Here is a 144179-nt window from a genome sequence, read left to right as displayed (position 1 = left end):
TGCTTTGCTATTTCACATTAAACATCAGAATTGCCATGCAACTGATGAAAAATGTATTCATCATCTCCCAACAGAACTACATGTTGAAGTGATTCCTGCTACTGGACGTGGAAAATTTGTCAAAGTGTCCTGTAACACCAACTGCACTCTGACTGACCACAAACCCATCTACACTTGGTTCAAGAATGGACAATTTGAAAACTTCAACGACGACATCTCTACTTTCAGCTCCGCTGTTGACAGCTACTCCTGTGCTGTGACAGACCATGAGGATTTATGCTCTGCAGCAGTTTGTGAGTATGAAACAACTCACAGTACTGTATAACTTCTGCTATGAAACTTTGGTTTGATTAGTCTGCAATGTTTAAAAGACAGTAAGAAACATGATCTGAGGGGTGTCTGGGTAGTAGCGGTAAAAGCACTCTGCTACCACCACGGAGACCCGGGTTCAATGCCTGGTCGCGGTACTTCCAGGTTGGACAGATGTTCCTACAGACATCGGCCATGTCTGTGGGTGTGAAGTCCTGCTTGCTGGACTAGTGCCTCCTCTGGTCGGGCGGGGCACCTGTTCCAGGGTGAGGGGAACTGGGGGGAATAGCGTGATCCTCTCCCGCACTACGTCCTGCCAGTAACTCCTCGCTCCTCGCATGTGGAGCAACGACCAGGTCATCAGGTGGAAATAACACTTAAACATGGACTGTATTTGGTAAATGGACTGCATTTATATAGCGCCTTTCTAGTCTACTGACCAGTCAAAGTGATTTACAACACATACATTCACCCATTCACATACCGATGGTGACAAACTATGACAGGGGGCTGCCGCAACCATCGGAGGTAATTTAGGGTTCGGTATCTTTCCCACAGACACTTCGAGGATCTGATTAGTGTTTTTCCTTGTCACACCATACTTACATACATGCTTAAAGGAGCACTTCACCGAAAAACAATGCTGATTTACTGTATTTTGTACATATTTCACACACATCCGAAAACTGTAGACAGTTTTGCAGACATTCATTTAGTTTGATGGTTATTGAGAGTTGATTTGAGTTAAGTTGTGGACCAGTGATGTCATTTGAAGACTTCAACCCAATGATTCAGTTCCGATGACATCAGTGGTCCACAACTTAACGTTAAAGTCAACTATCAATAATTGTCAAACTAAATTAATGTCTGCAAACTGTTTAGAGATTTTGGATATGTGTGAGATCATGTGCAAAATAAATCAGCATTGTTTTTTGGTGGTGGCCCTTTATTTATTGTTTTGTATTATAAATTTATTAGGAGGTTAGGGTGGAGACTGAGAGTGTGTCTATCTGCATGTGTTACACTCTCCAGGAAAAACTCCTCACTCCCTCCCCCGTCCACAAGGGGGGTCTGGGTACTGTGGGTACATCTGGAATTGGCAATGGCAGAATTGGAAGAAAATGGGGGCGGGGGGGGGGGGGGGGGGGGGGGGGGGGGGTGGGGTGGAACAAATCTTTGGGGCATCCTGGTGGCTCTGTGGTCTAAGAGGCAAATACTATGTCCTGGGTTCAAGTCCAGCGCTTTGCCACATATCATCTCTCATATCTCATATCATATCTCTCTTCACCATAGATTATCAAATGATGAGTATTATTTAAAAGTGATATTCAATCATTCAAAGTGAGATTTCACTTTTAGTCTTTCATCTATATTTCAGGTACTGAGGGTAAGAACTGCTGGAGTGTGAACTACATCAGCAGGAGAATCTGTGCCCTGGAAGGCTCTTCAGTGGACATTTCTAGTGATTACTCATATCCCAGTGACCAGAAGTTCAAGCCTAAATTAGGTTATACTATAAGGAAACCTGGCATGATGCTTCCTGAAAGTCTGATTGAAGATGCATGTCATGTATATCATGACAACATGGAGAACCAGCACATCCTGAGAATCACAAACCTGACAAGAAGTGACTCGGCAGAATACACATTCAGATTCCTATTAGATGACCGGGAACGGCGACATTCTGGTGCTCCTGGAGTCACGTTAATTGTAACAGGTAAGTCTTCATTTTTGTTGTGTCATTGTATCTTCCACCCCATGAGCATCATTTCCTGATGGGGCCTAATTGTGAGCCTTTCTGTGAATTCTAGACTCATCTGTGATTTCAATAATGAAATAAGAACATCCTTCTCCTGACTGAATGTATTTTACACTGAGTGTTCAGTCTAACCATCTCTCAGCCCTGACAGTGCAGGTGACTCCATCTGCTGTGGTGACAGAGGGCCAGAGAGTAACACTGACCTGTAGCACCAGCTGTCCTCTGGCTGACAACATCACCTACATATGGTACCACAAGAGACGACCTCTGACCTCACCAGAGAGCCAGCACAAACACCTGGTGCTAGACCCAGTCAGCAGTCAGCATGCAGGAACCTACTCCTGTGGTGTCGCAACCCTCCAACACATCAACTCCCCTGAAGAGACGCTCACTGTCACAGGTGAGTATGGCTTTAAGATATTTGATGAGGTGTGTTTAGGTGTTACAGGTACAGTATAGGTTTTGCATTTGAACTTCATAATTGTTCCTTTTTGTGGTATCACATTAAGAATCACAAACATATTACATCACTTACACAATAACAACATATTTCTTTCTGACTGGTGGATTTTTTATTAACATCTGTATGAAGCTAATATCAGCCCAGACCCTTCAAAAAGTGCGTCCTCTGGTGAAACAGTGTGTAGCAGGTCAGTGACATTGCCTTGCAGCAATGATGTTAAGTATATCCGTTTTATAAAGACTGTAAATCAAGGGCTTAAACATATTATTACTTTGCTGAAGATGATTGCATGCAGGCAGATGCTCCACTGCTGGAATAATCTGAGAATTACAGTAAATGGGATAGATTAGATTTGGCATTTGGTACTGGAAGTGATATGTAGATCAATCAGGCATCACAGACTTTCTGGAGTCCAAGTGACAGAAATCTGATGTAGTGATGGACAACTTTACTCCTTAACATCAATAAATTAACCAAAAAAAATCCACCTAATCCACATTTGATTTGCTCACAGACACAGACACAGACACAGACACAGACACAGGGACATGGACATGGACAATAGCTGTAGGAATCACTGCTGTTCTCCTGGCTGTCATACGCCTCTCTGTCTTCCTGTGGATGAGGTGAGCTGTGCTCTGTTTCAGAACAAATTCAATCTCTTGTCTAAAATTCATTCATTCATTACTCATTCATTCATTTGTTGCACTAACCAGAAGAACGAGGACCTCCACTCAACCCCCTGGACCTGGGATAACAAACATCTATGAGCAGGTGAAATACAATAATTAAACGATTCCATTGCAAAAATATAAATATTGTGAATGCTTCTGTCTTGTTTAGAAAATGTTACACCTTTTCTCCCTTGCTCTTATTTCTTCAATTGGTCTGTCATAAATATCATTCTAGTGAACAGAAATATATTTTCCTTTATAAATATGTATGTGCACTGCAGCTTTTACCTTTGTATTGGTAGTCTTGGTAGTATTGCTGGTCATGATGGCAATGTACGTAGGAATTAAAGCATCTTGTAATTAGGTTAGACTGGTATATGAGTTTACGATATCAGCCTTTTGTTTTGCCTCCACCGGCGATAGCCAGGCCGGAGGCATTATGGATCCGGGTTGTCCGTCCGTCCGTCTGATGTTCGTTAATGCGATATTTGAGGAACGCCTTGACGGAATTTCAACAAATTTGCCTCAAACATCGACTTAGACTCAAGGATGATCTGATTAGATTTTGGTGGTCAAAGGTCAAGGTCACTGTGACCTCTCAAACGCCATTTTCAAGCTTGTTAACGTGATATCTCAGGAATGTCTAGACGGAATTTAATCAAATTTGCCTCAAACATCGACTTGGACTCAAGCATGAACTGATTAGATTTTGGTGGTCAAAGGTCAAGGTCACTGTGACATCACGACGCCATTTTCATGCTTGTTAATGTGATATCTCAGAAATGCCTTGACGGAGTTTCATCAAATGTGCCTCAAACATCGCCTTGGACTCAAGGATGAACTGATTAGATTTTGATGGTTAAAGGTCAAAGTTCAAGGTCACTGTGATCTCACACACCAAATTTCCAAGCTCTGTAACGCAACATCCCAGGAGCGCCTTGATGGAACTTCCTCCAATTTGCCTCAAATGGCGATTTGGACTCAAGAATGAACTAATGGCAGAGGCATAAATCTGCGGTGCAGTCGTTCTAGTTAAATATGAATTGTCGGCATGTCGTCCACTGCCGATATGATGGAGGTTTCTCCAAGACCACAACTACATTGACTTACAATACTAAGACACTGTACCAAACAATGGCTGTCTGCATCTTCAATATAAATATATTGGTGCTATATAAAAGACGAACTAGTCAGGAACAAGTCCATATGTAGACCGCACACTCTTAAACATAGACGGTGACCAAACTTGTCAAAAAGACTTGATTTATTTAAGAAAAAGAAAGAAGAAAAAGCGGTCATCCGATGAGGCCCTCCCGTCTGTATGCAGACTCGTTGACGTCTCGGATGAGGCCGATGATCGTTGTGTCGTCTGCAAACTTCAGGAGTTGTTTGAATACATTATCAATCACTTTGTATGTTGACAACTTGAGGGCACTCTTTCCAAACAGTGGAAATACCATGTTGGAATAAAGCTCTTTTCTACTTATAGTGAAATAAATAGTTGTTCTGCTTCTCCTGCTGGCTGTCTGTGCAGGTAGAGGGAGGCACACTTGGAGAGCTCTCTCTCCTGGTGTCGTCTGGAGAGACAAGTCCCCTGGTGTCGTCTGGAGAGACAAGTCCCCTGGTGTCGTCTGGAGAGACAAGTCCCCTGGTGTCTTCTGGAGAGACAGATCCGCAGGTGTCTCCTGGAGAGACAGATGACCTGGTGTCTCCTGGAGAGAGAGGTTCCAGGTCACCAGGACCAGACAAGCAGAAGGTATTGCGGCACTCTTTCCAAACAGTGGAAATACCATGTTGGAATAAATCTCTTTTCTACTTATAGTGAAGTAAACAGTTGTTCTGCTCTCTTGTTTAGATAGCTGCGTTTCAAGGTAGAACATGTGTTGTGGCTGCTATGCATGATGTGCATGATGTTCTTTATATAGACAGTGTACCTGTTAACTGCTATACAGTATCCACTCCAGCATTAAGAAGGGGGATGTAGACTATGTTGATAGTTGCCATAACAACCAGTCACCCCGTCATGCATTCATTTGTGACACTCGCTAGGAATGCTGGGTAGGCTACTAGGAAGCGCGGTACAGTTGTGGTTACCTGTCTGCTGCTAGCTGGAAGCTATTAATAAAAGTATTATTCCATCACATCTACAATCTCGTGTCATACGCAGAAACGCGATTTGGTGCGCAGTTTGGCGGCAACAGTGGGCGGCAAGTAACGTTAACAAACTCGCAACCACTAACCCAAACCCTAACCCGAACCCTTAACCTAACCATAACCCTAAACCTAACCCCCTAACTTCCATGTAAAGTTATTATGCATGTTCGATTTCTAATGTAAGTGGATGAGGCAAAGTTGCATATGAACTGCATGAGAAACTGCGTTTTTGCGTATGTATTCCACGAGATAACACCCGCGTGTCATACATACGCTCTCCCAACAGACACCGAATTGGGCACTGAGCAGACAAGACAATCAAATGCCATCTTGAAAACATTCCTGGATGAATGATGAAGGACTTTTTTTAACCATGCAATATAGCCTCTGAAAAGCTAAATAACAAGAAACTAACCCACATGGAAAGAATCTATATGTACCCTATATGTTTTAATATAGGGCCACATATAGTTTTCCCATATATGGTGCATACATAAAATTGGCCGTTTTCCTATATTATATGTACATATATGTACCTATATGTATAGGTACATATATGTACCTATATGTACATATAATATAGGAAATCGGCCAATTTTATGTATGCACCATATATGGGAAACCTATATGTACATATATGTACCTATATGTAGGGTTTTAAATAAATAAAAATAGCAGCGCGCACGGGATTCGAACCCCGTTCTCCAAGGTTCAAGCCGTGCGCTCTAGTCCTGAGCTATACAATACTAAGACACTGTACCAAACAATGGCTGTCTGCATCTTCAATATAAATATATTGGTGCTATATAAAAGACGAACTAGTCAGGAACAAGTCCATATGTAGACCGCACACTCTTAAACATAGACGGTGACCAAACTTGTCAAAAAGACTTGATTTATTTAAGAAAAAGAAAGAAGAAAAAGCGGTCATCCGATGAGGCCCTCCCGTCTGTATGCAGACTCGTTGACGTCTCGGATGAGGCCGATGATCGTTGTGTCGTCTGCAAACTTCAGGAGTTGTTTGAATACATTATCAATCACTTTGTATGTTGACAACTTGAGGGCACTCTTTCCAAACAGTGGAAATACCATGTTGGAATAAAGCTCTTTTCTACTTATAGTGAAATAAATAGTTGTTCTGCTTCTCCTGCTGGCTGTCTGTGCAGGTAGAGGGAGGCACACTTGGAGAGCTCTCTCTCCTGGTGTCGTCTGGAGAGACAAGTCCCCTGGTGTCGTCTGGAGAGACAAGTCCCCTGGTGTCGTCTGGAGAGACAAGTCCCCTGGTGTCTTCTGGAGAGACAGATCCGCAGGTGTCTCCTGGAGAGACAGATGACCTGGTGTCTCCTGGAGAGAGAGGTTCCAGGTCACCAGGACCAGACAAGCAGAAGGTATTGCGGCACTCTTTCCAAACAGTGGAAATACCATGTTGGAATAAATCTCTTTTCTACTTATAGTGAAGTAAACAGTTGTTCTGCTCTCTTGTTTAGATAGCTGCGTTTCAAGGTAGAACATGTGTTGTGGCTGCTATGCATGATGTGCATGATGTTCTTTATATAGACAGTGTACCTGTTAACTGCTATACAGTATCCACTCCAGCATTAAGAAGGGGGATGTAGACTATGTTGATAGTTGCCATAACAACCAGTCACCCCGTCATGCATTCATTTGTGACACTCGCTAGGAATGCTGGGTAGGCTACTAGGAAGCGCGGTACAGTTGTGGTTACCTGTCTGCTGCTAGCTGGAAGCTATTAATAAAAGTATTATTCCATCACATCTACAATCTCGTGTCATACGCAGAAACGCGATTTGGTGCGCAGTTTGGCGGCAACAGTGGGCGGCAAGTAACGTTAACAAACTCGCAACCACTAACCCAAACCCTAACCCGAACCCTTAACCTAACCATAACCCTAAACCTAACCCCCTAACTTCCATGTAAAGTTATTATGCATGTTCGATTTCTAATGTAAGTGGATGAGGCAAAGTTGCATATGAACTGCATGAGAAACTGCGTTTTTGCGTATGTATTCCACGAGATAACACCCGCGTGTCATACATACGCTCTCCCAACAGACACCGAATTGGGCACTGAGCAGACAAGACAATCAAATGCCATCTTGAAAACATTCCTGGATGAATGATGAAGGACTTTTTTTAACCATGCAATATAGCCTCTGAAAAGCTAAATAACAAGAAACTAAAGACTACTGTTTCAAAATCAAATATGTATTTCACAGCAGTGGTGAAATGAAGGCAGTAGGCTATTAAACCTGAGTGTCCTTGCACAACCCAAAATGTCGGGAACTGTCTGAACAATCTGAGTCTGAACAGAGGTCTATGCAAAATCATAGAATGAATGGTTAGTTCACTACACAAATCAACAAAAACTAAACAAAATAATAGACTGCAGACTCACTGTTTGAACCAAAGTGATGTGTCTGTCTCTCCTCCGTTCAATTTCAGCACCATGGACAGCAGGGATTCCATTGGATTTTTTGGCCAATGCAGCCGGTGTTCCAAGATTCTGGCCTTATTGAATATTTACCAACCCAATCAACCACCCAGTCAAAATGTAGATATTGAAAAAAGATCGATTTAATATTTTTTTTAATCCATAACATATTTTTTAGCAAACGAAATTTTAATTTTAAAATGGTTTTTGTTGACATTTATTTCAAAATAATTATCTATGCACTGCGGTCTGTGCTTGCAGTGCGTGAGTGTGGGAGTGAGGAGAGCCTCACTGCTCATTAATTAATTCGGTTCAGGTTTGAATTGTTTAAACAGCAATAAAACACACAAAAACAAAGGCTATGATGCAATCATCCAAGAAATGTGTTTTATCGATATACCGTAAGGGCGGCTCGACCTAGTAGACCGAGTAGCAGTAGCCTGTACTACGAAGCTAGTTTAATGCCTTATCCGAGTAAGTTTGAGTTTAAACCTGGTTTAGCCGTACTACAAAGCAAGTTAACTTTCAATCACCATGGCAACTGACGCTGCAAAGCTAACCTGGTCGCGACCAGGTTAGCTTCAGAGGATAAGATCAAAATCCATGACAGACCCATATAATCGGCTCTCTGGAGTCACTCACCGTTCATATAAGATCGCCATATGAAAAATAGATTGCAGTCAACTGAGAATATAACAAGAAAAACATTTGTGGCTCTGTAGGCTACATAATTAAATTAAGCCTACTTACCACTTTATGTCTTAACAGCTCAACGATGCGTGGAGAAATATGATCACTATTAATCACCGCGGCGCATATCATGAATGGACCCTCAAATGGAGTGAGGGTGATATTCTCCTACATGCCAGAAAAGCCTATAGATATGGGATAAATATGGATAGCCCCATAATATGCAGGCTATTCTTGCATCTTTCAGCTGGAACTGTGTCCTGTAGGCTGTATGCCAATATATGAGCAAAAATAGGCTAGTTTTTATCAATGATAATATGCCCGCATCGTCTCAATTCAGTTCAGCAGTTTTCTCTTTTATAGTAGGCTATTAGGCTTTATACTAGGCTATTTTATATATGAATTATTCGATCAGTGCAACCACACACATGAGTGATAGAGATCATTATTCATTGAGCATGCGTTTCTAAATCTATGGTCTAAATAGGCTTACAGATTGTGGAAATGTATAGACTGAGACTGCTGTATTAATGTATGCCGCTGTATCAGACAGAAATCGCTGATCAAAGTAGCCTAAATCAAATGACTGATGTGAATACAAGCTGCTGCTTTAGACAGCCCTTCAGCAGACTATCCAACGCGGATTTTCATTCTGACATTAAATCGCGGATACATTAAATATCCGCTAAAACTCTGATCATGCACTGGCTTTCATGGAACGAGGAAATGGGTGTGGAAATGGGTGTGGGCGTGGATCAACTCAGCTGTTCATAATGTGATTGGCCAGCGCACCTCTTTCGCGTGGACGCGCGCCTGTGCACGAGCGAAAAACGTGCGCGTGCACAGGCAGATCCCAGGTCCACTTACCTAGTAAAAAACCAGCGTCGTAGTATCAGTTAACTAGATAGCTTTGATCCTGTTCAGTCAAACCAGATCAAAGGGACTTATCGCGGATCTGTTAAACTAGTTTCGTAGTACAGGGCTCAGGAGCTTGATGCTTTTCTGTCGTCTTTCTAGCCTCGGCTGAAGTACTTGCACCATCATTACTTTAAAAAAGAACTTGCCCAGCTATGTCTGCTTTGCCATTTTGATCTTGTCAAAGCGCTGTCGGCCGTCCGCGGGAATCGGGATGCTGCTGCATGTGTGCATATGGCGGACTATAAAGAGACAGCTCAGCTACATTTTTCCTTTTTTCACCAAACACTCCACATAGGCCTATATATATGAGGTTCAAAAGTAATAGATCTCTGACACCTTGTAACAACCAAAGCACAGCAAATAGCGCTTCCCTGCCAATTCTGAAACAGAGCTATGTTTATAGGGTTATAATTGGACCATTCTGGTGACATTCTTGGATGTTTATACATTGCTCCACTAGCTGGTAAAATCTGTTGTAGGCTACTGCATCACAATGACACAATGTCGCGGTCATGACGAGCAATGTACATACAGATTTTTATTAACCACACACACACACACACACACACACATACACACACACACACACACACACACACAACATAATAAATAATAAGAATCATAATAAGAATAATAACAATACTTATAATAATACTAATAACAGTAATAATACTAATAATACTAATAATAGTAATATCATAAACATAATAACAATGATAACAATAATAATAGTAACAACAATAACATAATAACAATAACACTACCAATAATATAGTAATAATAATAATAATAAACAATAATAGTAGTAATAATAATAATAACAACTTACAATAACAACAATAATAATAATAATAATAATAGCCTAATAATAATAATAACAGCTTTCTTTTATTTATTTTTAGGGACAGAGTTCACTCAAAAGGTAGCCTACATGTCAGCTGGGCTGAGTTGAGTTGGGCTGTGTGTGTGTGTGTGTGTGTGTGTGTGTGTGTGTGTGTGCTGTGTGTGTTGTGCGAAACAGCGCCTATTGTCTGCGGCTGTTTGTGTGCGCTTCCCATGGCATTGATTTACATGTGATTAAAGCTTGGTTGACACAGCCGAATTTACAACAATAATAATAATAATAATAATAATAATAATAATAATAATAATACTAATAGCCAAATAATAATAATAACAGCTTTCTTTTATTTATTTTTTATTTTTAGGGACAGAGTTCACTCAAAAGGTAGCCTACTTGTCAGCTGGGCTGGGCTGGGCTGTGTGTGTGTGTGTGTGTGTGTGTGTGTGTGTGTGTGTGTGGGTGTGTGTGTGTGCGCGTGCGCGCGCGCGTGTGTGTGTGTGTGTGTGTGTGTGTGTACACACGTGTGTGCATGCTGTGTGTGTTGTGCGAAACAGCGCCTATTGTCTGCGGCTGTTTGTGTGCGCTTCCCATGGCATTGATTTACATGTGATTAAAGCTTGGTTGACACAGCCTAATTTACAATAACAACAATAATAATAATAATAATAATAGCCTAATAATAATAATAACAGCTTTCTTTTATTTATTTATTTTTAGGGACAGAGTTCACTCAAAAGGTAGCCTACATGTCAGCTGGGCTGGGCTGGGCTGGGCTGGGCTGGGCTGGGCGTGTGTGTGTGTGTGTGTGTGTGTGTGTGTGTGTGTGTGTGTGTGTGTGTGTGTGTGCATGCTGTGTGTGTTGTGCGAAACAGCGCCTATTGTCTGCGGCTGTTTGTGTGCGCTTCCCATGGCATTGATTTACATGTGATTAAAGCTTGGTTGACACAGCCTAATTTATGGCAGTGTAGGTCGGACTAGTGGGAGGTCGGACTAGCGGGAGGTCGGACTAGCGCCCGGACCCTCTGAGGGCAGCCCGGACCGGAAGTGGAGGACCCGTTAGCGATTAGCTAATGGTGCTTGTGTACACTTGTGTAGGCCCCGTGTTGGTTATACCCAGGAGTTAACATTATAAAACACATTTCCTGGCATATGCAGGCAGTTGCACAGCCTGGTAAGTTCTGAAAATATGTGTCAACGGTGGTGTAGTGGTAAGCGCTGTTGCCTCACAGCTCGTAGGTCCTGGGTTCAATTCCCACCTGGGGCGCTGTGAACGCTGAAGGAATGCGTGCCCGTCCGCATGTCCTCGAGTGCCCACCGCCCGGTTGGGGTCGTCAAAAGGGCCTTTCTGTGTGGAGTTTGCATGTTCTCCCCGTGCCTCCCGGGGGTTTCCTTTATATAGGAACCCCCTTCACCAAAACCTGCAATATGCTGGTTGCTAATGTGGTCCCTCCTCTGGTCGTTAAGGGCGCCTGTTCGGAGGGAGGGGAACTGGTTGGAATAGCGTGAACGTCCCACGTGCTATGTCCTACCGGTGAAGCTTCCCCTGTCAGGTGAAAAGAAGCAGCTGGCTAACTGCCCATGTCTCGGAGGAAGCATGGAGCCAGTTTCGGCTCTCCCCAGATCGGCAGAGGGTGGAGTAGCAACCAGGATAAATAAATTAAATTAGCACTAAAGGGGGATAAAAAATGGGATAAAAAATCGGGAGGGGGGGGGGAAAGATCAGAAAAATGACCACTTGCACAGGCATTAGCATGATAATGACTATCTAAAAGGATACAAACCACCTTTGGAAAAAAATTATCTGACGTATACTGTGATTATTTCGGTTGTGATTTTCCCATCCACTAACATGGGGGAGGCGGGCCTTGTGACCTATACTGGCTACAGCCGCCAGAGCGGCGATCTAACATGCACCTAGCCTGGGTAAACCCACCCAGTCGTGAGCAGGGTAAGCCTGAGAGCAGGTCACTGGGGGCTGGGTTTACCCAGGCTAACATGCACCGGCCTCACTGAACGGGACCAGAGCTGCACCCCTGGAGCCGAGTGCACCAGCTGGGCGTACGCCTAGGTGTAACGCTACGTCCGACGTAGAACTCAAAGATACGACTAACTTAATTTTATGACTGGTGCACCATGTAGTCTTAAGGCCTGTATGCGCTGCGCCTGGGTGTAACTTTTACGTCTGGTATGGAGCGGGCGTAAAAGTTACACCCAAGGCGTACTCACTGACAACTGTCTCATCTTGATCTGCGCTGTCGGGACTGACAGCTCTGTGCCATCAGTGCCGTTCAGTCCTGTGATGCGGGGGAATCTTCTCCAAAAATATCGATCGATATGTGCTGTAAATGGACGTTTTGGGCGCAGGACCTCCGCTCGTCGGCGGGTTTTTAAAAGCTGATGCGTCTGATGCATCTTTCCATTTCTTCCTGACTTCGTCAACTCCCCGCAGTGCGCAGTCCGCCATCGCATTCAGTAGCCTACTGACTGCACTTGTGATCAAATTCCATGCATCTCGTTTCTGTTTGTTTGTGTTGGCGCTGTTAAATGTAGCTGTGAGAACGTTTGAATGCTTTGAATACAACTCTATAAGTTTGAGCTGAGTTGGAGCTGTCTGTCAGCTGTCTCGAGCTCGTCTGAGAGAAGTGTGTTGCTTGGCAACAAGCACGTATTCAGGTGAACGCGCACGTCCGCAGCCTAAAGACCGGGCGCAGCTACGACCGTGTTAAGTCAGGCTTGGTGGTGCCGCGTCTATGTGCCGACAGGCCGCAGTGCCGACAGGTCGCAATGCCAATAGCCCACAAGCAGAACCAGCTGAGCGAGCTAACCTCTCCCAGCCCCCACGCCAAACCTAACCTCCCCCCATGCCTAAACCTAACCTCCCCCAGACCCTAACCCAAAACCTAACCTCTCCCACCCCCACGCCTAAACCTAAGGTCGGCATTGCGGGTGGTCGGCATAGCGGGTGGACCCCGGTTTGGTGCATTCAAATCACAACGTCGGGCGTAGCTAAGACCGGCGTAACAGTTAAGACCTACTTTTTTACGCCCAGCTGGTGCACTCGGCTCCTGGTCGTATGCAGACTCGTTGACGTCTTGGATGAGGCCGATGATCGTTGTGTCATCTGCAAACTTCAGGAGTTGTTTGAATACATTATCAATCACTTTGTATGTTGACAACTTGAGTGCACTCTTTCCAAACAGTGGAAATACCATGTTGGAATAAATCTCTTTTCTACTTATAGTGAAGTAAATAGTTGTTCTGCTTCTCCTGCTGGCTGTCTGTGCAGGTAGAGGGAGGCACACTTGGAGAGCTCTCTCTCCTGCGGTCTCCTGGAGATGTCGGATCAAATGAACTTCAAGGACCCAATGGAACACCTGGAGAGACAGGTCTCCTGGTGTCGTCTGGAGAGACAGGTCGCCTGGTGTCTTCTGGAGAGATGGATCCGCTGGTGTCTTCTGGAGAGACAGATGACCTGGTGTCTCCTGGAGAGAGAGGTCCCAGGTCACCAGGACCAGACAAGCAGAAGGTATTGCGACCATCACACGCACCTTTTTATCCTGAAAATACATTGTCTTTGTAGACTAACCCTAACCCTGACTTAGACTGTGTAGTTACACTGTTGTAACTACTGCTAATTATGTATGGGGAGATTTCTTTTTACTAAGTGCAAATAGTTTTGTTGTCGTTTAATTGTTCTTGGATTTCACTATTTACTGTTGTTTACCAGGAAGCAGCGATAGCGAGGGTTAAACGGAAGCTCTTGGAAGTGCTGTATGATTTGGGAGATGAAGAGTTCAGGAAGTTCAAGTGGTGGCTGCAGCAGCCTGGCTGCCTCGGACATTTCCCCGGACATTTCCCAGCCATCAAAACGCACCTGTTGGAGGAAGCAATGAGGGAGGACACAGTGGATAGGATGTACCAGACCTACACCGGAGACTCTCTGGAGGTGACCAAGAAGGTTCTAATTTTGATGAACAGGAACGATCTAGAGGAGAGTATGGGCCCTATCTTCATACAGGCGATATCCCCTATTTGCACTTGTGCACCTGTTTGCGCATGCATTAAGGCAGGGGTCTGCCTTGCGCATTTGTCCAGGTCTTATCCCGAGGTTTGCACCCCCGCCCTGCAGCATCCCCACCTCACGGGAGCATATTGTAATGATTGTAACTGTTTAAAAGTTATATAATTGTCTGGGTAGATGTGACCCCTATTGAGTGCCACAGCGCTTCAGTAAAATTGTCTGGAGCCTGTGCCAGATTCACTTCCATTCAGTTGAAAACAGCTATAGAATTTTTTCTATTAGGGCTATATGAACAGGGCTGGACTCTAATGAAACATTGGACACTCCTGCTTCTTTCAAAGAAGAAATTTTGTTTCTAGACAGTTCCATTATGAAATGACAGCCTCTGAAAGAAGAGCACTTTCAAGGGTTTTCTGCTGTCTTTTTTTACTTTTCAAGATAGTCACTTTTATGAATACTTTTTGCACTCTAATTTCAAGCACATTCACTGACTCTAGCTACTATTTTCTGATGTAGTGACATGGTGTAGTTCTGTGCAGCCTGCGTGAAGCCAACTGTCAGCTGCAGACAGAGCAATCTATATGGCTCTGGCTACAGCATGCATCGGTTTCGCTTTGATCACGGCTTTCTCCGCTTTCTCCTGCACAAAGTAAAGGATCTGAGGTGGGTGGCGCAGCTCCCGTGTAGATGTTTAAGGTGGCGCCGTGTGATCCCTTGAAGGGATTCATGCTCACTGGCTGGGTACGACCTTAAACAGCAGAATTATGGAATAATATGAATTATGATTTTAGGACGTCCACAGACGTCCTTGGCACTTCTCGTTACTTTTTTTTAGGACGTCCACAGACGTCCTTGGCACTCAATGTGTTAAAACAGCCCCGAAATATGTTGCACATTCACGGCACGTGCCACTGGCGCAAATTAGAGCTGTGCCAAAATCATCTACGCCCCCAAAATACCTGCGCAAACGGGATTTGGGCGGTCTTAAGTACCAGAATTATTCACAGGTGTGGCCAGGCAATGCTGGGCATTATGTCAATCAAAACCAATCAGATTCGAACGCTGTTTGCGCGAGGCATGCAATATGCTGTAATTCTCTCCATGTGTAATAGAGTGGACTCACTCATGCCGAGGACAAAGAGAGATGGAGAGAGCTTATTGACAGATCGTCTGTGGTGCCAACGACCCTCTGGGTTATGGGATAGGTGAAGGTGAATAGGCTACATGCACAACTTTTTTACTTCCTGAAATTAGTAGAGCTTCTTTATTTCCTGTCCTACACTATTGGATGAACTGATTAATCAGGTGTGCCTGATCATTGTTGTGACTGCAGCACACCTGACATTAATCAGTTCATCCAATAGTGATGACAGGAAATAAAGAAGCTGTACTAATTTCAGGAAGTAGTGGAGTTGTGCATGTAGCCCATAGCCTATAGAGAGACTGCATGAAATAGGCCACGCCCATCGCGGGGGAAATCGCTCCGTTCACTCCCATTCACCAGCGTCATTTCCTTGAATTAAACATAGCTAAAAGCTGTTGTGTGGTGGGCTGCGCAGACAGCAAATGTAAAAAATCGCCAATTAAAGTTTTTTTCTACTCCCCAGCAAAACAAGGAAGCCATTGAGCATTTGCAAGAAGAAAATTAGATTTAGCTGTCAAGGAAGTAAGTTGGAGTGTTCATCTTCCATATGATCTTTGTGTGCAACTACGTGACATAGGAGAACGCCAGCGCGTCTGATGCCATCTGTCTGACGTTACACCAGCGTTATTTTCATTCATTTAAACATGCCTAAAAGCTCATGTCATAGTATTTCACTTCAGGCCACTGTGTGGGATCGTTTATCCAGCGTTGTTTGGGCAATGAAAAGGGACACTGCTCCAGGCCAACTGAGTTAATTTTCTCCATGTACCTTTCCCTCTCCGTTGGAGGAAGTGTACTGAAATAATCTTTTGACATTATCTAAAAAGAAAACTGTCCAAATCCCTGTAAAACCCCGCAAAACTATTTATATCTGATGAGAGTTCCGTCATTCGCCCCAGTTAGCCACGGTTTGTTTTGCTAGCTGCAGTCGTCAGGCAGTGCTTCCTTGTATTTTCCCCCGTCTTGGCTTCTGAATGATGACGTGTTTTGTGTATTTTGTGTATTTTTGACAGCAAGTTGAAGTTCGATCTAAACTGTGAAATGCTGTGCAAAAAAGGTCATTCTACAACAGCATGAGTGAATACTGGATTCTGATTGGCTAGCAACAGTGGTAAATAGGCCAACAATCTACAGTTCGGCTCCAACCGCAGTATCACTCCGCTCCCTGATGCTGACTCCGCTCCCTGTGCTGACTCCGCCCACTGTTAGCCTGTCAGTCTGCAAATCTCTAACAAGGAAATGGCCGATCTCTAACAAGGAAATGTCCGATTTCGTAGTAACGTTTGATTTACTGGGTGGATTGAGTTTTGAGCAGTGGTTAGATGAAGATGAAGGTGAAGTGAATGTAGTAAATTCCATACTAATTGTAATATCTGATAGTATGACTATATGTGAAATATAGTTACTATTCTCATTTGAAGAAAGGCCACTCTTGACCACTGCAGGCAATACAGGAATGTGTCCTATTCTGAGGGATCTGTTCTCAGTAACTTGAGCAAAGCCAGGTGGCAAGGCCATTTAGATGGAGTGGGTTTGATGTTAGTGACCTCTGCTCTGACCATAGCTTAGCAGGTCAGCCAGGATAGGAGTCCAGTGTGGGTCAAGGATCATTTCCAGATGGGGTTTTGTTATCTTTAAGTCAGATGCTGGGATTGATGGGCATGGAGCTGTCAAACTCGGCGTCAGGACCAGAAAGCTAGACTGGGGAGGCTCAGATGGAATATTAGTTAAGGAAAGGTTTCAAGGTGACCCCGAGGTTTCAAGGAGCCCATCTGAAGTGGAATGCAAGGTCATCATGCGGGGGTATAAAGCCTCTGTCTCTTTGCTCTGACAGGCAGAACGACATCATGACTGGTCCTTCTCCAGGAGAACTGCAGGCTCCTGTGTTAAATGCCATTTGCTGTGCTTGAATAAATGATTATGTTCAAGAGCTTGGTATTGCCGACTTCATTTCATTTCATTCCAGGACTCAGCATTGAATTAAACTACATAATGGCGTCCACGAACTCGGACTGGCAATGCGCGATGCAGCAGCGGAAGGATCTCCTGGCACTGCGCCCACTTCAGAGGGCCCGGTGAGTTAACCTCATTTGAACGGAGCGCTGTTTGCCTGGAGGTTTCTCCCGCTGTGCTGATTCGTGCACCTGAAAAAGTGCCTTTTGCGGGGCAAGCTGAGTTTGGGGATGGTTTGATGAGGCTCTGCTTTAAATTTGGGATAGATGGGGGTATTTTTTTTTTAGGAAATGGCTGGCACAGGACTGACTGATTATTAATAGCCACTGCGGTCTCTCAAGTGGAGAGTCCAGTCTGTGGTTGTAAAGACGGATTATTGACATTGCGTAATAAGAACAACATTCTGAACGATTACTGCGGGTAAACGTCAGTTTGGGGTGATGACGAATCTGACACTGTCAAATTGTGCCATGGGATGTTAAAAATGATTTTTTTAAAGGGGGGAGCCCCCCAGGGGAAGTGGTTTAGAGGCTTAATTGGCCCAGATAAAAAAGAGAGGGAATGACATGATTGTCATGTAGCCTATGACTAAAAAGTAGTTAAAGGTTTAAGTTGAGAACAGAGTGGGATGCAAATTTATAGAGATAATTGGTTAGTGGTTTAATAGAATAGGCTAGTGTGGTTACGTTTGTGTCTTTATCTCAACAATGCGTTGGCCCTTTGAGTTTTCTCGGGTCTTGTCAGACAGTTTGGATGAGGACGCGCTGATCATTACATGGCAGAAGTAATAGATATAGTTAATTAGTGGTTTAATGCACGGAGTAGTCTGATGATTACGTTGTTTTTTCATTATACACAATGCGAGGGCTTTTGAGTGTTTCTCAAGTCTATTAAGGCAGATGAAATGGATTTGCACTGATCAATACTGCTTTGATGTATGAGAAGTTTGTTTAAAGGAAGGTAATAAGCCCACGTTAAATTGAAGCATGGGCCAGGCAGGAAATTAGAAGTTAAAGTGTTAAAATGATGCCTGAGTTTTGCTGGCAAGTTAGAGGAAAATGGGGATCCCGGAGAGTTTAACAAGAGTGATATGTTCAAATAAAATTTATTATCTATGGTAAGATCTTACAAATATATAAATATATATAAATGAATAAACTTTGTATATAAATATGGCGACTAGTTTGATAAGATAGTAATAATGGAATGAATATATATCGCCGAATGATAAAACAGGCTAAAAGTGCTGTGAACTAGGGTGATGCTGTAAAATGGGGCTGCTCAGCTGAGGCAGTTCAGCATAATTCACGCTGGGGATCAAAAGGAAATTGTTACCTAAAGGCCTAAATGATCATTAGTTGCATCTCTGTATTAGGAGTGATGTGATATTTGTCAATATTGACTGAAATGAAATATGTTATAGCGATGGTGTGGCTATTTCACTGAGCTTGCTGTTACTGTAGCCTATTATAGCCTATTACATTATATCTGGCTGGGTGCAATTGGCTGCGTGCGCGTGATTACTGAGGTAATGTTATTTTAAAATTAGAGGCTTTGGCAAGCAAATTCTGATGAATCGATATTTGATCAAACTGCGTGAATAACATGTTTTTTTTGGCCAAAACGTGGGATCTTTTCCCTCGGTCTGGCCTCTGCCCCGCACCCTAAATTTGCGGCTATGCCTGCCGAGAAGCGTCCAATCTGGGGCTGCCTGAACGGGCGACAAGTCAGGCCGTTGTAAAGTCAGCTCACACTTACAGTAAAACCACCGTGAAGCCGGGATTATTATTGCATGATATACGTTACGCTATGCATGAAAGCGAGTCTGTCATCACTGAAATCATCACCGCAATATTGTAGTAATCATAGTAACGATTGACTTGTTAAATCTGCGTCGCGAGAGTGGAGACGGCTTCACTGTGAATGCAAGTCGGAGGAAAAAGAGGTGGAATGAGTGAGAGCAATGTGTGTTTAAAATGGGTTTAATATTATAATGTCAGCGCGATCAGATCAGATCAGTTTCTAAATAAACTAGATTGTTAGTCCAATGCGTACAATAAAAGGTTGCCCCATGGCTATATTATGGGTTATTCATGTAATGTTAGTATATTTTAATAGGACTGATTTAAGAAACTAAAAGGGGAGTAGTGGGATCCAGTTTGCATGAGGCTAAAGCCGTTAGCCATTTAGCATGTAGTAGCAACTTTGTAAGATACTGGTCGAAATAATAACTAATTAAATTATATTTTTAGTCTAATGGGTAAAGTAGCAGTTCGCGATATCATCACATCAAAGAGGACAGTTAAGATAGAGATAATAGTACATTTGAATAGAAGTAAAATTTTAGTTTAGCGAGCGAAGTCAAATCAGTGGAGTGCATCATCTTCAGAGGCTCCGTGTGGAAATGATGACTGGTGATCTCTGTTCCGCCTGAGGAAAATGCGTTACGGGTGGTTCGACAGGTAAAGAAAATATAGTAGCCTATGTTATCAGTAAATAGAGGGTATAATGTTGCTATTTGATCAGCGATGGAATAGCGCTAAAGGGATTAGGGAATATTGGTTGGTTGTAGCTGGTTGCAAGTTGGCGAGAGTAAGAGCGTGTATTTCCTTTGAGATTTTCAAAATAAGCAGAGTAGCCTATAAGTTTAGCGTGGGATCTTGCTAGAATATAATAAATAGGTTTTATAATTTGTGGTGACCGGATTGATAGGAAACTGATTATGAAAACGACTAGATAATGAATATAATAGAATAGAGCTATATTTGTCATTCTTATAGGCCTATGGGAGAATAGAGGATATATAGTTATATATATATCTACGCATATGTACCTAGAGTGTGGAGCGTGGTGATGTGCGCATGAACGTCTATTGTGATTTCGGATGGAACAGCTGTGGTATGCGCGACTGTGTGATCGAAGGAGCTCTGTGCTACTCCGATTAGTTTCATTCGTATTTTGTTGTAGTGAAAAAGAATGACTTTAGTGTGTGAATGAGGATTTCTGGGAACATAGTCATCAAGCTGAATAAATATTGGTCAAAGATGGTTTTTTACAGATAGACTATAGCGTGTGTGTGAGAGATGTGATGGCTGCTAGATTGTTTGGAGTAGCCTAGTGGGAACGTTGGGCTGAAGTGGTAGCCTATATGATGATTTGTATGTGTACAATGATCCGTGAATATTCATTTATAAAGTAGATTGGGTGCTTGATTGGTGTTAAATTAGTTGCCTAATCAATGAATGTGTGTGTTGCTCTGTGTGCTGCGGTTATAACTGAGGCTGAAAGGGGAAATGGTTGTGTAAGAGTTATAAGCTAAATAATTTAATTCATGAATACATCGTACGTCAATTAATGTAGGCCTATAGGACGATAGGCTAATTACAAATTCACTTAGTAAAATGAATAGTTTATGTAGTATCTAGCCTACATAATAAGGGATTACTTTATGTTGTGTAGTAACATCCTGTTGTATGCGCAATGAGGCGCGGATGGATCTCTCTCCGCCTGTTCACCCTGAGTATCGACCATTAAAAAACATAGTTCTTTTGATTAATGTCTAGTTGTGTAGTTAGGCCACATATACAACAGTTTATGTTTAGTTTTATTTACTTATTTACATGGTTATAATACACTGCTGAATTTAACTCTCGGGGGTTACTGTAGAGGTCATTCTTCATTTTTATTGGTCCCATTAAGTGGTAAAATAGGGGAAAGGACTGCAAGAAAAAGTCTTAAATAGGGGTTTTTCTACATCTGTAGTGGGGAGTTTAGGGTCTTAAAATTAGTTGCACATAGGCTGGTATTAATAATTAAAATGATTAGTGGAGTTTCTGTTAACAAGCGTGGTATACGTCTTAACGGTGGGAACATAGCATTTGACTACAGTTCATACTAGGATATGACATTGAAACTACAATACCCAGAGTGCTTTGCAGCGTGGAGCAGGAAGTAGATTGGCCAATCAACAATCAGGAGCCTAGGACTAGTGGTTGTTAGTTAATGTAAGCTACTATTTAGGGAGAATTGAGCGGATACTACATTTTTGTTTGCAAATTATATAGGCCTATTTTTACATTCGCAAAACAGGTTAGAGTAATCGTTTCCGGTGTGATTTTCGCATTCTGTTTTTAGCCGAATTATGGAACATTGTCGTGTCACGGTTGAGTTTGTGTCATAGACAGACGAGATTTATTCAGCTATTTTTATGATTTGTTGAATAACCATTGCAGTGGACGCGCATCTGAGCAGACGTCTTTGTGTTCGGCTCTGGAACACCAAACATGGAGCCGCAGCATCGTCTGCGGTGAGTCAGTCAAGTCATTTGATATTTGTGGGTGTTCCCGGACATGTGCCTCTATGAGGCGCCTACAGAGTGACGTGGTGTCGATCTGGCGTATAGCCATTGACGTATGGTCAAAATCAACTACAGTACCCAGGAGACCTTGCGATGCGGAAGAGGAACAGGCTTGGCAGCAGGAACTGGACTATTCATTCTGACTGCAAATCAGCTGCGAGCATAAACATGATGTAGGTCGGATGATGTTGGCTTGTGATAGCGTTGAATTAAGGAAGTTCTGTTGAGTACAGGTTGCTGTAATCATAAATAAGCTTATCATATTGTCATATTTGTTTGGTTTAGCTTTGAGCCAACAAAGGGCTACTAGTAGTACCAAGATTATTTTGTGGGATAAAGTGTCGAACTAGAGAACACACACGCAATCACCAGGAGAACATGTATAAAATGACAATCTTTATTCTATTTTAAGTAACAGTTTAGAATGTGCTTGGGGTTGCTAGGTGAGGAGATGATTGATCACTGCAAGCCACTGCGAATGTCTGTATGCTCCCCAGGCCAGAGTCACACAATACTGGCTCTCTCCTTTTGTCAGGAGAGTGACCCATGGCTGGATAGTCAGTCACACTTGACGCTCATTACCTGCACTCGGTGCGATGAGTGAGTCACTGTTTACATCACAGTATGAGGCTGTGACTGACCTTGGTTGACCTGTTGATTTGATTCATTTAGACTATTGTTTTGCTTTGCATTAACAAGTTGATTAGTTGGTTGTTATTAATGGATTCATGATTGATTAGTGAGGTTTATGGATTAAGTGGATATTGGTGTGATTGAAGTCTATCAGTGTTGAGTAATTGTTGGATGAGTCGATTTATTGCTTGAACTAAATGGGCAGAGAGTGCTGTTTGTTGAGGTAATGGTTGTTTAGGTAACATTGGAGAAATAAAGAAATTCATTTGACATTTGATGAAGTTATTTAGGCTGGTTGTAATACTATCTGAAGTTTGATAATTAGTAGCCTGTATAAATTAAAGGAGTGGATTAACTCTTAGTCTGTTCATTTAAGTTCAATCATTTTTAAGTAGTATACAAGGGCCTCAGTATAGATTGGTTGGGAAAGCATTGATGGGATAGGCTTTGATTGATCATTGCTTGTGCTTGTGTCAATTGATCTAGTGATTGTTGATTGAATACTGATCATGGGTTTATTTTGTGGATGGCGGATTGCGATGTGGTTATTGATAATGTAATTGAATTGACGTTAGTTGTCCAGTTGACTAGGTAGTGGACTTCTGATTGGTGCAGAAAAAATGAGATAATATCTCTGTTCCGTTAATCTCTCATGGAAGGGAGCTGAAAGGTGGAACAAATAGCCTACGTTACGCCATGGATTTAGATGAGGAGATATAATGGATAATTTATATGATAACAGTAAATATGTCGTTTTTAGCTAAGGGTTAATTTGCACCTGCATTCTTCAGGACATAATCTAAACATGCAAAATAAGAGACAACATCAAAACAGCGTACAGTTCAAAGGCTGCCGGTAGGAACAACAATGGGACATAATAATTGTGCGTTAAGGGATGAGAGAATTAGATTACATAGGAATAAAGTATGTGGGTGTGACAGCTAAATTAATTATGATCGTTATTATTGGTTATGGTTGCGATAATGATTTGATTGAGGGTTTTAGATCAATATTTGGCACTGTGCAGTTTCACTAGCTTACTAATCGAGGCTTTGTTTTCAGGTAATAACGGACATACGAGGTGTTTGCTCATTAGACTGCTTTGCAAAATGGGGGCTTTGATAGTTAAATACACATTTTTCTTTGTACTTTTATAGGGAATATATTACAAACCCAGGGTGATGGATTTTTATATGAGGGGTAGACCTATATGCTTATGGGATATTATAGGATGTAGGAGTCACTACACATTCTGTATAGATCTCTGACTGACACCAGTAAACAAACACATAATGTTTAGATCACATTAGCATTGCATAGGAGCGGTGGATAATAAATGTTCAAGTCAATAACAGCCAATAGGACATGCGTCATCCGAGCCACGTTTGAAAGTATTTGCCTTCAGCAGAAATCATGTTATGATGATACAAATGCTACAATACTGGCTCCACCAAATACTACTGTTGGAATGATGTTGGTTTAAGGCTGCACACAGCTCCTCTCTCAGCTGGCTTTGACATTGGGTCCCTCCCCCAATACTCACTTCCTGACTTAAGTGACTAAAAGACTGGCTTTGGCACCCAGCATAATGAACCAAGGGTTGAAATGTACAAAGGGATAGCTGCTGATTAGGCTTGTTGTAAACTGGTGAACGTGGTCTTGTGAAATCCGCATTGTTGTGTGGCTTTATTGCAACAACAAAAGTAAAAAGGGAAAACGTGATGAATGATCATTTGTCAATGGGGACAGAATTGGGGAAATAATACGTTGAAAGTCCACCGCACCTTCTCATGCACATATGGTTTACTGACTGAGCTGTACTGCGTTATAAGCAAAACATTTGAATGACGACACAGGATACATGTAGGCTACATTATGGTTTAGTAAGTTATCATGTCAGTTTTAATAGTTTGTGGGTATGAATTTCCCAATGGGGATAAATAAGGGATAACTTAACTTATTGTGGGGTGTCTCTTCTTTTGCATTGTGGCATGTAAGCAAACTTTTCAATTGTCTATTTAAAGATCAGTGCCATTGTAATCTCACAACTGCTGCGGTATTGACATAGTTTTCAAAAGTTGTTTAGTGAAGTAAAATACAGTTATATAATTACAGAGGGGGGCAGAGATGCCTCCCATGAGTCTGTTTGCCATAAGGCTCTGAGATGTGTTCTGTTAATTTTTACATCTCATTACAGACAAACCAGCGTGGGGTCATTTGCCTCTTATGATCCTGACCCCGTAGCAGATTGTGTGAGTGGTGAACAAACAAACCTAATATCTCGGAAAACTAGGTTATAGGCTATGTTATGTAGCTTATCATGTTAACATTCTGGTTGAGAACAACAGTAGCGCAGGAGTTTGATGCATAGCATATGCATGTCGTGTTAACGTTGCGTGAACTTTTTACAGTTTAAAAATAGAAAATAGACAGTCAGCCGGCTAGAGTCGGACACTCAAGCCTCGCGAGGCTCACGCTCCATAGGGTCCCATTGCTGTTGCCACCTGGTGATGTGGTTTGGTTACCAAGATGTTGCTCAGGCTGGTCCTTTGTGTAGGATGTAAGTGTTTGTTTTGATCGAGGGGGGTGAATTTGGTAACTGGAGTATGATAAAGTAGCATAATATGTTAGGAAATTAATTGATTATCATCATATAGCGGTAGAGCTGTAAACTGTTAACTTGGAACGTCACACTGCATGGTTATTTCAGGGTTTAACAAAAGCATGATGTCACTGATACATACAGACGCATTTAGCCCTGGAAAATAGTGCTCAGTATGGGTTGAAGTTTGAGGGCACAACATGGTGTACGTTTAGGACAGGCTAATATCAAGGTTTTCTTTGTTTTCTATTTGGTGTTTAGGTCACAGTTGTAGGACATAGCCTACTGACATATTGACGAGTCAGGTTAAGTCCTGGTTCACGAGCGTGTTTTAGGTGGTTTCACAAGAAATGTGTTTATACGTCTAGCTGGCAATAGTAGCAATTACATTATAATGATACCACATTGGACGATCATGTGTTGGAGAGACTTGAAAGTTGGTGTTTTGATGAGTTGTGGGTGTGGTTGAGTTTTTCAACTAGGTTCGTGTGTGTGTGTGTTTGGGTGATAGGAAGCATTTGAGATGGGGTTGTGATTTTAGCCTTAGAGGACTGTACCGGCTCATCGCGGGTTGGTGTCATGGTCCACGTGCTGGCACAATAGTGTATATGCAAGACACATGGGAGTTCTTCCGTTCTACTATGTAATGAGTAAAGTGAATAAGTACCATTTTATTTGTGTAAGCACCTTTTTCAGCATGGATGCAGTGTTAAATGGTGGTTTGAAGTTAAAAATATAAAATCCAACAACATATAAAATTTGGCAAAACGGATCTAGAGATAATACACTATGGGTTGACTGAGAGTTCTGAATACAAAATCAGCGGTTCAAATCTGCAGGAGTCCAAACACCTGTCTGGAGAAGAGGGTGTTCAGCTGTCCCTTGAACCTCCCCATAGAAACAGAGTATGACATTTGTCCCTTTGTGAGTAAGGGACAAGGGGGGAGGTATAGAAGATAATAATACTATTGTTGTGTTTGGTAAATATGTATAGTATCAAATTATGTTTGTTTTTGGGTCCTAAGGGACATCAAGGTGGGTATATGACTACAGAACACAAATAGGGAGTTAAAGGCATGGTAACAAGGGTGTTTATATATATTTGGTTGATTTGATTCACAGATTTGAGTGTTTTGACAACCTTCAAATTATAAGATTAGCAGTACATTCTGTTAAAGTCTGTCATTGAGTGCACGCAATGGCTGGGTTTGATATGAAGAGTCTGCTATGATGGGAAGATATGACACATCAATCGATTATTTGATGTAGTTATATTAAAATTGGGATACGCAATTACTATTTAGTTAATCAGTTATCATTTATGTTATAAAGATTCAGTTCCCTTTGAGCTGTTAGTGTTGTGGTCGTGGGAAGCGTTTGTTTCAATCCATAGGAAACAGCTGTCAGAGCCACCACAGCAACCATGAGGAGAAGATGAGAGTCTGTTGATACGATTCTGGTAATATGTCGATCATCAATATTAGTTAATATAATCATTATAGTAGTGATCATAAGTTAATTATGCATATATAGGTCAAGTTGTGTTCGTACTGGGTTGTTTGTGTTGTCTTTGTGTGTCTGTTTTTCATTCTTGTCCAGATTAGGTGATGTCATCAGTCTGACGTGGTGAAAGTTGAATTTGCAGCTTGTGATACACAGGAAGCTCTGCGATTAGAGGAGATCCTGGACTGGTATTGTAAAAGTTATATTATAGACTGAACTTGTAATCATAATTGCATATTGAATGTTTGACTTTATGTGTTTTTAATCTGTCCTACTGATGTCAGATTTAAGAGGATTGAAATGCAAATTGAAATAATTTAATCTGGAAAATAGTGTCACTGGATCTCAGTTAAATCTTTGAACTTTAGCCTTCCACTACAATAGTTTCTATCAATACTGTACGCCTAAGTCCAGTCTGGGCGTCCAGAAATGTTGTTTTCTGTAAAGTAATTCGTTCCAGGTTCAAATTGGGTCAGAGAAGGGCATTGACTGGACTGGAGAAAAGGAAAAGACAACAGTCCTGGATATGGTGAGATGCACAGGACTGGGTCATAATAATATTACTGATTGAAGTGCTTACCAAGGTAAGTATGGGATTTAAATACTTTCAAAAATAGAAACAGAAATTCTTAGTTTAGGATATTCATTTAATAATGGATGCACGATACACTGTTTGGTTTGACAGATTGTCAAAACCTTTTGACTGAATTTGGATCTGAAAGGTCAGATGACATGATAACTGGCCTGCATTTATATAGCACCTTTATCCAAAGCGCTGTACAATCAGTAGTACATTTATTCATTCATACACTGATGGCGCCAGGTTACCATGAAGGGTGCCGACATTATCAGGAGCAATTTTGGGGCACAGTGTCTTGCCCAAGGAGGATGTTGACATGCAGATTGGAGGAAGCAGGAATCAAACCACAGACCTCTGTTAAGCCAAAGTCTGCTTGGAGACTTGTGATATTTTTTCCTAAATAAGGAAAAGTACAAATTGTGGAAACATATATTGTCTAAGTATCGTGCATCTTAGGGCGTAAACGGTTGAGTTAATAAGAATACTAATTGCCATCTCCATTTTCCTACTGTCCTATTACCTCTATTCTATCCTCTTGCTAATGCCTTCTCAGAGAAAATCAGACGGGCCATGACAAGGAGTTGATGCCAGTTCCAGACCTGGCATACTGAGGAGATGCATACTGAGGAGATGGGGGCTCCAGACATTATTCATCCTTGGGGACAAGGACCAGAGAGGAGCCATACCAGAATGAGCCATGAAGGGTGCTGATCTGCTGCAGGAACCACCATGGTTGATACCCTTTCAAGAATACACTCGAATAGCAACAGAGAGGACTGTTGCGCGTTGCCTTCAGTCGTGAAGATAGCGTTCGTGTCCCAGCTATCCAGTCGAACGCCTGCGAATGGACACATGGATTCATCGGCTGATTTAATTAAATTTGATGGGCCCAGTGTTTTTATTTTTATTTTGACAGTTATGCTCATCATGATATTTATTTCACAGAGACAATAAGAAGGAACTTCTGTTTAGACTTGGTGATTTCCAAGTGTCTCAAAGTGTTTAATAGGATGATAAGGATATGTTGTCTTAAGATTTGTTGCCTTTAAGTAGTCTACTGTTACTCTTTTGTAGTCTGTATGAAAACATGGATTGGATGTCTTAAAGAGGATTATATCTAGTGATGCTTTAATAGTGAATCACATGGGTTGAGTTAATATGAGTCTGACCTGGTCATTTGTGATTTTATATGTTGATATTGTTACATCACTGTTTGTGTTAGTTGATGTAAGATACAGCCTTTCAATTGTACTTTGTCTTATACCAATGAGAAAGATGTTACTTGTTAATGACAATATTAACTTAGATTGTTATTGTTTTGTTTAACTCTGATAATAGACTGACTGGATTGGCAGATGGACATACATTGGCTGCCCAAATTAAAGGAGCTAAATAAGACTAATTAGGAATTTAGAATAGGTTGGGTGACAACAGATTTTATTGATGACAAGTGGTACGCTGCAGAACGAGAGACAAAATGGTATTTCTGTTAAGATTGATTTACTCTTTCTGTGACTTTAGGAAGTCACAGAGGGGGGAATGTAGTAAATTCCATACTAATTGTAATATCTGATAGTATGACTATATGTGAAATATAGTTACTATTCTCATTTGAAGAAAGGCCACTCTTGACCACTGCAGGCAATACAGGAATGTGTCCTATTCTGAGGGATCTGTTCTCAGTAACTTGAGCAAAGCCAGGTGGCAAGGCCATTTAGATGGAGTGGGTTTGATGTTAGTGACCTCTGCTCTGACCATAGCTTAGCAGGTCAGCCAGGATAGGAGTCCAGTGTGGGTCAAGGATCATTTCCAGATGGGGTTTTGTTATCTTTAAGTCAGATGCTGGGATTGATGGGCATGGAGCTGTCAAACTCGGCGTCAGGACCAGAAAGCTAGACTGGGGAGGCTCAGATGGAATATTAGTTAAGGAAAGGTTTCAAGGTGACCCCGAGGTTTCAAGGAGCCCATCTGAAGTGGAATGCAAGGTCATCATGCGGGGGTATAAAGCCTCTGTCTCTTTGCTCTGACAGGCAGAACGACATCATGACTGGTCCTTCTCCAGGAGAACTGCAGGCTCCTGTGTTAAATGCCATTTGCTGTGCTTGAATAAATGATTATGTTCAAGAGCTTGGTATTGCCGACTTCATTTCATTTCATTCCAGGACTCAGCATTGAATTAAACTACATGAACAAAGAACGACATGGTGAAATTGGGGAGAGAGAACTGGCCGAGCTTGAGTTGTCACGAGTTCGGACTAGCGGGAGGTCGGACTAGCGGGAGGTCGGACTAGCGCCCGGACCCCGAACCTGGGACTGTCAAACAAACAAACGCCCTCTGCCGTCACCAGATATCAACACACCACCACCAAAACGGGCTGCTTTAGATAACTGTTTAAATAACTGTACTTTTACAGGCAATGTATCAATAACTGTGAATCCCGTTAAGGAATAGGTTAGTTGTTTTTTGGCTCAAAGGCAACTAAATGTTTAGTGCAATCATTGATCTTGTGTATGCAACTATATTCTGTGGCGGAAGGATAAATGTATTCTGAAACCAGTAATGATTGTAAATAAATGAATTGGATGTTACAATTGTGTATTTTTTATATTATTTGGTAGCTGTTGTAGAAAACAAATTTACCACTCGAGGTCGGGGGTTGTGTCTACATTTACCACTGGTACAGGGTTTATAGCACTCGGCTTCGCCTCGTGCCACAACCCTGTACCAGTGGTAAATGTGGCCACAACCCCCTTCCTCTCGTGGTAAATTTGTTACACAACGTCTCTTGCCTAAGGAAGCGTGCCAGATTCCAGGTTGACAGGACTCTGATGAAACTGTTTTATTGTGCCTATATCGAGTCTTTAATCTCATTTTCTATTATCTGTTGGTATGGAAACCTTGGTATTCAAGGGAAGAACTCTCTCGGGAGGATTGTGAGAGCGGCATCAAAAATAGCCGGAGTAAATTTTAGTAGCCTGGACCACATTTTTAACAAACAGGTGCTTAAAAAGGCCATGTCCATTCGCATGGACGATACTCATCCTCTCTGCCCAGAGTATGTGCTGCTCCCTTCGGGCCTTCGGCTAAAGGTTCTGAGGGCTACGAAAAACAGATACAAATTGTCTTTCGTTCCTGTTTCCATCACAGCTTTAAATGCTGCTGAGAGGAGGAGATAGTGCACTCCAGGGGCGGACTGGGATCATAATTCAGGCCGGGCATTAGATACCAAGCAGGCCAGGCCGATACGGGCCGATACGGGCCGACGCGCGTGCCGGCGTCCGAAGGGCGGCGGCGAAAAATTTGGGGTGTTTGAAGCTCAATTTGGGCCGTTTGAAGCCCAATTCGGGCCGTTTGAAGCCAGATTTGGGCCATTTGAAGCCCAATTTGGGTCGTTTAAAGCCAGATTTGGGCCGTTTGAAGCCCAATTTGGGCCGTTTGAAGCCCAATTTGGGCCAAGTCAAATTTTACAATGAGATGCACCCACTTTAAACCTGAATAAAGTAATAAAACCACTAGTAAACCAGTAGGCGGCACCTGGCCTGCTGTTCAGTGAGTGGCCTGGCCTGGCCTGCAATTTTTTTTTTTTTTGGCAGGCCAGGCCAGGCCAGGCCACCGGGCATTTGCCCGACGTGCCCGATTATGCAGTCCCCCCTGGTGCACTCTCTCTCTCTGGCTCGCTCCCTTTTCTCTGTCTCTCTCATGCAGCTTAAACGCTGCTGGGCGGAGGAGATGATGCACTCTCTCTCTCTGTCTCTCTTCTTAGGTAGGTAATGTTGCTGCTACTAATATTCTTTATATTTTATATTCGAGATATATTTTTATTTATTTTTTACCTACCTATTTATGCGAGCTCAAATAGTCCTGGACTCTTATTACTTTTAAGTTCATGTACGTGTCTTTACTACTTTTAAGTACATTGTACGTGTCTTTACTACTTTTAAGTACATTGTACAGATCCCTTGAGGTGTGTTTTTACTTTACTTTTATCCTGTGTTTACTTGATCCATTTCTGCTGGAAAACTGCTGCACATGCTCCATGTTTGTTTTAATTTGTCCATGTTTTTGTTTTTTCATGTATTCGCTATGTTTTTTATATCTGCTTGCACACAAATTGCCCTTCTGGGACAAATAATAAACTTGAATCTTGAATCTTGAATCTTTGCAGTGTCTCTATGTCCATTGTCCAACAGGTTTTCTCAATTAATTTCCCTCTTTGCGATGTGATAAACTTTTTAATGGTTTTTAATAGTCAGAGATGGACAGTATTTTAAATACATGTATTTAAAATACGTATTTCAAATACATTTGTGTATTTTGTAATTTGTATTTGGCTGGACCAAGAAAAGTAACATGCAATTTGTATCAAAATACTTTCAGACCTTAGCCATGGGGATAGGAATGAGCAGTAACATCACTTCTCAGTCAGCCCATGTCGAGCTCTAACACTGGAACAGCACCAAGAGGTGCTCAGTTCTCAACCATCTCGGATCCGTTTCTGGACTACCTGGGTGAGGTCAGAAATGTGTAACTTGCATATTCTTGCACACATATTTTAGTAGGCTGGTAGCACCATGTTGTAATGTTTTTGTCTCCTATTTTCTTTTTGTTATGTTTTTTCCCCTCTCTTTTCTGTCTTTCAGTTTGAATTTGTTTACTTGTCTTGTTTTTTGTTTTTTCTTGTTTTTGTTTTTTTGTTTTTAATCATTTAAAACCAAAATCTGTATAATCGACTGGATATGGGACTTAAGTTTACGGGGTGGGAGAAAACTTTCTTTTCAGATTAAGCACTTACACTGTCTGTGTTGCCATTGCATCATACTTGTGCATGCAACTTATTTGAAGATTATTTGTTGTGGGTTCTGTCCCGTCTGTTGTTGTTTTGTTCTTTGCTTGGGTGTGTACACAATTTGAATTGGGAGATAAGCCAGAGAAACTTTTGGTGTTGACGGCTCAAGGGCGCTCAGGCTTCCAGACTAATCTCTTCCATCAAATCCAAGGGAATCCTAAGGAAATAAATGACCGTTTTAGGGAATTTTACAGTGAGCTTTACTCATCTAAATGTGATGCCACTCGGTCTGATTTGAGTGACTTTTTTGACTCTTTTGACACACCCAAATTTTACAGTGGAAGAAATAGCTTCTGCCATCAAATCATTCCCGTCTGGCGATTCATTTATATCCTGGGTAAAGCTTATATATGCTAGTCCAACATGTTCAGTTATAACTAATGGTGATAAGTCGACCAAGTTTCCACTACTTCGCTCGGTCCAGCAGGGTTGCCCTCTCTCACCGGCCCTTTTCGCAGTCGCGCTCGAGCCCCTTGCCTTAAAAATACACGCTCATTCAAGTATTGAAGGCCTGAAGATCGGAGGTATCGAGACACGCATTAGTCTATATGCTGACAATGTATTATTATATCTACATGACTCAGAGAAATCGATTTCCCCCTCTTCTAGAACTATTCACCTCCTTCGGTAAGCTGTCTGGATATACAATCAACTGGACAAAGAGTGACTTTATGCCTCTCTCCGATATTTTCACTCCTGGTTTCTTGAAAAATCTCCCATTTAAATTGGCAAAGGACCATCTCACCTATCTTGGCCTCACCATACCCAGAGATCCTAAATTAATATTTAAGTTGAACTTTGAAAACTTTGTTTCAAGACTTAAGCAATGTATAGAAAACTGGAAAATTCTCCCTTTGTCTATGATTGGCCGCATACATTCCATTAAGATGGTTTCACTTTCCAGGTTCCTCTATTTGTGTCAAAGTCTTCCCATTTCCCTCACTTCCGCATTTTTCAAAGAGCTGGACTCTATAATTCTATCTTACATCTGGAATGATAAGAATCATAGAATCTCAAAAACCCATTTGCAAAAACCCAGGCTTGAAGGCAGACTGGCCTTACCAGTGTTCAGGCACTACTACTGGGCTGCTAACGCTAGAGCCTTAATGTTTTGGTGACAGGGGACTCCTGACAACTTGATTCCTGGGACTGCTATTTGGCTAAAAATGGAAGCCAGCTTTATTTCAATCATGAGAGACCAGAGGGTAGAATTTAACAAGCGAGCTTTATTCACAAATGGCATGGCGATTAGATGTATGGCATCAAATGGCATGGCAACTAATTCTATGGCATGGCAGCATGGCAATATACGGTAGTTCTTTGGCGTAATGACTCCGTGGTAAGATGCCTCTCTTCTTGAGGTGAGAGAGGAGGGCATCTGCTCGGACTAGGATAGAGAATCCCCCCCGTAGGGGATTCTTCAGGAGTCAAGACATTGGTGGAGGACTGGGGAGGTGGGTCGGGCGAAACACAGCTTCAGAGGATGGGATACGATCAGCCCAGGTACAGCGACCATGGAGGAGAAGGATCAGGGAAAGAGGACGATGGTAGGTAGGTAGGTAGGTAGATACTTTATTTATCCCGAAGGAAATTCATGTACCAGCAGCTCACATACAGTTAATAAAAACACACAGTAGACAACATTAGAAAAACACAGTAAAAAAAATATATAAAAAGATACTAACAGACCGTGTGCCAAGCCAAAACCTAAAGTGACCGAGTGCCTAATAGAGAACATTTAATAAATAAAAAATAAAAACAGGCAGGGCTAAAAAACAACAACACATGCAGCAGAGACAACAGAGCGAAGGCATACATGACCTCACTTCCCCCGCTGGGAAGAGTTAAAAAGTTGAACGGCTCTGGGGACAAATGATTTCTTAAGTCTGTCTGTAGAGCAGCTCAGTGACAGCAGCCTGCCACTGAACAAGCTCCTCTGTCCTACTATGGTGGTGTGTAGTGGGTGGCTGTCATTGTCCATGATGGACAGTAGTTTGTTGAGAGACCTTCTCTCCGCCACCTTCACCAGAGAGTCCATCTCTCCACCGATCACGGAGCCCGCTCGCCTGATCAGCTTGTCCAGCCGCATCGCATCTCTCACTTTGACATTGCCTCCCCAGCACACCACACACGCCCTCCGATAGTCCACCACCATCTCCTTTGTCTTGGATTTGTTCAGCTGCAGCTGGTTGGACTGACACCATGTGACGAAGTTATCCACCAGGCCCCTATACTCCTCCTCCTGTCCACCCCTCACACACCCCACGATGGCAGTGTCATCTGAGAACTTCTGCAGGTGGCACGTCTCCGAGTTGAACCTGAAGTCAGATGTGTAGGGTGAAGAAGAAAGGAGAAAAAACGGTCCCCTGTGGTGCACCTGTACTGCTAACCACAGTCTCTGATGTGCAGCCCCCTAGCCTGACATACTGAGGTCTGCCGGTGATGACGTGCTGAGCATGGCTATAAGTACTGCCATGTCATTGTCATAGCCTCGGCATTGACGTCATTACCGACGTCATATTGGCAAGTTGAGGGGCTGATTGGCTGTTGAGGATGGGGTCATGAGTCACACGTCACAGCAGACGTCACGCTAGGATTGCGCTTGACGTCACACTAGGATTACGCTTGACTTAGGCTGGGAGCTGATGCCTATTGTGATGTGAGGTAGCGTGTCTGGTCTTCATCTTGAAACTAGGTCGAGACCAACATTACAGACTCCTCCCCGTCAGCAATATTATTCTCTAAGCTAGAAACGCCAGGGGCTCTCAAGAATTTAAGCTTTGCCGTGAAAAACCCAGTCAAAATCCTGAACCAGATCAGAAGAGTTCTGAGTATACCAGACGTCTCCGCTCATATACCAATTTGTTTTAATCACACCATTTTGCCTGCACGGTCAGACAGAATCGTGCCTGGAGTGAGAAAGGGCTGTGTTCAATCAGAGACTTATACGTACATACTGTAGATGGCCATTTCGCCTCTGTCGATCTTCTGAGGAGTAAATAGAAAAAGGGAGCTTCTTGATGCTTATAGAAGAATACAATAAAGAAGTAATGTACAGGTATACTTAATCAGTTAATACAAAGTACATCTTCAGAGAAGGACAAGGGCACATCTATTTGTGCCCTTGTCTTTATTAAATTCTTCTATAAGCATCAAGAAGCTCCCTTTTTCTATTTACTGTTTACATTGGCCTGCTGAGCTATACCTTGTCGCCACTTTTAGATTTTTCCCAATCTTCTGAGGAGGAAATTTGAGTTACCCAACACGCATTGGTTTAGATATCTACAAATCAGAGATTATGTACGGTCTAAGTTTCGAGATTTTGAAGTTCTCCCAGACGAACACACTGAGGTCTTGTTGTTTTTCTTTGTTTGTTGGTTTGTTTTTAATCCTTTAAAACCAAAACCTGTATAATTGAGCGGATGTGGGACTACGTTTACGGGGTGGGAGAAAACTGTTTATTTTCAGATCAAGCACTCACACTATCGGTGTCGTGATTGCATCATACTTGTGCATGCAACTTATTTGAAGACTATTTGTTGTGGGTTCTGTCCCATCTGTTTGTTGTTGTTTTGTTTTGTTCTTTGCTTGGGTGTGTACACCCAATTGTTGATGGCACTAAACTGATGTCTGAAAGCGAAACAATAAAAAAAAATTATATAAAAAAATATATACTTTCAGGGCTTGTATTTTGTGTATTTTAAATACATAAAATACTTTTTTCTTTAATTGAATGTCATTTTATTCTCAAATTGACACATTTTTATCATTGACACAGGTTTAAACTGCGGAGAAAAAATGTGACATGTCACTTCTACTCTACCTCTGATTGGCTGAACAAACTCAACCACAAATCAGAGGCAGAGTAGGGTGGGTCTTGAGTCAGACTTCACATCACTACTTCATCAAAACTACTATGAAGCCTTGTGTTGGTGGAAATTCCCCCAGAGATAAATTACTAATACAAATTGATGATTAGATATTGCCTGTGCTGGCATATCTGCAAATGAAGCGGTTTACTGAATATTTAAACAGTCCAGTGTATCATATTAGAAAGACACAACTAATCAGGGGCATCATGCAAGCCAACAATCTGAGGGGGCGAACTCTGGCGCCGCCCATAGGGCGCCAAAAAATTTGGGGGATTGGAAGCCAGATTTAGAGGAATATCTCATTTTAAATTAACAGACTGAGCAGGTGTAACCATAAGGCTATTTTCCAAACTGCTCAGCCTCCTGGAAAGATCCATAATCACCAGACTAAGTACATTGCCACTGCCCAGGCTCAATGGACTTGACAAAAAAGGGAGACCACATGTTTCAAAGCAATGTAACACAATGTTTATTTTGGCTGGTATTGCCTTTTCAGAAGGTAGAAATCTTTCCTCTAGAGGTAAAGGTAAAGTCCCACTGATTGTCACACAACGTGTGAAATTTGTTCTCCGCATTTGACCCATCCCCTGGGGGAGCGGTGAGCGGCAGCGTGCGCCGCGCTCGGGAATCACATGGTGATTTAACCCCCCAATTCCAACCCTTTGATGCTGAGTGCCAAGCAGGGAGGCAAATGGGTCCCATTTTTATAGTCTTTGGTATGACTCGGCCGGGGATCGAACTCACGACCTCCCAGTCTCAGGGCGGACACTCAGACCACAAGGCCACTGAGCTGGTCCAGGGCAGGGGTTCCCAACCTTTTTTGTGCCAAGGACTGGTAGATACATGGGAAAAAAAGTCGCGGACCGGTTGTCAATTCTAATGGTTTTAGTTATATATATTTACTCACCAGGTGGCGACAAAGGGTAAATAACAGCCTTTTGTGTTGTACTGTATGTAGCCTATACAGTATTTATGTTTTTGTTTTAACTACAAACATACATAAACGTAAACTTGAAACTATGTTTCAACTACCATACACAGCCTATAATATTATAGCCTATGTTTATTAACATTAATTAAAAAAAAATGTTTTACCTCTCAAAAATCCCCTCAGTTACAATGGGCATGACGCTTCTGCAACTAATCATCTTCTTAATTAAAATTGGCAAAGTGTATGGCAGTGTGTGGCGGCAGTGTGGGTCACGATTTTCATGTCATCAGTGATGTCAGCAATTGTGATGTCATCAGTGATGTCACTCGAGCAATTGTGATGTCATCAGTGATGTCACTCGAGCAACTCTGATGTATAGAGCCTATGGCGCACAGTTGCACGATGGCGCTGAGTTGGGTCGGCGGTGTCTGTCTGTCAGTCATGAAGCCCTTGAAGCCGGCGATTTCCATAACTGCAGCCATGGCCCCTCATCTCCAGGGATACTGTTATGATGTCAGATATCTAGGGCTAACATGGTCAAAGTTCCAAAAATTGAGGTTAACATGTAGAAATGCTGCCTGTAAGTCAAAAGCCTTCACAGAAGGTGATTAACAGCTGAAGTGAGGGAGAACGGTGGCGCAGTTGGTAGTGCTGTCGCCTCACAGCTAGAAGGTCCTGAGTTCGATTCTCGCCTGGGACGCTGGAGTTGTGACCCCCCATATCTTCAGTGCCTACTGCCCAGGTGGGCTATCTCGTCGAAAGGGCTTTTCTGTGTGGAGTTTGCATGTTCTCCCCGTACCCCCCAGGGGGTTCCTCCGTACATAACCCCCCACTAAAAACATGCAGAAGATCGCCATCCGACCAGTGACGACAACATCTGAAGTTGGTCCAATGATGGTCCAATGATGGTCCCCGGGCGCTGGAAAGAAAAAGTGACCACTGCTCCTGGCCTGCCCCCTGGAGGAAAGGACAAGCCGGGATGGGTCAAATGCAGAGGACATATTTCACCGGCCACCGTTAGCATGAGTGTGTGTAGTGGCTGCATGCATGTGTTGTAGTGTGTTCGTGTGACAATAAAGACAGGCTGCCGTCTGAAATCGTGTTTTTTTTTTTTATTAGCTCTGCTGAAAGACAGCTAAAACTGAAATTAAAGAATTGTAGTGTGTTAGAGGGTACACAAAGGTAAATACTGTCACAGAGGACTAGAGACGATTTACCATCTAAAGAAACCAGAAATTTTCACATTTGAGAAGCTGGAATCAGAGAATTAGGACATTTTCCTTACAAAAATGGCTCAAAATGATTAATAGATAATCAAAATGGGTAATTAATGTAATATTTGGCAATGAATCGATGGATTGACTAATTGTTGCAGCTCTATCAGTTTTTATAAAATGTATTTTTTATGTATTTTCAAAATACAAAATACGTATTTGTATTTCAAATACATTTTTCAGACCAGTATTTTATATTTGTATTGTGATACAAGTATTTGTAATTTGTATCAAAATACTTTATGATGTATTTTCGCCCATCTCTGAATACAGTGGAGTTCTATGGCTGCACTTTAATAGCACGGCTACATGGGCCAGACTTGTTAGCAAAACAAATTCATTGTTGATTTTGTAAGCAATGCTTAAAAAAAACAGTTAATAAAGCAGCAGAGCAGCCTAAGCTTCACTACAGCAGCGTCTGCTTTTCTAAGAACAAGGAAGTTCCTCTCTACTCCGCCGTCCAATCAGCTCAGCCCCAGAGACAGGAGGAGGTACAGTGATGCTGGGTGAGCACTGAGCAGCTCTTGTCATTACAACTGGACTCCTGGGTCCTTGCTTACCAGGAAGAATCACATGCTAATACCTATTTACAGTCAATGGCTAATAAATACGTATTGGTTGTGGGCCCCCCCCATATTTCCCCCCTTGTCTCAGCAGTTTCCATAACAAGAGGTTCAGATTCGGCCTACAAGAAGCCCAAGAGGAAGGCCCAGAAGGAGAAACAGAAGCAGAAGAAGTTGGGGTCCAAGTCAAAGACCACCAAGAAACCCCAGACCTTTCAGTACCTTCCCAAACCCAAGCCCAAATCCAGGTCCTTTCCCAAACGCAAGCTCAAACCCCTCCCGAAGTCCAAGCCCAAACTCACGTCCAAGGCCCAGGTCTACTTAAGGACTTTAAGTTCATATCCCTTAGCACCTCCATCAAATAAGCCTTAGATTGACAATAATCTATGTAAGTTCACGGGAATTAATAAAGTGAATATGAAAATAAATATGAAAGTGAAACAAATAAATGCCTTCAGACAGACCTTTTTATGTATTTGGTGTTGTCTGAAGTATGTCAAACAGCAATATCAGGCTATCTTGGCTCAATTGTTGGGTGCCTATGGGATCAAATAACATAATCATTATCCCATAGGCATCCAGGAATTGAGCAAGGGGGGCACCTTTTCTAAGCTTTGTCTGGAGGAAGGCCCACAGTCTCAGACTTTGAACACCCATTGAGTACAGTTTATGAACAAAACTCTCCCTGTGACGAGCTGCATGAGCAACATCCGCTGGCCGAATGTGGTGCAGCGCCTGCTGGGCCGCCTGGCCGCCTACAACCGCACGGCCGTGCCCGTGCAACCCCCCCCCCCTATCTATTGAAATAGGCTATATTTTCAGTATATCTATAATGCAATAATTTCCCGAAACATTCCCAAACAAGAAAGGAACATAGTGCACTGCAAAATATTTGTAATTACATTTGTAAAAAATTAAATAAAATAAAAAAATCATTTTGCCACAGGTGCTGCACCTGCAGCACCTGTACTTCCCGCGGCCCTGCATGAGAGAACATCAGCAGTATTATAGGCCCTATGCTTGTCCAACAACACTGACTGACCTCTGAACAGCAGAAAAGATAAATACAGTAACATGAAAATAGTCTACTCACCCCGGCTAGTCCGCAACTGCAGCACTTTCTTGACGACGCTGGCCTTGCTGGCTTGATGTTTTCTCCTGGACTTTTACTAAAAACTTTCTGATGTCGAGAACAAACAAATAATGTGGCACGCAACGCAGAAGTGGCACAGCAGTGGACGGCACGGTGGCTCAGTGGTTAGCACTGTTGCCTCACAGCAAGAAGGTCCCAGGTTCGAACCCCAGTCCGTCCCAGGTCCTTTCTGTGTGGAGTTTGCATATTCTTCCCGTGTTCGTGTGGGTTTTCTCCGGGTTTTCCGGTTTCCTCCCATCATCAAAGACATGTATGTAAGGGTTAAGACTCCTGTCAGTGCCCCTGACCAAGGCAATGACAAAAGAACTGGAGTTGGTCCCCGGGCGCTGCACTGCGGCTGCCCACTGCTCCTAGTTCTAGGAAGGTTCCTAGTAGAGGATGGGTCAAATGCAGAGGATGAATTTCCCCATGGGGATAAATAAAGGATCACTTAAGTTAACTTAACTTAATTTCACTTAAGGACACAGAGGTCACTTTCCCACCAGAACACACACCCTCAATCAGGACTGAGTTGCAAAACATTCAGCAGGTTCCTCCCTGAGCAGCAGGTGTCTGTTATCTAGGCTGATTTTACTGCGCACGTCCTGATTTGTGATAGGTCTAAAAGTATGTCAATCATAAAATAGCCTATATGGCATGTATTTGATTCAGTTACAGTATATTTATTTTTTGGTTTTGACGTTACATGTAAATCTCTCTAAAGATTTCTGTGCAAGTGTGTTTTTTCTTTTTCTTTTAAACACACATTATCTGGCCGCAGGGCCGGTTCCAGAACAAGATGACTAGGGATGCATCCTAGATAGGAAGGGGTGCACATGCACGGGCCGACCCGGGTTCGGCCGGCCGCCCGAAAAATTTGACATGTTATTTTACTAAAAATAATGCATTTTACCATCATTTCAGGTAGAATGATACCAGCCAAGTAAGAATATTTCAAGTGTTTCAAGTGCTTTACTGAAATATTTGGACCATATAATGATAATACAATTATCTCAACCTTAAAAGGTTACATATAAGTGCCAAAAAGCCATACATTCACATCAAAGAACAAAGAAAAACAACAATTATAATTCAAGTTTAAACAGTAAGTGTGCAGCTGCAGCATTTATTATTATTATTATTATTATTATTATTATTTTTTTTTTTTTTAAATTATTATTATTATTTTTTACTTTTCAACTGAGCATGCAGACAATTAAAATAAGGGTGCAATGCGTGCTTTTGCACCCCTGTAAAACTGGGCCTGTTTGGCTGGGCAAAGACAGGAAATAGGCGGGCCTGGCCCGGTCTGGCCCGCCCCCAACACCAGGCCTGAGTGAGGATAATACAGTACATGCTTTGAATGCCTTAGTTTTAGCTCTGCAGTGTTCTAAGCAGACCAGATGGTATGCAGCAGATGATAGAACGCTCATCCATAAGAGACTTGAGACTTGACTTGGACTCGTGACCAAAGACTTGAGAATTGACTTGGAGAGAATCTCACTGCACTAATTTGGTGATCTTTTTAACCCATTGATACCTGATGCAGCATTTGTGCGTGTATCCCTTTAAGACGCGGTTCGCGGTCTTAAAGGGATACACACACAAATGAGGGATATACACGCAAATGCTCCATCAGGTATCAATGGGTTAAAGCATTGGTTCTCAAATGTGGATCCGGGGACCCCCAGGGGTCCGTGGCACTTTGCCAGGGGGTCCGCGAAAAGTTTTCAGGAAAATAAAAATAAAAACTTTATTTTTGTTGCAAAAGCTTCATAGTTCAACAAAAATATTTTATGCATTAAATCTAAAATGGTTCATGGATTACATTCTAATCTACAAACCTATCAATTTAAAAGTCAAGCACGTTACCGTGGAAACAATTAAGCTTTGCCCAAAATCAGAAATCAGAATGAGGGGGTCCCCGGTATATTTTCTATCTTGTAAGGGGTCCTTGGCTGAAAAACATTTGAGAACCTCTGGGTTAAATGATGTCTTGGACTATTTTCAATAATGTAGACTACTTAACAGCCAATGCCCAGTTCGTCATATCACAGTGCATGCCCCCTTTCTTTGAGGATGTATAACCCATTCATGGTTAGGCTCGCCCCCTTTCTCTGATGCTGTCTCCTCACCCATTCACAGTTTACCACACATGTGGCAATAACCAATCAGCCCAAGGTATTCCTCTCCAGCTGATCCCAATCACGTAATCAGCGTAGTATATCAGGGTCCACGATTTACTCTGTTTGCTATGTGCTGTGTATGTGCCATGTCATTCTCAGATGCTGATCATCATCGCTGAAGCAGTTGTTTTCGCCCCACCTCCTCCCCTGACCACCACCATCGGTCATGACTCCTGATTGAAGAATTCCCTATGGGGGATTTCCTATCCTATTCTTCACTGACGACGCCCTCTCATCATCTCCGGAGAGCGTCATCATATCAAAGAGTCATACGCCATAATTAATTTGTTGTATCATTAAAGCTTGTTATACTTTCTATTAGTCTCTCATTATTGAAAGGCCTTCACACTCACATCCACACTGTATGCTGTCATGTGCTTCTGTTGCATGCTTGCTGCTGCAAGAGTCTCCTCCAAACCAGCCTCCACCTTTGGCTCTGTTTGTTTGCAATCTGGAGGGTCTTTACTTCTAAAGTAATGTTACTGCAATTATTATTTATCATGACGCTATTTATTCTGTTATGCTACAGCAGGGAGTATTCCCAAGAGTAGGACCATATCACTAAGTCCAAATCTATTGTCATCTCTATTTGCATAAATGATTGAAGCTACAGTATGAATGATTCCTGAGTACAAAACACTTATTTCTAAGGTATCACACTATGTTAATTCTTCTGATTTACTGTTTCCCTCCTTATCTTACCAGGCAAAATGGGATGGGCTACACCAGTGTCATGAGTCGTCTTGGTGTGTCAATAGCACCACTTGTTCTTCTGTTGGATGATGTGTGGAAACATCTTCCAGAGGTCATCATCTGCTCTGTTGCCATTATATCAGGCCTAGTGGCTCTGCTCCTTCCAGAAACACTCAATGAAAGGCTGCCAGAGACCATTGAGGATGTTGAACATCCAAGGTGAACATTTGATTTAAAGAATTTGAAGCTATTTTAGGTCATGTTAGTACTGGTTTGAATAGCTTGGCTTAAAGAACCTGTCTGTAATGAAAATATGCTGCTGGCTGTAATGAAACAGTCACCCCACAGTTGACATTGTTTACATTGGGCTGGATAAGAAAAGGACAAACATTAATTGCTTGATTTAAATGTAAGCTAAACGTTTTGAGGTTGCAAAAGTTATATTTGTATTGCGCGCATATATAGATGGTTTTCACCAGAGCGCAACCCCACAGCACTTCCTTTTTCTCAGCATTCGGCAAACTGCAGAAATATTCACTCGACATCGTTACTTTTGTTTTCGCCACTCAGCTGTGTAGACGGTTTTCACGGAATGGTCAGTCCTGCACTTCAATGTTTTTTTTTCTTTTATGTCCATAGCAAACACTGCAACAGGAAGTGAGCGGGGGTTCAATTTAGAATGTTTTTGTTGTCAAGTTAAAACCGTCTATATATAATGTGTGTGTCTCGTTTAAAAAAAAAATGATCCAAATTCATGTCCTTTTACATAATTTCAGAAGAAATCACATCTCTTCTCAGCCCATGGAGAAGACAGATGTTATGCTGGAAGAGCACACAACAGCCATACATCAGTGAGGAGATGTGTATGTGGTGATGGATGTGCCATGGCTTGCCTTTGTGCATGGTAGCAAAAGATAGGCAGCCAACCTCATTCTGTGCATGTAGCATTGAGAGATGATTACTCATGGAGGAAACCCTATTGGATCCCACCCCCCAAAAAAAAAACATTTATTTGATTTGATTTATTTATTTGCACAGTTCAGTTTCCTCATTAAAAATTCTCTCTCAACACTGTCTATAAAACTCTATTTGTTGATGTATGTTCCTAGATACTTAAAACAGCCAAGTGTGTCCACAGACTGCTTAGTTTTGTCAACACTGATTAGCAAGCAGCTGCATTTACATCAATGTTCCAACTTGGAAACCTGGGTAAAGTCATCAATCATGCTTATAGAATAGAGCGACTAAAGCCATGTCATCAGCATATTGATGAAGCTTAACATTACTATCCTGCAGTTTTCTCCTTGGGTACACAGAATGACACCATGCATATAAAATGCCATACATTCTAAAGCCAGCAAACTGGAAATGGACAGGATTTCATTGGCAAGATGTATCTAGAGATGCTCCGCCTTGGCTACTGTTCTCTGGGAACAAACTTCAGCTTTATTGGCTGTTTGGGCTGGAACATCATATTCAACTCCAAAGGAATCTAAGGGGGGGGATATATAAAATAAGTCACAATGATAAAAGTAATATGTCAATGTGTGTGTGTGTGTGTGTGTGTGTGTGTGTGTGTGTGTGTGTGTGTGTGTGTGTGTACCGTTAGGCTTACCACAGTCTCTTTGCAGGTTTCCACATTGTAACGCTGCAGGAGATGGACCAGAACCATCTTCATGACCATGAGAGCAAAGCGCATCCCAACACAGTTACGAGGACCAAGTCCAAACGGCATGTACACATACGGGTTCACTTCCTCCCCACTGTCCTTACAGAACCTGCACAGACAGATGGACACAGACACAGACCACATGAACACACTATTAGACACGGGTGCAAGCAAGACATTAACGAGGGCCCCGGCACTGGATCACCTAAATGGATTGGAAGTTGGAAACCCTCATTCATGTTTTGCTTGCACCTGTGTTACGTCCTGCCTTTTACACACAAAATGGGTGAATTGGGTGGGAAGTGAAAAAGGAAAATGGGCTCCCATCCAAGGACTAACCAGTCAGCCCTGCATTAGCTTCCCCCAACAAGCCATGGATGTAATGCAGGAGCCTTCTAGAGGCCATCTCACTAAGCGGTACATGATGCCCTCAGCTGCGTTGTGGGAAAAACAATGCAGTATGTTGTATAGACCCTTTTCGCAGGGGCCATTTTGTGTCGAAAAGGCAGAATAAACACAGGTGCAAGCAAAACACTAATGAGGGTTTCCAACTTCCAATCATGGAAGATGGAAACCCTCATTAGTATGTTGCTTGCACCTGTGTTTATCCTGCCTTTTCGACACAAAATGGCCCCCGTGAGAAGGGTCTATTGATACCTCTCTGGCCTGAAGACCTCAGGCTCACTCCAGTAGTGTGGGTCTTTGTGCAGCAGGTACACAGGGACTCCAACCAGGGTTCCTTCAGGGATGGTGATGCCGTTGATATGGACCGTTTTTTTGCACACCCTCTCGAGCCGAGGTGAAAGGGGAGTTAGACGCATCGATTCAGATATCACCTTGTCCAGGTACTCTAGACCCATCAGACCCTCGTATGAAACGGGAGCCTAGAGGCAAATGGTAGAGTAGGCATCAAACACAAACCCAAGCAGATAAGTATAAAAAACTATCAAATAATATACTTGCTGTGCTACTGTATGTATAATATCGTTCAATTGTAAAAGCTGTTTGATGAACCTGGGACCAAGCTGAACTATTGATAATGCATTGTAAACTCTACAAAATACACACATTTGTCAACCAAGCTGAACTATTGATAATGCATTGTAAACTGTATAAAATACACACATTTGTCACAAGTCATTTGGACTGTCTACAAGGGGTTTAGAAAGAAATTCTCCAGATATACATTCAGATATGAGTAATTCTGCTAGCAAGCTGCACTAATTAGTACTTTGCATTCCTCCAACTAAGTAAATAATTTTGAGCCTGCACAATTCTCATTGACAGAGACACACTGTTGCCCATTTACATGAGTGTAGTTTGCCCTCTAGCGGTACTATACTGCCTAGACATTACATCGTTCACAACGCCACATGCACACACATAATATGAATGTATGTGTGTGCGTGCATATATATATATAGAGAGAGAGGGGGGGGGGGACTGAGGAGAGAGAGAGGAGAGGGAGAGAGGGAGACATTGTGCACACGCCAATAGGGCAGGCAAGGCCACACAGCAGCCAAGCTGTGGATGTGAGCTACCAAAATTAATTTATTCGAAGAACAACTTTAATATTTATCATGCTTTATGGTCTAATTGTTCATGTATATTGTTTACAATTAGTACTTTGAAGAAGTTCACCTGACCTCTGACCATGTAACCACAGCTGTAACCCATCCTGCATAATTGCATTGGATTTGTATCATGTGACCTCAATGTATGTATTTAAGATGGCGTCTCACAGTCCTTTTGCCAGTCTGATGAAGAGCTTTGATGCTCGAAACGTCACTTTTTGGGTGTTCAAATAAAAAACACTGAAACGGGAGCCCACGCAGTGTGCGAGCTTTTTATTCATTTTGTACTACTTGTTCACCTTGGAGCTCGGCACGTGCCCAATCTGGTTTTGGATGTGCGTGTTTTCTCTTTGATAACGTGAGCTGCAGGGCCAGCTCAGCGAGCCGCAGGACAGGATCGGCGAGGCCGCGCAGCGGGCGAGCCTAGGAATCGAGCGCGCGAGATGCCTAGTACTATAAAGAACCGAATTAACTTCAGCTATAGAAGGTGGCCCCATATAGATAGAGCAGGAACACAATGACACAAACAGCAGCAAATAACATGCAGAATTACTTCTCTTGGTAGGTTGGCATCTATTTCTTCCATCAAGGTCTGCAATGCGTCAGGGTTGATTGCCAGATTATAAAGGATATAGCTCAGAGCGACACTGGTGGTCTCATAGCCACCGAAGATGAACATAAAGGCCTGGGAAAGGATCTCATGATCAGTCATACCTGCAACACAAATAAAACAGTCAGTAAAGCAAAGGTAAAAAAAAACCCCATTTTGGACCAAATTCAACATGGCGGAAAAATGATGGGCAGAACTGGGAGTGGCCTATATGGATAGGAAAGGAATCCAGCAATCAAGGAATTGTGTTCCTATGATCTACAGTACAGACACTGAAGTTATAGCCTTTTAAATCATTTCAAATTTTAATTTAAAGACCCCGTAAAGTCAAAAAAATATTTCTTTCTTCTTATTCCTACAGGTGGATGTTTGAGCTTCACTGCGCAGAATGATGTCTGTGCAGAGTTTGACACGAGGAGGCTGAAAGTGGACAGTTGACCAAACTTTGGAAGTCAATTATATGAAATACATTATATGTTCCCTGTCTCCTTGCACGGTTCCTCTGTGGGAGGCACTAAGACGCAAGGAAAAGATGCGAGTGAGGTATGTCTCCGTTCTTCCACTGAAGCAAGACTGAAGCAAGATTCAAAATCATGAACATGATGATGATGATGAAAGTGTCATACCTTTACTTGGCTGCTCAGCATTTTGCATCTCTGGGATCTCGTTCTGAATCATCACCTGAAGGAAGTCTGCTCGACTCTAGATCGCACAGTCGGATTCATTCGAAGGTGTGAGTAAAGATCAGATTTTTGTGGCTGTAGCTTGCAATTCATTGCTTGTTCTGTCATGTCTATGCAGTTGGAATAGATGAAAAGCTTACGGATTCATCTGCACAATGCTGTTCTTTAAACCCCTTAATAATGTCGTAGAAGAAATCCACACTGGCTCGGGCGAGCATTTGATAGTCCAAGAGCTTAAACAGACGGCTCAGGAAGGGGAGAAAGACTGAAAGGAGAATAAAGTGTTATTTGAGTTTTTATCGACCAAATGCACATTTACTAGTGGTACCAAAATGCTGCCTTGAATAATCAAGAATACATACATAATACCATAAAAGGCCACATTCTGAAATTGAAAATCTTCTTGAGATGAACAATGAGAGGATCATCGGGATTGTTCACGGAGTCCGCGTCAACGCTGAAGGATGCGCTGGTCACCACGTCTAAACTGTAGGGCGCCACAAACCTACGACAAAATGATTTGATGATCATTTCTTGACCTGACGAACAATGTCATCATACGGTTGTGTGTAACAGGCTGGCTACGTACACTTTAATATCGACAGATTCCTCCAAGTTTCTTTGTCCTAGGCTCCTAATGAGTCGGTTTGCACAGCGCTCTACAATGGGAAAGACCTGTAAAAAAAAGGGGGGGGGGGGCGTTGTACTTTAACGTCACGTGTGATATTAAATTAAACATGTACTTTGCTACGATGAGGGTCTCCGCAATTTGTGTATGTACGTGCCAAAGTGATGCAGTTTTGTTGTCTATTGAGCTCCAGATACCGGTATGATGAGTACCTGTTTCATCCTGCCGCTGGTGAAGCACGGAGATACAGTACTGCGAATTCTTTTCCACTTTTCGTCTTTAACATTTGTAATTGCATCTGCCATAGGCCCTGCCAGGGCAATAAAATCCTCCTGTGAACATGAGTACAATGAAGGGTGAAAGACCACTGACTGAATGTTAGATTGCCAGTTCAGCCGGCGAGCCAGCGGGGGGGCGCTATGCCCGGAGCATGCTCAATTTCTAGTAACTATAAACAGAGTATTAAATAATTGTAACTCAGGCTTGGTTTAAACAGTGAAGACACAAAACGCACCCTGCGGTGATACTGATCCCTCTTCAAATTCCCATTTTGATAAATAGTATTTATGTAAAGCAATTGCGTGTAACTAGTCCCAAAACATCTGCTTCTCTAGTATCATCTTTAACTTGCGTGTCTTTTTAATTTCCTTCACCATCTGTGTGTGCTGCACGTGACGTGACCCCCCCAACGTTTGTTTCTGGGCTGCATAAAAGTAACTATAAATGTATAAATGTAACTTGCACTCAAGCCGCAAATAAGCAGTGTATTACACAACAATAACTAAATAGCAAACACATTGTGACATTTTAGAAGAAAACAGATTATATTCTATATATTATATTGCAAATATTCACGGTACTGAATATGATACCTTGCAATGTTTCAAATACCCTGCAATATGTACGTAATGTAATATCAGGACACTAGCCTAGTCCACAACACAAGCACACAGCACATACTTTACTGGCATGTGATGGCTCTCTTACCCTGCGGTTGGTAAACACTGAGTAGCACTCCTTCACCATAATGTCTTTAATCATCTCAGGGTCTGCCACGAATAAGACTGGTTTACGTCCCTCAAACACTCTGCACATAAAGACAAAGATGTCACAGAATAAAATATCACCCACTGATTAAAAAATAGAATGAGATGAAAAGATCTCAACTCAAAACACTGGATTTGGTTCGACATTGAACCTATTTTTCTGCCCTTGCATCCAGAGCTCTGTCAACCATTTCAGAGGAGAGAAAATGTCCTTCGGCTTTCTGTGGCGCGAATAACTGTTCACAGTCACACACATGCCATCATGTTTAATGATGGCCTATAAACTCCTAAGAACCAAGACATTGACCGGTGCAAACACTTAGTTGTGATCTCAAATGTGATCTTAACAGAGATATGAGTTGATAAAGGTAACTTACTTCTCAAATTGATTGTCAGAGCTCTTGATCAAATGTATAAAACAGTATGCTTGGTGAGTTCGTTTTTTTTTATGACCAATGAATTTACTGCAGTGCACTTTGAATTGATAAATTGGTTCTTGGCCTTTATAGCAGTAAAATTATATTAGCAGTGGAATGATCTTTAATTTAATTATAAGGACTTTTCCTTTTATAGTATATGACTGGATGACTCAAGGAACATCCCCATCAGTAGTTCGCCCAGAAGCCAGGATTAAGCGACAACTTACCCCCAGACGTCACCATACTTGCTTTGGCAATCATAGTCAAAGCGGAGTCCCTACAAGGAATTTCAGAAACAGTGTCAAAGGCTACAGTGACGTAAAACCAAACCAACAGTTATTAAGCTACATTGTAGATAACAGGGCCTTAAAACGGGGACTGACTGTGTGTACAGTAAATGGAATGTTTTCTTTCACTTTACGTCACCATATCAGTTGAGTAAGGATGGACTTCTGTCCTAATGAGGAAAAACCTTATAATCCTAAACCAGAAAATCTTAACATCCTCAGATCTCAAAACATCTGCAGCCTTGGTGCAAATAATGCTCTTATTTTGATGGATTTAAAAAAGAGGAAACATCATACAAACATCAGACATCTCTCCTCATCAGGGTGGTAAGAAGAAAGAACAATTGGGTAATAATTACAGGAGGAGGAAACACAGGTGGACCCTAAACACACTAGTGTGACTCTATGCCACATCTCAAAGTCAATGTCACCTCAATGTCAAAAATGAAACAGACCTCATCATGAAATAGCCGACATTTGGGATTAACGAGGCGCCTGTAATTGAACAGCTATACCTAACAAATGTGACTGTTTTAAAGTGAAGTGCTACTTCAAGTTGTGTGAGCCAGCCTAACTGACGGATGTGTCTCCAAATATTTTACTGTCCAACCGTGCACACAAACAGGCAACACTGATATTTGGGAGTAGAATATGGGGAGGAATTAAGGAGACCCAAAACAAATGAGATTTATGATCACTTACTTTGCGTACAATATGCAGTATATTTCCCACAAAAGGTAGTGGTCTTGGTCCAGGAATTCCCAGCTTTTTGAAGAAGTTATATGGCCAAATGCCATACCTATATGACAAAAAGAAGGAATTACCCTTGTTGATATATGTATGTGTATATATATATATATATACAGTATATGGCAGAAACACACTATCTCCAGTTAAATTATATGGACAATGGATCACAGGCTATGTATGTATGTATGTATTGTGTACACACACACACACACACACACACACACACACACACACACACACACACACACACACACACACACACACACACACACACACACACACACACACACACACACACACACACACATATATATATACATAGACAAACACATATGAAGTACATGCCCTAAAATGACTGTTTTGAAGCTCAATCGCCTTTATTTTACATTATGAAAATGATGTGCTCAGTAGGTAACGTCTATGTAACGGCTTGAGAGACAAATATGAATATGACAGATACAGTAAGACACAGCTTATAGTGAACAAAGATGAATGAAATAGACAACCTAGTAGCTTATGAGAAGTGTAAGAAACTGCCAATTAAAGTATGACTACTCACAACTTTGAGAAGTGTCAGAGAAACTGCCAATTCAATGATGAAAGAAACTATACTCACACTAACAGTAGAGTGACACAGAGAACCAGGAGAGTCCAGGTGGCTGCTGAAAAAAGAGGCAAGAAAAACATTCTGGTTTTGGTGGTGTTGTGCCGAATGAGGAAATGATTGAGAACAAGGCAAGCAGTTTCGTCTCAACACCCGGGGGTGGGAGGGGAGTAGGCTAAAGTGCATTGTGTGAAGTCCATGTGTGACAGTAAAATGTGACGCAGTCTTAAATTACCCCTGATAGACATTAAAGACTGTTATTGTTCATTTGAATTTGTACAATAAAAAGTGAAAAAACGCAGCCTGAAATGTAGTGGGCAATACTTTTTGATCCGTCCCGCGCGCCGTAGAAGACACCGGAAGTATAACGACACTCTTCTGACTCTCTCACCTTTTTCATATGGGTTTTTCTTGTCTGTTTCCTAGCATTTTTCACCGGCTTTGCTGAAAGTGAAGCAATCGATCATAGTGCGAAAGTGAGGTAAGCTAAATAACGACTCTGTTACTCTGCAAGTTATTTTTTGTCAGGAATTCCGAATGCGACTCTTTCATGGTGCCCTTGGTCAGTACGGCTAGCGTTAGCTAGCTAACGTCACCTAGCTAGCTGTATGTTGCAGCCAGGGATTACACGGCAGAGACCGGGTTTATTTTAGTCGCATGGGTTTTTTATTTCAGCAGTCCATTCATTCAAACAACATCAATGCTTCCCCTCTTATCTGCCTGGCTGCGTGTTGTTGTCTGCTGCTGTACAACTCCTGTGTTAGCTAGGCAGCTACATTCTCTTCTTCTACAGCAGGAAAAACAATATCTCTTCTTCTTCTACTCCGTTTACAACAGTTGGCACTCGCTCACCTGCACCGCCCTGTGGCGAGAATCATACAGTGCACTCTCAAACACAAAAGCACTTCCCGCAACTGTCAACTGCTTCAACTGAATAGTTTCCACAAAATCATGAACAGTAGAGAAAACGAGGAATATTACAGTTTCACTTTAACCAAATAAACAAAAATAGATGTTCTGCGACAAGTTATGTAATCCTGAAACCCCAACTAGTTGAAACTGGTAAAACTATACACAAGTGGAATAAGGTAAATAAAATAAGTTGTTGGTCCCCCCATACTAAACATAAACATTATAATGAACATAAACCTATCCCATATCTCTCAACCTGTCACATGTACAAATGAAACATCAGCTCACAGATTCGTCAGGTTCCCAGGCTAACGTTAGGTTAACCTAGTTTACTTTTGCTAAATGAAATAATTTGGTATTTTGCTTTTGCAGAAACTAACCTAGATCTCTTGGGGGAACCATAGTTGTTGTCACGGCTTGTACACACCACAGCAAAAAAAAAAAATCACGCGTTTCAACGTTAAGCCGTCCTCAGCGTGTATCCGATACACGCTGAGGACGGCTTAACGTCGAAACGCGTCCGCGTGATACTACGCTGTGCGTTGCTGTTATGAACTAATAAAAGTTCCTAGTAAAAGGACATTGGAGTGCTGGCTGTTTTTTCCCTCTTTCTATGTTCGTGTCAACACTACAGGAGCCCTCCTACCGACCAGCCAATTTCCGTTAGGTAATCTAATCTAATTCTTTTAAAAGACAAAGTTTGATGAGAATCACCGAGTTGCCTGGAAACAGAGTCCAGACGCATCCACACTGTCATCCTTTGGTGATTCCGCTGGGAAAAATAAATTGAGGTTCTGGGCTAGTGCATGTTAAACGCATGTTGAGCAATGTGTCACATCTGCCATCTTTCTGACTATCTTTGCTGTCACGCGTTCGAGGTCTGTCTAAAATGCATTGCAGAATGTATGTAGAAGACGAAATGATGCCAGTGCGCATGCGTCTGGACTCTTGTTTCCAGGCAACTCTGTGATTCTCGTCAAACTTTGTCTTTTAAAAGGGTTTATTTTGTTTTGCAGAATGAAATAATGTTGCGTTGTTGTTTTTTTACAATGCAGTAATAACAGTCCTGTACTGTCATGTTTTTTCTTCAAACGAGTGTAAAAATGCACAAAATGAAAACTATTAAGCAAGTAAAGCAACACTGGTAAGATAATTGAAGACAATGAGAGAATGTATAATAATAAGTGCTCTGTGATTCATAGGTTTCAAACTTGAACTTTCAGTGTCTATACCTACCTGCAGCATAGGCTCCATACAGCACACAATTATTTCTAAAAATAACATTTTCCCTCATAACTCATGAGGGTCCCTGCAGCGAAAAATATTGGATCCTCAGTCTGAGTGATTTTAAAGGTCTTCGGCATGAAAAAGTAGGGCTGGACAATATATCATCCATCCATAGTGCTAACTGTTGTCTTTTCCTGTTCTTTTAAAGGCTGCATTACAGTAAAGTGATGTCATTTTCTCAACTTACACCAGACTGTTCTAGCTGTTTACCACTTAGTCATTACTGATCATTATAAAAAAAAAAAAAGTCTAAATATTGTGTGAAAGCAGCAATAGTAATCCATACTATATTTGTCGCAATATGCATATTGATGTTTTGGTCAAAACTATTTTGATATTTGGCTTTGTCCATATCACCCAGCCCTCAAAAGTTTGAGAATCCCTCACCTGATATGTTAATGATCATATAAAATGCCACCAAAAGTCACGGGAGATACAGTTGATCTCTGCTCATTTACATTAACACAAAAACATGCAATGAACAAATGAGTGAATACCACTGGCATCTCTGTTTTCACTCACCTCTTTGTCGTGCTACTGTGTGCCTGCCATTCCAGACCAGAAGTAACTTGCCGCCGCCATGTTCCTGACGCTGGCCCTGCTGCGGAAAGGCATCCCGGGGAAGCAATGGATCGGGAAGAACCGCCGGCCACGACCCATCACCTGGCAGATGAAACGCAACACGCTGAAGCATCTGGAGCGCGAGGCCGAGAACGAGTACTGGATCAGCCGGCCGTACATGAGCCAGGAGCAGGAGATCGGCCACGCGGCCGAGCGCAGGTCCCAGACCTGGCTCAACTTCAAGGCGAGCAAATTCAGCAACTTTCCAGAACACAAGTACATAACGGACCACCTGAATCACCTCAGAATCACCAAGACATGGTCAAGTTAATGCGAGCAAATGGGAAAAAGCTCACTTTGATCGACATGCAGAGACTGTCTTTGTAATGCTTTATTTCATTTGTCACGGCGATGTCATTTGTCTATCCACCTTATTTTTGGCGGCCATTTTCCCTTACGTTAAGTATGGGTTCTATTTCCGGTGTAACCAATTTAGATAACCCCCCAGCCCCTGACAAAAAAAACATCTATGAGGATTTTACCCTTTTACAGCAGAGCCATTCTGCTCTACAGCCGTGTCGTTCGGGTGCTGGGATAACGTAATGCATTGTGGGTAGTCAGCTACTAACTGGCTAATGTTAGCGGCTAGCTAGCTATGTTACATGGCAGTAAAACGCCATGAAATTGATTGAACTTTTAACCATTTCGAGTAACACACATTTCGAGTTTCCATACGGACCTCCAGCGTTGGTTAGTTGTTTATAACGTGACTATATTTATAACTTTTATAACGGACTCCAGCTTCCGGTTTATAATTCGGGTCTGCAGCCAGAGTATAACAAAGGAAATGGCAAGCGGCAACAATGAGTCACGTTAAACCGGACCTTGTACCCACGCTTCTTTTTTACAGTGGGGCATTCAAAAATAAGGTGGATATATGAATGTAGACGGGTTTGCGTTTGTGAATTGATGTGCGATGGCGATGATGTGTATCTCAGCTGGAAAAGATACCCTGATAAATGATGGATCAAGTCCACAGTTGACTGTACTGTCTTTTATTTCCAGCTGTGTCACTATATTAAAAGAAAAATGGTCAACATTTTAATTGTGGTTCTGGGTCACTATATTAAAAGAAAAACGGTCAACACTTTAATTGTGGTTCTGTGTCACAGACTGAATCTGACTGCCGTCAGTGGGAATGTAAACACTATAATTGTCACTTTATTTGTATAGTCCAATTCACATAGTCAAAAGTAGTCTATAGAGTTTGTCTGGGTGAGAGTTAATCTCAGATTTGGGTTTAAGGGTGTTTTCTCACCGGGAACCATTGCTATTAGTTTTTCTTATTGAAAGACTGTGTGTATTTTGTCATACCTGACAGTTTCGACTGCTGCTTCCTGCAGTCTTCCTCAGAGACGTCACGTGATGTTGTTGTGACGTGCTGGGAACCATTGCTTTCATTCCGTTCCGTGCCCGAGTATGATTGTCCCCTCTCCCCCGCTGATCAGCTTTCACATTACAACATTTCTTCCGCGCTCGGGAACGGAACGGAACACTTGCAGAGGACACTTGCGTCATCAACTACGCCTGGAGTGTATCCTCGCCCGTGTGTGGTCTATGTGGTTTTTGGTACGGTTGGCGTTCACGTTCACAAGTGATCGGTCCCCGGGCACACCAAAGCGTTCCCCAGACCACCCGAGTGTGAACACACAACGTTCACACTCATCAAACGTTCCGGACCTGGGGTCAATTTGGGGACAAGTTACTCAGGAACGGTACCAGCTAGGGCACCAGGGCCTATTATAGTATACTAGAGATGCAGTAAATAAGACAAATTACACATTACTATGGGGGACACAGTCTGTGGTGCTCAATACTGAGTTTATACAATAAATATATTTATTTAACACATTTTTGGTTTGGGAAGTACGCTGACTTCTCCATCAGTGTAAAGTTGACACCTGGACCAACTACAGTATGTAATGTTACGCCATGTGCAGCAGATGGCGCTACACGTGTTTGTAATGGTTGGTGTATGGGAGCAGCGTGGAGAGCCACAGCCCTCCTGAGCAGACCCCCAGTGCGCCCAGGCGTCGTTTTCCTCTCCTGGCTGCTGGATGCTGAGTGCTGACTGAGGTGCGTCGAGGCTCCAAAGCACCGCAGCGTAGCGCAGCGCAGCGCACTACTCTCCCTCTGGGCCCGGCTGAGTGAGCTAACAACCAGGCGCACAGCCCCCCTCACCAAGAAGCCCGTGCACCGTCTCCAAAACACGGGACACCATGACGACTGACGGCCGGAGTATTTACCCGCAGCGGACCGAGTGAAGCGGCAGCATGGCGGGGGGTCGGAGGGGACTTGTGGCCCCTCAGAACACTTTTTTGGAGAACATTGTCAGACGGTCGAACGGTAAGGGTTAGGCTTATTAAGGGTTAGGCTGATTTTTGCATAGCTAATTATGCAGCTTTGAGACAATACAGAAAATAGCCTATGGCCGGGGTTGTAGAAATGTATAACAATTCGATGTCTAATAAAGGCAACCGACCTCAGTGCGACTGCGATCTACTCGTCAGGCTAATGAGTTGAAATTGAACCAGGTGATACTTTGAATGGCCACATTTCCATACATTTAAAAGTTATGTAGGCTAGGTATGCACTTGTTTCGCCTAAATCTTGTTAGAGTAAACCTTTGATTTGGGAAACCATTGTTAATAGGCAGTTCCGTTACGAAAAAGAACAATAGGCCTAATCTTAAAATGCATTTTAAAATGTTTACAATATTACAGCAAATCTCTCTGAAGTATTTAACCTATAGTGATTTCTAGTCAGGGACACTTGGGGTTTTAGTAGTCTATGGGTTATTTCAAGCAAAATGTCATTATGAAAGCAGATTATTCTTCAGTAAAACCCAGCAGAGATGTCATGCAGATGCAAAATGAAAGTCTACAGCAACAATACAAAAAAAAATCTCCACCAAGATACAGATTATAATTCATCTCAATCATTGGTTGGTTCAGTCAGTGCCTTGTGATTTTGTAAGTTGTTAGCCTCCCAATGCAGTTGAAAGACCATACTGTTGTCAGACAAACCCAACCTCCAGCTGGACACTAATGTCGCCTTTTCTTATTTATAATGCAAACTTGGCAGCAACACATTATCTCCAGTTAAATTATATGAACAATATACCACAGGCTATGTATGTATGTATGTATGTATGTATGTATTGTATGCGCACACACACACACACACACGCATGCAGGGCCGTAACCAGACGGGCGCCGCCGAAAAAAGATTTGAGTTTTCCCCCCCCCCTTTTTTAGCCATATTTAGAGTAATATATCATTTTAAATCAACATTAGGATTATACTGTTGTGATGTCATTATTCAGTATATTCTCTTTCATGTCACCACCTGCTCAGCTCTCCTGTCAACATAATTGTAACTAACAAACACAAACTGTTTTAGCCAAATTCATATCAAAATGACACCTACAAACACAGGTACACAACCCAAGCCGTACACAACACACAAAGTCATCATCGATAATAAAAAAAACATACAGAGGGACATTTATTTATTCCTGATAGGAACGATTGAAAAATAAAATAAAATATATTATGTTGTTTTTAACTTTACACCACCTCTTTTTGTTATGTTTGGGTCATGAAACTGAAACCATGCATATAGCCACCTGCATACCTGACTTCGGGAGCTTGGCAATTGGCATCATGCATGATTACAATGAGATGCACCCACTTTAAACCTGAATAAAGTAATAAAACCACTAGTAAACCAGTAGGCGGCGCCTGGCCTGCTGTTCAGTGAGTGGCCTGGCCTGGCCTGGCCTGCAAAAAAAAAAAAAATTTTTTTTTTTTTTTTTTTTTTTTTTGCAGGCTGAAATATTAGGGGAGGTCCGGACCTCCCCGTCCTCATAGCTAGTTACGGCCATGCACGCATGCACGCACGCATGCACGCACACACACACACACACACACACACACACACACACACACACACACACACACACACACACACACACGCACGCACACACACACACACACACACACACACACACACACACACACACAAATACATCCTAGTTTTAACCTGTTAGCCACAAATCTTGGGAAGATTCATCTTTCGGTTTGTTAACCAGTCAAACAGTAAATCTGCAATTTATTCTGTCAGATTCATGGAAGTCATTTTTGGCTCATGTGTGTCGGGACAATTTTTCATTCCTGAAAACTAAAATCCTCCAAAGTGGACATGGGTGTCATGGGCTTCAGTTTTGGAGAGTTACATAATGCACATAGGCGTTTGTGCTCAACACAGATTTAATATGGTCCCCTGGCCTTTCTGTATTTATTGGATTCAGTGGGAAGTGACAGGAAAGACAGACAGGAGAAGTATGGCACTTAACAACAGGCCGTGAGCCAGATCCAAACATACATCATTGTGTGTGTGTGTGTGTGTGTGTGTGTGTGTGTGTGTGTGTGTGTGTGTGTGTGTGTGTGTGTGTGTGTGTTCCTCAGGCCACCGCGTCAGCCTGGCCCCGTTGTAAATATCTACATTACAAAATGTGTTATGACACGAGGGAGTGATTTGTTCAGAAAAGGCGACAGCCAGAACGAGGCTTTCTTTAGATGTGTGGCATCTATCTGGGTCCAAGAAGGTGTGTTACTTTCAAAAGGGAAAATCCACTCTAAAAATGTGCATAATATGTTATTCCTGTGACCTTGGGCGGTCTAGAATGGATTAGCCAGCAGTAAATCTCAGCCTAAAGCTAGAGACAAAAGAGCCAAGACTATAATCTGTGATGCCACGGAGAGGGCGCTACTTCTGCGAGGCGCGGGGATGGGGTTGGGGTTGGGGGGGGTGGGTGGGCGTAGGGGGAGGGGCATCAGGTTTTTTGCTTGTACATCAAAAATGAGCTTAATTTTATAACGTCGGTCTCACCTTCATTCATTCTCAGTGGAGCAGCATCCATCATGCTGTATGTTGATGACAGTTTTTCTCTCTCTTGTTTCTAGTTTAGACGAATCTGTTCATGTTAAATAAGCTTAACTGTGCACAAGAATTAGTACGGCAGTTCATTTCACTCTGGGGACTTGAACCACTGACCTTTGAGCCAAGCAGCTTGACATTCAATGGTAACCTGCAGTCCAATGAGTCCATGGTCTGAATAAATCACACGGAAATGATTACTATCCACATTTCCCTAATGGCAGAAAAACTGCACACTCAACTGCACAGTCACATCTGTGCATTTGAGGTTGATATGATCAAGCTCCTCCCAAAGACAGCACTAGAGAGCCAAGTCCCCGCCCACTTCCTGTTTCAGCACACGCACCAGCGTTGGAAACGGCAAAATACTTTCTTTCTTTTTTTCCCCGTTTGAATTGTGTGCCATGAAGTACACACGTGATTTTTCCTCAATTTAAAAGCTAACTTTGCAAGTCAAGAAAGCCGCAGTTTGTCGTAAAACTCAAACGTAACGTTTAGTTTTGTATGAAAGCGCTCAATCAACACATCTCTCGTCTCGCACAATATATACGTCACACCAACACTAACATAATTATGGCCTGGCGGGGGGGGGGGGAGTTATGACGTCACTTATGCGACTGGTTGTGCGTAGTCTTTCCTATTTATAACTTACTAGGCATCTCGCGCGCTCGATTCCTAGGCTCGCCCACTGCGCGGGCTCACGGCTTCACCCGCCCTGCAGCTCGCATTATGCAACTCGGCCGCTGTGTGGCCTCGCCCGCAGCTCGGCTGTCGCGTGGCCTCGCCTGCCCTATTGGAGAATGCGCAATGTCTCCCTCTCTCTCTCCCTCAGTCTCTCTCCCCCCTCTCTCCCTCGGCTCTCTCTCCCTCTCCCTCAGTCTCTCTCCCTCTCCCTCAGTCTCTACCCCTCTCTCTCTCCCTCTCCTCTCTCCCTCAGTCCCTCTCGTCTCCCTCTCTCTCCCTCAGTCTCTCCCCCCCCTCTCTCTCCTATCTCTCCCTCTCTCTCATTCTCCCTCTCTTCCCCCTCTCCTCTCTCCCTCTCCCTCAGTCGCTCTCGTGATAGTGCAACCGTTTCACCGGTTGACTTGCAGAGTGATCTTGTAAATTGACAAACATCATATATACGTGTAGCTACTTCATGACACAATTCAAACGGGATGAAAGAATTCTCGTCTCTTGCCGGTGGCTGGTGCATAAAGGGCCCCACTGGACGGGGCATGACTTGGCCTCTATATAGAAACACAAAGACAGACAGAAATAGAAACTAGCAGACAGCAATAGAAAAAGGGCCCACGTCACATGGTCTGACCCCCTTCCCAGCATGCTTTGCGGTGGCATTTCCTCAGGTTCGACGGGATCACCGCAGCAGCGTTGGAACCAGCTGTGTCACTTTATCGGTTGACACTTCCCCATCTTTTTTGTCTGACATTCAAAGATGTTTCTCACTGTTCTTTGTTAACCCTTCTGTTCTGTTTGGAACATTTTCAGTTTGGACATGGTCACATAGACAGACAGGTACTCCACTGTACAGTCGTAGTTTATAGTGCTGCTTATGCTTTCCTCCTCCTCTCCAATATCCCTCTCTCTGTGTAGTCTATCACTCAATGTTCTATACCAAATGCTGTTAATTTACAAAGCACTAATTGTCGAGATCATTTACCATAGTCAATTAACAATCCCGGGGATATCAACAATCGTAGGGTTAACGACTTCTCCTTCAGTATTATTAACACACATCGGATCATTGTAAAATAACACATTGGCATGGAACGTCTTGTGCAGTCATGTTGTGTCGACGCTATCTCATGTGCTTATAGTTGTCATTTCACTGTTTTTTGTATTTCAGAATAAAAGGTTGGCATTGTATTTTTCTGATTTCCATGGGAATGTACAATATGAACACTTATGAATCAAAATATGTTGCCTATCACGTTTCTAGACATGTTAATATTAACATTATACAGGTCATGGAGTCTTATCGACTTTCTCATGATGAAGTACGCTGGCACCTAGGGATGGGTTTGGCAGACCATAGCGTCCCCGTCTTGCAAGCGAGGCCAGTTTGAAATTTGAATCCTGAGCAAGACACTTAACCCCAACCCAACCCAAACCAGAACCCTAACCCCAACCAACCCAAACCAGAACCCTAACCCCAACCAACCCAAACCAGAACACTAACCCCAACCCAACCCAAACCAGAACCCTAACCCCAAACCAACCCAAACCAGAACCCTAACCCCAACCAACCCAAACCAGAACACTAACCCCAACCCAACCCAAACCAGAACCCTAACCCCAACCAACCCAAACCAGAACACTAACCCCAACCCAACCCAAACCAGAACCCTAACCCCAACCAACCCAAACCAGAACCCTAACCCCAACCAACCCAAACCAGAACACTAACCCCAACCCAACCCAAACCAGAACCCTAACCCCAACCAACCCAAACCAGAACACTAACCCCAACCCAACCCAAACCAGAACACTAACCCCAACCCAACCCAAACCAGAACACTAACCCCAACCCAACCCAAACCAGAACCCTAACCCCAACCAACCCAAACCAGAACCCTAACCCCAACCAACCCAAACCAGAACACTAACCCCAACCCAACCCAAACCAGAACCCTAACCCCAACCAACCCAAACCAGAACACTAACCCCAACCCAACCCAAACCAGAACCCTAACCCCAACCCAAACCAGAACCCTAACCCCAACCCAACCCAACCCAAACCAGAACCCTAACCCCAACCCAACCCAAACCAGAACCCTAACCCCAACCAGAACCCTAACCCCAACCCAAACCAGAACCCTAACCCAACCCCAACCATCACCCTAACCAAGTTGCTTCGTTGCCTTAGTCTCACAGTAGTCAGCCGTAGATATCTACGTCTGGTGCACAGCTCTTGAAAAGTGGTTAAGGACCGCCCCCTAAGACCAAAACAAAACGCATGACAGGCACATTAATTGACCTACCACGGACCTCCTTATTTGCGTGACGCAACTCGTGGGGGCGGGTCCATTTTGAACGATGCACCAATGCACGCAGAGAGCCGCACTTGGAGCCAGGGGGGATTCCCTTTGGCAAAACCAGGAAATGCTGACGTGTGATTGTCAGCACCACTGAGGGTCCTGCATTACATTACTGGCTTTCCTGGGGAAGCTAAGCAGGTCTGGCCTAGGATGCTCCTTGGATGGGAGACTGGTGCTGGAAGTGGTGTTGGAGGACCAGTAGGAGGTGCTCTTCTCCTCTGGTCTGATGAATAATCTGGTCTGATGAACAATCTCCCCAATGCCCCAGGGCAGAGACGGGGATTCTGTCCTGTGAGTGAGCACCGTCCTTCGGATGAGACGTTAAACCGAGGTCCTGACTCTCTGTGGTCATTAAAGATCCCACCGGCACTCCTCACAAGAGTAGGGGTGTAACCCCGGTGCTCTGGCTACATTCCCACACAGGCCTTCCTTCAATCATGGCCACCTAATCATCCCTCGTTACTTAATTGGCCCTGATGTGTGGTGGGAAAACTGGCTGCCGTGCATCACCCAGGTGGGTGCTACGCATCGGTGGTGGATGAGTTGAGTTCCCTCCCCCTCCCTCCCCTGATATGTGAAGCACTTTGAGTATCTAGAAAGGCGCTATATAAATCCAATCAATTATTTTTATTTATTATTAGACCCTCCGTCTCAAATGTACCTCTTGTTTCAAATGTACGTTGAGATTGTAGAAGTAAAATGCATATAACGTATTTTGCCAACGTTTTTTTTCAAATGTAGGCTACACCAGCTCAGTGGCCTTGTGGTCTGAGTGTCCACCCTGAGACTGGGAGGTCATGAGTTCGATCCCCGGCCGAGTCATACCAAAGACTATAAAAATGGGACCCATTTGCCTCCCTGCTTGGCACTCAGCATCAAAAGGTTGGAATTGGGGGGTTAGATCACCATGTGATTCCCGAGCGCGGCGCACGCTGCCGCTCACCGCTCCCCCAGGGGATGGGTCAAATGCGGAGAACAAATTTCACACATTGTGTGACAATCAGTGGGACTTTACCTTTACCTTACATTGATATTGTACATATCCCTGTTTTTCAGACATGTCAAATGCCAACGTTCTATTCTGGCGATTTGTGATGTGCTCATAGAAGTGTTGCTCGCCATGTGTCACTGTGCAGTCATGTGTTTTTGACTTCCTGTTCCTGCTCCGTCACCCCTCTGTGTCCTTATAGTTTATTATGCTTTAAACTTGGTGGCTTGCTTAAGACTTGCTGTGAACATTTTCCTTCAAGGCACTAATGTGAGATTATTATTGTTATTATTATTATTATTATTATTATCATTATATATTCATTAAATTATTATTATTATTTAATTTTATTTAATTTTTTGATGGACCCGGAACGGGCAAGCCAAGAAACACCTCAGGGGCTTACTGACTGACTGACTGACTCCCCATTGTTGAAACAAGCCATAGATAAGCCGGACCCGGGCTGCTGCCGCTGCTGCTCAACATTCACGCATGCGTTTCAACGATGGGGAGTCAGTGGGGCGGTGTCTGGGCCGTGTAGAGGTTAAAAGCCACAGTGGAGAGACCCGGGTTCGATCCCCGGCAGCGGTACCTCCGGCTCAGTCAGACGTTCCTACAGACACAATTGGCCGTGTCTGCGGGTGGGAAGCCGGTGGGGTATGAGTCCTGGTCGCCGCACTAGTGCCTCCTCTGGTCGCTCGGGGCACCTGTTCAGGGCGAGGGGAAGTGGGGGGGAAGGGGGAAATAGCGTGATCATCCCACGTGCTGAAACCCCCTCGCTGTCAGGTGAAAAGAAGCGGCTTGTGACTGCACATGTATTGGAGGAAGCATCTACGGCTCTCCCCAGATCGGCAGAGACGGCACCTGGAGTAACAACTGGGACAGGAGGGGGATTTAGACCAAGTACAATTGGGGAGAAAATGGAAGGAGAATCTGAAAAAACTTGGTTAAGAACAACAACAATGGGGAAGTCGGTCAATTGTCAATATTCACTAACCTGTCCTATTCAATGCCTTTTAAATCTGATCGTTGCATTTCACATCAACTTATTAAAAGTATGAATTAAAAGCCTCTGAAAACAGCATTTAGTTAGACCATGGTGGACTCCAGACTGATCAAATGAAGTGGGTCAGCAACTGTTTAAGGCAGGGTGACCCACTGCGTCTTTATGAAGAGGGAAGGAACTGTGGCGTACTACATACGGCCTTAATGACCAATTAACTCACAAAGAAACGTACATGAAGAAAATAAGAGAAAGCTGGTTAGGAAGGAGAAGGAACCTCCATCATCTCAGCGCTGGATGACTGGATAAGTGGCCACTTATGATTTCATTGAGGCCAAACATGGTTCCTCTCTTCACTCTCGCCTATCGAGATTCATTGTGAGAACCTGTGGAGGAGATGCATGTGCACTCTTCCAGCAAGAGCCAGACTCGTTCACACACACACACACACACACACACTGTAATGGGCTCTTAATATTGGATGAGATATTTTGTCAATTTCTCAGAATAACTATAGCAATTTGCACTGTGAAGTCAGAAGGAATGTCCGACAGACACTTCAGAAACACGAGTACTGATGCTTTTTGTAGCTCAGCTGTTACAGCAGCCGGCTCAAGAGGCTCAGATTGCCAGTAAACAAGATTCAACAACGCACCCGACTCTAGTTTGTTGCAATGACGGATGTGTTATTGCCGTATGGAGCCGTGTTCAGTTTACAATCGTTCAAAACTTGTCAAATGACGTTTTTGCTCTCACATTTGTATTGTCTTGTCGTTATTTGAATAACTCTTCCTACATTTCATAATTTTTCCAATTGCATTTCCCCCCCAAAACCTTGGTTTTGACTGAGATACAATGCAATTAGCCTCATCATTTTCCCCACCCAAAACTATGTTGCTTAATTAGCGTAATTATTTGTAGATTGTTGATGTTGATACGGTAACTTGCTGTAACCCCTCGAGTGTTTGGCCTCCTCTTTCTCTTGGATTTGAAACAGATACCAACTTTGTCCTGGGGAACGCTCAGATAGTGGACTGGCCCATCGTCTACAGCAACGATGGCTTCTGCAAGCTGTCGGGGTACCACAGGGCCGAAGTCATGCAGAAGAGCAGCACCTGCAGGTGGGCAATGATGCTTCTGTGTGTTTATTAAATGTGTTAAAAATGTTTCAGAAAGTTTTTCCAACGTAGCTCAGATAGATAAAACGCAAGAACTTCCATGCATCTGGGTAGTATAGAGGTAAAAGCATTCGCCTATCACCGCGGTTCAATCCTCAGCAGCGGTACCTCCGGCTTGGTCAGACGTTCCTACAGACACGATTGGCCGTGTCTGCGGGTGGGAAGCCGGTGGGGTATGAGTCCTGGTCGCTGCAGTAGTGGCCTCCTCTGGTCGGTAGTTGCGTCTGTTCGGAGTGGGGTGGGGTGGGGGGGGGTGCTGTGGGAAATAGCGTGTTCCTCCCACTTGCTACTGTACATCCTGCCGGTGAAACTCCTCACTGTCAGGTGAAAAGAAGCGGCTGCCAACTGCACATGTATCGGAGGGAGCATGTGCTAGTCTAAAACTCTCCCCAGATCGGCAGAGAGAATGGAGCAACGACAGTGACAGCAGGGGGGATTGGCCGAGTTCAGTTGGGAAGAAAAGGAGAGAAAATCAGAATAAATAAAAAATAAATACATCTTGTGACAGATGTTTTGCAATAGTAGACTGAAGAAATTACCCAGACTTCCCAATACCTTCATATGGTTACATAATGAGCCTGTGTCTGCGTCTTTGTGGTCTTCCTTCTCTGTTTGAGGCCATCATTAATCTGGATGAGCTTGTCCACGCGTCACACACTGGCCAAGCTGAGATCATCAGTCTTTCTACCCCAATAATACCCTGCTCAGAGAGAGACATGCATCAAAGTCTTTCTACCCCAATAATACCCTGCTCAGAGAGAGACATGTTTCTGAAGAACTTCTTTTCTGTCCTAAGCGCCGACACCGAAAAGTTGGCAAAGCAGCCCCTCACTTTTGGTCCCTATGGACAATGGAGCTGTCACTTTGATCCTCGAGTGCTTTTACATGGATGATTGGGTTGTCGTCAGTCGTTAGCTAAGTAGTGTAATTGGAGATTGGCGAGATTGGAGTTAAATGGGTTCATCCCAGTGTCTCCAGATTTCATCATCTATCAGAGAGAGAGTGGAGGAGTTCATGCATGAGTTAACATCACCTTAGTGATGTTATTATTAGTTATGTTCACTATTGATTTCATAAACGGATTGTGAGATTGACAGCCGGGTTGTAAATAAACTTTATTTGTATAGCGCCTTTCTAAGAGCCGCAAAAAAAAGCCCTTGATTTACCGATCTTCGTTCCAAACCTCCCAACTATGGTGGCTGGCTTGCTGGGGAAGCTAAGCAGGTCTGGGTCTTCCTTGTCGTCTCATGAATAATATCTCCATCCCCAATGCCCCAGGGCAGAGACAGACAGGGACTCTGTCCTGTGAGTGAGCACCGTCCTTCGGATGAGATGTTATAAACCGAGGTCCTGACTCTCTGTGGTCAGTAAAGATCCCATCGGCACTCTTCACAGGCGTAGGGGTGTCACCCTGGTGCCCTGGGGGGGGTGTAACCCCGGTGCCCTGGGGGGTGTAACCCTGGTGCCATGGGGGGTGTCACCCTGGTGCCCTGGGGGGTGTAACCCTGGTGCCCTGGGGGGTGTCACCCTGGTGCCCTGGGGGGGGGTGACCCTGGTGCCATGGGGGGTGTCACCCTGGTGCCCTGGGGGGGGTGACCCTGGTGCCATGGGGGGTGTAACCCTGGTGCCCTGGCTAAACTCCCACACAGGCCTTCCCTCCATCATGGCCCCCTACTGGCACATTCAGTCCTCAACTCTCCACGTGAGTGCTGATTCTGGCGCATATACTGTCGTGCATCACCTCCCCCCCTCACAGACACACACGCACCCTGACATGTAAAGCGCTTTGAGTGCCTTGAAAAGCGCTACATAAATCAAATCCATTATTAATTATTATTAATCACCAGCTGGCCTGGGAAGTGCCTGAGGATCCTCCAGGAGGAGCTGGAGAGAAGAAGGTCTGGGGGCGGCTCTGCTTTCCATGCTGCCCCCACGACTTCAAGCTGTATGAGCAGCATGAAAATGCATAGGATGGATGTATGGATATGAAACTCAAGCTATATACTAACTATATATATATATATATATATAACTATATATACAACTATATTCTGAGAGGAGAAAACCACTCTCTATTAGGCCGGAGATATACTTGTTCTTAACAAGCCGTTCATGTGCGTATCCTGTGTCCGTTTGGTGCATTGGTTGCACACCAGGGTTAGGGTTAGGGTTAGGGTTAACCCTAACCCTAACCCTCCCGCTCCAAACGGACTCGGGATACGCAAGGCAGCCGTCATTCATGTGCACACGAACGCATAGTTAAAAGCAAGTGTATCTCTGGCCTTAGAATTAACATGGTGTTCTCATGGTCTAAGATAGTCTGTAGCAGGGGTTCCCAACCTTTTTTGTGCCAAGGCCCGGTAGATACATGGAAAAAAAAGTCGCGGACCGGTCGTCAATTTTAATGGTTTTAGTAACATATATATTTACTCACCAGGTGGTGACAAAGGGTAAATAACAGCCTTTTGTGTTGTACTGTATGCAGCCTAAACAGTATTTATGTTTTTGTTTTAACTACAAACATAAATAAACGTCAACTTGAAACTGTTTCAACTACCACACACAGCCTATAATATTATAGCCTATGTTTATAAAAAAAAAAAAAAAATGGGACCGGCTCGTGGCCCGGTACCAAATGCGTTGCAGCCCGGTACCGGTCTGCGGCCCGGTGGTTGGGGACCACTGGTCTATAGCACACACGAATATTTCTCTTGCAAAGCCAGAAAAAAGGAGAACCAAAGGCATAAATAGTGATGTAATCAAGTTGTAAACATTGGAGCAAGTAATTAATTAAAGACTGATGTTGTGAACCCATACCGTGTCCCTGCTTATGTGCACACATAGGAATAACATGTAGGGATTCTTACACAGAGTACTATTCCCATTTAAGTAAAACTTTGTTGGACTACAACAACCACTAAAGCACCTGGAAAGTTTGGAACAGTTGGTACTGCCAGATTTCAAAAGCGTGGGAGATGGCGTCTGTCACAGCCAGCACTGTGACAATTACTGATTTAGACCTTTGGTTCCATAAACATAAGCTCAAGAAACCAATGCCAATTAAAAATATTGAGTAGAGAGAGTTTAATTGGGGTTTATTTTTAGGTTGCTAGATTGCAGTGGAGCCTTAAATAGGAGGAAATGGCTCCAAAAAACAACAACAACCATAAAATCTTCTGATTGTTCTTTGAGATCCAGTGGAAAATATTCTTCTGTTTATAGAGACATATTTGGTGTGCAGCAGAATTTTGCATACATCTTGAAAACAAAAAAACAATCTACACCTAATTTTATATAGCAGTGATACTTTCAAAACTATTCTTCAAATCCTCCAAATGTGCTGACCCCCCATTTATTGTTCTCGGCTTCAAACAATACTGTGTCTTTTCAACTTTTCCTGCTGATTGTGTGTATGAAAGAGAGAGAGAGAGAGAGAGAGAGAGAGAGAAAGAGAGAGAGAGAGAGAGCGTGCGTTTCTCTATTTTGCTTCAAGCATGCATGTATTTCTCTCTAGCTGATCATAAAATATGCAACGGCAAACCTGTGGGGTTGCATTATTAGCATGATTGTTGCTCGCATTTGTACGGGACGTCAATTGAAAAATCATTAAAAATTTCTTTGAAGAAAGTCGCTGTGAGAGTGCACCGTCCCCCCCTGGCTGTGAGAGTAGACACTCATCAGTGATGCCATCAAGCGCCCGCTCTGAACACATGCAGCGTCAGAATATAGTCTCATTAAATTTAGCCTTCCTCATGTAATAATAACAAACTCCAGGGTTATTTTTAGATCATGCTGGAACACGCTGCTGCCAAGGGGGGCAGTAACGAGCAAAGTGAGACAAATGTCTCTGCAGCCTGCATGGGTAAATGTGCTCACGATGGCTTGACCCCCTCTGCAGGTTTAATCTGGTTTTTTTAACGAGGTGTATTGCATGTAGCTCATTAGACATTGGGACACATTTATCTTTGTGTGTATTTCAATAAGCATCAATCTACTCCTACTCTAATTTCATACAGCCTAATAGAGACCCTTTTCACGGTGGCCATTTTGTGTCCCAAAGGGAAGGATAAACACAGGTGTACCAAAACATGAATTCGGGTTTCCAACTTCCAGTCCATTTTGGTGTTCCAGTGCTGGGGCCCTAACTAGTGAGTTGGTTGCATCCTGCCTTTTAGACACAAAATGGCAGCTGCGAAAAGGGTCTATTCTACACAGTTTGGTTGTACCTGACTGTAAAATGCTGCTCGCGTTTTGTTTGGAAATGTACAGTTATTTCAAAAGCTGATTTTCTTTCTAAAGAATGTGACGCAAAAGAGGGGAAACGGGGCGGAGTGATCTGGGGAGGCGATGTCAAAGAAATCTGAAAACCAAACAAAAAAAGTACCATTATCTCACCCAGAGAAAACCTGGCAGAGGAATGATTGAAATATTCACACAAAGGTTTGCTCAGCAGTCTTTTCCGTAGCACGAGAATGTCTGTGTTTTTCCATGACGTCAAAAGTCCATTAAAAATTCACAATGTTTTTTATTTCCCCCCTTTTTGTGTTTTCCAGTTTCATGTATGGGGAGCTGACAGACAGGGACTCGACGGAGAAAGTGCGACTCACATTTGAGAACTATGAAATGAATTCATTTGAAATACTAATGTACAAGAAGAACAGTAAGTATAGCATTGCCGTACGTGAAGAAATAATACATAAAAAGATGCGACTTCACCCCAGTCTCTTGTCATTCAAATATATTCCGAGCCTCAGCCGAGTTCAAACGCAGCCCAGAACATTTCCCCCTCTGTAGAAATGTACTAATTGGCAAAACTAGAGCACAGAATTCCTTCCTAGCTAAATGTGGTGCAGTATTTTGTTTCTGCTTACAGGTGTATAACCTCCCTCTCCTTGCAGGTGTTACATAATATGTATGTTCTATATTATAATATATGTTGAAAGCCCAGTACAATTCCACGTTTGACTCGCACTGTACAATATGGATTATACAATTATACACTATGCTATTTACTTATTCAATGTCATCTCCTTTGAACCAATCACATGATGTAGATCAGTCAATGTTTTTTCTTGGTTTCCTTTCAGGGACGCCCGTTTGGTTTTTTGTGAAAATTGCTCCCATCCGCAACGAGCAAGAGAAAGTGGTCCTGTTCCTCTGCACGTTCAGCGACATCACAGCATTTAAACAGCCCATCGAGGATGATTCTTCCAAAGGTTTGACTCAGCATTTGAAACGTCAACAGTATTTATTGAACATCACATCTTCCCGAAGGATTTGATTATCTTTCTGAAGCTGCCAACTGAAAACGATACAAAAACAATAAGAAAGTTCCACAGGGGGTTTGAAACCTCTCAGTCTGAAATAAATATGTATGTAAATATGTAAAATATGAAAGTCAAGAGGGTCTACATTCAAAAATACCTGTATATCATGTGACTGCTCATGCTTTAATATAAGGTTATGAAAGAGAAGAGGCAACATTAGGCTAATTAATTAACCAGCTAAGGTTAATTAACCAGCCATCAGACACAGACAGGTCGGCCACACAGCACTAAAAAATGTTTTAGCCAAGCTAGTATTTAAATAATGTGAAATGAAATCAATGCTTACAATATGAACAGGATGTGGAATGAATTCAAAACTGAGATTGTAGTTCGATCCCCTACATCGACAGGTAGACCTGTGCTCAAGTCCCTCATATCAGTCAAGACTCAAGTCTTGGGCTGCCTCTTTGATATTACAGCATGCTATCACTAGCTGGGCTCCATAACAGTATTGGCAGACTAGAACTTGTGTTTAGTTCATGCAATCTCATATTCATAACTTTGTTTCATCTGATGCCCTGCAGTCAGGGGCCTAATCTTTTGCCAACATGGACACATATTCCAGTTAAAATCTGTGAAATATTCAAAATTCATGACAAACCTGGGGCTTCAAAATAAAGATGATCATCTTTCTTCGTGCCCTGCATGCCCGGCCGATAATCCTGTCACGGTTGCGTAGTTATGAACTGTGCAAATGTTGAATTTTGAAGAGATGGATAGCAAAGATTAATATTGTGCATCCTGAGTTACATTTTCAGACCGTGGTTCTGTGACTCTGTCTGTACTTTCCCCGAGCTAGAAAACCTCATAATCACCATATATACTAGAAAACAGCCCAGTGTCTAGAAGTCATCGCATAACGTGTTGAAATACGTTTGGTCCTCAGGCTGGGGGAAGTTTGCCCGTCTGACTCGTGCGCTAACCAGCAGTAGAGGAGTATTACAACAGCTGCAGCCCACAGTCCACAAAGGGGAGAATGTCCACAAGCACTCCCGCTTAGCTGAGGTATGGCTATGGATATGCGATTTTCTGCGAATTTAGCCAGAATTACTGGTAGATGTTCAAAGATGTGTCATATTCTGTATAAATGATTATATTAATAACTTAGCTGGAGAAAAAAAAATTGTGTTAGTCATTGATTTTGTCTGGAGCTTTTCCCACAGAGACATTAGATTTCAGACTTTATGCATTTTGTTTTGCATTTGATAAATGAATGGAAAAGACAATGGTGCAAAGTTTTGACACAGACAAATTGTTCCAAAAGGTGAACTAGGAGAGTCTTTTAGACCGACTCAACATCTAAGAGTTACACAGCAGATTAATGCTTTGCAGGTGAGCCCAGAACTCAAGCCCTGAGGTATTTCTGGCCTCCGTTGTTTGTTAAGTTTTGCTGAAACGCTGGAATCTTTTGGCAGGTGCTGCAGCTCGGCTCAGACATCCTACCTCAGTACAAGCAGGAGACGCCCAAGACCCCCCCTCACATCATCCTGCACTACTGCCTCTTCAAGACCACCTGGGACTGGGTCATCCTCATCCTCACCTTCTACACGGCCATCATGGTGCCGTACAACGTCTCCTTCAAGACCAAGCAGAACAACGTGACGTGGCTGGTGGTGGACAGCATCGTGGACGTCATCTTCCTGGTGGACATCGTGCTGAACTTCCACACGACGTTCGTAGGGCCCGCCGGCGAGGTCATCTCCGACCCCAAGCTGATCCGAATGAACTACCTGAAGACCTGGTTCGTCATCGACCTGCTGTCCTGCCTGCCGTACGACGTCATCAACGCCTTCGAGAACGTGGACGAGGTTAGTGTGGCGTTTCTCTGGGCATCGTGAGACGCGGGAAGGTCTGTTGCTTTTGGTGTTTCGTGGTGTGGTTAAAAGCTTTTAACAGGGTAACTCGTGTTTTGTGTTTGATCATGGTTGGACAGGGAATCTTTTCAGTCTGCCTGTGAAAACCACATGCATCTGTGTTTTGGTTATTGAAGCAAAGAAGTATAAATGACGAGATCATCTTGCGACGGGATCACACCAACGTTCGCGGCTTAAAACGAATGTGTGCCAGGGGCGTAAAGTGTGTGTGTGTGTGTGTGTGTGTGGGGGGGGGGGGGGGTGGGGTTTTTGCTTTGATCACGCTCATTTTCGACCTTGGCCTTCCTTTTGATGTCAACTACACACCCGTCAAGTTTCGTGACTGCATCTAGCACGGTTTTGATGCTATCGTGCTAACAAATTGTCCACAGACAGACAGACAAACACCTGGCAAAGTACTCAAAATGACTTCTGTGGTGGTTCCCACTACAATAGGTGTCTTCGGACACACACACACACACACACACACACACACACACACACACACACACACACACACACACACACACACACACACACACACACACACACACACACACACACACACACACACACAGTCACGGCTGGTTAAGTAAGTCAATGGGGGTCAGGTCTAATCTATAAACTATGTTGTGAAACAGAAAGGAAACGGTTTTATTCAGACAAAAAATCATTTCGGTGCCTCGACCTGACTTGGACTAGCAGTGCTAATAATGACAGTGTTAAGACTTGACTTGGACTAGTAGTGCTAATAATGACAGTGTTAAGACTTGACTTGGACTAGTAGTGCTAATAATGACAGTGTTAAGACTTGACTTGGACTAGTAGTGCTAATAATGACAGTGTTAAGACTTGACTTGGACTAGTAGTGCTAATAATGACAGTGTTAAGACTTGACTTGGACTAGTAGTGCTAATAATGACAGTGTTAAGACTTGACTTGGACTAGTAGTGCTAATAATGACAGTGTTAAGACTTGACTTGGACTAGTAGTGCTAATAATGACAGTGTTAAGACTTGACTTGGACTAGCAGTGCTAATAATGACAGTGTTAAGACTTGACTTGGACTAGTAGTGGTAATAATGACAGTGTTAAGACTTGACTTGGACTAGTAGTGCTAATAATGACAGTGTTAAGACTTGACTTGGACTAGTAGTGCTAATAATGACAGTGTTAAGACTTAACTTGGACTAGCAGTGCTAATAATGATAGAGTTAAGACTTGACTTGGACTAGTAGTGCTAATAATGACAGTGTTAAGACTTGACTTGGACTAGTAGTGCTAATAATGACAGTGTTAAGACTTGACTTGGACTAGCAGTGCTAATAATGACAGTGTTAAGACTTGACTTGGACTAGTAGTGCTAATAATGACAGTGTTAAGACTTGACTTGGACTAGTAGTGCTAATAATGACAGTGTTAAGACTTGACTTGGACTAGTAGTGCTAATAATGACAGTGTTAAGACTTGACTTGGACTAGTAGTGCTAATAATGACAGTGTTAAGACTTGACTTGGACTAGTGGTGCTAATAATGACAGTGTTAAGACTTGACCTGGACTAGCAGTGCTAATAATGACAGTGTTAAGACTTGACTTGGACTAGTAGTGCTAATAATGACAGTGTTAAGACTTGACTTGGACTAGTGGTGCTAATAATGACAGTGTTAAGACTTGACTTGGACTAGTAGTGCTAATAATGACAGTGTTAAGACTTGACTTGGACTAGTAGTGCTAATAATGATAGAGTTAAGACTTGACTTGGACTAGTAGTGCTAATAATGACAGTGTTAAGACTTGACTTGGACTAGTAGTGCTAATAATGACAGTGTTAAGACTTGACTTGGACTAGTAGTGCTAATAATGACAGTGTTAAGACTTGGACTAGTAGTGCTAATAATGACAGTGCTAAGACTTGACTTGGACTAGTAGTGCTAATAATAACAGTGTTAAGACTTGGACTAGTAGTGCTAATAATGACAGTGCTAAGACTTGACTTGGACTAGTAGTGCTAATAATGACAGTGTTAAGACTTGACTTGGACTAGTAGTTTTTTTTTGATTGATTGATATCTTTATTGATTCAATAAATGCAGAATTAAGACTTGACTTGGACTAGTAGTGCTAATAATGACAGTGTTAAGGAGCGTTCAGCCACCAATAGACAAATGGAAATGCATTCAGGTGTACTTGCAGTCAGTGGTGTCATTTATTATTTATACGCATCCACCATGTCATGTTTGTGAGTGGAGCTTGGAGATATTCTCTCATGCATTAACGTCTACATTTGTAACAAACAACCCGACTTCACTGTCAATCTGAACAATCCCAGTGGCAGTGTTGTGCTCTGAGTGTCCTCTAGAGAGAGAGGCATCAGCGGAGGACCAAAATGCGCGACTCATTAGCCAATGAACAGCCAGGAAGGGGTCTCGCGCTACTTTTGAATGCTAAAATAAAACTGATGATGTACAATTTGATTAAAAAATAAAAAATAAAAAAAACGTTCAAAGTACAACACAAACTGTCCATTTTGCTGCAACCCGACACTAGTGCTGCTTAATCCAGAACCTTACTTCCTGGAACTCTTGAGAGTAAAAAAAACGGGTCCACTGGAGTGAATGGAGATGTCGCGACTCTTCTATATACACGGCTCTGGCTCTACCTGTTCAGTTCTGCCCATTAGAAAGGGGACGTTCACAAATGCTACAGTCTTCTGATGTGTGTGTTTGAGTAAATCTAAGAGTCTTCTGATGTGTGTTTTTGAGTAAATCAAAGGTGATTGATCGTCTTAACGTCTTTGCCAGGTTCCCATGTCGGCACCGAGCCTAGTTTTATACTGACAAACTGTTTACCGGTTATTATTCTGTGTATACTGACTATTAAAACATGAATACAGTGTTTGAAAGTGCATCATAAAATGCTTGTTTGTAGATTGGTAGATGTTAGACTCTAATGAGGGGTGTTGCTCAGCTTGAGTCCTACAGTATCTCTGGATCCTGAAATAATTGGGCCTGGTTGAATTGGGCGAAGGCTTTAGTTTGTGATGCAGAGGCTGTGAATCAAGACGGAGGCGACAGAGAGATGAGTGATGGCTTCAGGACAAATTGACTATTGCAGCGACGACTTACGAGAGCTGACAAAAGGATTTGAATCATGGCTAAACATGAGGCGGGATTCAATTTCTTCTTATTTCCAGTTATGGACAGCTCAGAGACAAATTACTGTCTTCTAATCCACTTACGTCTGCTATCTTACTGTATATGGGGGGAGTCCATTATAAGATCCTAAGAAGATTAGATGCTGGAATTCTGTGCGTTCTTGTTGAGTAGTGTGGATGTTCTTGTATGCTGTTGTTCTCTGTGTTTCATTTGCTGTTCAGTTATGAAATTGCACTGCTTCTCCATCCGTTTGTTCCAGGGAGGAGGAGGAGGGGGAAACATCTCCACACAGCAAGCTCCCATATTAACTCGTGTGCTTTGGTGATGAAATTTGAAATGTAATTTACTATTCACAAAATAGCAAAATAATAACGTGTGTGTATCCGCAGCTGTGTCTCTCTGCGGTACAACCGGGAGCTACTTTATCATGCCCAAAATGTTCCTGGAGATCATTGGTTTTCATATTTCCAGCACACACGCACACGCACACACACACACACACACACACACACACACACACACACACATACGTGCGATCATGTGCGCGCACACACACACACACACACACACACACACACACACACACACTCACAGATTAAATGTAGCCTCAGGGCCCTGTGCTCGGCAGTTTTCATTACATCTAGGGGTCATTGTGTGTGTGTGTGAGTGTGTGTGTGTGTGTGTGTGTTAGTGTGTGTGCATTACATGTAGTGCGCTTTCTCAGGGTGTGTGTGTGTGTGTGTCTGTGTGTGTGTGTGTGTGTGTGTGTGTGTGTGTGTGTGTGCATGTGCCTGTAAATGAGAGTACATGTTTCTGTGACAGCACACGTGTGCGTGTGTGTTTGTGTGTGTGTGTGTGTGTGCATGTGCCTGTAAATGAGTACATGTTTTTGTGACAGCACGTGTGTGTGTGTGTGTGTGTGTGTGTAAAATGCTGTGATAGCACTTACAGGGTCCAGCGTGTCACACACATGTGTATGTTCTCTGTGTGTCTGCCCCAGCGAGATGCTGTGCTGCTAATGCTTGTTTGTGGGCAGCGGACTTGTATTTGCAGGGGCAGCATTTTGGTGCATTCTAGTCTTTCAACGTTTCAGCATCATAAATGCTGACAAGTTTCGAGCGGCCGGAGCCAACGTATAGCCAGGGGTCAGGAGGTCAGGAGGTGGGGGAGTGTTTTGGCGTTTAGAGGCAATGTCGTGTTTACTGTACTTTGCAAGCAAGGGGTGAATTGATACTGCATGATACTCCACACACATTATGCTAGATGGGAAACAGTGCAATTATTGTGAGGTTCAAGAGGAGACCGACTGTCATTATGATGGACGATTTACACCCGTCAAAGCTGTGACCTTCCAGCTGCAGAATAGTCTCTCTGTGTGTGTCTCGTCTCCAGGAGAATTCAGTGACTCCAATTTGCACCAAATTGCTTTGAGGCGCTGCATGGCGGGCGGGGACGGGGCTAAATGAGAGCAAGTAAACAATCGTCTGTGTTATTAAAGCAGCACTGACACATCAGCCTCCTACAGACCTTAATGACAGACATGAATAACTTTGACGGCTGTTTTCCCCCCAACAGATTTCCAAATAGGGGAGGGGAAGATCGGTAAATAGAAACGACAGAGGAAGTTATTCTTCTTCTTATCTTAAAGCTCTATGGATCACATCAATTCAAGACTGATTTGACTTCATTTTCTCCCCACATTCAAAATAATCAAAGCATGAGGCCAAAACATCCAAATAGTTGACAGTTTGGCAAAAAAGCTCTTTAGGAGACAAGTGATATAAATAGTCAGTGACAGAGTTTTCAGCGCATGCTCGCTTTTGCATTGGATGCTTTACATTGTAAAGCATTGTAAAGTTATAAAGTTATTTGTCAAGTTTACAAAATGACATGCTTTACAAAATGAAATTTTTTTGTTTTTCGTTTGACGTCTTTATTTAATAACGTTTTCTCATTATGAAGTCATCGCTTACTGATCAAGTGTCTCCTCTCTCACTTCCTGTTTTTTTCTTCTTATTTGTCATCCCTCTTTTCTGTTTGCATGGCCCCGCCCCCTTCCTCTTCTGCCTGTTTTCATGCATGGGACGCGGTGCGAAGAATTGGAACCATCGAGCTGTCACTCAAGTAGGCTTCAGTCTGATCAGAATATGATACTGATCAGAGTATGATACTGATCAGAGTATACTGACCAGAGTACGATACTGATCAATATTCTATTCCAGCAGTTTGACTAACAGCCATTTACCGACTGTTATCTGTACAATGTTTACATCATCTCGGGTATATCTGGATCATCTTGCCTGAACAACAGCCTCATTATAGAAAAAGAAATAGCGGCACACTCATTACCTTTCCTGTGATATTTGTTTACGCACCAACGTTTCACCCTGACAGTGCTTGTTGAAACTGTATCGTGAGTATTGGTGAAATATATTTTCACAGCAAATGTAAGGGTGTGTATTTATTTTTTCCATAGCCTATCATGGCCAGTAGTTTGCACAATAATGAACAATAGCTTCATAATAGCTGCATGACACAACCATGAATATTGATTACATCCTGTCGTTTTTCACCAGAGGGGCCATTTGTGACATACTGCAGCATTGGAACACTGTGGATAAAAGTCATCCAGGGATTGCCATTTTCAACTGAAAACACTCCATGTATTATTAGGAAGGAAGGAAAATGTGTGATGAAGCTGTTTTCAGACATTGTATGCTGTTCATTATATGCAACACCTCCTTCTTTTACACAGCTTTCCATATTCTACTCATGCCCTGTTTTCATATCAGCATATTTTCTTCATTTTGCCCATTTGGTTAACAAAGATATTTTTGGGGGACATCAGAAGTTTAAATTAATGAGGGTTTATTATAATATTGTGATGATTTAAGTTGTTCAACCTGAGAGTAGGGTCAGGGATCATTAAGTTTAATTGATACTAATACCATCTCCAAGACTGCTTAACGATCCGAGTCTTGATCGATACCACATCGATACTTTTCTATTATTTGGTGGAAAGACGAGACAACCATAATCGGTATTGCTTTTATTGCTTCACTGTGAATCTGTGAGTGTTTAATTTCTGAACAGAATGACATTTGCGCTTGGTAAGCAATTCAATTGGATTCATAAACATTATTCGACAATCGATGTATGTTTGTGCAACCATTATTTGAGGTAAATTACATGGCTCTCGTCTCTCGAAACATAACGATAAGGTCAGAACTTATTGATTTTTTCGGTTTTTGAGAAATTATCAATCGATACCAATCAATACCGGGTCTCGATCACCCCCATCCCTACTTAAGAGCCTATTAAGGAGGGCAATACAATAGCAAAAGGTTGCTAGTTATGACTTAGCCTATCGATAAATTATGTCAGGTAAGTGGTAAACAAAGGGTAGAGGCAAGCCTGGTTAAGCCGGAGCAGACTGCTGTTACTCAGTGTTCTGCCTAGTTAAGCCGGAGCCAGACTGGTGTTACTCAGTGTTCTGTCAGTTCAGTTCACACATCTTAAAATGAACAGTTCATGTTCCTTTCTTCATTTTTTTAATGAGCTGCTCGGAGCTATTCTTTTTCAATAGAATCACCAATATTGCAGACAACCTCCAACTGCTTTTTTTTTTCCAGTTGGGAAAACTGGATGCGATGGTTATATTTTAGATACGCTTTAGTTGTAGTGCCACCTTTTGTTGCCACGGTGACACCTACTCTAACATAACTATTGATCATACAAGATTAAGACAAATAATAATGTTACTTTTTATAGGATAGTAGGTAACTCAAGCTCTTATTTGACTAAATAATGACCTCGTTTACAGACTGAATCCTCTGTATTTTAGAAATATTCAATTATATATATATATATATATATACATACATACATACATACATACATACATACATACATACATACATACATATGGGGTAAAAAAAGAAAGAAAAAGTAACTAGTAACCTAACTAGTAATCAAACTAATTACTTTTGAAGAAAGTAATCAGTAAAGTAACTTTTATTACTTTTTTAAGGAGTAATCAGTCATCCGTAACTAATTACATTTCGAAAGTAACTTGCCCGACACTGCGCCCCCCCCACCCCCCAAATTGCGTTGAGAGAGTTTTGCAAAGCGAACTGAGATGCAGAGGCATGATGGCACTGTTAAGTGAATAGAGTTGGGAGCTCAGGTCTGTAAATGGATTTGAGAGGAGCTGAGGGGATCTGGCTCACAGCGAGATCGGCTCAAGTGACAGCAAGTACTGCAGTTGTACTCTGCACACCACAGCACATTAGCAAGATCGATAACCCCCCCCACACAACAGCAGCAGCACCACCCACCACCACAGAGGAGAACTCCTGTACACTCACAAAACAGCAAATCACACCAACTTGTCTGTGATGGCTATTGTCGCTCTGAATCTATCACTGAGCGAGTGGGAGTTTCACTATACAGAACAGCTGAGTAGACATTTTTGCGGTTTATGTGGGTTATGTAACCGCGCTAGGCGTTTTCCTAATTCCATTACATTGCTCAGGAGTGATGTGTGAAATCAGCATGACATTTTTAATTATTATATAATTATCTTTTCTTGTCTTGTTTGTAAGCTTAATTCGATCTTAATTATGCCCGTTAAGGTCGTTAAGATGATGATTCTGAACAAAATGATTCTGGATCATTGCCAATCAAGACTACCTTTAACACTCACCCCAAAAAATAGCTTGGTAATGTAATGTAACTTTCTAAGCTGTAGTACCTATTAAAACATCAACATAACTCAAAATCTGTATATTTTGTGTCCTTTCATGTGTGAGTGTATTGTCAATAAAACATAATTTTTTACTTGTTGCAATTCTTTACCATTGTGGCGGGCTAGAAACATAAACCTGGTCCAAAAATAGTCAGAAGTTTAATAATTTGATCATTTTAAACATTCAGTTTGGTCAAAATCAAAAATCGAAATATCCAAAAACACGTTGTGGCGTCTCAGAAAGCGTAAATGTAATGTTTTGAGGTTGGTGTGTAAATGTTTCTGTAAGAAAAGCAGACCAAAAAGCTCTCTTTCTGTGCCATTTGATAATCATTCATAAAATAGCAGATGAGGGGGCGGGGCTGTAAAACCCCTCCAATAAAATAAGTTAATTATTTACATCATCTACTTGTGATCATGTCTCACATATTTAATATCCATATTGATTATATAATAAAGTAGATGAACCCCTTGTGCATTCTACAGTACCATTATTTTAACTTGGATTCATCAACAGCTCATATTGGTTCTTTACGATGCTTTTCAACGGGCTTTTGTAGCTGTTCTTCAACATGACATCAGCACTGATAACGTGGCTTATATCGATAGATGCATAGAATGATGTAATGTGGCTTATATCGATAGATGCATAGAGTGATGTAATGTGGCTTACATTGATAGATGAATAGATTTTTTTTGATTAATATTTGACTTGTAGGTCAGCAGGCAAGTAGAAAAGGAGAGGGGTGTGTCATTTCACCATACCTTATGTTGACAATGGGCTTTGTTCAGTGCTAATTATCAGAATCAGAATCAGAAAGACTTATCAATAATAACAAGGATGATCATTTTGAATGAAAGTTGAAACAAATACGATCAAAAACAAGACACACATTTTTGTGAAATATTTGCTGTTAAACTATTGTCACCTCATACTATTATAGTGATTAACTGTACCATAAGGGATACGGCAGGGATACTCAACTTGCTTTGCCCGGGGGCCACTTTCGTGAAATGATAGAAGGCCAGGGGCCAGTTAATAAACAAACAATATACGTTTTTCTGTAGCGGATTGTAGGTTTTTGGGGTGTCAGCCGGAGTTTAGTCCGACAATGTTGTGCACACCGGATAGTTAGTTAGGTTAAGTTAGGTTAAGTACATACATAAGTGCCTGGGTAGCAAGCAGACGGCGGTATTTGACAATTTAGCAGCTAAATCATAGATTATTGAAAGATATTCCATATTCCAGACTGAAATGCTATAACAGAAGTGGAGTATTGGCCAGAATGACATGAACATTTGGACAATTTTTTGGCAATTCCATTGCGGGCCACACAGGGGGCGCCCGCAAGTTGAGTATCACTGGGATAAGGGCTACTACTACATGTTTGTTTCATTCCTATTAAGCAAAAAGAAAAATAGAAGAAAAAAGGGAACTATAATCTTTATCATATTGGAACTTTCAATCCTTCAGATGAAGAACTACCCTGTGGGATTCGTTCCCTCCTTGCACCGTTTTAATGTGTGCTAAATAAACTAAAACTAAACTATGTCAGTCTTTTTTCTTTTCTTTTTTACATGACCAGTTTTCAGATGGACTTTCAGATGTTGTGTAACATTCTCTTCAAATGATATGAACTGACAGCACAACTTACAAATCAAAATGGAAGTGGATATGAATATGATTCTTTGTGTAAAGGCTTGACGTCTTATCTGCTGTTGATGACAAGGCCACTATATTGTTTCTGACATCTCTGTCTCTCCCCTCTTGTCTCTCTTTCAGGGCATCAGCAGTCTGTTCAGCTCACTCAAGGTGGTCCGGCTGCTCCGTTTGGGTCGGGTCGCACGTAAACTGGACCACTACATCGAGTACGGGGCGGCTGTGCTGGTCCTGCTGGTGTGTGTTTTTGGACTGGCCGCTCACTGGCTAGCCTGCATTTGGTACGGTTCATGTCATGACATTTTGGGGTCATCCCTATGTTCCCCGGGTTCTATATTCCCCGGGTTCTATATTCCCCGTTTTTCAGCAAAAGGGTTCTTTGGGTTAGGGTTAGGGTTAGGGTTAGGGTTAGGGTTAACCCTAACCCTCTTAGTGAAAAGCGGGGAACATAGAACCCGGGGAACATAGAACCCGGGGAACATAGACATGATCCCATCATTTTCTTATTCGTTTAAATGAGATTTTTTTTTAAATATAAGTTGGCATTCACCAAACAGGCCCCACACCCATTCCCTTTCTTACTGGGCGTTCACACCGGATGCAAATTTGCAAATGCGCACGGCGAGATGACACACTAAGTCAATGCAAACACGTGAGCAGACGCCGTTTCGCGACACAAACAGACAGACTTCACAAGGCGAAAATAATATCAGCCCCGCCGTCGCAGCTGGTAATAACTAGGTTTTCATCTTAGAGTTGAGGAGGGAGATGGCAGAGAGCGTATTCAGGAGTGTTTGTGTCTGTTGGTTTTAATTGGTGGAAGTGTGAGGAGGGTACCAGATGGCAGAAACCGAAACCGCTTATGTAAAAAGGATGGGAACAATCAGCGTTCTGCTTTTTTGTAGAACTTTTGTTGTCGTTGTAAAGAGCACGCAGCGTTTCCAGTTATTTTGCTGCAGACATGAACGCCCTTATTGAGTCATTTCTGTGTTTTACCTTGAGAGATTGATACCAGCAGAGAAAGTGAGCACAGACGCAACTAGAGGCCACTCGGCACAGTGCATACCGGCAGTGTTGGGCAAGTTACTTTCAAAATGTAATATACTACATATTACTAGTTACTTTCATTTGAAAGTAATAAGTTACTTTACAATATTACTTTCTGTGTAGAGTAACTCGTTACTTGTTACACTACTTTTGCATTACTTTTACCAAAACAACAGCAGCAGCAGAATGAAATCGCTGCCCCGGAACCATCCCGAAAAATTATTTCAACCGCCTTGAAGTCAGTGTAAACAATCCTAAATTCTAAATGTTATTCTTTTCCTTTGTTATTGTCATCTATAGTGGTTATTTGCATAAAAACACCCAGTTTGATTAGGAAATGATTGTATCTTTTTTAAATATGTGCTTTGATTTAATAAAATGTAACTCAATTTGTAACTTGAGTTACTTGAGAAAGTAACTGGTATAATATTACTGAAATCCTATATGTAATAAGTTATATTACTGAGTTACTGCTAAAAGTAATATATTACATGTAATATGTTACTTTTGTAATGAGTTACCCCCAACACTGCATACCGCCGCCGGCGCCAACATTTCCTCAAACGTTTGTGGTGTTACCTGAATCCGTTTTGGGGCACCTTTTTTGTGACTGGCCACGCCCATTGCCATCTTGGCCAGTGGGCGTGGAAAGTGAATTAGTTCTATGGTGGCCCATGACCTACTTTTGTACAAAGTTTCTGGCAAATCTGTTCAGTATTTTTTTAAATATCCTGCCGACAATCAAACAGAAAAACAGGGGGCGAAAACATGACCTGGTGAACTCTGTTGGTGGAGGTAATAAAAGAGGGATCAAACATTGTCATCAGGGTCCTGTCAATCTAGAGACAAAAGAGAAGCTGCTGGCCTTTCGGCTACTCTCAAATGTCAGTTTATTGTCGAATACCTAGTCTCTCTCTCTCTCAATTCAATTCAATTCAATTCAAAAGGCTTTATTGGCATGGAGAACATAAGTTTACATTGCCAAAGCAAGAGTGCAACAAAACAAAAAGTAACACAATTATAACCGAAAGGTTAGCACAAAACTATTGTAGCGTTCCAGGTAATCCAGGTATTACCTGTAATGTGATGTGCAATAGAAGTGTCTAGATTGTACCTAGGAACTAATGTGTGTGGGTGTGTTCCTAGGGGAAATGGGGTATATAGAGCCAGCGGCCGTGGGCCGGATGTCAGTTTAGCTATGGAGCGAGCTGAGACGGTTGCTGTGTGTAGAGCTAGCGGTGTGAAGCTAGCTGCTAGGAGCTAAAGGAGCCTGTGAATAAAGACCCTGTACCAACTACAACTCTCCGGTTCCTTGGCGTATCACCGATATGCTACATTGGTGTCAGCAAGTGAAGCGGTAGCGCCTCTGATTCGGTCGAGAGGGGAGAGAGTGAGGAGGAACGGCGGAGGAAAAGTTGGAGATCAAAGGCTCGAGCGACCTAGCGGTAGCAAGCTAGCTGTGTGAGCTAGCTGCTACGAGCGCCACGTGTGATGGTGCGCTTAGAAGAATGCCTGTCGGCGAACGGGAGAAAAGAGGAGCTGACGACGGAGATCAGCTCGATGCTGGCGGGCATGGAAGCCCGTGTGTTGAAAGAAGTCAGACGGCTGGTGGAAGAGACTCCTGCCTGGGCAGTAGAGGTGATGCGGACGCTGCGAGAAGTCATGCAGCGGGTGGATTTGATGAGCGCAGAGGGAGCGCGGTGTGGAGAACGGCCGGAGGAACCACAAAATAGACTGTGTTGGAGCTGTGGAGAACCGGGCCACGTGGCGAGGTGGTGCCGAGGCGGTTCCGGGAGACGGACCGGGTATGCGGGACAACGACATGGACAGCAGGGAGCCTGCTGGGCATGCGGCGCGATCGGACATTTAGCCAGATAATGTCAAGAAGCTGTCGGGGACTGGAGAACAGCGGGAGAGGAGAGACGTGCAGGCGGCGGACAGGTGAGGCTTTGTTGGACTTGCCAGTCGCCTGAACATTTAGCTAGAGACTGCACTAAGGGTGTGGGCGCTGGAAGAGACACACAGCCGGGGGAGCAGCCGGAGCAACAGGCAGAGGAGCCGCGGAGTAGCGGAGCAGTGGAGCAGCCTGAGCTACAAGCAGCGGAGCAACGGGGCAGTACAGAGCCGATTGTTCTGGGCAGGAGAGTGACTGTTGAGCCCGCCCAGGCTAGCTGCTCTGCATACCAGCCGGTAGAGGGGGACATCATCATCAGCGACGAGACCATCAGGAGAGCGGGGATCTTTTTGAACAGCCAGAGGGAAGTGAGCGACATCATCTGCAGAGCTGTTACAGTCGGGGGAGCGGCACTCGTGTCCCCGGGGGAGCGAGAGGGGTCAAGGCCGGAGGAGACGGCCCAACCAAGCCGCTACACAGCCCCCACGGCTGCACTGCAGAAAGCCGAGGTGGAGATCGACGCCGATGGTGTTCGCCCTGCTGTCCTCAACACGCCGCCCCCTGGGGGAGCGGGACGGGAGGACGAGCGAGTGCAAGAGGTGGACCTGACAGACGAGGACATAGACGCCATCATGGATGTCGACGAGGAGGAGTGGAAACGCAGACAGATGGAGGACGCGGAGATCGGTCCGGTGTACGGGTGGGTAGCGGCCGGACGCCGGCCCCCTGTGGAGGAGATTCGCACGTGTTCCGGTGCCACGAGAGGACTGTGGAACATGTTTTCGGACCTGCAACTGGGTGGAGATGGGGTTTTAGAGAGAAAGTGGCACGGGAAGAGCGGGAACCAGTGGGTTGTACCCAGCTACCTGCGGGGGTTGGTGCTACGGGGGACTCACGGGGGCTGCGGCTGGAAGGGTCATTTCGGGCCTGAAGTGACACTCCGCCGGGTTCGTGAACTTTACTACTGGGGCAAACACAAGGAGGATGTGCGGGACTACTGCCTTCGCTGTGTTGACTGTAATGTGCTTCAGGTGGGACAGAAGCTTTGAAAGGGGGGATGGAAATGATGGTGGTTTAAATGAATGTGTAAAGAAGAAAAGAGAAATAAGGTAAATGTTGGGGTTATTGTCGAACTGAAATGATATGTGGGTTGAATTGAAAATGAGTGTAAAGAAAAGAAGGGGAAAACGTAAATGGGTTTGAGTTAAATTGAAATGTGTGTAAAAAGAGAATTGAAATGTGGGTTGAATTGGAAGGAATGAAAAGAAATGCAAATGGTGGTGGTGGAACGAAAATTAAGAAGTGTGCTGAAATAATAAGAGACAAATTGTGGGAATACAAAATGTTGTGGGGTGGTGTGTTTTGGTACAGGGGGATATGTGTGGGTTGTGGGTGTCAACGTGGGCGTTGAGAAATGTTGGGTGAGGAGTATGTAGCGTTCCAGGTAATCCAGGTATTACCTGTAATGTGATGTGCAATAGAAGTGTCTAGATTGTACCTAGGAACTAATGTGTGTGGGTGTGTTCCTAGGGGAAACGGGGTATATAGAGCCAGCGGCCGTGGGCCGGATGTCAGTCTAGCTATGGAGCGAGCTGAGACGGTTGCTGTGTGTAGAGCTAGCGGTGTGAAGCTAGCTGCTAGGAGCTAAAGGAGCCTGTGAATAAAGACCCTGTACCAACTACAACTCTCCGTTCCTTGGCGTATCAGCGATACGTTACACTATAATAGTAACGATAATAACAATAATATAAACTATAATGTTAGCCTGTTATAATACAGAGATATGTAAACATTTCGGTCTTGCAAACAAATATGTACATAGGCTAGGTGACAAAGTTTAAAAGTTTAAAAATAGGATAAAAGGAGTTGAAGATATCTGTACAGTATGTGTCTATGTACAAGATGTGCAGAGGGCGGACCCTAAGCTTTAGAGTGGTTGTGTCCCATTTATCCTTTTCCTGTCACAACAGTCCTCTCTATCTCTCTCTCTCTCTCTCTCTCTCTCTCTCTCCATGCCAGCACCATGCTTTAGTCTCTCTCTCCCTCTCCATGCCAGCACCATGCTTTAGTAGTAGGGTAGGATATGTCAACATACTTGTCTTAATATGAATTAACAAACAAACAAAAAAAAATCAAGAAAATGTTTGTCCTCATTAATATGTAGATTCATGCAGCACACGCATTCACGCGCTCCCAAATCTAATCAGATCATCTGCTCTACCCATCATCTATTGTTCTTGATGTATTGTGTTCACAACAATGTGTCTACACACACACACACGCACACACACACACACACACACACACACACACACACACACACACACACACACACACACACACACACACACACACACACACACACACACACACACACACACACACACACCTGTGTTTTCCATGGTAAACACATAAACACATAAAACACATAAAAATAAGATACATTTGCCCATACTATCTGGTACTATCTGTCCTTTATATATGTCCTTTTATGTTTCCATCATATTTATAACGAGTGACACAAATTCAATATAAGTACTGTAACTGTCACAGGAAGTGTCAACACAATAGGAAGTAATTGGTTGACCCCTGGCGTTGGAACACGAGGTTAATAATTCACCTTTGCCTCCCTCTCGGGGCACATCAGGTACAGCATCGGCGATTACGAGGTGATCAACGAAGAAACCAACATCGTGCGGGAGGACAGCTGGCTCTACCAGCTGGCCGTGACGGTGGGGACGCCGTACCGCTTCAACGCCACCGGCTCGGGGAGGTGGGAGGGCGGGCCCAACAAGGACTCGGTCTACATCACTTCCCTGTACTTCACCATGACCAGCCTGACCAGCATCGGCTTCGGAAACATCGCCCCCACCACGGACGGGGAGAAGATCTTCGCCGTCGCCATGATGATGATCGGATGTGAGTGTTGGGGGTGTTTTTTTCCCCTTCCAACTAATGCAGCAGGGGAAACACAATGATATGATGCATGATACATGAAGGAGTTTTAACTATGCTCTTTAAAGCCACAAGCAGCGCGGTCGTTGAGGTAGTGAATTATGGAGCAGCCATATAGGTGTTCCAGAAAATAGAACTGAGCTTAGCAATATTTCCACCTCCCGTGCAACCTAGAATATAACTGCTGAGTTTCAACATAAGTTGGTGCCAGTCCAGAACTATTGATTTAATCATAAACATATAATGTATATCTCCTCTGTAGCACTGTGACTATAGCAATGAATTTACCTGTTGCCATCGATGAGTTTGCCTCTAAACTGTATTATTTATTATAGAGTGGCATGTGAATTGTTGTATCTCGAGAGTAGCAGCGCCAGGATCCATAGTTTGCCAGCAGAACATCAGTTGGGCCCACTGGCCAAGACGATAACGCGAGGTTTATGTGCCAAAAATGACACCACTACAAATTCACCACTAGGCTTACCTGAATTTACCTGGGGGGGGGGGGGGACGCGGCATTAACATGACAGCACCAAAGCAGGGAGAGAGAGAGAGGGAATAAAACTAAACTAAAACGTAAACATCTCAACCCGACCTGTGCACAAACATACGCCACTGTCAGATACAAGAGCCACCTCAAATCACGCTGTAGCTTTATATTATATTATATTCACAACATCAGAGCCACTGTCAGACACAAGAGCCACCTCAAATCACACTGTAGCTTTATATTATATTATATTCACAACATCAGAGCCACTGTCAGATACAAGAGCCACCTCAAATCAAACTGTAGCTTTATATTATATTATATTCACAACATCAGAGCCACTGTCAGATACAAGAGCCACCTCAAATCACGCTGTAGCTTTATATTATATTATATTCACAACATCAGAGCCACTGTCAGATACAAGAGCCACCTCAAATCACACTGTAGCTTTATATTATATTATATTCACAACATCAGAGCCACTGTCAGATACAAGAGCCACCTCAAATCAAACTGTAGCATTATATTATATTATATTCACAACATCAGAGCCACTGTCAGACACAAGAGCCACCTCAAATCAAACTGTAGCATTATATTATATTATATTCACAACATCAGAGCCACTGTCAGATACAAGAGCCACCTCAAATCACACTGTAGCATTATATTATATTATATTCACAACATCAGAGCCACTGTATACAAGAGCCACCTCAAATCACACTGTAGCTTTATATTATATTCACAACATCAGAGCCAACAACAGAACTGCATAACAGCCCACTGGGGCACAGCTGCTAAATAATCAGACACACACACACACACACACACACACACACACACACACACACACACACACACACACACACACACACACACCTAGACAACACACACATCTAGACAAAACATCCTTGCACACAAACAATAATAGATGCACAAACAATGGGAAATATCCTAATGACAAATGTATCTAGTCTGAATCTATGGATAAAGGAAACAGCGCCTCCTCATGCACACACACAGAGACACACACACACACACACACACACACACACACACACACACACACACACACACACACACACACACACACACACACACACACACACACACACACACACACACACACACACACACACACAGAGACACACACACAGAGACAGAGACAGAGACACACACACACACACACACACACACACACACACACACACACACACACACACACACACACACACGGGCATGTCTGCCAGATGCAGACACACATAATCAGCAGAGCATACCCAACAATAACTCAACAAGAAAAGCAAATAAATGGTGGAGCGATTCTCGGGAAGCTTCTGAATCCATACTGCTCGTCCAGCGTTAATCCAAGTCTTTCAAAGCCCCGGCATGCCAAGTTGACTTGAACACACGTCATTTGTCCAGAGACTGTATAAAAGTTTTGACATTTACCCCATGTTTTTAGCCTAGCTCCCAGCCAGCCACGCCCATGTTAGCACGCATCCCGGTCCAACAAGGCCCATTCAATTCATTGGATCACATGCGGATAACGCGGTGCCTAGAACCCCACACACACACACACACACACACACACACACACGGGGCGAAAGTTGCTCATTGGATGAGCAGCTTTGAGCCTGTGTGTGTCTTCTGATTGGATGGGCCTGGGCCCACTTAGGCCCCCCCGTGCTGCCGTGGCAGGGCTGTATTTTGATGAGAATGATTGGACAGTTGATAATGGATGTGTCACAGTGCCACAGTCCTTACTTGATTTGACACATTTGATAATTCTGTGAATTTGACAAATTCAAAACTTGGCAAGAAATAAAAAATAAATTTTCAGCCTCATTGAGGTATAACAAGTTTGGAAGTGTCTCTCACTTAGCTGCATCAGTGCCCATTGTACATTGTCTTGGGGTATCATTGGTATATAAATGGGAGCTGGGGCTCTGTCTGTCTGTCTGTCCCACTGATGATGACATCATCAGTGATGTCATAAAAATCCCGCTGATGACATCATCAGTGATGTCATAAATTCAAATCTCACTCTAAACACATGTTTGTGTCATGTTTTGTAGTAGACTGTGTCAGTCTCTTTCAGTCCCACCAAACATGTCGTCCCGTCAGTCCACACACTAACACAGTGAAATGAATGAGTGAGATACTGGGAAGTCTGTTCCGTCACATCACTCACACAGGCTTCCAGTGTGTCTAATGCATGAAAACATCACCAGGTTCACCACAGCTGGTGAGTCACAAGTTGCTCCATATACAGTATAGTGCCTTCAAACAGCTTCTGGGGAGGAGCAGCAGCAGCAGGAGGAGGAGGATCTTCAGAAGAAGCTGGAGTAGGGCAAGTTTAGTGGGGCAACAGATATGACAGCTTGCCAGCAGTTTTTAAGCAGGTAACGGTGCAATTTCTGTTTCGTTAACAAAATGCACATCAAATAATATCAATGTTTGGGGGAGGGTGAAAAGGGGGTGGTGACAAATAATAGTATGAATAAATAAATGCCTAAAAAAGACAAGAATCCAAAGCCATGTTATTGTCTTTTTTTTACGGATTGGCCCTTTAAAGAGTAAAAATGTGTCACACAACTCGTGTTCACGGTTAAATAAAAATTAGCAGGTGTTGCTGTAAATAACAAACAGCCAATTCTGACTGAGTTTTGAAACCTGACCCACTGGGATGGGGGAGAAAAATATCTAAAATGTTGAGAAAAGAGAGAGTTCAGGTTTGCACGGTGCGTTCCAGAGATCAAACGTATATAAGGATCTGCTGCTTGTGTGGATCATAATACAGCGAACGCACTGCCGTTATGAGTGGCTGTCTGGCTGCATGTGGAGAACAGCAGCTCTAAGCAATAACTGACACCACCCGATCAATTTAGCCCAGCACTCTCTCTCTCTCTCTCCCTGCAATCACTCTTCACCCTACACTGTAGTCTCCCCGCCAATAACCTCAAACCCTGTGAGAGCATCACAGTCAGTCCCCCCCCCTGCTCAGTTTGGGCATTCGCTTTATCAATAAAGCTCTCGAGGTTCACTTGCAAACTCTGCCGCAGACTCATCTCTGTCTAAATCATCTTGAAACCTATATTATATAAACCTATATTTCTACAACCTCAGGATTCGCTCAGTGATGCAAACGACTTTAATGTAAGTCCATGACTGTTCTCTATGAAATATGGATGCGCTGATCCGGTTCTATTTTTACCGTCAGCTGTGGATCGGTGTTGGCAGTAGAAGATCACAGCGTGACGCGGCATTGGGGGGTGGGACAGGGGGGGGGCTATACATATACTGTGTCCTGTTGCTATAGCAACTGCCGGCCTGGGGCGTAAGTTTCTGACAACTGTCTTTTAACTATACCTCAAACAAGCCAGCTGTTCAGATGCCAGGCATACACAACACACCGCAATCAAGTTCCATTAAGCCAGTGAGGGATGTTAGGAGGAACTATATGAAATGCCATTAGACTCCATAGAGACCAGCGAGTGGAGGTTCGTTAGTTTGCAGCTACAGTGTTTCTCTCGCTATCAGAGAAGTGTCAGAGCTCGCCATCTGTGCTCAAGCCTGAGATAGCTATCATCCCAAAACCTCTGACAACAACTTCAAAAGAAGACGATCGTTAAATAATTTCTGAGATGTGAAATATGAGCTCTTCATTTTTTTTCTGTCATTTTGTAACACAAATTTCCAGCATTGAGAGAAGGTGTTGTGTGAGAACGATGTGGAAGCCAGACATGATTTCTCTTTAGGTGCTGTGGGAATATGGAACATACTGCGCCGCTCGATAACACTGCGGTACCACTACTTAAGCAACGGCGATGAAAGGATTAAAGTTATGGTTATCTTTGCCCTCAAGGAGTTTGTTCGCTTTTTTTAATTAGAATGATTCCCTGTGCAGTTGTCCCTGCACTTTGATTATGTACTGTAAAATAAACAAACAAACAAACACACACACGTAAAGTACACACACACACACACACACACACACACACACACACACACACACACGTAAAGTACACACACACACACACAGACACACACACACACACACACACACACACACACACACGCGGTGGCTTTCTGTCACCATCTGAGGATAATTGAAAAGTGTGGTTGGCATGTCTCCTCTCCGTCCCTTCTAGCAGGGCTAATTAGGTCTTCACTGCCAAGAGAACACTACACACACACACACACACACACACACACACACACACACACACACACACACAGCAGACATCTGATGTCTTTGATCCGTACACACTCCAGCTGTTGCAACCTTCCGTTCCAACCACCTTCGCTATCAGCTGCTATACTTGGACGGACGTTTTTTTCTTCTTTTTTTTTAAATCTTATATCACCAGGCAAGTTCAGAAAAGAGACATTCGTGAAGAGAAATTTGCACCAAACAATCATGTAGCGCATCATGTCTCTGGAGATTGACCTTATTTTTCTTCTCCCTTATTTTTTGGTTTATTCTTTCACCTTCTGTCACTGTCCAGACCAATGTTGTGTCTGAGCTGTCATGCTCTTGTTTTTGTTTGTTAAAATCAGAAAAACCAAATAAAAATATTATTATAAAAAGAAAAGAAAAGAGACATTCGTAATTAGCAGGGTGTAGCTTCATGGGGAGGGGAGGGATGGTTATTGGTTACACTCACACACACTCTCACACACACACACACACACACACACTCTCACAACTACTGTACATACAGATCCTTTCCAAAAAATGAGAATATCATGGAAATACCATGGATGACCGTGGGCTTCAGCGGATTGTCAAGCAAAGACGATTCAAAAATTTGGCGGAGATTCAGAGGGAGTGGACTGAGGCTGGAGTCAGTCATAACTGAGAAGTAACTGCTGATTTTCTTCACACTATTCTAATTTCTTGAAATACTGTTTTGGGGGTTTTCTGGAGCTGTAGGCCAAAATTATGAAAAATGAAACAAATAAAGGCTAGAAATATTTGACTTTGTGTGTAATGAATCTGTAATCTATGAAAGTTTCACTTTTTGAAAGGAATTATGGAAAAAACTCCATGAAATTAATTTATTTTGGAAAGGATCTGTACATTATACACACACACTTACTAAGGAATTGGCGGCTACAATTGTGGTTTTGCCACCAAATCGTGCAGTGTGTTGATTGTAGATTGAACTGACCAAAACAATAACTGGTGAATCAGTATTAAATATGAAGGCACATTTCTATCACATCATGTGATGCATCATATACACATCCCGCCTTTGTTGGGTGAAAAAACCTTGTAAGTCCAGTTTGCAGGATTGCAGTTCAACGCTTGGTTGACATTTTAGAGATACATGTTTTTCACTTGACAACAGCGATACAATATAAAATCACAAACATTACTTGTGAAATAATTTCTGTCAGCCTTCAGGAGGACAACAGTTTATTTTAGGGTGGAAGGGTCAACGTTAGGGTTCAAATTCTAGGTTAGGTTCGACTGGAGTTAGGCGTGTAGTTGCGTACAGGTAGGGTATGAAGCTGGATCTGCTTCAGTATCAAACAACTCAGAGATCTCCCCTTTGGGAAATACACAAACTGTTTGAAGATGCCTCAGATGCTCCTCAAGTTTCCCCCCAAATTTAAACCCCTACCTTCTCCATCTCCTTCTCCTCCTTCTCCTACCTTCTCATCTTCTCCATCCCTCCTTTGCCAGCCCTTCTTTACGCCACCATCTTTGGTAACGTGACGACCATCTTCCAGCAGATGTACGCCAACACCAACCGTTACCACGAGATGCTGAACAGCGTGCGCGACTTCCTCAAGCTCTACCAGGTGCCCAAGGGCTTGAGCGAGAGAGTGATGGACTACATCGCCTCCACCTGGTCTATGTCACGGGGCATCGATACTGAGAAGGTATCTCAAACTGTAACGCTGTGTGTCTGTCCACATATACTACAGACATAATCACTTGCATGCAGGGCTGTCTGACCTTTGCTGATTGTCTTATAGTTAATTTCCTGCTACGATGCGTCCTTGTGACTTTGTGTAAATGTCCCTGCGTTCATTTGGTTCCAACTTCTCGATAACGTCAACGTGTGTGAAATTGTTAATGTGTGTCACCGGTCATTTGATTTTAAGTCTTAAGTTATTCTTCTTCTGTGGTTATTCTGTGTCCAGATTTACAGACCCAATTTCAAAAGCCGACACTGGCTAGGTGTGCTAAGTGTATTGCACAGTAATTGGCAGTTAGCACCGTCGCTCCCATTCAAGTGATGTTGAAACGATTTGAGTGGGTGGAATTAAATCAGTCTGAAGCTGAAAGTGGATAAATTCAACTCATCGTTGATTGGAAGCCAGAATGTCCTCATATCAGCACAGCCCATTCAAATTCACCTATCCAAAAGCCAAAAAAAATGTCCTCTAAATAGAGGACATTTTTTTTAGATGAATTTTCCCCAATTATGAACAAAATTATAATAAGGTTGGATTCTGTAACTAGGGGGGATTTTTGTATCCAGATGGTAAATTTGTGGAAAAGAAAATTCGTATTTTTCTCCTCGTTAGACATGTATGTTAAGCCCACACTGTGCCGACTGTATAGTATCATTATCTCGCTGGCTCCACGCCATAGCAAAGGCTCTAAAAATGGCAGCTAATCCCTCTCCACTTGACGTTCATCTTCAAACAGATTTGTTTGAAAGGGAGTGTCCTTCAACAGGCGAGCGTCCTGTTGATTAGGTGTACTTGAACCACATGCTGCCTCTCTCTTCAAAAAACAGCCTGCCGGACTTTCACGCTGGTATATGACCTTAAACCAATCAAATAAAGCAGAATTCATCCTGTACATATTCAGTCCCTTCCAATACGTTCTTATATAATATATAAGTTATATAATACTCATATGCATTATGAAAAATTTGGGCTGCTCCATGATACCTATAATTTGTTATAAAAAAAAAAATGGAGGCAGACACTCCAGACTCTGAATATGGGTTTGAGCTTTGACACTAATGCCTACCCCACACTACAGGATAATTTGCAAGATTATGGCCAAGATTCCCCCCTCCCGATTTTCTCGGGGGTGCTCCCGATTTGAAGCGCGTCGGGCAGATAATCTTCCCAAATGATCCTGTAGTGTGTGGGGTTCAAAGATTCACAATCGGGAAGACTGCCTCTTCCCGATTCTGAATCGGGCATATCTAACATGTTAGATATTTACAACCCGACAGGCGATTGCATCTTGAGTAGAGAGCCAGTAGTAGCTGCGTTTCCATTACAGTTTTGCGCAAAATAATCTGGTCCACGTCCGCTCGCAGCCCCGCACAGAAACAAAGAACGAGGAAATTGTCATCGAGGTGAAATACCCGTGCGTCTTTGAACGGGACGGAAAACTAAATGCTATACTGCAAAGCATGTAGCCTACAACAAGCGCTTAGGTCTCAGCTTCCCGCATCGGCGAGTGTCCGCACGGAAAAGTGAGTCAAATCAGCAGACGCGCCCCTCCACAAGACACCTGTGCAGACGGTTTTCGCCTGGCCGTGCACAGTAGGCCTACACCCCGAATGGACGCGGCTGTCCGCGCAAATATTAGTTAAACAAATCCTTTCAGTGCAAATGCATTATAAAAACAAAAAATAAAATTTGTTTAGAAAACGAAATTACACTACTACACCCGGTGCGCACACTGAATAGGCATTTTAAAAGTTAACGTCGAGCCCTGCTGGCTGCTTCCAAGGTGAATCTTCAGCATAATCTTCTAGTGTGTGGGGTTGCGTTTGAACAGACGCGATTGTGTGTGTGTCCCAAGATTGAAATGTTAAAAAATCGGCTCTCTCTGTCCTGTAGTGTGTGGGCTCTCAAGATTTTTATAATCTTCAAGGATTTGAAAATCCTGTAGTGTGGGGTAGGCATTAGATGTATTTCATAGTAATGCTAATTGTCCTGAACCAGAAAATCTTCCCATATCCAATTGCTGTGGGATACTCAAAATATCTTATTCCAAAGATCATATGAATATGACTCCCCCTTAACAGCGCAATACCAAATAAAAGCGTTAGAAGAAATAGTGAAAGTATTATTCTCAGCTGTTGGGTAAAACATGATCATCCCAAAGTCTCCTCAGCATGTACACATTTTTAGGAGCAGCCTTTCCTGATAATCAGATGCACAATCGTGTCGAAAATGGCTCCTAGGCTTAAAATAAACGTGTGACATGGAGCCTAATACTTGTGATTCTGGATCCAGTTGCAGAAATGGCCAAACTAGCTCAGCAATAAAATGTACCAAAATGCCTAGCTATTGAGTTGATGTTCTCATCTGCAGCAAATCTCCAAAACGTACCAGTAATAACTGAGGCACCGGTCTTCTTTAAAATCATAAAATGTAACGTAGCATTGTCGATTTTTAGAACAGACATACAAGATTTACTGGTGTGATTTCCGTTTACTTGACACACATGCCACGTGAAAATCAATATCAGGAGTATGATTCATTTGAGCTTGCAGCTTGTGATTTGTCTCTCGTTATGCCGCCAATTCGTCCACATGTTCTTTCCTCCAGGTGTTGCAGATCTGCCCCAAGGACATGAGAGCAGATATTTGTGTTCATCTCAACCGGAAGGTATTCAAAGAGCACCCGGCCTTCCGATTGGCCAGCGACGGGTGCCTTCGAGCGCTGGCCATGGAGTTCCAGACGATCCACTGTGCCCCCGGTGACCTGATCTACCACGCCGGCGAGAGCGTGGACAGCCTCTGCTTTGTGGTGTCGGGATCTCTGGAGGTCATCCAGGACGAGGAGGTGGTGGCCATTTTGGGTGAGTCAAGCCCCTTTTGATCCTACATGATGTTAAGAGACGTCCCCCGGCACTATAGATTCACAGCCGTTTTCTCGAGACAAGCTTAAGCCGTGTGGATGTGAGAAACTATGAGAAACTTAGGTGCCTTTTGATTTGCATGCCACTTTCTGGACCCCAAGGAGTTTGTCGCACTGGTTGAATAAACACATTTCTACAGAAATGTGGCCCCTGTGTGCTGAGCAAATTTCATGAAACCAGGAATTATAAGCCCATTCAAAATAAAAAAATAAAAAAATAAAAACATAATGACTTTTTTCTAAATTCCTCAAACCTATTCAACATAACAATCGAAAATTCACTAAATTTTAATTAGAAATGTGACATGGTTATGGGAATTTCTTCTGTTCATATAATGAAAGAGGCCTTCAAGGCCCTTTGTCCAATTGTCCAAGGACATAACCCAGATTTGGTGAGCTCGTGCAGACTATAACTATAACCCCCCCGCCCACCCCCCCAGATCCAGACTGCTTAGAATGTAAGTTTTAAATTTAAGCCTTAAATAAATACGTTCACACCAAGAGAACCAACATTACAACAAGAATGTTCTCCCTTCCCTACACGGTTTCTGGCTCCTTTGTGAATGTGCTGCTGCTGAATTGCCCTTAACCCAAGCAGTCACATGAGACACAAGCACACGCAGGCAGAGAGCGAGAGAGAAAGAGAGAGAGAGAGAGACATGCACATGCAGGCAGAGAGCGAGAGAGAGAGAGAGAGACATGCACATGCAGGCAGAGAGCGAGAGAGAGAGAGAGAGAGAGAGAGAGAGAGAGACATGCACATGCAGGCAGAGAGCGAGAGAGAGAGAGAGAGAGAGGGGCACACATGCACATGCAGGCAGAGAGAGAGAGAGAGACACACATGCACATGCAGGCAGAGAGAGAGAGAGAGAGAGAGACATGCACACGCAGGCAGAGAGAGAGAGAGAGAGAGAGAGACATGTACACGCAGGCAGAGAGAGAGAGAGAGAGAGGCACACATGCACATGCAGAGAGAGAGAGAGAGAGACATGCACACGCAGGCAGAGAGAGAGAGAGAGAGAGACATGCACACGCAGGCAGAGAGAGAGAGAGAGAGGCACACATGCACACGCAGGCAGAGAGAGAGAGAGAGAGAGGCACACATGCACATGCAGAGAGAGAGAGAGAGAGACATGCACACGCAGGCAGAGAGAGAGAGAGAGACATGCACACGCAGGCAGAGAGAGAGAGAGAGAGAGAGAGAGGCACACATGCACATGCAGAGAGAGAGAGAGACATGCACACGCAGGCAGAGAGAGAGAGAGAGAGAGAGGCACACATGCACATGCAGAGAGAGAGAGAGAGAGAGAGAGAGAGAGAGACATGCACACGCAGGCAGAGAGAGAGAGAGAGAGACATGCACACGCAGGCAGAGAGAGAGAGAGAGAGAGAGAGAGAGAGACATGCACACGCAGGCAGAGAGAGAGAGAGAGGCACACATGCACATGCAGGCAGAGAGAGAGAGAGAGAGACACACACATGCACATGCAGGCAGAGAGAGAGAGAGAGAGAGAGAGACACACATGCACATGCAGGCAGAGAGAGAGAGACATGCACACGTAGGCAGGCATAGAGAGAGAGAGAGACATGCACACGTAGGCAGGCATAGAGAGAGAGAGAGACATGCACACGCAGGCAGGCAAAGAGAGAGAGAAAGAGAGAGAGAGACACACATGTGGCTGGGGGCGGCTGTAGCTCAGGAGGTAGAGCGGGTCCTCCACTAATCGTTTGGATAAAAGAGGTTGGTGGTTCGATTCCCGGCTCCTCCAGTCTGCATGTCGAAGTGTCCTTGGGCAAGACACTGAACCCCACATTGCTCCCGTTGGTGTGCCAGCACCCTGCGTGGTAACCTGCCGCCATCGGTGTGTGAATGGGTGAATGTACCTACTGACTGTAAAGCGCTTTGGATAAAAGCGCTATATAAATGCAGGCCATTTACATGCACACGCAGGCAGAGAGAGAGAGAGAGAGAGAGAGAGAGAGAGAGAGGCAGAGAGAGAGAGAGGACAGGTAGGTCTATATTTGATGGGGTTACATTGGAATAGTAAATGCACATAGCGTTAGTACTGTTTGTATCGTGGTCAGGGTGGGGTAAATCCTCCCGTTCTCCCCATTCAGCATAGTTAGCATTTAGCTGCTAGACCACCCCAACCCAGGCAGACAGGATCGGTGATTCAACCCCCGCAGTAAACGCACATCTGAACAGACGTCTATGTACCCGCTCTAGAATCCCCAATCCTGTAGTGTAGAGCCGCAACAGCACCGTCCTTTGGTGAGTCAGCCCATTGAGATATAATATGGGGGGGGGTTTTACCCCAGTCGCGCGCCAGCCGTAGTAACACAGACCGACTGTCTCTGTGGAGGGCCTTCTTCTCTGGGATACTCAGTAACATAGCCTTGGCTGTTTTGCATCAATAAGCTACTATTGGGCCCCTCTTTGGAAAAATCAATATGGTGTCAGACTGATACGATTGACCTGGGTAGATTCACTGCAGTGGAGAACGTGACGATGAATCAAGTTCTCATTAGCCTAATGGCACCGGAGAACAGAAACTAAATATTAAGTACAAGAGCGCACAAGATGGAACCTCTCATCTGATCCTGGGGCAGGTGCTACACTACCTTCTGGGAGCTTAAATTAAGTTTGATTTCCCATGCCATCTGCCCATCGTTACTCTGTAAATGTCAAATATTAGGGTCATTACTCTGAATGGCCAAATATTTACCCATAAATGTTATTCATCACTATAATTCAACTGGATGTCAATAATAGGTTATTTTTAGATGTATAGATTTCTTACTGGCTAACAAGCTAAATTATCCTGTAGTGGTGATACATAGGCACTGTACAGTTAACTGAGCGTGCTGCCTATACTGCTTGCCATTAAGTGGTCCAAGGAGTTATTCAGATGGCAGTCAAACCTATAAAACCAAAATCATTATTAAAATGATGCATAATACTTAATGGTTCACCGTTATGGTCAGTTTGAAAATTGAGGGCTACATTAAATTGAGAAAGGTTTGAAATTCCATTATACACTATGGAGTCCATGTGAGGATGCAGTTCTCAGAGTAAAGCCGCAGACGGTGTTGGAGCAGCTAAACCAGATCAAGTGTCTACAGAGCTGACATGGAGCTGTCAAGCAATCTATTGCCCAAATAGGAGTGGAAGAGCTGAGTTTCTGCGAGAATGACTTCAGACGAAAATGCTGCTGGTGGTGTCAGGCCAAAACAGTGGGTCTGTGTGTCCCCTCCTCTCTCTGTGCAGGGAAGGGAGATGTATTTGGGGATGTTTTCTGGAAAGAGGTGACTCTGGCTCAGGCCTGCGCCAACGTTCGAGCGCTGACCTACTGCGACCTGCACATCATTAAACGTGACGCCCTGCAGAAGGTGCTGGAGTTCTACACGGCGTTCTCCAACCACTTCTCAAGGAACCTGCTGCTCACGTACAACCTCCGCAAGAGGGTGAGTGACTCCAAACATCAGTGTGACAAGTGAGAAGATGGGGATAGAGACACATGTTCGGTTTCCAACAAGACCAAAGCAGTCAGAATTGATATATATATATATATATATATATATATATATATATATATATATATATACATACATACATACATACATACACACACACACAGACACACACACACACACACACACACACACACACACACACACACACACACACACACACACACACACACACACACACACACACACACACACACACACACACACACAACAATATATATATATATATATACACACACATACATATATATATATATATTAATTAATATAGTCATGATGTTATGCTGATTCATCCTATTGAATTACTATTGTGATACTGTATATCAGTTGAGTAGAGTAGCAAATTTGACATTTATTTACGGTATATTAAAATGTCAAGAGAGAATGTGACTTTGACCTGCCTGGTCAAAATATAAAGTGGATCCTATAGCAGTTTTAGGAGAGTGTAAGCTACTTCTGTTAGCATTTAGTTTGATTGAGATGGACAGTGGGAAAGCTGAGAGGAGCAGAGAGAGAGAGAGAGAGAGGGACACACTGGAGGGGAGGGAGGTTCTGGTGCGGGAATCGATCCTGCGGTGGGAAAGAGGGAATTCCAGCAACACTTGCAGTACGGAGGGGAAAGATTTATTAGGAAAGCTGATCCCAGGCCAGCAGGAGCCCACATCATCATTATGAATCAATGTTGTGGGCTTTCTGCAATTATCTGTTAAACGGTGTGGTGTTACCAGATTAAACACTATCTATCTGAGCGGGATTTTCTGAAAAGATATTCACACTTTGATTATCTCTGCTGATTAAAAAGAAGAAAAAATAGAAGAGTTCATTCAACAATGCCACACTGCGGCTAGCTACAGTACACATACAGAAACGCAACACAATTTAATGTAATTGTGAGCATACATAAGCTCCATTCAGAAATGAATAGCAGTGACAGCAGTAGCGTGATTGCAGCTACCAATCTGTATGCCGTTCATAAAGGTTCCCCTCCCCAAGAGAGTGAGATTGAATTGCCTGCATATATGGAGAAGCAATCTAATCTGCTGCATTGCACTGAGTCCACTCACCAGGGTCCTATACTTTCTAGATTTATACAGCTGGGAAGTCCTGGAAGTGATTGAATGGATCGCATAGCCTGGAATACAGGTGGCTTTTACATAAATGGGTCTTTATTTAATTCTTTTGTACCGTACAGCTAAAAATTTGTCTATCGCATAAAATATTTCAGTCAAAGCAGCCATTTTCACAGATTTTTCTTTGACATCAACACAAACCAAATCTATAACTTTCCCATGTGCATGTAGTTCCATGTGTTTTCACCTGTGAAACAATAATGAAATTGTGGAATAAACCAAGTACACCTTCTCAAGATCCTTTTTCAAATTCTGCATACATACACCTGACACAATCAAGAGACAATCATAATTATTCTTCTATAATTACAAGTGCCCCAGGAATGTCAGTGCATAAGAACCGGCTTCCTTTCCTGGCACAATAAACATCATAAGCTAATTAACTACGTTTACATACACAATCGTCTAATTATAGCTCATACCCTAATCATGAGAACAAGCTATTTCCATGTAGCTACAGTAGGAAAATGTGCCAGCCTTTTTAAAAGCCTGCATAGACCAATTACTGAGTTAATTGATATTTTTCCTCCCATTAACTTTCCTACAAGTAGTTGAATCCTGAACAGGCTTAAAGGCTGGATGCAAAGTAGCTGAAAGAGGAACAGTTAAAGTTGAAAATATGTCAAGTGTCACTTCATGTCCATGCAAATAGTCAGTATTTTTAGAAGACCGCTGACTGAAGGATTTCAACATTAATTGAAATACTATTAAATTGTATTGGGGTATTTTTTAGTTAAAAAATAAGCGCAATTTAAGCAAACATACTGTATATCCAATGGTCTATTACAGTCCCAACAATATTTGTGAACCTCAACAAATCTCTCTTTAACCCAGAAAACATTTGAATGTCTGATGAACCCAGGTCGATTGTATTTATTCATTTAAACATCACTATAAAACTATATACTGGCTATTGAAAAAACGGTAGTGGATAATATTACTTTCATATTCATTGTCAGTGGAGTAACTCCAGATATCTCAAATCTTAGTTCTCGGTTTAAAAATGGATTGACTCGACGGGCCCCAGGCTGTAAAAGTTCCAAACACGAATTCTGTTTTTAAATGTATTAAATCTTAACCCCCCAAAAAGGTGACACAGATTCTCAACATAACATGCAGTCGTCCATTAGCAACTGCGTAATAAAATTGCTGTGCCTCTTCAGTCTTCACCCGCTGATGCAGGAGACGTGATCTGAACTTTGTCTCTGTGCCGCGGGAATACCCTCTTTAAGGTGACATTTACAGAGATCACACAGACGCACCGTGGACAATCTTCTTCACACATGCTCACAATCAATGAACTATATGATTTCTATTTGTGTGTATTAGCTACTTACTGATTTGTAAACTTAACTAGAGGCATCACAGCTTAAACTACTCTTACGGTTTGGTTTATTTGCTTTCAAACTAATATTTCTCATGTTTGACGATTTCATGTTTAATGATCATCACTTTTTTTTTATTATTATTATGCTATTACAGATACAGGCTTCATGAACAACATTCAGAGAGCCTAGCATTGATCTGTAGCTACTCATACATATATGTGAGACTGATTAAGTATGATAAATAGAAGTCCTTGAGTTTTAGGGTCTCGTGCTGAGGAGGTGCTTGTTCAGTCTCTTCTTGAAGGCATCAACACTGCTTGATGTAATGTCTCCAACAACCACGGGGGGAAGGCTGTTCCATGTTGCTATGGCAGAGTGGAGAAAGCTCCTGTCCAGGCATTTGGTGTTTGCCCTGGGCAGTGATAGGGCATGGTTGGGTGGGAGCCTCCGGGTGGTTCGACCTGGGACATGAGCGGGGGGTAGCAGCACTTTCAGGTCTGCCGGGCACTTGGTAGTGTGCATTTTGAAAATAACAGTTGTTGCAGCAACTTATGGTGTTTTGCTCATGAAATCTTTCATTCTCTTTGCAGATTGTCTTTCGCAAGATCAGCGATGTAAAACGAGAGGAAGAGGAGCGCCTGAGACGTAAGAACGAAGCGCCTCTGAACCTGCCACCGGATCACCCGGTACGAAGACTCTTTCAGCGCTTTAGACAGCAGAAGGAAGCCCGCTCGACGACCGACAAACCTGACCTAGACGAGCTCGATGTAGAGAAAGCCTGTGTGTATTTGGAATGCCCTCCGGCTCAAACCACCATCGCCACCACCAGCATTGTCACAGTGACGGAGAGCCCGGCAACACCCTCATCCTCAACGCCCTCCATCTCCACCCCGTCAGACCAGGCCAAACTGCAGGCGCCAACTCCCGTGGCTTTGGGAGGATGTCGGCCAGCGGAGTTTGTCAAAGTCAAAGGTTGGGGTCGCTTCAAAGAGTCCGCGGCCAAAGCCGACAACTGGAACAAAGTGTCTAAAGCCGAATCCATGGAAACTTTGCCCGAACGGACCAAGGGGCACGAATCACCGACGTCTCTAAAGAAGACGGACTCTTGTGACAGTGGTATCACCAAAAGCGACCTGCGCCTGGACAAGGTGGGCGACCTCCGCCTGACCCCGCAGGACCGCAGTCCAGTCCAACCAGAGAGCAGACACGCCTTCTACCCTATCCCGGAGCAGACGCTCCAGGCCTCGCTTCAGGAGCTCAAGCTGGAGCTGAAGGACGACCTCAAGGACCTGGACGTGCGAATGTCCGGCCTGGAGGCACAACTTACAGAAGCACTGCAGCTCCTCAAAGCGAGGAGAGCTGCTCCTGGCTCTCCACAGCCGCTCTTTGACATCTCCAGACCCACTTCTCCCGAACTGGACAAAGAGGACATCTTCTCGTAAAAGGACGACCGGAGCGTGTTTGAGTCGTGAGATAACAATCTACTGAGCATTTGGTGAACTCAGCTGGGATCCAGTAACGCCCAGATTACTTGGATGGCTGAGGCTGCATCGGGCACACCGTGTAGATTAGGGAACGCTGTGGTCTAGAAGCTTCACTGGCTCGTACCCCAGTACCGGTTGTTCTGACAAGGGAACTCATGTTGAGAGGTCACGGTGTTCATATGTTGGTGCCTCAAATGTTGGCACCTAACGTAGGATACGCCCTGAACACGCAAAGGCAAGACAAAAACTGACAGTGCTCTGATGTTTGTACATATCAAGTTTGATTCATTTTTCCATCACCCAATGATGGAAAAATAGCTTTTTATCAGTAAAGAAGTTCAATCTCGAGTCCAACCACTGTTTCATATCATCACAGACAGTTTGAGAGAGTCTGAACAAAAGCACACGGTTGTATAATGTATGACAGTTTGAGCTTATATTGGAACGCTCCCAATGGAAACAGCATGGTTCATTGGATTGTCGAGGCATTTGTATAGGATCGCTTGCATGTCACATACAAGACCCGGACATCAAAATGCAGATGATCCATTCTTTGATTAATTCATGCCACACACAAAGTAATTTGCATTATTTTACATAGACAAGTCTATTCAGACACTGAAACAGTCCCAGGGCAATTTCCTCGAGCAGTTTGTATATTATTTATTATTTCAACTGTCATCATTATTTTGAATTATACAAGAGGTAGTGGCCAAGCAATCTGATTGTTCAAAGATAGCTAATAATAATAATTCCCGTAAAACAATGAATTCTATTCTTTATGAAAAATGAGAGAGCAAGTTGTCCATCGTTCTTGGGATCTATTATTATGTATTATTCTCACGTTGAAAACAACTAGAACAATATAGATGCCGAGATGGGCTGCTGACCTTTTCTGTAAACGCCATGCATTTTTTAGCAGTAATTATGCATAATTAAGTGCTGATGCTATATGGCTGTGGCCCATAACTAGCTGCACCACTGTCATAATAACAGTGATGAATCTCCCTTTGCATAATATTACTATAATAAAACCTATTTAAGCATTCTGAGTGCACTAAGTCAGCTTCCCGCTCATCGTCATCACAGCATCTTGACGATTTCACAGATTAGAGCCTTGGCTTGGGGATTCTAGTTGTACGCGAGGCTTGTTCATGTACATAAACCTATAGGCAAGAGGTCCAAGATTATGATAATGGTGATTTTTCCCCCCTGTGGAGATGCATTGTGTTTGTTGCACCTGTTTGCTTGCATGCATATGTGTTTATGTGTCTGTCCAGCAAATCATCTTTAGAAGCACTCGAGACAGAGCCATGACATAAAAACCAGAATGCTCCATGAGGACATGGGATAAAAATTAATTGCTATTAAGGGTCGTCACAAAGGCCAAAAAAAGTGAATCTGGTTGATTTGCATGGAATTTGCACACATTCTAAATAAATAAATAATACAAATAGATAAATAATATAGACTTCAATTCCATTTGCAGGACAGTAGGCACAGATAGGTGGATTGAGATTGGAATAAGCAGTGCATTTTGGAGCAGATTTTGCAATAGTTAAACCATTTTACTTTTTATTCTTTACAGTCCCAAAAATGTCCAATTCACAGTACTGTATATGGCAAGTGTTTAAAATCAGGCACCTTTAGAGAGACGCAGCAGAGTGTAAGTGTTGAGATTGCCAGGCAATAATTGCACAGAATTACCATGACCCGCAATGTGACATGAGCCTCAGTACAATATTGCATTGTGTGTAACAAGAGACATTTGTGTTTAAAATATCACCTGTTCATGCACTTTAAGGACACTATGAATGATTGATATTAATAAATATCTTTATTTATTTTTTACTTTTCATCAAATTGTTTTTGCTGTTCATATATTTGCATTCGGTAATAATACAACTTCACCCCATTACTGATATTAACCCATTGATACCTGATGCAGCATTTGTGTGTATAGTATATCCCTCATTTGTGTGTGTATCCCTTTAAGACTGCGACCCGCGTGACGCGGTCTTAAAGGGATACACACACAAATGCTGCATCAGGCATCAATGGGTTAAAGCTAATAATACTGGGTATTTCTAATAATATGAATTATAGAGGCACACAGCAGTGTTTCTTATAATTATGGGCAATAACCTCATAATAGGCTATGGGACTTCCTCTGGTGGGTACTCAACCGCGTTTGTGTTTTCACTAATCTGGGTGGAACTAAAAATTTCGGTCTGGGGCTTGAAAGTCTTATAAGATGTCCTGCTTTAATGTGTCTGGAGAATATCTACTCTTCTTCTACATGGCTAAAAATAGCGGTTACACCACTTACCAGTACGTGGATAATTCATTTCCTAGGCATGCCTTTTCTCTTATGGAGACAGGAGACAGGCTGAGGAGGATACAGCGAAGGGGGAGAAGAAGCAGGGGTTGTCACTCCTGCATATTCTGTGGCCACATTTCCATCAAAAATTTATCTCACTAAAAATAAGTGGCCCTGTCATCATGGAGGTGAGAACCCAGTCTTCGTGCTCTCCGGCAAACAGTGCTGCCAAGGAGTTCAGTCAGAGTCAAATTATGATTCGCAGAAAACATATCCAATCAATCTTCATTTTTTTTATATGTAAATACCAATAAATTCAATGCAAAGTTATTACCTTTTAAATCATGTTGTTTGAGAATTGCTGATAGCAAAAACCTGAAATTCAATATAATATTCCATGTTATTTTCAGAATGTTCTCTCAAATTGGACAGTTCACACATCAAGGGTTAGGCAAATTGGATTTTTCAGAATCATTAAAACTATGGTAAGTCTTTTTCAGCACCAGTAAAACGATGTTGTTCTGAGATCGGCATGAACAAGTGAGTCACTGCTGATATTTTCTCCACCAAAAACTTGAACTTTTGTCTGGATTGGTAAACATATGAGAGCTAGTCATGCTATCACATGTATTTTCAAGTCTGTAACTGGCAGGTGCACCCAATCAGCCTAACAACCCCAAACCCAGGCTCCTGCCAGACAGGAGAGTGGGAGGGTCGTTGCACTTTTAGAAGTTTTATTATAGAAAGTGTATGACCCATGACCAAGATAGTAACAGATTCTGCCATTGTGTTACTTATGGTTGGAATTCTTGTGAAAATAAATTACCTTTTTTTGCTGGGGACCCCCTGGTACCCTTCAAGGACCACCTGGGGACCCCACTTTGAGAACCACTGCTCTACATAATGTGACTTGAGAATGTCCTTGAGGGTCATTTATTTTCACAAGAATTCCAACCATAAGTAACACAATGGCAGACTATTTCGGTCATGGGTCAGACACTTTCTGTAATAAAACATCTAAAAGTGTGACGACCCTCCCACTCTCCTGTCTTGCAGGAGCCTGGTGTTGGTTGGGGTCGTTAGGCTGATTGGGTGCACCGTCTCTCTCCCACCTGAGAATGACAAAAAAGTACTGTACTGACTGTTTCAGAAGTCGAAGGGCAGCTGATAACAATACATTGTCAGATAATGATGTTATAGGACTCCAATGGAACATTTACATAATCCTCCCATCATCTGAACATAAATCATACACATATACACATAGATATATATATATATATATCTATATATAAATTTGACAATGTGGACTCTGTTTGTCCGTTTGTTTCAAGAATTCTGTGCGGCCACAGCTATGCCGTTTTACGTGCAATCGGGCTGAAACTTTCAGGAAGTGTAAAGAGCACCCGTGCGCGTGACCTGACGGAGCCAGATTTTTTAATTAGGGCAGATTAATTGCTGCGTATGCGAGCTGAGGGGGCCAGCTTGGCGAGCTGCAGGCCGGTTGAGCTGCAGCAGGTGAGCCTAGGCATATATACTGTATATATATATAAATATGTGTGTGTGTGTGTGTGTGTGTGTGTGTGTGTGTGTGTGTGTGTGTGTGTGTGTGTGTGTGTGTGTGTGTGTGTGCGCGTGTGTGTTTGATGTATGATATGATATATGAGCACCGGTATATTGATATGATGGCTAACCTTGCATGACAGTTTTATGGGAGACTAATAATAGCCGCGTGAATCATGATACATGTGATTTTATTTTACACAAGGCTTTGAAATCAGATGAAGTGAGAGATGCAGTGCCGATGATGGAAATGAAATAAGAAAATGTTTAACACTTAATAACCGCCTCTGTATATTAACTGTTCTATATGTGTTGACAACATCTTTGTGTACATTTTCAGATTTTGTTTCATTTGTCACTGCGGCCATACTCAGCCCATCCATACTTGACCTTAATGACATCTTTAATTTGAACCATAATCTTAAACTTAATCTTTACCAGACAATAAGTTAAACTGTTTAAATATCACTTTAACTATTAGCAGAACATTCTCATTTTACCCTCAATATAAGTCTGTTATCTTCCACCAATGACACATACGAATGACCGAAACTTTAACTCTTTCAACATAATGTTTAAAACTTTCATTTTGAATGAAATATTAACTATGACTACACTGTACTAACGATACTCCCTACCCTTGGTGTTATGTGCTGTAGCTGCTGTCATCTAGTGATGGAGTATTACTACACTGTAAGTTCATTAACACAACCTTATTGTGGTGTCTCATGTCATGCTGTAGCCAGTACCAACATTTTGGATACCAGTTGAGCGAAGAAGAAAAACAAGTACAATGTGTTTACAATGTCAGAGGAATATGATCTTTTGGTCTATCCATGTTCAATCAATAAAAATATCAGATCCGTCTCATATAAGGTTCAAAACCGTTTCTCGTGAAAATGCAGCCATTATTAAAGCATTCCTTCTGGCAGGTGGATTGCGTAAGGTTACTTTCACTTTACAGCGCATCTTCAGCGGCTAAATCTTTTACAAACACCACAGCTGGAATGGGATCGAGATGCACTCTAAAATTCAGAGACAAGCTCTCAGAAAGCAATATATTGTTATGTGCTGTATCATTTATAAACAGAGGTCCGAGCAGCAACAAAAAACATGCATAATGTAACCGCTGCCGATTATCATGGATTTTTACTCATTGCTGTTACTATTACTATTGCTACATGACTATTTGTTATTAGTACAGTCACTAATAACTGAAGTTTTCCATTGAAAAGCATGCAAAACTGTGCCTTTAGAAAATTGTCCCATAACCCATGTCCCAGTCCTGCACTAAGAACGGCAGTTACAGTTGCTCCTCTGAAACACATTAGCACGAATAGGGAATTTGAACACGGAGCTATTTTTGTGGTCAGCTCCAGGGAGCTGCCTATAGCGATAGTATGTATTGCACAAATGATATTGCAATGTTTTGTTCCTAAGGAAAGATTGGCTATAGTGTATGGTCATCTCTGTAATATGCACATGCCTCTCTATATATTCATACATTTCATATGATCAGAAGTGTAACTACGGCAAGCACAATGGGAACTCTTTGTTAACTGTGACATACTGTACTATAATAACAATAAATATTTTCTATACTGTATCCTGTTCAGCTTAGCAATCGTTATTTTCACCTTGGTAAGTTAATTGTGATTGCATCCACATAGCATCCATGTTGGCCTGTTTGTTTTTTCAAGCTCCTGTGCCACTGATCATGATCACTGATAGGATTACGTTCCTCATAAGCTCTCCAAGGTGTAATTCAGCAGATGTATTCTCTGCTCTGATCTTCTTACGTCCGTTAAACCTTTTAGTTTTGTGCCCATTTAAGAGGATTCCTAACTGACCCCCTCACACTGATCCTACTTAGTGCCACAGACGTGATCGTCCCTCAGACAAGAATAGAAATCAACTAATGAAAAGCCTGCGTAGGCTCGTCAAAATAATCTTTGTATCGTCATGATTCCATATTGAAAAACAGCTTGAGTTGCATGCTTGTTTATTGGAACAGTCGTTCAATTTACAAAATTACACACAAGTGCATTAAGCTGGTTTTAGGGAGTGAGAGGTTGATTGATTGACTGGCTGGCTGGTTGGTTGATTGATTGGCCGACTTGACAGGCTGGCTTGATTGATTGGCAGAGAAAGAAATTGCACCCACAGCCATGGGAACAGCATGTTAAAGCGGATGCCAGTTGTTTGTAGCAGAATTAAAGGCACCTAGAGGGTTTAGTAATGATTTTCAGGAATGACTCCTCTGAATAGCAATGCACTAATGCCCTTGCAACAACTTAAGCCTGGAAGCCAGACCCTGGAGCCATGTGTTTACACAAGTGTGCAGTGTGAATAGTAAGAGAGGAGGTTCACATTCTCTTCCCACACTCTGGTTTCTACACTCTGGTTTCTACACTCTGGTTTCTACACTCTGCTCCCTGATCATTCCTGCAACAAGCAGAGTTTGCCTCCTCGATCACGGGACGCCGCCATACAAGTGAGCCCCTGCTGAATTACACAATTAATTATCGCAATCTGAAATGTGAGGGGCCGCATGCTGTCAAGATAGGATCAATGATCAGCGAGTGATTTATATCCAACCTAATTCCATAGCTGTCCTTGTATACTTTTATTGATCATAATGTTCATCAGGTTGAAAACAATTCCCAACTTACAGTAAGAAGCGCCCCCCCCCCCCCCCCCCCCCCCCCCCCCCCCCCCCCATAACACCCTATTCCACATCCAGCTCCAGCTTCAATAAACAGCCTCAACTTTAACGGTCTGATGATGCTTACCGAATTTGGCTAAAATCAATAGATTAAAAGCATTCAAGAATGGAAAAAATAATAATAAAGAAAAACATTTATTTGACTTTATTTTATCTCTACATTTTCCACTGAAAAGAGGCAGTGGGTGTCAACTGTGTTGATTTCAGTGTTATGTAGGCTATAAGGCCTACAGCTTCTCAAGCTTTCCAACTCATACAGGTGCCGTCATATTCTTACTCAAATTATAAATGACACCTGCGGGGAATCGTGTATTTTGTCCTCATCTATAATAGCCTTGTGTGGCTATTGTGTACTAATGAATAGAGAGCCAGAGTCACGCTGCTACACGGACTAGACAGTCTAGGTACGGTGACCAGATTTCTCAAATGAAAATCGGGGACATTTCCACTCCGGCAATCATCATTATCATCATTAAAATATCCAATGTTATTATGACCTATGAAATAAAAAAGGGGGATGATTCCGGTTTCATTTATTTTGCCCATGGCTGTTGTACTGTAATAAACGGTGTCGGCTTCACAAAGAGGCCCCCCCACCCACCCACCCACCCCCACACACACACACACACACACACACACACACACACACACACACACACCCACCCACACACACACACACACACACACACACACACACACACACACACGCACACACACACACTTAATTCACTGTGCCCCTTCACAAAAATGTCAATGTGTTCTCCAGCAGCATGAGGCCTGGCCGTCCTAACCTCCAGCGCCAAATGTTTTATGAAAAGCCTCAGATCTCAAAAAGTATTTTCGGTGGAGCAAAGTGCTTTTTCAATGTTCAAGATGTCCTGAAAGAGCTGCAGCAAATCATGTCAACACTTGTTGGATGTCTGGATCAACGGGCTACATAGACGTGTGATGCTTTGATATGCTTTTAAGCCGCCCGTAAGCCTCCTGCAACCTTCCTGCTTGAGTGTTTTGCCAGTGGGCACGTCTGTAAAGGGGAGACTCGTGGGTACTCATAGAATCCATTCTCATTCAGATATCTTGAGGTCAGAGGTTAAGGGTTCCCTTTGAAATTGAACATGCCGGTTTTTCAAAATTCATTATTTAGCTCCTTCCTTCCCGACAAGGTAGCATGGCATTGTTGGTCCCAATGGATGCTGCAGGTCTTACAGTTTCATACCCTCTAAGTATCTTCACTCTAGATTTAAGAATGAGCCCGCTAGAGCTAGAGTCATATTGGCCGCAGATGCCAGTAGAAAATCGGGGACATTTTCGGGGGACAGGTCACCAAAAACAGGGACTGTCCCTGAAAATCGGGGACGTCTGGTCACCTTAGGCTAGGGGCATAATTCCCATAGGGACTAGCCTAAATCTGCAGTATAACTATATTAAGACAATCGTACTAATGCACACAAGCCTTCCATGAGATAACTTTTGATCCTTGATGTCTTAGCCTGCAGGCAGCTTAGGGCCAGTCTGGTGAGGTGCTTATCAGTGGCTGCATGGCTCACACAGTCCAGTCAGCCTTTGTTCTGAAGACAGTGGAGATGCTGGCTATGGACCAGATATGCCATAGAGACCTTGGCTACTGAAGGCAAGACTCTGGACTCAGCAGGTTGCTCTGGTTGTATGATAGCAGGGATTCTCACTCCAATGCCACTGCAAGGTGAGTCATGTGGTGGGTAGAGGAAAGCTAACATACAGGTGGGGCAATGGTAGAATAGCCTGAAATACGAATAAAAACAAATACCTTTTGTTACCGATGCTCTAATGCTCTTCCCACCTTATGAATAATATGGTTATTATACCTATATCACTATAGGCCTATAGCCAACACAACTAGCTCCTACCGTTGCTATTCTGTAACATTATGTTCTTACCTTACAGTGAATGCATTTTTTTTTTACCTTTATTTATACAGGTGGAGTCTCACTGAGAGCAATGCTCTCTTTTTCAGGAGCGCCCTGTTCACATTCACACACAGAAGCTGACCCATACAACCACAGCCTGATCTGCTGGCCACTGATCAGCTCCACTGGAGTGGTTGGGGTCAAGGAGGGCCTTGCTCAAGGGCACCTCAGTGGTGGTAATGAGGGAGGGGCTATAACCTTTAGGCCACCACTGTCTATATGTGTGTCTAATTATATAGGGGTAAAGTCTCACCGAAGTTACAGGATTTATTTTTATTCTACGTATAGCTGCTCCTTGGAAGGTCTAGTAGCAGGGAAAGCTGTCCGCACCTCCTCCCAACAGGCTTGCCTCCAGAGTCTCTCGGTAACCTGCACCTGCAACCACAATGCATTTCAATGATCTAGTCTTTTCTCTTCTCTTCTCAGTCTCATTCACAACACGCACCAGCTCACTGTGCAGTATAAGAGGAAGGTCAGGTGGACTAAGGCTAAACAAGACATATTTTGGTAATAGACAACTTTATTTTATATTTCATAAAATAGTCTTGTTGTAGTGTGTTATTTATTATTCTCTTTTTGCTTGTTCAGCATTTTTCAAAGAGAGAGCATTGTCCTCAATTGATTTCCATGTCCAAACGGTGCCAGCTTAGAGCTGCTTATCTTTCAGACTCAAAATTATTCGTTGCATTTCAATGGGAGGGAATTTGATGCACACTTTTGGAAGGTGACATCTCTCTGAGTCTGACCTAAATTGGATTAGGACCATTTGGAACCTTTCAGTCCATAACCTAACCTACATGACTAATGAGCAGTCCGTGCCATCATGCCGAGACGTCCCAGTGTCTTGTCTTTCCAAGTGACTAAATTTCATTAACACTCTCAGCGTGAAATATTCTTCTACGACGACCCACCGTTTGATGTTACTGATACCGATGCTGTTAATGATTCTTAATTAACAATTAAGTTAATTGCTTCTCTGGAGGGACCACACCGGATCAGAGACTACAGCCTTGGACCTCAAGGAGTGGACAGACGCTACTAAGCAGGAGGGACGGCTGGTGCTACCAGCTGATGGATTCTGGACTGTCTTTTTTTATTTTGTAATAAAGTACTGTGAGCATAATATAATTCCTGTGTCGTGCTGGATGGTTTGGGTTGGCTCCCCATTAGTGATATGGTACGGACCACTGCCACGGGCTCCATCATTACACAAGCCAGTTGCTTTAATTCCCCTCTTGATTAACATGGATCAGAGTACTTCAAGTAAGAGGTGAAAAAGCCACGGGCAGAGAGGCAACTCAAAACTAAATGCAAAGTTGATTGGTGATCATCAGTAGGACAGCGTTTCTCAGTAAAAGCGGGAACAGAAAACTTGTAAGGTTAGTTCTGCCTCCTCCATCGCCCTGAATATATTATCATATCAATATATTATAATTACACATTGTGTAAAAGTGTGTGTGTCCGTGTGTGTGTGTGGGGGTGTGTTTTCTAACTCTACTACACACCCGTAAAGTTGTGTGACTGCATCGTGCACGGTTGCCAAGCTGTTTTATTAGCACACAGATTGAGGAGGACGGGCTGCTGCAAGACGAACATACACGCGCGCATCAGAGAGGTCAGGGAAGTAAGTTGCTCCCAGACCCACACGCAGGCTGATGATTTAACAGCATTGATCTGGTGTTAATGAGAGGAGCCTCGGCGCTCCCTCTGTAGTTCATCTTGCAGGCATAAAGAGTAGAGCACCGATGGGAATAAGAGGCGGATCCGTTACATTTCATTCAAAGCGCCTTAGACATGTTTTAAATTATCTGCTGCTCCAGCCTCCAGCTAATATTTGTGCCCGGATCTAAGTCATGGTTGCCAGTGATGGACATCCTGTATGGGTGGTGATGGACATCCTGTATGGGTGGTGATGGACATCCTGTATGGGTGATGATGGACATCCTGTATGGGTGGTGATGGACATCCTGTATGGGTGATGATGGACATCCTGTATGGGTGATGATGGACATCCTGTATGGGTGGTGATGGACATCCTGTATGGGTGGTGAGGGACATCCTGGGTGGTGAGGGACATCCTGTATGGGTGCCAGTGAGGGACATCCTGTATGGGTGCTGATGGACATTCTGTATGGGTGATGATGGACATCCTGTATGGGTGATAATGGACATCCTGTATGGGTGGTGAGGGACATCCTGTATGGGTGGTGAGGGACATCCTGTATGGGTGCCAGTGAGGGACATCCTGTATGGGTGCTGATGGACATTCTGTATGGGTGGTGAGGGACATCCTGTATGGGTGGTGATGGACATCCTGTATGGGTGCTGATGGACATCCTGTATGGGTGCCAGTGGGGGACATCCTGTATGGGTGCTGATGGACATCCTGTATGGACATCCTGTATGGGTGGTGATGGACATCCTGTATGGGTGCCAGTGAGGGACATCCTGTATGGGTGCCAGTGGGGGACATCCTGTATGGGTGCTGATGTCCCTCACTGGCACCCATACAGGATGTATGGGTGCCAGTGAGGGACATCCTGTATGGGTGCCTCTCGGTATCTACATGGAAAGAGTTTCTGAGTTCAGAGAGAAAATGTGCAGGCACATGTCCACGGATATATTAGAAAAACAAATTCCCTGGTGAGTGCGCAAGAACAACCTGCAGACTTTTCAAATCAATGCAGGCATTAAAATAAATGACCACATAATGTCAATTGGACAACAAATAAACCGGGGGCGCTGTGATGATTATATTATGTGCTGATATCTGAAACAATTTTCAAGGCTCTGCGCGCTGACACGCTTTTCACCCGGCTGACCGCTTGGCCTCCGCCATTGTCGCTGGCAGCGTTCTTGCTTTGGTTATCATATTGTGACATGTCTTTGACAATCAATTAAATGATAATGATGTTTGTGTTATTCAAAGGCTGTGTGAGAAGAGAATACTGCACAGTTTAACAAGTGCTGGCTCTGGAACTGGGGGGGGGAATGGCGTAATCCTCCCACACGCTACGTCCTGCCGGTGAAACTCCTCGCTGCCAGGTGAAAAGAAGTGCGTGGCAAGTGCACATGTATAGGAGGAAGCATGTGCTAGTCTAGAATTCTACTTTCCCCCCCACTTCACCGAGTCTCCCCTGAAACTGTTTGGAGCCCCCCTGGGGATGCTGCCCTCAGGACGCATTCCAATGAATTCACATCTGCCCTGGGCAGGCCCACCTCCCACTTTGAAAACCTCTGGTTTTAGAGGAACTTTGTGGTCATTTGTTTACCTGGACATATTTGTGTTTCAATCATGAGAGACTAGAAGAAAGACGTCCTCAGTGATTTATAGGATAGAGAATCCCCCATAGGGAACTCTTCAGGAGTCATGACATTGGTGGGGTTCAGGGGAGGAGGTGGGGCGAAACAACTGCTTCATGAAATCGGCAACTGAGGAGTGACAGGACAAGGTGAGTTACAACACAAAGATACATGGGATCTGATATACTACTTCGGTTAAGTGATTTGCCAGCAGGCCAGCGTGGAAGACTGTGATTGGACAAGGAATGAAGGGGGCGTGCATATCAATGAATGATATAACCTGTTGGGGGGAGAGAGGAATGAAAAGGGGCGTGCAAATCAATGAATTGATCAGGCATTGGCTAGGGGAGGTAGTCTTCATTAGTGAACATTTGTCTAAGACATATTTCAACTGACATGGGCGAGTAGATGATGACAAGATGTTCATCTTTTGGTCAACACTTCCTCCATGTGTGGAAAGAACAGCTGATTTGCAATAAAAGGCAAAGCTACAAACGGCGCTAGATGCCAGGAAGGAGCGGCCATCTTGCTTTAGGAACCAAAATGAGCCAAATAAAGAGAGACAGGCAGAAGTACGAGGAGGACTGGCACAGCCATGAAGCAGATGTCGCTCTATTTAAGAGAATTTCCCCATGTGCATGCAAAAAATAGCACAGTTAAACTGGAACTTAGTCTTCATTTTAATGTGCCACACACCTTAAAAAATATGAATTATATCATTAGTGAAGCTACAATAAAACAAATATGTTTAGGTACATGGGCTTTAGCATAGGTCCTTTACATTTTTTATTTTTTATTATCTTTAATTTTTTAACAACTGTTATGCCAACTCGCCTCTGGAACTGCTACAAAGTTGAGTTGGATCATTGGAATGAAAGTATGCTGCAATGTAAGTGATCTTTATCAAATTTACACTGGATAGTGAAAGGCAATACGACTGACACACTGCACTTTGGAAACACATTTTGTAAATGTGCGCTGAAACGATACTGCAGTCAGAATAAAGGCATTGACACATCCTGTTGAGCGAGTGTTGTGGAAAAAAGCTATTTACCTCCAACGAAGACCCGCTTCCAGAAGATTGAATGCCAACATGGATTCCCCCAAGGAAGACCAGGTCAGAGAGGAGGAGCACCAGTGTCACAACTGCAGTAAAACCACAAAATATCTTCGTCATAAATCTGAGATCTGCAAAGAGCACCAACAGCTGATTGCACAGCTGTAAACTAAAAGGACGACACAGGATGCCATCATCAGACTATATGTGACACACGATATAACTCTGATCTTGGACAGCTCAATCATTATTTTGAGAACATGACCTCTGACCTCTCCCCCAAAACTAGAAGCCCGAAGCAGCAAAACTCTTGACCCACAATCTACGATTCCATCCAGAGAAACGGCCCGGAGCCTCTCCATTTTCAATGTATTGGAAACAGACTTGTGGGTACATATGTTACTTGGGCTTTTACAGTACATGCCAATACAGTGAGTACGCTTTCTTTATCTCACAGGATCCACAGTGGTGACTTTTCAATGCTTTCAATGAGAAAAACAACAACATATGCTACCTAGAAATAGCCATGCTCATACAAATGTCCACATAATGTGAATAATGTCCCCAACAATCAGGCAAACCTCCTGGCACACACTCACCAACAGATGCAGGACAAATCACACACACTGCAGAAAGATCTGCTGCTATGCTTGGGCTCAAGATCCACACACACACACGCACGCACGCACGCACGCACGGACGCACGCACGCACGCACACACACACACACACACACACACACACAAAGTCATACGAGTCGACAACAAGAACAACGCACCAATAATCATGGACCACGTTAGAGGAGGTAGGCAGTTTACATACACCTGGGGAGCATAATTACTGTGGACGGAGGAACAGGTGAAGATGTCAAAGCCAGAATAGGTAAAGCAAGAGGAGCATTCAAAATCATTCAAAATCAATCATTCAAAATCTGGAAAACAAAAAAAACCTTTTACTCAAAACAAAACTGAGAATCTTTCATTCAAAAGTCTAATCCATCCTGCTGTACGGATCAGCAACATGGAAGACCACCAATAGCATACTCACTAAACTACAGACATTCATTAAACGTTGCCTCCGACACCTCCTGGGAGTCTACTGGCCAGACACCATCACCAACCTGTGGGAACTGACCATACAAGAACCAGTGGAACTTCAAATCAGAAGGAAGAGGAGCTGGATCAGGCCACACTCAAGACGACAAAATCAATCAAGCACTAAACAGACACTGGAACCCACAGGGCAGGAGGAATAGAGGAAGACCAAAAACAACCTGAAGAAGAAGAAGCACAGAACAGACACTGGAACCCACAGGGCAGGAGGAACAGAGGAAGACCAAAAACAACCTGAAGAAGAAGCACAGAACAGACAGTGGAACCCACAGGGCAGGAGGAATAGAGGAAGACCAAAAACAACCTGAAGAAGAAGCACAGAACAGACAGTGGAACCCACAGGGCAGGAGGAATAGAGGAAGACCAAAAACAACCAGAAGAAGAAGCACTAAACAGACACTGGAACCCACAGGGCAGGAGGAATAGAGGAAGACCAAAAACAACCTGAAGAAGAAGCACAGAACAGACACTGGAACCCACAGGGCAGGAGGCATAGAGGAAGACCAAAAACAACCTGAAGAAGAAGCACAAGCACAGAACAGGAGATGAAGGCTGAGAGGGGCTGTCGAGGCAACAACTTGACCCAAGGGCACAAGACCGCGAGGATGGAGGGTTTTGATTGATGGCCTCTATGTTCCTTAGGGGATACTAAGGCCTACGTAAGTAATCAGGCAAGCATCATAAATGTTCTGCCTCACGATAACTCAAAGCCAAAGTACAGATGGAAAGTGGAGAGAGTAGATGATGAGAAGAGAAATAGTGTCAGGTATTGTGAAAAGCACGTTTGTCCCGTGCAGAGGCACCAACAGTCTCACCATGCTAACATCAGTCCACAACAAGCAAACATCACTGAGCTGAGATATCTCATTATCTCAGACACCCTGTGGATAATCAATGCACCTGATACATGAGCCAGCATCTTCTGAGTCTTCAATACGGGGGCCACCTTCACCCTGTTGGAGCATAAAAACAGATGGGGAGGTTAGTGTCATTGCCAGATGTCTTTATACAAAATGTCCTGAATATTTATTAGAGCCCCGACCGATATATCGGTTCACCGATATTATCGGCCGATATTGGCCGATAACCGATATATCGTATCGGATTTTTTAAGTTATAGACAGCATGTTGTGTATATTTGATATTTTTTCTTAACTATTCTATTTCTTGTGTTTTTGTATTTCTAGTTATTTATAATTATTAAATTCCCAGTTAAGTTTACTGTTTCATTATTGGACAATAAAGTTTATTGATGAGCTGTAAAATATCCTGCCTACATTACATATTTCAATTCATGTCAACTCATATCTTTGTCAAGTGTTTGATATTTGAGGGATCATTGCAAAAAAATGGTGTAATATAATGTGTATTTATAATGTAAGAATATTGGTCGATATATCAATATCCAAATTTTTTTACTCCCTAATATCGGTATCGGCATCAAAAATCCAGTATCGGTCGGGCTCTAATATTTATCAATCTAACATTATTTAGATGTAATAGATGATGATGACGACTATTAAATAGATGCTATCAACAACCAATGATGATTTAGAAATGTACGTTAATATCCAAATAACCAATATACAGTATCAGGTAATACTTGAGCACGGCAAACACTTGGAGTAGTAGACAATGATGGCAATTGGCAACTAATATTACTTGGCAGTTAACTGTTTGCCATCTCATTATGAAGATTTTGCTGTAAGTGTAAATGAAAACCAAGCTGAAATACCGCTTTGCCTCCCTACTTACAGTATTATTTATGGTTTGGGATGAAGATCCTGTCTCGTTCACATGTGCATAGCTACATTAGCTGTTAACAACTCCACCAAACAACCCTGCCTGAGAACCCCTTACTTTGAAATAATAGATGGAGGTCTTTTGTTGGCCTATAGCACTTGTGTGGGTAACAACAGCACCTGAGACACAGAGGCGTACGAGCGGGGAAATCGTAATGGAATGGCGAGGAACGAGCCACTTAGCTGCCCCGGGAGACGGGGGGGGGGGGGTGTCAGGAGTGAGTCATGTGGAGCGCATCATTTAACACCTACGCACTCATCTCGTGTTCTTCAGACAATTGCAGCAAAATCTCAGATGTGCATTAAAACCTCTTTTAACAGCACTCTGAGTAGAAAAAACACCCCCAAAACAAAACAGGGGAGCACTCTGTGTCACGGGTGTCACTCTGCATCTGCAGTGGGATAATTGCAAAAAGGATGCTATTAAAGTGAGGGAGAACAATTCCCAGTGGACACGGATTAAAATGGAAACTTTAATTTGCAAGTGAGATTCTGAAATCTCTAACAAAGTGATTCTAATTCATTGGTACACGTGTCATATTACACTTTTTAAACTATTCTTGCACATTTGATAAACAATTGTGTACTTACACACCATTGTATTATAAATCTAAACTCAGGAACGTAGACAATAACAATTAGAAAACAATACCCAACAACAACGTTAGAACATTCTCACAGAAAATCACAGTTTTCTGACATCTGTGAAACAGTGCTGCTGTCTTAAACCACATCTACCAAGCAGACCATAAACTCCCAATAGGCTACATTCAGCCAAGTGTGAATCATTAAAAGCAGACAAAACCAATAATGCACGTTGTTTAAAGTACAATGCCTCCATTACATATTATGCACATACTGAACGAGGTAGCATTTCTCCAGAGTGTGGGGGAACAGTAACAGAACAGAAAAACGAATTCACCTGATAATGCAACCTCATAATTGTCATGATTGTCATTGGTCAGGTGCCATGTTTGTCATAATTGAGCGGATGATTGGCTGAGGCCTGACTTGAGGGCGGGCCGACCTAGCGACCCAGAGGTCATTTCCAGCAGGAAGCAGGAAGTGAGAGGCGAGTGCGGCGTTTGAGAGCTCGGCAGAACGCCATGCGGACGGCGACCTATAAGTCTTGAGGGAGGTATTACAACAACTTCTAAATTCTCTCCACAGTAGCCTGTTACATTTAGAATGTTTCATAACCAGTTCAAAGTTCTCCCGTAGCTGCTTTAACAACTATCTTTTGAATTAAAGTATATATATATATTTTTAATAAGCATTAACATTTGAATCAGCCTGTCCACCACTCGTAGAATTTGATGAAGTGCCTCTTACCTGAGCAAACGATACAGACCCTCATCAAAATGCCTAAAAGATGCTTGAGATAGAAATTTACATAATAACAGCTGTCTCTAAGAAACACCTGAACACATAGAGAGAGAGAGAGAGAGAGAGAGAGAGAGAGAGAGAGAGAGAGTGTGTGTGTGTAGGTGTGTGTGGGTGGTGGATCTATTAAAAAGATTAGAAAAGGTTGTTTTTTTCCTGCCTATATAAAGTGATGCTGTCAGTGATGTTGCCGGACAGCTTTATGCGTTCCATCAATGCCGTCAACATGGACCAGCTCAGCAGACACGAGCTGGATTGGAGTGCCTCGCTGTCAGCACACTGGTCCATCTAGTCTACAACCTGTCCTGTACGTTTGAGTGCAAAACCAAAGCGCAGAGACCTTCATCTCATTCTGACGTGCACTGTAAAGAAGACAGCAGGTTGTGATTACTGATGATGTTTATGGGCAAAAAGATTTTGCTAGAGTCACAAACATGCCAAAGTCATGTAAAATGTTGAGATACTCGACACTGGACTCTCTAAAACGTCAAACTGGTCATTTATTTCACCCGTGCTTTAGGTAACACTTTACAATAACGTACACAAATACTATAGTAGTTACTAGTAAACTAACCATTAACTAATAGCCAGTTAATGAGTAGCTAATGAAAAATTTGGCATTAGTCAATCACTAGTTAATCATAGTTAATGAGTAGGTAGTCATTAGTTAATGATTAGTATCTAATTTTCTGAGTAGGGTAGTTAATCATTACCTAATGATTACTAAATTTCAGCTCGTGAATACAGTAGTTAATCATTACTTAATGATTCCAAAATGTCAGTGCATGAATGTATTAGTTAATCATTAGTTAATCATACATTGTGAGTATAGTAGTTAATCATTAGTTCATGATTAGTTGTTAGTTCCTTAGTAGAGTAATTACTCATTAGTTAATGGTTAGTCAATGGTCAGTGTGGGAGTATATAGTTAATTGTTAGTTATTCATTACTCAATTACTTAATTATTACCTGTCCATTAGTTACTCTTTTTGTGTACCCTATTGTAAAGTGGTGCATCATACTCAGTAGTTTATGAATACTGAATCATTACTTAATTATTATCTGTCTATTAGTTAGTCTTTTTGTGTACCCTATTGTAAAGTGGTGCATCATACTCAGTAGTTTATGAATACTGAATCATTACTTAATTATTACCTGTCCATTAGTTACTCTTTTTGTGTACCCTATTGTAAAGTGGTGCATCATACTCTGTAGTTTATGAGTACTGAATCATTACCTGTCCATTTGTTACTCTTTTTGCACCCTAATATAAAGTGAAAGATATCCTTATCAAATAAACACTCCCTCCAGGTGAGATTCGAACCCTGAACCCCAAGATCGTTAAATTGCAAGTCTGGTTCTCTACCATCTGAGCTAACCAGCCTGTTGCTTGTTAGAGCCATACTATCGAATGTAAAGCTGGAGACCAAGTATTATTGTTTAAAGGTATATTCCACCCAAATACTACTTTTTGTCCAAGTACTTACAAGTACTTAGACATAAGTAGTATTTGGCTGAAACATACCTAAGTACTTGGACCTGAAGTAGTATTTGGATGGAATATACCTTTAAAACTATAAGTACCGGTATTTGGAGAGAAGGTAGTATTTGGGTGGAATATATCTTAAAAACTATAAGTACTTGAACAGAAAGTAGTATGTGGATAGGACATAATACTTAGTCTCTGACTCTACAGACCTATAGTATGGCTCTACCAAATAACAGGCTGGTTAGCTCAGATGGTAGAGAACCAGACTTACAATCTTGGGGTTCAGGGTTTGAATCTCACCTGGAGGGAGTGTTTATTTGATAAGGATATCTTTCACTTTATGTTAGGGTGCGAAAAGAGTAACAAATGGACAGGTAATGATTCAGTACTCATAAACTACAGAGTATGATGCACCACTTTACAATAGGGTACACGAAAAGAGTAACTAATGGACAGGTAATAATTAAGTAATGTTTCAGTATTCATAAACTACTGAGTATGATGCACCACTTTACAATAGGGTACCCAAAAAGACTAACTAATAGACAGATAATAATTAAGTAATGATTCAGTATTCATAAACTACTGAGTATGATGCACCACTTTACAATAGGGTACACAAAAAGAGTAACTAATGGACAGGTAATAATTAAGTACTTAAGTAATGAATAACTAACAATTAACTATATACTCCCAAACTGACCATTGACTAACCATTAACTAATGAGTAATTACTCTACTAAGGAACTAACAACTAATCATGAACTAATGATTAACTACTATACTCACAATGTATGATTAACTAATGATTAACTAATACATTCACGCACTGACATTTTGGAATCATTAAGTAATGATTAACTACTCTATTCACGAGCTGAAATTTAGTAATCATTAGGTAATGATTAACTACTCTACTCAGAAAATTAGATACTAATCATTAACTAATGACTACCTACTCATTAACTATGATTAACTAGTGATTGACTAGTGCCAAATTTTTCATTAGCTACTCATTAACTGGCTATTAGTTAATGGTTAGTTTACTAGTAACTACTATAGTATTTGTGTACGTTATTGTAAAGTGTTACCATGCTTTATAGTACTAGAAATCTCGCGCGCTTACGCACGCTCGATTCCTAGGCTCCTCGCAAGCCCTGCAGCTCGCCCATTGCGCATGCACAGTGATGACATCATCACTGATGACATCACATCATGAGGTAATTAGGGCAATCACCTAATTACCTAATCCGGCCTGTGAGGTCACCTGCACGGGTGCTCTTTACACCCCCTGAAAGTTTCAGCCTGATCGCACCTAAAACGGCATAGCTGTGGCCAGCACAAAAATGGAAACAGACATTGCCCACTAAACCAGATCGGAACCCAATTTTCAACATTCCATTTTTATTTGACAGATCCAATAATGGCATTTTTTAAAATTGTATTATACCATATTGCCTGTGATTGCATGTCTGTTTTGTTTAGGCTGAGATGCATGTCAAATTTGCATCATGTCAACCAGCAGTCTCTCTTGGCAGCGTGACAATTTTCAATGTTGAATGTTCCTGATTCCTACAGATTTGCTACCCTGTACTTACAGTACAGGGTAAATTCACTTCTTGTACCCCGTACTTACCCAGTAAGTACAGATCTTGTTACGCTGTACTTACAGGGTAATTTGCGTGCTGTATTCTAAAGCATCACCAAAGTCCCATCAGGCAGACAGACTGCTTCTGTTTTGGCTGGGACTCAATGACCTCAGACGAAGATCTCTTTTTCTGCCAGGGGCATATTTGATTGGGAGAAATTAGCCTAAAACACCACTGAGCATAAATTATGAATCCAATCCACAGCAACGAGTGAATCAGTTACCAGGATACGACGTTTCAGAATCAATGAAATCTTTTATCAGTGGAGTGGTGGTGTGTGTGTGTGTGTGTGGGGGGGGGGGGGTCTTTGAATTCTGCATCTCAATATTCATGTTGGTGCATCTCTGGAGAAATCATAGAACAAAAAAAGTTTCTGCATTTTACTTTGAAAGGACCTTCAAATAGTGGCTATCCAGACTTCTCCACAGAGAATGTCTGCAGGTAGGCTAGGTCTCATTAGTCTGGATTGAATGCATGTACAGTACATGAGGTGGATCATGTATTCTGTGAAGACGAGCTAGCCTAATGAGGAGCGACCACAGAGAAACCCTTCCTGCTCTGAGCAGCAAGTAGCTTTAAACACTTTGGTCTCTCTTTCCTCAGCAGGTGTCCGCATCTGTAAGACCAGAAAGTTGTGAACTTGTTAATTGAGTCACCTGCACTTACTGGTAACGGTCATTGGTTCAATCTCCAGTACAATAAAAGGGCATTAGTTAAATACATAAACACTTTGTCAACCAAACTAAATCAAATGAACCGTATAGCCACTACTGTAGCCGACTCACAGCAATAAATGAAAGTTGTCGTGCTAGAAAGACATCTCCTAAATAGCCTACCATGTTTGCAATGCAAAATGAGGTGATCTCAGATTCCCTCCAGGTCAGAGCAGTAACCAGACCTCTGGTTCTACTAGAGTCAACTAGACAATACTGCAGCTTACTTTTTGGAATAACGTCACTCTACTGTGTCTCTTACTTTAACACACATTTCAGAGAAATCGCTCTTCACGATGTCAATAGCAATGGCCTTTATGCCCAGGCATGTGGCCTTGTGCCCTAAAAAAGATTTGTGACGCCGAAGGTGGGATGGGCTTGCCCCTAAAACGATGACATTCCAACCCTGACTGATTGCAACACTAGATGAGCACTTTGAGTTGAGACCTTTAACATCCATGTAGGCTATAGCAGTAATGTTAGCCTATAATATTCGAATCTACCCACAACTGGTTTCTCATTGCCTGGTCCTTAGAACCATCATGAAGTTGCTTGAAATGACAGTGTATGCTTTCAATAACACTGGACAAAAAAGATGGCTTGCACTGAACAGCATTCATCGACTTTTATCTAGTGTTATGGGTAGAGAATACTGGAGCCAAGTAACCAGTGTCTGCAGATCCTACAGCATGAGTGTCTTGTGCCCTCTTGTGTTCAATTTATATATGGCATTTCCTTAAATGATCATTTAAGATGGCAATCAGATGGCAAAACAGAACATTTGAAGAAAAACTGGATGGAACAATCAAAGTTTTATGTTTGATTACCGGTAGTAGCCCTATAATACAGACAAATACTCTAATTCATTTTAACAAGTGGGTAGGGAGAAACTGCCAACCTGATGACAAGTGTAAAACTTTGATTTTGTTGTTGTTGATTTCCATTTGGAACAATTCCAGGCTAGTCAGAATCAACTCCAGAAAAATGTGGAATGGTCCATCACTAGCACAGCATGGGCCCTGCATGGTGGGCCCAAATAGGCTTTCTGTTGGCTTGTCTAACTGTGGCAGGACACTCTTAACGATCTCTCTCCCAGAGAAACATTTTGCAGGTATTTGGTGTTCATTTCACACCCTGAAAATAAAAATGTGTCAGTGTGATGACATGTGCCAGTATAGATGAGGGATCGGAGAAGGCCAAGCAGCGGGGGGGGAAATCGATACACCATAGCATCGTGATATTTTGCCTGATGATATTGTATCGATATTTGGATGCCAAGTATCGATGTTTTTTTTTTTGTTTGTTTTTTGCAGGCCATGCCATGTCAGGCCACCGGGCATCTGCCCGAAGTGCCCGATGTTGCAGTGCGCGCCTGCAGTGGCGTATTGAGTCCAGAGAAGCTTAATAATGTAGCCTACATGTGGGGCAGAAACAAAACAAAACAAAAAACACTGCATGTTTTACTTCCGGTGAGGTCAAGGAAAAGGTAGGAAAAGGAGTTAGACAATATATCGAAATATCGCAATATTCAATATATCGCAATATCGCCGATATATCGCAATGCTATCGTATCGTGACTCAAGTATCGTTTTTGTATCGCATCGTGGCCATCTGGTGATTCCCACCTCTAATAAATAAACCCCCGCCCATCCATACACCCCCCACACATAAATAACCCCCACCCATCACATAAATAACCCCCACCCATCCATACACCTCCCACACATGTATGTAGGTATGTTCATGCATGGCATGTGTGTTGTGCATCCAAGTGTGTGTGTGTGCATGTGTCTATTGTAACTGCATAACTGCATGTGTATTCCTGTGTCCATCCCTGTGTGTGGGCTTCGTTTCCACGCCAGTCCCCTTAACATACCCCCAATGTTTGAGACCTGGTTGCCATGGAGATGGCAGGCTGAAGGCCCTTCAGTCCTGCTGAGCGTCATCACTGTTCTGAACAGTTAGCCTGTCGCTCGCCCTGTGTGGGAGTTTCTCTTTGTTTAGCATGACATGAGTAACGGGTCAAACAAATGCACTTACACACACTGGCCAGCCGCTAGACACACATCTCTGCCCATATTTAAAAGAAAACTAAAAACTCATCTATTTACTATCCACTTTCCTACCTCTCCCTCTACTGCATCTCTTTGACTCCTGAATTGTTTCATACACTGTAATAATCTGCACTCTTGATCATCTTTTATCTATGCATATTTTTATCATTATTACATATTGTCTGTTTTAATCTATTTCCATTGTTCTGCTATGTTTTATTGTGTGATAAATCTGCTGTACGTCGCTTTGGATAAAAGCGTCTGCTAAATGACAATAAAGTAGACACGCCCGGTGTAATTAAGGTAGTTAGTTGTTAGTAAGTATTTTTGTGTGGCCTCATCTAAACTGAGGACTTACATAAATGAGATGAAATACAATTGTTAAATACATTATAGGTTACGGTAGTTTATTAATCAGGAATAAAACATTTATAACAGTGTTTATGAATGACTTACTAATGCTTAGTAATGTATGAACAATGTCCTGGAAGAAGAGATATTGAAACCTCAATGGATATATACATCCTGGATAAATAAAGGATAAATAAATACAAAATCATGGGGTCGACTCTCTCCAGCCCTAAAGGGGTACTCATGGTGGGTCAGAAGTCCACTCAAGTCCGATCTGAGCAAAGCAGTAGAGGAAAGCCAACATTGGTGGGGCAATGGTAGACCAGCCTGAAATACAAATAAAAACAAACATAAAAACCTTAATCAATATACTCTGACATTGTTTCATTAATAATTGTAAATATTTTTAACAACCCCATTCTTACAGTATGTAACTGATTCATTGTATATCCACTCCTCAACTAATTTTGACCTGAATAGGTCTTAGTTTCCTTTATTGATATTGATGAACTACTATTGATGCTTTCTCAAAACTAAGTATGAAATTGCAAACATTTTTACTTGATTATTTTCCTTGGGTCAAGTCTCACTGAAGTTACAGTACTTCTATGCTACAGTTTTTCTTTTATTGTTCTATTTCGAGCAGGGACAGCTGTCCGGACCTCCTCCCAACTGGCTTGCCTCCAGAGTCTCTCAGTAACCTGCACCTGCAACCACAATGCATTTCAATGATCTATTCTTTTCTCCATCTCATTGACAACACGCACAGGCTGCTTTATGCACAGCTGTAGCCTATAACCAGCTCGCTGTGCAGTGACAGAAAGGTCAGGTGGACTAAGGATAAACAAGCCATATTTTGCAAACACCATAATAGGAAGTAAGCTGGGAGAAATTTAAAATGTATATGTCGTCGAGTTGAAACCATCAACATGATATAGTGAATCAAATTAACAGAATTTGGACACTAGTAAATTTTTTATTTATTTATTTAACGTTTAATTCAAGCAGATAAAAGCAATTGAGATAGAAATCTCTTTTACAATGCTGACTTGGCCAAGAAGGCAGCAAAAATCACACCCCAGGGCGTGACAAAGACAATACTTACAACATGGAAACCAATTAAAACAGGGAGAGGAAAAAATACAAAGACAGAAGCACATTACAGAAGATAATAGCGTTCTAAATTACACATTTCGACAGGAACAACTAATGGCGAGGACCTCAGTGATCTCTTGGTTGGAAACTAAAAAAATAAATAAGAGGATCCAGTTTAAGTGGAAATTGCAGATCGTTCCAGGACCGAGGGCCAAAATAAGAGACTCCTTTTCCCAGCCTCAGTCTTCACACTTGGCACCTCAAAAACCAAACCAAGTGCTGGATCTGAGGCCAATTTGGAGCAGATGTAGAGCGGTAACTCGCCTAAGATGGCATTGAAATGTGCCAATGCTGCATCCTGCCAAAGCAAGTGAGGGCCAACCAATCAGAGAATATAAAATACAATGGTGAGTCCTATAAGGTGAGTTAGATATATATCTCAGAGCAGCACGATGAAGTGGGTCAAGTTTGGCCAGGGCAGTGGTAGGTACTTTTATTAATCCCAGAGGGGGAATTCCGCCAGTGGGGCAAGCAAATCTATAAATGTAAACGCTCAGATCCCCCCTCCTCCACAGACTGAGCAATTAAATGTTTACTCTCCTGTGTGGATTAACATGTGTCTGTTCAAGGCTCCTTTATGACCAAAACCTTTACCACAGACTGAGCAATTAAATTGCTTCTCTCCTGTGTGGACGATCATGTGTCTCTTCAAGTCTGCTTTATGACCAAAATCGTTACCACAGACTGAGCAAATAAATTGTCTCTCTCCTGTGTGGACTATCATGTGTGTCTTCAAGCGTGCTTTTTCACCAAAACCTTTACCACAGACTGAGCAATTAAATTGTTTTTCTCCTGTGTGGACTATCATGTGTCTCTTCAATTGTCCTTTTTGACCAAAACCTTTACCACAGACTGAGCAAATAAATTGTTTCTTTCCTGTGTGGACTACCATGTGTGTCTTCAAGTGTGCTTTTTCACCAAAACCTTTACCACAGACTGAGCAATTAAATTCTTTCTGTCCTGTGTGACCTATCATATGTCTCTTCAAGTGTGATTTATGACCAAAACCTTTACCACAGACTGAGCAATTAAATTGTTTCTCTCCTGTGTGGACTATCATGTGTTTCTTCAAGTCTTCTTTTTGACCAAAACCTTTACCACAGACTGAGCAGAGAAATTGTTTCTCTCCTGTGTGGACTAACATGTGTCTTCTCAAACTTGATTTACAACCAAAACCTTTACCACAGACTGAACAAGTAAATTGTTTATCACCTGTGTGGACTAGCATGTGTGTCTTCAAGCTTGAATTACAACCAAAACTTTTGCCACAGACTGAGCAATTAAATTGTTTCTCTCCTGTGTGGACTATCATGTGTTTCTTCAAGTCCTCTTTTTGACCAAAACCTTTACCACAGACTGGGCAAAGAAATTGTTTCTCACCTGTGTGGACTATCATGTGTCTTTTCAACCTTGATTTACAACCAAAACCTTTACCGCAGACTGAACAAGTAAATTGTTTCTCACCTGTGTGGACTATCATGTGTGTCTTTAAGTGTGCTTCATTACCAAAATGTTGACTACAAACTGAGCAACTCAAATGTTTCTTCCCAAGAACACCGTTTCTCTGCGAGTCTAAACATGACTGAGGTTCACTAGTTTCCATGCATTCTTCATCAGAGTCTTCAGTCTCAGGTTCAGAAGAGTCTGAAATCTTGTCATCACTAGCTGGTTGTAAACTACTAGCTGGATCTAGGTTCCTGGCTGGTTCTGTTACTCCACAGTCCTCTCCACCAGCTTCTGTTTGCATCTGTTCAGTTGAGCTGCTGGCTAGAGGCTCTGCCTCTCTGTTCTCCTCAGTTTGGCTTTGATTCATCTGTGAGCTAAATGGTTCCTCAACTGTGTGGACCTTCATATGCATCTTCAATTCTGCATTTTTACAATAACCTTTACCACAGACTGAGCAAATAAATGGTTTCTCGCCTGTGTGGACTCTCGTGTGTCGTTTCAAGCTTCCTTTAAAACCAAAAGTTTTACCACAGAATGGGCAATGAAATGGCTTCTCTCCTGTGTGGCTAACCATGTGTTGTTGCAATTGCGATTTTTGAGAAAAACCTGATCGATGTTTCCTAGTTTCCATCCAATCATCATCACCGTCTTCAGTCTCAGGTTCATAAGAGTCTGTATTGTCATCACTAATTGTCTGTAAATCACTAGCCGGATTGGATACTTCAAAGTCCTCACCATCAGCTTCTGTTTTCATTTGTCCAGTTGAGCTGCTAGCTACAGGCTTTGCCTCTCTGTTCTCCCCAGTTTGGCTCTGATGAAGCTGTGAGGACTGAGGTTCCTCTTCATCATCTTCACTCTTCACAGGGACACCAGTGAATGGGAACTTGGTGAGATCAGCCTCCTCCAGCCCTTGAAGCTGCTCTCCCTCCTGACTGGTCCAGAGTTCCTCCTGTTCCTCTTTAATGCGTGGGGGCTCTGGGTCCTCCTGAAGCTGCTCTCCCTCCCAGCTGTTCCAGAGTTCCTCCTGGTCCAGACTGGGGTTCCACTCCTGCTGCTCAGCGGGAACCTCTTCTTTAATGACCAACAGCTGCTGGATGTCTGGAGACAAGGCTTCTCTGTGCAGCTTCTGGGCTTTAGAAATTTTCATTTTCACACTGTGACAGGAACATTTCCTCCTGGACTATTTACTGACAAACATTTTTATCATTCAAAGCTCATAGCTGCACAGCTAACGTTAGCTTCACAGCTAAACCATTCACCTGAGTCCCATAAGAGAGGAGCTTCTTCCATCAGAGTTAAACGGAGTCCCGGTTCCAGTTTATATATTCGTGATAATATAATCCGCACATAGTCTTGTGTTTGTAAATCAAACTTCTGAAGTACCTCAGTATGTTATCTATCTCTACTCTGTCCCACCACCACATCCAGGAACCTTTAGCCACCGTGCCTTCTTCTTCTTCCTTAGAGTTTTATGGCGGCTGGCATCCTTAAATGTTGCATTACCGCCACCTACTGGATTGCTAAAGCTACATAGTACAAGTTGTAACAGTATAAAAACGACAATGTCCACCCAAATTACCCCAATCACGCCGTTGTCCGTTCTATGAGACCCTGCAGACGCAATTGTCTGAGTCATTACAAACCCTTCCCTCAGTGTGTCATCCAGCTCCATTCCAGAAATGTCCACAATGTTCAAAAATATCCTGGCAGCGTTCAACACCATGTCCATTCTTTCACATTTGCCTTTTAGTCCAGCAGACAAAGGGGCTGCTGACCATATACCTCGGTTCATAAAACCACCTGCTGACCAGCTGTCAGCCTTGAGCCATTTTCATTACAGGGGGTATATGTGACTGTGAGGCATGGCAGGTGAATAACAGTGTTTCTGCGCACAGCGAACTATCTGAATCTTAATGTTTCATTTTAGACTATAACAATATGTTTAGACTACACTATATAATTTATAATAGTAATTATAATAGCGTGTACAGTATAATTCCCCCTCAGCCATCTACCTTTGAGCAACCAATTCACCAATGTCAGCTGCACTGCAACCTGCCTGTCTGACCTGGCAACTCCAGAGATTTTTCTTGTTGATTCCTTCTGTCAATTATGCTTTTTATTTATTTATTTATTTTATCACCAGTTAATTCAAGTTTATGATTTGAAATCTGAGGTTCAGGTTTCTGTTCCTGCTGCTCCCCGATGCCACAATATCCTTAGGTATATGGGCTTCAGCATAAGTTCTTTCAAGTCATATTTTCTTTAAACAAGTATTGTTGCTGGCTATTAAAAGCTGTCACCAACTCTGCCTTTGGAACTTGAGTTTGCGTTGCTGTGATAATTGGATTGAAATGTGGAAAACTGCAATCATCAAATCATTAGATTTACACTGGATAGTAAAATACCATATGGCTGATTCTCCACATTGAAAACAAATGTTGTAAATGTGCGCTGAAACAATACTGCAGAATAAAGGCATTCACACATCCTGTTGAGCGAGTGTTGTGGAAAAGCAATTTACCTTGAACGAAGACCCGCTTCCAGAAGATCCTGCCAACATGGATTCCCCCGAGAAACACCAGGTTAGAGAGGATGAGCATGGCAGTGGAGAAGGCCGAGAGAAGGGCAATGCAGCGCCTTTTCATGGCTGCAGACAAATTGCGCTCCTGGGGAACGTCAACGTCAATTAATCCACAAAATATTGTCGTCATAAATCTGAGATGCAAAGAACATCAACAGCATTGCACGCTTTAATCTGCGGTGGCTGCGCAGATTAACGTTGTGCAATAGCTGCGCAGCCTGAAGTAGCTCCATGGATTTCTTTCTTAATAAATCAGATTATCTCAGTTGTTTTGTTTGTTTAGTTCACATTTTCCAAAGTATTCCTTTCTCTTTTGTCTCAAATGCGTTGCATTCTGGGAGATGAATGGTTGGATCTCAAACTTACAACAATAGAGTGAATAAAGGACGAGTCAAAGAGAGCCTTCAATCCATTTTCCAGCAGAACTCCGGCCCAGTTCATCAGCGCCCAGTACTGCAGGTAGTCATGGCCCCCGTGCCAGAGGCAGACGAACCCAAACGCCAGGCCAGTGGACAGCCCTTTGTACAGAACGCCATGTTGGGAACCTCCCAATGGGATGTAGATGTATCTTGAACAAGAGTGCAGGCAAACGTCAAAACGCACGCACGCACGCACACACCCACACACACACACACACACACACACACGCACACACACGCACACGCACACACACGCAGCTAACAGGCTCAGAAAGCTATCTGTGTATGAGCAAAGCTTTGGGATTCAACACATCAACATTGTTCCCCGTGACAGAATAAGCCCCCAGATTTATTGCTAGTCACTTGGGGGAATAAAGTCACCAAGGGGGTCTGAAGAGTCTGTTGAGAGCCTGGGTGACGCAAGGTTAGCCGGCATCAGTAGCTAGCCCATAGGCGAGTCGTCTGTCAGTCAAAGGCCATATGACTGAGCGCATCACCTTTCTTTTACGTTACTGATGGCCTACCTGGCTACAAGGAATAGAAAGAGCCAATTAGCTGCCCAGGGAGACAGGAGACTCAGGAGGAGTGAGTCATGTGGAGTGCATCATCTCAAACACCTACGCACTCCTCTGGTGTTCTTCAAGACAATTACAGCAACATTTCAGAACCGCGTTCAAACCTCTTTGACGGCACTTTCACTTCAGAAGCAGCAGGGGAGCACTGGGTCATCAAACCCAAACGGTTCAGATATATTTAGAAACAGGAGAGACCACGTAGCATTTTCACTCAGACCAAAAGGTAAAAACATTGCAGATTTAAAGAAAATATTTTTTCGATGATGTTGTTTTTTTTTGTTTTGGTCGGAGTGAAATGCTCGGTACAATCGGTCTCTCCCGATTCTAAATATAGCTGAACCGTTTGGTTTGACCAAGTAGAACTATTTTTTATAGGCATTTCACGAAATGTCTATGGGAAAATAAATGGCGGATGAAAATCTCTGGTACAGTGCTGAAGCAGGAAGTGACGTTCACTTTGGCTCTCTATACACCTCTAATATTATGCAAGCTCATAATCGTGAAAAGGCCTACATGCAAATTCACCCTCCTTGTCTGCTGAGGTGCACATGATGGCAGGCAGCTGTCTGTGGAGTGACACCTTTTTTAGGGTAATTCAACTAGCAAGTCCACTGTCCACACATGTCACATGTCCTCATTCACAATGTCCAATAGTGAACGATAGGGGTGTGCCGATTAATCGTATAATCGATGCATCGCGATTAGTCACGTGACGATTAAAATCGATTCACAATGTTCGATTATCGATTTGCAAAAAATTGCATTTTTATTTTATTTTTTTCAATTTTTTTTTTGCTTTATTTGCAAAAAATACGGTATTTCGCCCGGAAAGCAGTTCCTTAACTGTAAAACGAGACCAAAACCGAAGTACTGGAAACTGGAATCACTGAAGAAAGCATGCAGGGTGGCTGTAACATGTGATGCGTGGACTTCAGTCGCAACTGAAGATAATGGAGGTACCGTAATTTCCGCACTATAAGCCGCACCGGAGTATAAGCCGCAGCAGCAAAATTGCCTGTTTGTTACATATATAAGCCGCACCGGACTATAAGCCGCAGGTGTTTTAATGTTTTTTTTTTTTTTTTTTTTTTTTGTGTTTTAATGTTTAATTACCATATGTAAGGGTTCATGCACAGAGGGGATTGTCGGGAAAGAGATGGCTGTTTGAGGAAGCTCCCATTTATTAACATTTCAACAAAACAACATAACACAACACCACCTGTGTTTTTTTTTACAGTGCACACAGTGTCCGCGGTGTGGTGAAAAGAGGGCAAGAGAGGAAATTAAAACAGAAGTGGATTTATAGTTAGAAAGAGTGCTAAAGAAGAGAGAATTCCGTTTTTTTTTTTTTTTCTTTTTTCGAAAAAATCCATAGATAAGCCGCACCGTTATATAAGCCGCAGGGCCAAAAAACGGGGAAAAAGCTGCGGCTTATAGTCCGGAATTTACGGTACATTTGTTTGTTTACTTTAGTTAATGGATACTGACAAATATACCTTGCTTAAAAAAAATCCTGTTTGGTGAAAAAGATGCATCGAAAATCGCGATTAATCGTAATCGTTTAATAATCGAATCGTAGCACCCTTAATCGTAATCGAATCGAATCGTGAGGTGCCTAAGGTGGCACACCCCTAGTGAACGAGCTCTTTGAGTGTGCAACACGTAACACACTATTCCACATATGAGACAAAAACTGGTCACGTGGAAGCTTGACTGTGTTTCTGCTGTGCTTGTAAATTAGGTTTGTGGTACAAACAAAGAAAACAAGGAAGTCCAATTATTAGGTATTTTCTGAATTAGAGTGAAATTAACATTTTTAATAAGCATTCAGATTTGAATCGTGCTATCCACCACTCATAGAATTTGATAAAGTGCCTCTTACCTGATGAGCCATCGATACAGACCCTCGTCAAAATGCCTAAAAGAGTAGGGAAATAATGAGTTAGACATTTACATAATAATAAACACCTGAGCACATGGGCTTAGAGACCATAAAAAATACAGTGCTTACTCCAGCATTGACAAACACTACAAATAACAACCTTTTCAATATGCAATATGCTTAGTTGCGAGATGCTGTAAAACTGCCATGTCAAAAACCCAGGGAATACATTTGGAAGAGAAAACAAGACCTTCCAGCCAATAAATCACTGTAAACAAAGCAATGAGGGTTGGCAGTGTTGTAACAATATTTTTGGAGGGAGACTTTAATTTGGCTTCAATATGTTTTTGAAAATGCAGTTGGAGTTTATCCAGCAGCCTTTGAGCTTCTCCAGAACTTCAAATAATATAAACAGTTTTATTCAAATACATTATATGACAATTTGTGTTATTCTGGACTGAGAAAGGCTAATTTGGGGAAAGCACCACTCAAGTAGCTTGCTCACTAACTCATGTGATATATATATATATATATATATATATATATATATATATATATATATATATATATATATATATATATATATATATATATATATATAATATATATATATATATATATATATATAATATATATATATATATATATATAATTATAAGATATAAGATATATATTCATCTTGTGAGAGTAACATACAGCAAACCATTTTAGCTTGATTCTGAACACTGTGCTTGATGTTGTAGAGGTAACCTATTGTTCTGATTGCCAGCAATGGCCGACGATTAGACAAATCACAACGCTCAGAGAATTGATTGCCAAAGCACAGTCACCACTTGAAGGACTTGACATGACACCTTCTCATCAAGAAGACCGGGGGATTGGGGGTGCATTGTCACTGCCTCCCTCCCCTGAGCACAACCGGGTCCCCCCCACCCCCACGGACAGCTCTCGATCTATCTGAAATCGAGATATCGTGCGAAAAACAACAGCTTTTTTAGTGTTCTCTTTCTCTGGGGCTCGGCTTCAGGATCTGCTCTCTGATCCAGTGTCATTATGTGTTATTCGAGCTACAGATTGGATTGAGTCATTTTTGTATGCGCACATCCACAGACAGTCAGGATCGAGAGCCTTAACGAGCCATACACGCCAACATGGAGCCAACATGAAGGGAAGGTGAACATTGTTCAATTGCATAATGAAATTGCCGGCGGTGTCGGTTCCCCAAGATGAACTCACCTCCACATGCCTGTGAAACTGTACATGATGCTGACACAGCGAGGAAGCTTCGGGGGAACCAGCTCGTCCAGTGTGGCCAGCAGAGATGGTAAGCCAAACAGTACCAGGTACTTCACATAGAAGAACTGGACCAGGGCCAGGGCCAGGCCACCTGGGATATGGGGGAAATAAAATAGTTGATAGTTTCCATAGTAGACCATTCCCTTAGATTTGGGGTAAGGTCATTTGCTACTGAAGAAGGTTCTGCATGAGGCTGTGTGTATGGGCGGTATCCATGGACCAAAACATTCTGACTCCATGCAGACTGCGCCAAGACAACACACGAGTGTGCCAGGAGCATATTGGCCAACCATCACAACTTTCCAATTCCTTATTTTCATGGCACCCTCCCAGTGTTCTCCTGCGGGTTCACTTTTCACTCATGTTTTGATAACATTTCAAAATCTGCTATTTACTATATTAACTAAAAAAAATAGTACCACAAAAAATATGGGCACTATTTATCCACTGCTGTTTCTAAACGGCCAAGAAAATACACTACACCAAAGGTACACAGTTATGTTATTAGCGGACAGTTTACAGGTGAAGAGATAGCAATGATTGAGTCAGTTATTATCAGTATATTTGATGGAAGTTTGATGGAGTGACATTTTATGAGTGGTGGGATAAAGTGTCTTTGAGTCCTGCATCTATCTCATCAACATGTTCTAGCATTGCTCCAGTGGATCTGAAGTCACAGATGTACCATCGAGCAAAATACTCAATCATATATTTTCTTAATAAAAAATAAGAAAAGCGCAAACACAGACATACCCAAAGCCCAAGGAGGAAGGATTTCTAAGTAGGTCTCGTTAGTCTGGATGGAATGCATGTACATGACGTGGATCATGTATTCTGCGATAAGCCACCAGAGAACGATCCTCCCGGCTCTGAGCAGCAAGTAGCCGTAAGCAGCTTTGTCTGTGTCTCTTTCCTCAGCAGGTCTCCGCATCTTTAGGAGCAGAAGGTTGGGCAAATCGTTAATGGGAGTGCACACGCTGCGGGGACTCGCTGGCAGCGTCGTCTGACGCACTGGAGACGTCTGACGCTGGCGTTTTGAAGCCCACCTGTTGTTTTAAACGGCCCGAACGCGCACTAGAAGCATTAGGAGGTGCGTCAGACTGCCAATGAGTTTCTATTTTGGAGCGTCAAGTGAGGACCCAGCAGGGACCAAAGCGCTCTCTCTCTCTCTCTCTCTCTGCGTGTGGGTCTCTCTCTCTCTCTCTCTCTCTCTCTCTCTCTCTCTCTGCGTGTGGGTCTCTCGCTCTCTCTCTCTCTCTGCGTGTGGGTCTCTCTCTCTCTCTCTCTCTCTCTCTCTGCGTGTGTCTCTCTCTGTGAAGCCACTTTCGTCCCCGCCTGTCTCACGCTCTCATTATGCTCTCAGGGGGTTCCCCAAAATTTTGAGTAGCCAGCCAGACGGGAAAAGTCATCCTTTAGCCAGCTGTTTGCGATGGCAAGATACAATTTTCCGGTGATACATTTTTATCGAATTAATAAGCAAACTTTTATTTTTTTTATGAAAAAGAGCATACGATGCCACTGTCAGTGGCAGTTTATTAACATCTTATGGATAAACTGACGCCTCTGGTTACCGGTGTAAAATGTTACTACGGTTACAGATATTATTTCCAGCCATTGTGAGATCAAATGAAAAGGAGTGCAGTGACTCCTCTTAGCCATACAGACGCATTGTGAGGATAGTCATTTCACTTCAGTCTGCTCCAGTGTGTAGCAGCAGACACGTCTCTCTCAATTCAAAACTGTTGTCGCTACCAAATTCTCGATCGCAATCCCACGCGTCTCTCCCAACTTTCGCCGATCTCATCTCATCACGACATGCAGGGAAATATAGATTTTGCTCGCCGATGTGTTTAGAACATTCTCACTTGGTTCAGAACAGTCTTGCTATAGTGTCGTTTTATGCTGGCTATATTTTAAACTGGCGTGAGATTTGTTTGGGGGGGGGGCATATGAAGGCGTGAGACAGGCGGGGTCTGACAGCGGCTGCACAGAGAGAGAGAGCGCTTTGGCCGCTGCTGGGTCCCTCATCGCGTCGAGGCAGTTTGACGTGCGTCATAAACGCTTCTAGTGTGTGTTCGGTCGTTTAAAACAACAGGTGGACTTCAAAACAGGAGCGTCAGACAAGCTCTAGCACACACAAAAACTCATTCTGAGGTGCTATTGGGTAAAGACACCCAACCCCCTAATGAGTGTACAGTGCTGTCTCTAATATTTGGATTGTGATACATTTGTTGCCGTTTTGGCGCTGTTCTCAAGCACACACTATGGGTCAAGTGCAGACTGTCAGCTTTAACTTGATGGCATTTACATCCATATAGAGAGGCAAAGTGACCGCATACTTCCTGCTTCAGCACTGTACCAGAGATTTTCATCCGCCATTTATTTTCCCCATGGACATTTCGTAAAATGCTTATAAAAATAGTTTTACTTCGTCAAACCAAACGGTTCAGCTATAGTTAGAATCGGGAGAGACCATAGAACATTTCACTCCGACCAAAACTTAAAAAAACACAGACTTTTTTTTTCTTTAAATCCGCGATTTCTTTACGTTTTGGTCCGAGTGAAATGTTATGCGGTCTCTCCTGTTTCTAAATATATCTGAACCGTTTGATTTGACGAAGTAAAACTGTTTTTATAAACATTTTACGAAATGTCTATGGGAAAATAAATGCCGGATGAAAATCTTTGGTACAGTGCTGAAGCAGGAAGTGACGTTCCACTTTGGCTCTCTATTGGGCGAAGCGTTTAGGAGTCTGAGCCCTTTTTATCCATAGTCGTCTGGCTCTTCTCTAGACAATGACAAAAGAAGCAGTTCTCGACACCAAACCGCAGCTTACGTGTTTGAATAAGCTTGACTGTTGCTCTTACTTGCTGAGTGTAGTCTTTGTAGGTGATAATGGGTCCATTGTAGAACAAGGGATGATAAAAGGAGTAGGAAAACAACCAGTAGAGCTGTTCAACTCCGCCAGCCTCCAGGGGGCGCCAGCAATGGTCGAGGCTGAAGCTGATAAAGCGAAGACCACAGACGGCGACGCTGAAGAGTAACAGGTAGTACTCCTCCTCTGTCTTATACCAGCCTCTCTGTTGGACACAATGGTAAGTCCAGTGAATTGTAACATGTTCCCACGCCATACATCAACAGTGACCATTTTGGAAAAATCATTCAATCCATTCCCCCCTGCAATAACGTGATACATTTCAGAGGTTTGTCAAGCCTAAAACTGCAAAATGTGGATGAGCTAAAATATAGAGGTGTTTTAAAATCATTGTTTTATCAGATGCCTTTATCAGATGCTTGATCAGAACATCAGCAAAATTGTGGCATATCGATAATTCGCTAGGAAAATCTCACAATTCCCAAATAATCATGAACATGGCTTACAACAACTATAACAGGCCCCTTTGAAAGGTTCTTTCATTCAATATAATTTAAATCTTTAAAAAAATGTTTTAAATCTGGGTGCAAAAGCCCTGCTTACACTCAGGAGTCAGAATGTGAGAGTGTGTGGGAGGGAAAGAGTTGTTGTTCTTCTTCTTCAGTGTTTGGCCTACACAGGTCTATCAGGCGTTAGCATCGACAGTATTTCACATACAGCAGTATAAGATTATGTGCGCATTACGTTGAAATCATGCCCCGTCTAACAGATTTAATTCCCACCTAGTATGAATTTGTCTCTGCTACCATACTGTATTTTACCACACACTTTAAGTATGATAGAGATCAGAAAGAATCTGCTTGACTCAATCTGATAAACTGCACAAAATAAGATTCAACTGAAAACCACGGTCAAAGTCATTTCAAATTCACTCAACTTCAATTCAGTGTTACGGGGAAAGCATTTTGGACCAAAGTTGCCAGTGTCTGCAGGTCTCCTCAGTGTCTGGTGCCCTCTTGTGTCCATTTTATATATTACATTTTCCTCCATGATAATCAGATGGCAAAAATGCACGAAAATTTGAATATTGGATTGAACAGTGATTCTCCAAATGTGATTTATTCGAAGTCCTATAACATAGAATAAACGGCCATTATTAGTGTTCCTTTAATAAGCAAGCATGTCTGAACTGTTCCAACCCACCTGGAGCTCCTGCAGCGGCTGGATGTGGAGGGTGGTGAGCAGCAGCAGGCTGCAGGTCCACGACAGAGCCGGTCTGCGGAGCTGGGCCACTGAGAAGGACAGGCCCAGGTGTGCCAGCAGCACAGCCACACCTTTAAGGCCCAATACACTGCAGGCTGCTAGCAGGCCATACACCAAGAGCGCTGGCACCCTAAGCTGTTGTTGGAGACATCAGGGATGTGTTGGATTCAAAATTGTCACTTAACAGCAACATTATCTACAGTATTTTACTTTTGTGTAGCAGCTGTTCCTAACCTACCTTGGGGGAAAAGATGCTGGTCAATCTAGATAGCAGGCCATGTCCGATCAGAGTCCACAGCAAAGACTTCCTGGCCCATTCGCTCCAGAAAGTCCACTCAAAGTCTGTGGGATCCTGACAAAAACAACAAACTTCATCATGGGGCTTTCAACACATGTGAGCTGGGAAGAGGATGTAGGGATGAACCCTGTGGAGCAGGACGTTCTCTCAAAATGTACTGCGGGGCTGGTTTTTCTTTATATAAAAAAAAACAGTGGGATAAAAACTGAAACTACAGTCATTTGGTTCAGTCTTCCATGTATTACTTTGAACAACAAAGATATCTTTGTATGTTTTTAGTTCGATTGTACATGGATAGAATCATTCATATTCTCTTGAGTTTTGCTAATGAATTTTGCATTACAAATATAGGTGAGACAAAGTTATCACTCTTACCGCTGGCACCAGCGTTACCGAGAGTTACCGCTCTCTTCTTTAGTTCTTGAGATTGATTAGAACACTGAACTCACCCTTTTCAAGTGCTTCAGAAGGCCTTTCTCAAGCTGCGATTCTCTCTCTAATCCTGCTTCATGCTCTGAGGTCAAACAGGAGAAAGGACAGGTTCATTTTCCTGCAGCTTTAACCCATTGATACCTGATGCAGCATTTGTGTGTGTATCCCTTTAAGACCGCGAACCGTCTTAAAGGGATATGCACACAAATGAGGGATATACATGCAAATGCTGCATCAGGTATCAATGGGTTAATAATAATATACTGTAATCAAACTTTAACTGCGCTATCGAGCGTGTCTGTCTTTGTCTTACCTGTGGAGAATCTGTGCAGTTCGTAGAAAGAGTACAGGTGAGAGCCAAAGGAAAGCACCCAGTATGTGAGGATCTCTGTGCGTGGCAGCGCCGCCAACTGGCCCTTTGATGTAGATGTCATCAGGATAGTGACAATCCTAGTATAGAACACCTAAAACACACACACACACACACACACACACACACACACACACACACACACACACACACACACACACACACACACACACACACACACACACACACACACACACACACAGACGTTCATCTTAAATGCACAGTCTCAGAGCAGAGGAGAACGGAGAAGCTTAGTTTTTCATGATTTTGAAACCTCATTTTATATACATTGTGACTTCAAATGTACTTTCTTAATAACACATTTTTTCTGTGTTGTGACAAACTCAAAAACACATTCAGGTAACACTGGAGATTAACCTCGCGTCACCAGGCTCTTCCCGAGGAGAAGAGCCAAGTACGTCTTCAAAGAAGTACTTGAAGAAACTTGCCGGATCCATAACATCACAGTACAGCACTTTGGATCCTACGTTCCGGCCATAGCCGGAGGTCACGGAGCGCAACTTTGACCATGCAGACTACTGGAGGCGATATTTTTTTTCCCATGATGGCGAAGGCATGACCCGCCCCTCTCTGCCTCTGATTAGGCTGACTGCACTCGGCTGCTCTCGCCTGCTTCCCAGGCGAGTCAGAAGTCATCTCAAACTGACCTAATATATTTCATTCAGTCACTAAGCATTATTCATAAAGTGAGCAGCAGGTGCAAAACAATCATTAAATCAACAAGCATGAGATGGCAGATGGCAGCATAGAATCAAAAGGTTGTGTGAGATCAATGGCCTACTTGAATGTGTATTTTTTCTTTTCATTCTAAATGTCATCACCTTGTTTCTTCTGATTTATATTTCAATTCAAATACATGTCACTCTTGTGTTACAATGAGCTGAATTAAAGTTCAATGTAATGCATTGGCCCTGTTTTTATATCACCCTTGATCATTCTCATGAGTCTTTTATCTTCTTTTTTTAATTTCCCTATAGGCTATATAGCCTACGTGCACTGCCAACAGTAGCAGCAGCATTATAAACCACAGGGCCAGACTATATTAAAAACATAAACACACTTTCATTCACTTTCATTCAGGCTAGCAAGCAAAACTGCTGTCTGTCTGATCCACTGAGTCTCACCACAGACTGTAGAAAGAGATCATAGACTGTATAATAATATTAAAGAGATGCAGGATAGCTATGCGAATGTGATTGGATGAACATTTGACGCTAGGCCAATCAGAGGCAGAGAGGGGCGGGTCATGTCTTCGCCATCATGGGGAAAACAATGTCGTCTACTGGAGATGTCAAGCCTTTCTTCAACTTCCTGGCTAGCGTTGCTAGGTAACAGCAGGGTAACAATGGCGAGAGGGTGCTAGTACTAGCAGCTAACGCTATGTGGCAAAATGGAATTGACACTACTAGGGAGGGGGGCTGATAACGTCCAGTGGACCACTCAGCTATTTGGTATAGTGTTAGCGTTTGAGATGAGATCGTCGATAAAGCTCAGACCAAATCGCTAAGTGGACAACGTGCTCGTTTGGAGATTGGGCCACTTATCCCCATAACCACTTGTTGAAAACCACGCCGTAGACCATCTCAAGACAAATGCCTGGATGGCTAACGTTAGCTAACGCTAGTAAGTTGGCTAACTGAACAAGTTACAACTTACCTAAGGGCTGGTGTACATGGCGTGGCGTTAGTGTACATGGGGTACAGAACCTGCACACTCTGCACCGTCCCATTCGGTTGACACATAAAGCCACAGTCTGCATAAAACAACTCAATGAAAGCAGCAGCAACAACTGCAAAAGATGAATTTCCCATGAATGTATCTTGCTCTTCTTCGTTGGATTTGTAT

General features: G+C 42.8%; 4 protein-coding genes across 5 annotated transcripts; 2 read left to right on the top strand and 2 right to left on the bottom strand.

The window, feature by feature from the left end:
• Positions 1-43619: 43619 nt before the first annotated feature.
• LOC310796542 (cytochrome P450 3A30-like) lies at positions 43620-50918 on the bottom strand. Its single transcript, XM_083658747.1, has 13 exons — positions 50836-50918; positions 50172-50268; positions 49410-49459; positions 48705-48804; positions 47930-48049; positions 47679-47764; positions 47452-47594; positions 47230-47354; positions 47033-47108; positions 46350-46510; positions 44880-45106; positions 44169-44331; positions 43620-44045 (listed from the first exon to the last, which is right to left on the bottom strand). The coding sequence occupies exons 1-13, from the start codon at positions 50904-50906 to the stop codon at positions 43971-43973; spliced, it is 1494 nt and encodes a 497-aa protein (XP_083514873.1). The 5' UTR covers positions 50907-50918; the 3' UTR covers positions 43620-43970.
• Positions 50919-51166: 248 nt separating this feature from the next.
• Positions 51167-54666, top strand: mrpl57 (mitochondrial ribosomal protein L57). Of its 2 annotated transcripts, XR_014553679.1 has the most exons (3): positions 51167-51304; positions 53580-54003; positions 54513-54666. XR_014553679.1 is itself a non-coding variant. In XM_083658751.1 (2 exons), the coding sequence occupies exon 2, from the start codon at positions 53603-53605 to the stop codon at positions 53912-53914; it is 312 nt and encodes a 103-aa protein (XP_083514877.1). In that variant the 5' UTR covers positions 51167-51304; positions 53580-53602; the 3' UTR covers positions 53915-54666. The 2 variants fall into 2 exon arrangements, 1 of the variants encoding a protein (XP_083514877.1); XM_083658751.1 differs by having other exon boundaries at positions 53580-54666.
• Positions 54667-55916: 1250 nt separating this feature from the next.
• Positions 55917-104209, top strand: kcnh1a (potassium voltage-gated channel, subfamily H (eag-related), member 1a; the record flags this gene model as incomplete). Its single annotated transcript, XM_083658518.1, has 12 exons — positions 55917-55989; positions 64611-64734; positions 69345-69451; positions 69879-70007; positions 71005-71123; positions 71534-71926; positions 81657-81814; positions 87122-87393; positions 93621-93820; positions 96467-96719; positions 100047-100243; positions 103358-104209. The coding sequence occupies 12 exons, from the start codon at positions 55917-55919 to the stop codon at positions 104207-104209; spliced, it is 2877 nt and encodes a 958-aa protein (XP_083514644.1).
• Positions 104210-127958: 23749 nt separating this feature from the next.
• Positions 127959-142377, bottom strand: hhat (hedgehog acyltransferase; the record flags this gene model as incomplete). The annotated part of the gene is made up of 11 exons (XM_083658449.1): positions 127959-128044; positions 132843-132987; positions 133269-133470; positions 135779-135814; positions 137015-137165; positions 137828-138005; positions 139943-140155; positions 141154-141348; positions 141452-141565; positions 141961-142025; positions 142257-142377. The coding sequence occupies 11 exons, from the start codon at positions 142375-142377 to the stop codon at positions 127959-127961; spliced, it is 1506 nt and encodes a 501-aa protein (XP_083514575.1).
• Between the last annotated feature and the right edge of the window lie 1802 nt (positions 142378-144179).

This window comes from Poromitra crassiceps (genome assembly GCF_964638095.1).
Source record: "Poromitra crassiceps genome assembly, chromosome: 22".
Lineage (NCBI taxonomy): Eukaryota > Metazoa > Chordata > Actinopteri > Beryciformes > Melamphaidae > Poromitra > Poromitra crassiceps.
The sequence above is the reverse complement of the archived record's forward strand: the minus strand, read 5'-3'. Positions and strand labels throughout refer to the sequence as shown.

Bases quoted from the DNA above. Each gene is read 5' to 3' on its own strand.
- LOC310796542 (XM_083658747.1), bottom strand. From the start codon at position 50,906: ATGTTTTTCTTGCCTCTTTTTTCAGCAGCCACCTGGACTCTCCTGGTT. The intron at 47,765-47,929 runs GTACTCATCATA...TTTTTTTTACAG, and splicing joins CCAGCGGCAGGATGAAACAG to GTCTTTCCCATTGTAGAGCG. The intron at 44,046-44,168 runs GTAAGCCTAACG...CCCCCCCCTTAG, and splicing joins AAACCTGCAAAGAGACTGTG to ATTCCTTTGGAGTTGAATAT.
- mrpl57 (XM_083658751.1), top strand. From the start codon at position 53,603: ATGTTCCTGACGCTGGCCCTGCTGCGGAAAGGCATCCCGGGGAAGCAA.